Source organism: Pithys albifrons, chromosome 12 (assembly GCF_047495875.1).
Source record: "Pithys albifrons albifrons isolate INPA30051 chromosome 12, PitAlb_v1, whole genome shotgun sequence".
Classification (NCBI taxonomy): domain Eukaryota; kingdom Metazoa; phylum Chordata; class Aves; order Passeriformes; family Thamnophilidae; genus Pithys; species Pithys albifrons.
Genome location: NC_092469.1, coordinates 1,240,734 through 1,384,912, shown reverse-complemented (window position 1 = coordinate 1,384,912; position 144,179 = coordinate 1,240,734). Strand labels below are relative to the sequence as shown.

At 42.1% G+C, this 144,179-nt stretch overlaps 1 protein-coding gene across 5 annotated transcripts; it reads left to right on the top strand.

The window, feature by feature from the left end:
• Window positions 1-40,929: 40,929 nt before the first annotated feature.
• CDH11 (cadherin 11) lies at window positions 40,930-134,392 on the top strand. Of its 5 annotated transcripts, none has more exons than XM_071567119.1 (13): window positions 40,930-41,172; window positions 81,818-81,947; window positions 110,824-111,217; window positions 113,078-113,372; window positions 114,145-114,264; window positions 114,603-114,770; window positions 118,530-118,717; window positions 120,176-120,429; window positions 121,595-121,731; window positions 121,934-122,055; window positions 123,028-123,145; window positions 129,950-130,201; window positions 131,513-134,392. In XM_071567119.1, exons 3-13 carry the CDS (start codon window positions 110,990-110,992, stop codon window positions 132,007-132,009), a joined length of 2,379 nt encoding a protein of 792 aa, XP_071423220.1. In that variant the 5' UTR covers window positions 40,930-41,172; window positions 81,818-81,947; window positions 110,824-110,989; the 3' UTR covers window positions 132,010-134,392. The 5 variants fall into 5 exon arrangements, with proteins under 5 accessions (XP_071423220.1, XP_071423221.1, XP_071423222.1 ...); XM_071567120.1 differs by lacking the exon at window positions 40,930-41,172 and adding an exon at window positions 53,341-53,356; XM_071567121.1 differs by lacking the exons at window positions 40,930-41,172; window positions 81,818-81,947 and adding an exon at window positions 88,788-88,808.
• Window positions 134,393-144,179: the final 9,787 nt, after the last annotated feature.

Sequence of the window (144,179 nt, the reverse complement as noted above, 5' to 3'; positions counted from 1 at the left end):
GGAATGCAGCATCTGTTTCTGCCTCTGTACTCACCTCTGAACAGCACAGAGGAACATCCATGGCTGCTCTGGGATGTTTCTGTGTTCTGCGTTATCTATTCAACAGCAACAGTAATTAGACTAAATTTAGAATGTACAGAGTATCAAATTTAAGTTTTCAAAACAAACTTGTGCTGGAGTGATGCACACAAGAATGCCTTAAATGGAGTATTGAAGGGAAAAAGAAATGAACTAAATCACTTCTAATTTTCTGGGGAAAAACACTAAAATATGCTAAAGGATACAAATAGGCAGAAAAATCCCATTGTAAGCTGAGATTCAGACTTCATCTTATTTCTGGTACAGCTGTAAGGCAAGGAAGAATAGAATTTTGATCAGATCTGATACAGTCTTGACTGTGTCATTGTGATGTTATTGCTGTAATAATGAGAAAGTCTCCTTTAGTCACCCAGCAGATGCAGAAAGGATGTGGGTTCTTCTAAAAGGAGTCTAAAATAATTATTTTTAATCTAAAATAATTATCTATAACTTATGTTGGTCATACATTTGCCAGTTCAAGGGGTATGAATATTGCCAGTTCATGTGATACTAATATTTGAAAGTAAGAGAATCCCAGTCTCAGCTAAAGACATGTCCTAGAACTTTTTTTTAGTTGTTTGTAGGGGCTTTTATTTATTTGTTTTGTTAGAGGGGAGGCTGTTCTTTTTTTTAATTGATTTTCCATACGGGCTCACAATAGATAAAAGTGTAGATCTTGGTATACTTTTTGTTCTGTTTACAATGTGCCATCAGACATTTAAATGGAACAGAAAATCTGTTTTGCTTCAATGCTGTTTAACATCAGAAAAGTCAAGAAGTACAAGGAAAACTGGCACTTTTTATTTAAGATGATTCAACTTATAGCACAATCTGTATGAAGGGCCCACCTGCTTCCAGAGCCTGCACCTAAACAGCTCCCCAGGGCCAGTGTATCTATACAGAGAAGTCTGTATGCATTTTCCTTACATTTGAAAATAACCTTTATAAATCATGTCATTAAGAAACTGTCCAAAACTAATAAAAATACCTTACATTCTTAAATCACTCTTAGTTCTGAAATCAGGAGAAATAATGGTCTCATGTATCCTGCAGCAGGTGAAGCTGGAGATCAAATACTGAACAAATGGGTCGTGTGGCTTTGGCTGGCAAAGGTGGAAGGGTGGGAACCTCCTGCCAGGGAGTGGCAGATTCATCCTCCCTGATGGGCAATCACTGGATGTTCTCTATGGTGGCAGATATTAAATAACCTTTGTTTTGCTAATCATACCTTTTGGAAGCCATAAATTGATTTAGCCCAAGTAATTAGGATTGTTTTAAGTAATAGGGATCTAAATTATGTATCTTTTTATTCTGCTTTATTTTTGGAGACAGAGGGAAAGGATAATTTTGTCTTACCTTTTTAAAGAACTAAAACTTCCTTTGCTTGGGGAGCTGGGACCATAAGAAAGACATTCAGTGTGTCAAAATTTGCAATAACATAATGAGCTCTCATTAACACTGCATTCCAGCCAGAAGTTTCCTACTCTTCCTAAGAGCTCTTCATACCAGCACACATTTTCCCCCAGTGCAATTAGGGACCATGTACAGTATCGAACTTTAAAATAACAGAGCCACTCAAAGACACCTTCCTGAGATTTTTACTTACCCATTAGCTAAAATAAATGTACATTTCCTTCTCTTTTCCATGGCCAGAAAAATAAAGATGCACAATTGCATCTTGCTAAAATGGTGAGGTTTTCAGATTTTGGGGGGAATGTTTTCTAATATACAGATTCCTCAGAATTTGATGTTTAAAGATAAAATGTTAACTGAATTATTGCAATAACTTAAAGGAGTATTTCTATGAAAAAACCACACACACACCCAAAAGCAACACCACCACCCCCCAAAAGAGCAAAAATGAATTTAAATAAGAATGGAGTTTTATAATTTTTTTTAAGTAGAGTCATTCTCGTTATTTTCTTCCAATCCATCAGCCAACCCCCACCAAAACAGAGGACTTAAAATGGTATTAATTTACACCAAGTCACAGGGACTAGATGCACTTATAGGTGGCTGTGGTCTCTTTATTCAGCTCTTAGGAGCTAAACAAAATTGAGTTTGTAGTGGGACGGGCAGTGTGTGGGTGGAGAGTGGATGTGGAGTGAAAGGGAAAGTGGGTGATAACTGGTTGTATTATAAATGTTTCAGCAGGAGGTATTTGGAATGGTTCCCTCCCTTCCACATTGGGAAATCATAAGGGACTTATGCTGCATCCCAAATGAGTGCTAATGAAACCTTTATTGCAAGCACCATCATGTATTCTGCATATGCTACATATGATGTGGGAAAAGCTCAAATTAAAATTGAGGCAGAGGGGGAATATGCCATGGAGTGGCATAAAGGTTTTATCAGCATGAAGCTGGGAGGGGGTGCCTTACTCAAAAGCAAAGCTGAATTTATTAGCTCACAATATTTTCTCTTCCTCTGAGCCCTCAGTCTTGGCACTCACTGTAGAACAGGGGCTTATGGGCACAGGCTGCAAAAATAGTTCCAATAATCTATTTTAAAACTCCTTTTCATCTTTCAATAAATACTTTCTTGACAGAATATGTGAGATGGTTCAGGGTACAAAAGTCTTACCAGCAGTTGTTTGGAGTGTTCTGCATTTCTCACTCCTAATTTTGCAGTCTTTGGAGTGCTTTGAAACTCTCCTGCCTGAGTTCCAGCCTTTGATCTGGCCAATGGAAACAAAAACTTCCTTCTAAGAGGGAACATTTCTGCCTCTTCCTTCCCTTCTCTTCTCTGTCACAAAATACTTTTTCCCTTCTCCATACATGGATCATAAACTCATCCCTTCCAAACCCCGAGCATCTGGACTCTCCTTGAGGACTGAATCGGGTGTTGTGTCCCAAGAGTGACCACAGGCTGGGATATGAGTGGCTTTTCCAGGTGTCTCATGTCAGGGCTGTGATGTTCTTGCAGCTCCTGGAGCTCATTTAGTAAAAATGTTAAGAATTCTGCCTTCCCAGCCTTTGCAAGGTCAATACAATTTCCAGTCACGCTGCCTTTACAAATCAATAAACATTTGAAATACCTTAAAAAAAGACTGAGATCTGTAGTTATGGATCATTTGGTTGGTAGTAATGACAGAGTTGTATGTGCTGGGAAGGGCTTGTGCCATCATGAAGCACCTTCCTCTCTTCACCTTTGGGTTCTGAGATTATTTCTCCCCTCTGTCTCTGCCTGTGTCTGGTTTGACCTGGCCATGACTGGAGCCCCAGAACAATCAGGAGCAGTAGGATTTTTTTAATGTGGTGCCTGAACTCTGATTTTCAAACTAGAAATAGGCAGAAACACTGTTTAATAAAGGTGACCTTTAGTTCCACTGCAAGATAAGCACTGGGAGAGGGAGGGAAAGTATATCAAAGCATGAAGAGTTTGTGGTACATGTCAGTGACAGGGAAAATAGTGCAAGTATTTTATTTCTCATTAAGGTCATTTGGTCATTTTGTTCTTGTATCTATTGACTTTGAGTCATGGAAAGAGAAAACCTTTCAGATTTTACAAGGAGGTAAGGTAGCATGAAAGGGGATTTTTTCTTGTCTGTTTTCTGACCTCATGCTTTCTCTCAGCAGGAGAAATTCCTCGCCTCACTTTTTCCTGTCTGCCCAAAATGAGAGCTCTAATTACACCCACCTGCCCTCCCTCTCCTCCCCCCTCCCCCTTCCCCTCCCCCAGTCATATTTTATCTACAAAGAAAAGAAAAAAGCAGGTAGGAGGTCCAGGAATTTGTTCCTACATCCCACAAAGTTTCACCTCTTTTTTTTTTTTTTTTTATTATTGCTGCTCTATTTGAATATATTCTCCCTGATATGTGGATAGGAGGGTCAAAAAAATCAAGTCATGGAGTCATGGAGAAAGAAATGGAAACTATTCTTGCCATAAATCTTCCCTCTTTCTCTATTTACTGGAACTGAAAATTGGCTGGCGGTTGAAAAGCAATGTGTGTGTGAGTGCTCTGCACCTCCCTTACCAATGTAAGAAGTGACATTTCCCTAATTTCAGTTTATATAAAAAAGGCTTTGCATGACTTTGATTTTCATAACATGAAGGTCAAACAATTCAGAATAGAAACAATAATATTCCTCAGAAATTGACCCATGAAAATGCATTTAAGTTGTTTCTGGAAAACTGCCCTTCAAAGCTCCTTCCCAAGTAAACTTGCAATGACATTTCCAAATCAGAACATGGACTCCAGTAACTACAGGGAATTTTGGGATTGTTTCTGCTAATTTGGTAATCACACAAAAATACCTGTTACACAAATCAAACTCCAGTAATTTACTATCCAGGTGCCTGATCTTGTAACAACCAACATGCTGAGAAAACATTTGGGGATATTCAGCTCAGTTTTATAGACGTTCTGTATTGCTTTTTCTATTACTTTGATTACCCAACTCACTTCCCAAGGCCTTTAACACTGAGAGAGATAAAGCTGCTGCCCTGTTAAGGCACAAGGATTTGAAATATCAGAGTAATTTGATGTCAAAGGGGTCATTCAGTTAAGAGTTAAGGTTTCATCATGGGCTTATATCACCTTTTTCCTGTTCTTTTTCATAAAGAAACAAAATGTGGTGTTGCCTAGCTGGGCTCAAGTGTTTGGGTAAGATAAATGTCCTGACTGTGGAGACAGAACACCCCCATGCCTTTAGTAATAACACGGCCAGGAAGGGCTGTGCCACTGGAAAATCATGGCCTGGAGAGTCCAAGGATCTGCTTTGTCTTTCCATCTCTCCCGGACCTCATAAGTGAAGCTTTGCAACAACTCTGAGGCAGGCCCAGCTCCTGCCCCTCCTCCAGGAGGGTCGGCTGAGAAGCACAGGGATGCTCAGGACCTCAAGGCACCCTCTGAATAGCCTGGCTGAGTGGGAGCTCAGAGACCCTCCTGAGGGCTGGCACAGAGCATTGGCGGGCCAAGTTCACCCCCAGCCTCCTCTGAATGTAGGAATTACATTCCTTCAGATTAGGAAGGTTTGATTTTTTTCAGAGACATTGCAAATAGGTGAGGGGGGAAGAGGGTTTGATAGAAAATGGACAAGGAATAAGTATTTTTTAATCTTCTGTGGATGTTCCTTGACCTCTGTCTTGAGCCCTCTGTACTCTACAGAGGCTTAAGTTACTCTACCTGATGCTTAAGTACTATATAAATATAACAAATATTTTATGAATATGTTAAATAATGTGTTGGAAAACATGTAAGTCACCACAGTGGTGAAGATCTGGTGAGGGACAAATCCCCCCATCCCTGATGAACTGTTCCCAGGGGTGGAGGAGAACCCCTGGGAGCTCAGGCTGGGCCCCTGCCCTGTGCTGAGAGCACAGGGTTAACTCCTTGGGGACATGTGCTCCATGCCGAGGTGGTTCTGCCCTGGGGGAGGACAGCACTGGCCCAATGACTGTCTGCATAACACCTGACTGCTGGAAAGGAATTACTGTCATTAGTATTAATCTTCCTACTATATGGTAGATAAAACTTGAAGAAGCACTATGTGGTATATTGCTATTTAAAAATATGTATCTTTTTGAAAACTAAGTGTGGCTGTAGTTGAATATATAAGTGCAGTGGCCCTACAAAGACATACCCATGTTCACACCCTACCACAGTTGTCCATGTTTTGTTTTTATCCTTTTGGGAGTCATTTCAAAGTGAAGCACTTCTATCACTTGCTGTCTGGTTTGGGTCCTTTCAATGTAGACCTGGCAAGTTTTCTTTACTTTTCTTTTTTTCCTTTGCATTCTTAAAGCAGGAAAAATTATTTTCAGAGTGAAAACCTTATGACATGATTTCTAAAGGAAATACCTTGTATTGATCCTTAGTCATGTGGCCTCTTGTGGTTGACATTGTTTTATTGCCTGGGTTTAATGGTTTTTATTGGTTAAAGCTTTTAGTCTGCAGTCCCAGCAGCTACAGGAGAGCAGTGTGAGTGTCTTGTGGTTGCAAGTGGGGTATTAACCTGTCTGCTTTGGCTGCCAGCTCATTCCTCTGGAGGCATCATGTTTGGCAGATCACTTTTCAACTGTGCCACACAGGCCTGTGCCTGATATTTATTCCCTCTGTAACAAGTTCGTTAATTAATTTATAGATGGGACACTTAGGAGTTGCATGCTGTTACTTACTATTATTATTATCACTACTTCTAAAATAAATTGCGTTTGTTTTGTCAGGGTTTGGTTTTTTAATGAAAGCATTTGTTCTGCACTGGGTAATCTTGTGATCATGCATGGAGAGTTCTGTGGTTCTGCTGTGGGGGAGACATCACCAGATGGATGGGAGTAGCCAGTAGAATTCCTTTTGTTGCTACTCACTCTTGTCTTGGCTTCCTGGAGACCTCCTGGTACTTTCCAAAGCTTCTGGCAGTGGCTGGAATCTCGGAGCCATCCCATGGCTTGTGTGAGGCTGGACCGTGAGGACACTGCTCAAACCTTCCAAGTTTCCCAAGAATGCTGGGGCTGTTCAGCCTGGAGAAGTTGTGTGGAGACCTCACACCAGCCTTCCAGAAGGGATTTCCAGGGCAGCTGGAGGACTGTTCATCAGGAACCAAAATGACAGGACAGGGGGGTTGGCTTCAAACTGACAGAAGGTGGGTTCAGATCAGATGCTGGGAAGAAATTCTTCCCTGTGAGGGTGGGCAGGCCCTGGCACAGGTGCCCAGAGAAGCTGTGGCTGCCCCATCCCTGCAAGTGTCCAAGGTCAGGTTGGACAGGGCTTGGAGCCACCTGGGCTGGTAGAAGGTGTCCCTGTCCATGGCAGGGGGTGGGATGGGATGATCTTTAGGGTCCTTTCCAACCCAAACCACTCTCTGATTCAGTTCATTTTCCATCTCCTCCAGAGGCCAAGCCCCTGGCCCTGCCCTTGGAGCCTTGTCCCACTGCACAGAGCTGGAGTGCAAACCCACCTGGGGCAGAGGATCTGCTGGACAGGCAGAGCCAGGGCAGTCCCTGCTCTGGAAATCATGTCCCTGAGGTGGGGACAGAGAAGGGCTTTTTCATCCTGAAGTACTTTCTGCTTCCTTTTGGCTCCTGTCAGTCACCTTTACTAATCCCAGGCATTTCTGAGGCACAGACCCCTCCAGCATCTACGTGACAAGAGTCTCCTCTGGAAGACAGTTTAGATCAAACAACTTTGTGGAACAACTAAGTGACAGACTGCAGAGTGTCTTCAGATGAAAACTCACTTGGGGGAATGAATCCACTCCACAACATTTAACTGCTAACACATAAACTCAATTCTAAATATTTATATTTTACAGTACAGCACAGAGTTTTGGCACATTGTCCATAAAATCTTGATATTTTGAGACTAGTAGAATTTAATTTTCATATATTTCATGCAACTATATTTTTAATCAGTTTTCCACAGAACTGTGAGCTGAAGTGCAGCAGGAGTAAAGTAAATATTAATGGAAATACATTTGAAATAGTATTTTAATAATTAAAATATGCTGGGTAACACCAGAATATTATATATACAGAAATATTTGTGGCCAAATTTTGAGGTAAAACTGCAAGATGAGTTTCCAGAGCCTCAATTAGCAGATGGTCAGTGGAGAAATGAAAGGTTTAGGGCAGTATATGTTTTCCTGCAGGTATGAAAGACAACGGGTAGAAACATTTTACCAAATGTTGCTTGGGCATCACTGAAATGTTCCTTTCTGCAGCAGTGAAATTCAGCATCAGAATTCTATTGCTCTTTTGCACTTAGCTTGAATTATAGGGAGAAGTATTTCAGTTTATCTCTGATTAAATACCTGATAATCATTTTAGTGGAAACCAGAACTATTTCAAAGAAGGAGGTTGCTTTATGAGGAATATGGATTGGGCAGGGGTAAATTAAATAATTCTTAACACAGTCCAGTAAAAATACTTAAAAACCATCTAAAAATGTGTGTGTTTTAAGTAGAGGATCTGGCTCCCAGCTCTCAATTGTACTCAAAGCTATTGTTCCCAGAAGTGTTGAACTCTGAATTGATGTATCTGTAGTGAATATAAATTATATGAAATAGATGTAATTTACTTAGTTAAAATCTAGAAATTAAGGGAAGGGAAAACAAATTAGAAATTACAAGTTAGAAAGGCAAAAGCTGTGGGGCCTGAGGGAGGTTTTTGTTGTTTGCACTGAGTCCATTTCATATGTTCAGGTGTTCTGCAGTTCAAAATACCACCAGTCTCTGAGAGGGCTTCCATTTATCCCATTTCATGAGCTCTAAATCTGAAAAGGTGACCAAAATGGCTATTTCAATGAGCTCTTTCACAGTGTCATGCCAGACCCAAACCCTGGAGCAACTATAAAAAATGCACCATGCTTCCAGCAAGTAGGAAATGTGTTTTGTTCCTAAAAAAAGTTCAATATTTTTAATCTAGAGTTGATTTTCTACTGTCAGAAAAAAAATACATAAAAACCCTACAAACAGCAAACAAATAAAAAAACAACCGAAAAAAACACCAACAAACCCAACCAAAACCATGGATGCAGTTGCGTATTTATGAGCAAGTTTTATCTCTAAACAGATTTGTAACTAAAAACAGAAATATCTTTTTATGGGAGACAGCTGGTTGGGAGATTAAAGCAACACAGCAAGGGAGGGGAGTTCAAATTAACAAACATTCCTAGACAAGGAATGCCTTGGAGCATTAGCAAGCTTTTAGCTTGCGACCTAAAAACAAATCTAATCTCATCCACGGGGCTGCACTGAGGGGTCTCACTTGCTGATTTGCTGATAACAAAATCTTGGAGAAGCTCAGTGTGGAGCCAGAACTCCTAGACATCTCTAAGCATCAGAAAGACCTTGGAAATCTGTCTTGGTCTAAAAATGGCCAGTTATGCCATGGGGGCCAAGCACTTCAATCTGAGAGGTTTTGGGACACAGCACTCTGAGTCTTCAGCAGCTTCCCAGGAAACCTCAAGATCCTGAAGGAGTATCATGGAGAGTTTTGTTCTAGAGAAAGCAGAATTTGCTCCTCGAAGAGCAAAATATCTGAAGATATCTGGACAAGCAGGCAGGAACCAGCTTGTCCACAGGCTGTGTAAAGTCCATCTAAACCCGTTTTTGTCACAAGAAACTGGGCAGGAAAAGGTGTGTGATGCTCCTGCTGGTATGGAGATGGGAGTCCTTAGACTGGAGCCCCTCAGCACATTTTTAATGAAACACAGAAAAGGAGCTCTCAGAAACCAAGGCAATTGTTCTGTGCAGGGAGGATTTGAATAGCCAGACCTTGAGTTATTTGACAAATCTCGTTGAACTTTTCTCATAAAGTATACAGTAATATGTCAGTTAAAAATAGTTGGACTATGCCTGTGCATATTGTATTCTCTTTGCTTGTTTAAATATTATTATTGGGAATGCTGCCAATTCCTAACAGAACTATTGTTTGTTTTTGAATCAGTATAGTTACATTTGGAATTGTGTTCATCCTTCAGACTGTGTTCATTTTTATGATTTTTCAAGTTTGTCTTATAAGGGCACATCTTCTGCTGAAGGAAGCCAGATCGGATTTACTGTCTTCCAATTGCCCCAGAACAGAATCTTATCTATGCTCAGAAAATTCCCAGAAATATTTAGGCCAAGGAGAGAAACAAAATATCAGCACTCATAATATCAACTGCTTTGAAGCCACTTTTTGATTCTTTTTAATCTTTGCCCAATGCATGATTGTGCTTTTGTGCTGTGTCTCATACATATCCCCTAAAAAACTGAAGGGTGGAAAATCCTTTCCTCACTGTAGTTAGTTAAATCCAAATTTCCCAGAATCCATATTTTCATTACTTCTGCTTTACTTACTTTAAAATCCCAGGTTTGCTCTGAAAGAAGGAAGAGAATAAGGAAAATAAAATTATTTATTCTGATAATTAAGACACTCATGAAAGAAAGAGAAGAATGGTCACAACGTGACTTTCTTTATGTCACGGGACAGAACTTAGAGACAAATTTGGAGGAAGTTTGTTTGGGAGGAAGGAAGTGCTTGCATATCTTTGTGCTTGACCCCAACTCCCCCAGTGAGCTCTCAAATGCCGATATTTGGCCATAAAATACGGCTTAAGGAAGGGGATGTGAGTGGATATGAACTTGAGATACTTTAGTTCCCTGATTTCTTGTCTCTGTTTCTCTTAGGTGACATGATTTGTCCTGCCCCAGCCAGACTGAGGTACTACATGGAAGGTAATTTATCCCACCTATGTCTGACACAGAGATTGCTTGGAAAACTTGCAAAATCAAACTTTCCTCAAAAACACCAGAGGTAATTTGGATATTTTACCCAACATAAACAAGCTCTGGGATATTTCTGGTTTCTGAATTTTAGATAGAACAACAAAGTACCTTCTTGGTGAAAAAACATGCAAATTAAACTTTAAAGGGGAAGAATTATGAAATCTTTAAACTATGTTTCGTAGCGTCACAGATCCAATGGAGATGCTTAGATTTATTTTAAGGCTTTTTCTTCCCTGCAGGGAACTTAAACATTCTAGGGGTTAAATATGGAATTTTAGATCTGTTCTATTTGCTTTTTAAAGTGGATTCGGTGCAGGTGCCTGTAGCAATTTATGCTTTCACCTTCAGAGTTGCAATTATGTACATACATTACAAAATCAGAATCCTGCCTCTGAAAAATCTGTTTCTTTCATTGCTTTGGAAGAGCATCATCAGTTCAGATCTTCCTCACACATGTTTGTGATTATACCCTAACGAGGAAACATTTTTCAAATTCATAAGTTAAAAATAAGGGGAAACTATATCTGATTCTTCAACCCAGGAAAGTAATGTGAGGGTCACTTTATTTTGACTGGAATTCTTTCTCCATTATGTGCAATTCTAATCTAGAACACATTTTTATTGCCCTCAAATTGACATTCTTTCAGCTTGTGTTTGGATGGAGAGCTACAAAAAGAATGAAATACATATGAATAGAATTTTTAAAGTAAAAAATAGTATTGGCGATTATCTATTCAAGGCATTTATGCTGGGAATATTGTCCTTTTCCTCCTCATTTCTATCAGTTTGCTAGTCATATAAATTGGGTGGAAGGGATCCCTATGTTGGTGTATTTGTCTGCTATACAAAGATATTCACCAGATAGTTCAGAATTGGATTTGTTGTTTTGTGGAAAGCCTGATGGTTTGGGGGTTTGGTGGGTTTCTTTCAAAATTTACATTTTACACTGGAAATTTCCATTTCCGTTTATACCATATTAACTAATCTTGGCAAGTCACATCTCAGAGGTTTCTGTAGACAGCCCTTAAATCCTAGTTTTATTAATTCTAAGAACTCATCTTGAATGCATTCTGGTACATTCCCTTGTTCAGAAATAAATAGACTTTGGATTTTAAAAAGTCGAAATGGGATATTTTTCATAAAAAAACCCCCATGTAATTTAAACTTCTCATTCGAGCACTTTTTGGTGTGAATAACCTTTGACTCCTGCAGAACATTCACACCTTTTGTTGGTGGGGAATGCTAAAATGAAACATTTCAGCCATAAAACCAGAAGGGAACTTGTTCTATAACCTGTATTTAAATAATAGTTAGACCTGTTGCTATCCTGTTTCTTCTTGTTGTAGTTTGGAATTATTATGTAAATTCTCTCCCCTGCCACTAACTGCCCATGCCATTAGTTAACAAAAAGAAGTAGTTAACTGCTACCATCTACTTCTTGATTGGTTGGGTGGGAGCAGGCTGTCTCTTGGGTTTGGGGACTTTTCCATATTTTTTTTTTAGCTGGGCTGAACGCAGGAGCGGGGAGTGTGTGTGCGCTGGGGTAGAGGAGAGGCCGTTTTCTGGCTGTTCCTGGCTGCTCCTTGTTGCTGCTGCTGCTGCTGCTGCTTCTTGCTGAGCCGCTTCTTTTCTCCTCACCACGGTTGCTCTCCTGGTTCCTGCATCAGGGTTCTCAGCCTCTGCTCCAGTCTCACCGCCACTTGCAGCATCACGGCCTGCTCGCCCCGGCTGGGGCAGTGACCTGGGAGAGAGAAGTTGCAGCTGCTTTCCCAGGACACGCGGCGGTTCCCCACTTCCAGTTTTCCTTCTTCATTTGGGACAAGAGACACAGAGGGAGAGACAGAATTCATTTGGGAGCTCACCCTGCAGCCAGCCGGGCTGTGACACTGATACTGCCATAAGTATAACTTTTCTCCAGGAGGAAACCTGCTGGTCTTGGGGGTTTTTGTTGCTTTTTTCCTTGTGGTGTTGGGGAAGCAGTTTGCTCTGGTCTGTTTACAGTTATATCTATACCTACAGATATATATATATATATATATACACATATACATTTATGTATATATATATATAAATCAGTTAAGAACAGTTATCCTTCTTGTACCCATTGTCTGATTAAAGTTCCTTTTCCTAAATTTGATAAAGAGTGGTGTGATTATTGTGGAGGAGGCTCCCCCTCCTCCGCTTGTGGGTAAACATTTTGGTTTTTTTCCCCTCAAACCAAGACACTTCTCCATTAAAAAAAAAACAAACTACCCTCCACCACCACCCCCAAAAAAAAAAACAACAACCAAAACCCCACAAACAATATGAAGGAAAAAGGCAACAGCAAGTAAAGGAGCACATGAAGGAAATTCCTGTTGTAGCACAGGCATTTGTGCCTGTGTATAGAGCTTAGAGAGCAAGTAAACAAAAAGTGATTTTAATTTCAGGATTGAATGGAACCATTAGATTATCTGCTTTGACCTTTTCTGTGCAATAAATCTTGCCCTTTTCCTTCACTGTTCTGGGCCCCACGATCTGAATGAGGCAACAGCATTTGAACAAAAGCAGCACCTGGATGGGAGAATGAAGCCACCAATTCCTTAATTATTGCTGTTCAATTATCCATCACAAAGCTATGCCCAGTTTGGATTTGTCTGATTTCAACATGGTTTATTCCAGGTGTGCTTATGATTTCCTCAGGTGAGTTTAATGTCTATTGAATTCACTATATTCATTAGAGAATTTGATACTATTCTGTAAAAAATAGCTTTTGGTCTGGCACATCCTCCATTTGTCACTGGAAGATCCCATTGTCCCTGTGACATTACTGAGATGAAGTAACAGTTTGTTGGGGCAGTTCAAGCTACAAATCAAGTCCTTGAATTGTGGTCTTGCTCTTGTGTTTCCCTGTCTTTGTGCAGGAGATCTGCTCACCTCTTTGTGCTGCCTCATCTTCTGGAGCACGCATCACTTTCAGCATGCACAGTCAGCTGAAATTCATTTCCTAATAGCATTTCTGTGAGTGAAATTCATGTATTTTCTTAAAATGAAGATCCAGCAGAAAGATTCTTATTTAATTTCACAGTTTCATTTATATGCAGCTTGTTTTAAATGTTAATGTTAATATCCTTAATGCTTTACAGCATTTTTGCCAGTACTTTCTAAGCAGCCATAATTCTCAGAGTTATTCTGTTAAGATGGTGTTTATACTCTGCAGAACTGAATAATAAAAGTCTCTGGTAATAGGCAATACAATAGGATATCTAGAGTTACAAGAAACCTGAAATTAGGTGTGTGATTTTAATTTAAGTTTGCACTTGTTCCCCTTGTTGTCAGGAAGTAGCAGCAGCAGCACCTTCCTGTCACCTCATCAGTGAGAAGTCCAAGGGTTTTTAAGCAATTCTTATTTGTATGGTGAAGGATACAATGCACAGAAGAGCTGCTTCGTGCAACCAGGTCTGGAGTTCTGCACAAATCCAAAGTAAGGCACTGGCAGGAAGATGGGATTAAGCTGAGGGTTTTAGAGCCTGGCAATGAAGTTTGGAAATAAGTACAGTTGCAGTAATAATGGAAAGCACTGCAAAAAGCAGAAAATATATTCTTATCATACTGGAAACATTAAGAAAGTGATGTTGAAAAGAAGAAAAGCTCCTGACATCAATGCAAAAAACAAGCAGATTATAGACCACACTATACAATTATCACTGTTGCTCAGTGGTTACTTTAATGGTTAGCTGAGGGTTAAATAAGAGTACTAGTGCAGTAGAAAGAAAGAAGAAAAAGTAATAGAGGCAAAGATGAAAAGGCAGAGTGGAATTATTGATAGCCTGGATCAATTATTTTTTTTCCCAGGAGACTTTATGTGATGTCCTGTCATTGTCCATAATTGTCTCCTGCTACTGCAATAGCTTTTCCTCTCTTCTCACAGCCAGACAGTTCTGCATCTACAACGTAGAATCCAATTTATTTCTATGTAGTATTCTTCACTCAAGGCATAACAAATTGCTTTTCAAATAGAGGAAGTTGATATTTTTTGATAGCATTTCCATTACTGTTTCCTCCAGTGAATTTTCCCAGGTGGAAACAGTGTTAGTCCAAGATGTGAAACCTATAGATGGTTTGGGGTTGGGTTAGTCAATACTTATATATTGCAGAGAGCAAACAGGTCATCGATGGAGTTAAGACTAACAGACTTTTGTCCAAGCCAAACATTTCTTCACTGGATATTTTAGTATGTTCTGGTGGATATTTTAGTCCATATAAATCCCTTAGTGCTGTCAAAGTTTGAGGATATCTTTGGCTTCCTCTAGGGAATCTGTAAGTGCTAAGGCTTTTATGACTACAAATCCTCAGGATGATATAGAAGATTTTAACCATGACTTGTGGGGCACGTGGGGGTGTTTATTCTCATACTAATTGATGCCAAAGGGGTTTTTTGATTTTTCAATTTTCATATTTTGTAGATTTTAGCAACACAGTAAATGTAATGCTGTAGATTTTAGTGAATTAATATTTAGCAGCTTATAATATAAAGTCCTTCTATCTCTACCCCTGCTCCAGAACAGGCAGCTGAGATCTGTCAGCTATTTAGTCTCTTTCTCAAGGTACCAGATTAAAGAATATCAGAGAGAACATAAACATGGAACAGTGTGACCCGAAGCCCTGGAGAGCGTCCAAAGAACCTTTGTGTGCTGAAGAAGAGGAGGTGGATGAAGACAGAGGTTCCCAACGACCTCAGCCCCAATTCAACAGGGGTGGGAACTGGGAGGGGACAGAGGTGGAACTGGACATGAGGACAGCAGTGATTGGATAGGTTATATTATAAAAGCTATAGAACTTAGAGCTTGCTCATGCGCACGCGTCGATGTATTCCTGGATGAGCGGGGCTGCTCATTAAAGTGCCTGCCCATTATCTTATCTCCTACAAAACTTGGCTCAGAGTCTTTTTTCTAGACTTTTCCGACAACATAATAAACGAGGGATTTTCTACAGAGGAAGAAACTGGTCCTGGCACAGCTTTTCTAGTTTCATAGGCTGTATGTAACTCAGGTCCTGGCGTGGACTGTACCAAAAGGATTGAGGAAAAATGGAGTTCAGGAACCATGGATAAGTGACCAAAGCTGAAATAAGTATTTCATCTGAACTGGATTGAGGTTTCAAGGTGAAGACAAGTTCCTTCACTATCCCTGAAACAGGAAGGTTTCATGTAGGTCATGAAGTCATGTAGGTCATGAAAGCAAGACAGAGCCAGGTTTCCTCTCCAGTTTTTACAATGAAGAGCATAGTCAAGGCTGGACTCAAGAGGACAACAGCTTTGTGAGAATTTATCCCCAAATCCTGTGAAACACTGACTGAGATAAAATGATAGAAAGAGACGGTGTTTATTTTTGCATTCCATACCACACTATTTTTATTCTCTTTATAGAGGGAGAAAAGCCCAGACATAGCTCTAGGTTTTACTAACGTAGATCATTAATTCTACTGGCCTCCATCTATTGGAATGTTTTACCTGAAACATTGTCTTAATGGACATCTTGCCACATTCAAAGTGGTGGAAAGCAGAGGCCGTTCTGCTGCCAGAAGACAGTGGAGTGTCCAAACCCCTGAGGAGTGTGGTGGGCTGTGGGCACCCAGTGCAGGTCAGTGCCTCTCAAAGCTTCCCCAAAGAGCTCTGGCCAGTGTTTCCTGAGACTGAGAAGCAATTTCAATCTCTCAGTTAGGGCTCTAGGAGTGTAGAAAGAGCTCCAAGGCTTCCATATGCTCCCTAGTTTTATGACTGGAACCTGTACAGCTGAGAGTATATTTTCCTGCAAATTTTTGATAAGTGAGATTGATATCTAAAAATCAAGAAGAAAGTGCATTCTTATGTGTTTACTTAACAGCAAATACAAGAAATAGTTTAAAAATGAACTTTGCAGTTTTAAAGGGATAGTTTAATCTGAACCATGACAGGTATTATAATGGAACAGGCCCAGGGACTCCTAAAATAATATTTTATGTACCTCCAGGTGTTGTGCTAATGATGCAGTAATGTTAACCTACTCACTGAGTCATTCCTGACAGAGGATGGTGCAATGAATAAAGACTGAACCAAGTTCTCATGGTTTGTTTTTACAAACCAGATGAATTTTAGTGCAATTTACTTAAAATATTCTGGGGTGGGATTTTGGTACTTGAGGTTTGTGGTTTTTTTTTTCCCTTAGTATTTGAAGTATTCTCCACCTAAATTATTGTTCTCCCATACGATCAGGATGGCACTGGTTGCAGTGCCTTGGAAAATTGCCTACTTTTAAGATGAATGGCAATTAGCACCTTTTTATTTCAGGATTTCTGTAATATCTCTCTTCTTTCACCTTTGTACATTGCCTTGTAGCTATTATCCTCTACTGTTTTCTACTGCATTTGATGTCTTACCTCGTTTTTTTTCTGTCTCGTGATTCAAAACATCAAGTGTTTATGATTTTTGTAGGTCACCTCAATGTTATATTCATACTGGATTCTTTCAGGCAGTCTGTGCTTTGAACAGAAGCTGCAGTTTCCCTCTGTACCTCTCCCTTCACTTTATATTGTTTCCTTGGGCTTCCTGGACAGAGTTTCAGATGTTTCTAAGTTTTATTGGAGGATCAACACTTAATTTTTTTATAATCACGTTGTGTACTGGAGACAGACAAGGATCAACATGTAAAGAAACAGAATATTTCTCTTTGCCAGTGGCAAAAAATGTAAATGAGTTGAGCGGTGACTTGAAGAATAGCAGAATGAGAAGAGAAATTGTGTTCTGAGTCAGAGGAATGATCCAAATAAGCAGTCAGGGATAGCAAATGGTACTTTTAGCGACATTATTTTCCCAGTGTCCTATGTGGCCTTTCCATAAAGAGCAGTTGGTCTGTAAGCCCTGGCCCATTGGACTTGCTGGGTCTCGTCTGCTAAGGAAATGAGAACTACAAGCAGTTGTTGAGTTGGCACCTCAGGCAGAGCTTCCCCAATAGGTTATTTCGGTCTCCTCTGCCTCCTGAGCTACTGAGTCTGTCCCATGGGTTGTGCCCTGGTCCTGTGGATGGGCAGTAGGTTGTGGTGACTGCAGGGTGGGGACATTTGTCTGTTCCCTTATTTGTCCTGATCTGAGGAAGGCAGCATGTAAATTGATTTTGCAAGTTTTTAAATGTTTGTATTGTCTCTGGAAATCATGTTTTAGAAAGCATTAGTCTGATGCTTTTCTGCAGCAGGATGGCTCAGTAAGCAAACAGGTGGAGGCCAGCCTGTGGCCAGCCTGTGGCAGACAGACAGAGAGACAGACAGATGCCTGTCTGCAGTGTGGAGATGTGATACTGGACGATGCCTGGACCAAATCCTTGATTTCCTCAATCTGCAGGATTCAGCACTATGATCACCACTTAGCAGACAGGATTAGCACTATGCTAATCATTCCTTTGAACGATGAGCATCTCTGTCCTATTCGCTCTGAGGGCTGGACACAGTCAGGATGAATGGTGGTGACATCTGCTCCTCACACTTTGTGAAGGGCTTTTGTGTCCTGTCATTACCCCAAACCAGTCTGTGCTAAGAGATGAGGATGCTCATAATTATTTTCCAAGCCATCAAAAAAAAAAGGCAAAAGAAACTGCTCCTAAACTAATCCATTATGCTATTAAAAGTAACAAACATGTTCATTTCCAGAGTACTTTAATCGAAACCTTCTCTGTATATCTGATATGTTGTTTCCACAAGGAATTACTGCCACCTTGAACATTATCAAGGCAAAATGAACCCATCATTCCTTAGAGCAATTTGCATAAAAATGAAGTTATTCCACCCCCATATTGCAAGTAATACAGTAATCTACTCTTTATACTCCCTTGGCTTTTTAAGTCTTTTCTAAAATGTTGTACAATACGATTCACTTGATTTAAATAAACTGTTTCTTGATAAACATAAGGAGTCTGGAAGAGCTGTTCTGTAATTGTATGATGTCAGAAATAATGGGCAGAACATTCTGTATGTGAAAATTGGCACAGCTCCATTGACTTCAGGAGAGTTTTGTGAGTGAACATCAGAATTTAAGATACATAGGATGGGTTGGGACAGGCCCAGTATGTGACTGGCCCACACTGCTGAAATTCAGAGTGGTTTAGGTTTAGCTGGAGAAAGACAATGAGAACTTGATCCTCCCCAAGCAGGAGCAAAGAACTTTAGGTGCAATCAATAAAAGTTCCTTTTTTTCCCCTGAGAAAGATGTCCAAAGTCTTCAATAGATATTCTTCTCTCTGTTCCAGAACTGTAACAAACACATGCAAAACAATTCAAGAGAGAAACAATACAGAAAGGGGTAGTTCATGATGATTTATAAATGTATTCACTTGCTAAATATTCTAATGAACCAAATCAGGAATTTAATTTCAGTGTATTCAGCTGAGTTGTGTTGCCAAAAACAGCACCTATGGAGAGAAACACCTGTCAGACCATGTCTTAAATCAATAAAAATTATAACCTTTGAAACATTGATGCCATTTGTTTACTTATGGATAAATGAGTAACAGTCCCATTTTACCGGCATGGTACAGTGGAACCTTGTACAGAAGCATCCAAACTTCATCAGTAGGAAACAAAAAGCACAAGTTTGGGGGCACAAATCTGTTGGGCCAGTGGTTTGTCAGAGCCCTGGGGCTTGTGCAAGGCCTCCACAAACTCCTCAACAGGTGCAGATGCTGACTGCAGCAGTTCTGCTGCTCTGCCATGGTGGATGAGCTGGTGTTGACATTCAGAATCAGAAACTCTCCTTCAGTAATGACACACCCCTGTTATTTTAATGACACAGATCTCAAAGTTGTCTTGGGTGGAGTTGGCAAAATGCCAACTGCCCAAGTACATAGAAAAAGGTAGAACCTCCAAAATTCGTGTCTTGGTTTGGACTAGTTCTTTTACCAACTCCAGACTGCCTTTCTCCCTCCTTCCCAGCAAGGAAAAAAAAACTGAAGAGCAAAAAACTCAAAAGAAACCAAACTGAATTAAAACAGAAATTATATTTTCTAACATCTACAACCACGTATGCAATTTGTACACACTATTTGGGGGCTCCCCATCAGGGGGAAAAAAAAGGAAAAGAGTAACAAGGAATAAGGAGAGAAAAAAACAAAACAAAACAAAATAGATGAAACAGACAAATACCATCAAGAACAAAACAAGACGGGTAAACTGGCAAAAAATACAATCTTATCATGTCCCAAGCTAGGAAACCAGCTGAAGAGAAGGACCGTCTCCATTCCCTCTGCCCCCTCAGGCCTCGCTGGAAGAAGGAAGACTAAACTACTTCCTATCTCTTTCTTTGTTACGTGAAAAACACATGTGGAATACTTATGTAATGTCCACTTCCTTAGTTACACCTGGTTATTGAGGAAGCCATGGATCAAACCCATCACACTCTCCACCCCTTATTCCACACTAGTCTTTCCACGCAATCCTTGTATTCTCGTGTTCGCGTATATCCCGCACATATATATATAGTCCTTATGTAGTCCTCGAGGCAAATGTCTTGTCATCAGGGATCAGCACCAGCATCAATTCAGCTTGGATCCTTTGTCTTTTGGTTAAAGTCACAGTTCCAAGTTCAGGAGTGGTACACGGGTTAGGGCTGTCTTATCGTTGGACATCATGAGATACCAGGATCAGCTTTGTTTGGGTCTTTCTCATCCAGTGTCTGGTTTCCTGCAAAACACAACTCAAAGCACATAATTAGTTTTTCCCCAAGGCTAAGTTGCCTTGGGGCACACACTGGATCTCACCATCTTTTCTCATTACCCATCAGGTATTTCCGGACCCTTGAGCAAAAACAATCCCATGAATGGGTTTGTCTTGGCCCGAGGGATGAGTAATCCAAACAGATTTCCCTAGCCTGCCTCTCAGGTTAATCGCTGGAACTTTGTCTCCATCTACCATGTGGAGGGATTCTGCTTGGGCAGGACCAGCTCAATCGACAGAGCCTCTGGTGTTAACCAACCAGGTGGCCTTGGCTAAGTGCTTATCCCAGTTCTTGAAAGTTCCTTCGTCTAGTGCCTTCAGAGTTGTTTTTAACAGTCCATTGCACCTTTCAACTTTACCAGTAGCAGGTGCATGATATGGAATGTGATATACCCATTCAATACCATGCTCCCGTGCCCAAGTGGCCACCAGATTATTCTTGAAATGAGTCCCATTGTCCAACTCAATGTGATCTGGAGTACCATGCCTCCACAGGACCTGCTTCTCAAGGCCCAAAATAGTGTTCCGGGCCATTGCATGTGGTACTGAATATGTCTTTAACTACCTGGTGGTCGCTTCTACCATGGTAAGCACGTAGCGTTTACCTTGGCTAGTCTGTGGCAATGTGATGTAGTCAACCTGCCAGGCTTCTCTGTATTTATATTTATCCCAGCATCCACCATACCAGAGGGGCTTCAACCTTTTTGCCTGCTTAATAGCAGCACAGGTTTCACAATTGTGGGTCACCTTAGAAATAGTGTTCATGGTTAAATCCAACCCTTGGCCTCGTCCACTTACAGGTGGCTCGAGGCATCATGGGCCCATCGAGCCAGGAACAACTCTCCCTTATGCTAGTCCAGGTGTGATTTTCCTCATTAGCTCAGCCTTTGGGCACATGAGCATCTACATGACAAACGTCCAGAGATTCTACTCAAGTGGCAGTGTCCTGCCACACATCAACAGCCCACATGGGCCTCTTCACAGTTTCAATTAGTCTTTTCTATTGGTCCAGCTACCCTCAGAGGGGCACTGGTTGTCATCTACAAGCCAGTGTAGAGGTGTAGTCTTGGCTACTCCTCTGGTTTGGCAATGACTAGTAGACTTGGTTGTTCTCCTCCTCCTTCTGGCTGGAGGCAGGGCAGCCTCATTGTTGTTTTTGGCTCTGCACTGGGACCTCTGCTTCAACATGTGAACAGCTTTTTTATCAGCTTTCTTACATTTTGATTTCCATACATGGACTTCAAGCACAGAAGTCGATGCACTGTCCCACCTCCTCATGTCTTTCCCCTGGGCACACAGGAAGGACCACAGTTCACCACATGACCCACACTTGGGGTTTGCTCTCTGTCGATGTGAGGCAGGAGCGAAAGACAGCTTGCTTTGGCTGTAACGCTTCTCCTTGCAGTGACTACATTCACAGCAAGTACAATCGGAACTGTTTAAACTCACAGAGACAGTCAGTAAAAGGGATGAAATGAGCATCCAGTAGCAGGAGAACATTGTTTATATTATTTCTTGTGGATGTACCAAAACAATGCAGATATCAAAGTATGTTTCTTTAACAATGCTCTCAGGAACCCTGCCAACTTTCTGGGACACCTGCCAATGTCCTTGGTTGTGTCCGCATTCTCCACCATTGGAGAATGTCTTGGGTTGAACTGTCAAATTGCCAACTGCCCAAGTATAGAGAAAAAATGTTCCTCTCTGCCCCCCCCCCTCCCCCCCCCCAGTTAGCCAAGAGAAAAAGAAGAAGGAGAGGGGAAAAACCCCTCCAAACTAGGTTTATGATTAAACTAACTATATGTATTTATACAGAAAAGAGAAAATTAAGAGAAAACTACAATATAACACACACTTTTACAAGTTATATAAAGCAAGAAATAACTTTCCACTCCCCAGTTAATACATAGTCTATTACTCTAGATCTATAAGCACTCTAAAAGACACCTAGCAAGAAACAGAAAGTATAACAACAAAATGTTTCTACTTCTCTGAACTCAAACAAAATGCAAGTAGCGGCAGCAGGAGCAAGGCCTAGCACAGTAGAAGAGCTGTAGCATGTCCTTCTTCTACTTCAGCTATGATGGAACTAATCTAACACCTCCCACTGCTGCACCCATATCTGAGGTTTGCGTCATCTGGTATGAAATATTTCCTTGGTTACCCAGTCAGGTGAGAGCTGTCTCCCAATTCACACAGATTCTCTGAGCCTGCTAATCTGGGGCCTAGCTAAAACCACTAGAAAAGTGAATCTATGTTGCTTCCTAGCATGGCAAAAAACCCCTTGATACTGAAGAAATTTTGGAGTTATTCAGTGTATCTGTGAAGTTAAACTACTTGCTGCATTTTGGGAGACATTAAAATACAGAGGAAAAGGCTCATTTTTTAAAAAAAACTGTAATTTTTCCTTTTGTGCATCTGCATATACTTTTACTTTGGCACTCCCTGTGCAATATTCTTTAGAACAACAGTTGCATGAACTCAAGAGACAATGAATCTGCCCAGAGTCCTGGAGGAAAGGAGCTCTGGAGCTGTAGCTGCTGCCCGTGGAGGTGGATGCTGCATGGCCAGACATGGGCTGCGTGTGCCTGCACCATCCTCAGCTGTAATTCAGGTGCAATTCTCTGTATAGCAATGACATCTTGGGGCTGGGAGCGCAAGAATATAATTCTATGTCCTGATAGTTTTACTATCCGGGTTTGGATCTGATAGTATCAGAAGCTTCCTGTTGGAATAAGTGAGCTATTAAAATCCCAAATGAATTCATGTGGAAAAATGCCCTTTCCTGAGGCACTGTGTTTGATGACAATAACACCACTTTGTGTTATGACGGTAATACTTTGCATGTCTTTGGCATCTTTCATCTCAGGATTTCAAAGCTCTTTACAAACTAATGAATCATTCCTCAGATGCCCTTGCGAAGGGGATGAATGGCAGGTCTCATTATCATTGCTTTGTTATGGGGGCAGATTTTTAGCATTTATGTTTATTGAAGTTACGGTATTTTGTTTGTTGAGGAGTCAGTGCATAGGTTTTAATATATTGGAAAGTCTTAGATTGATTAGACAAAATTTAATTCAAATTAGTTATTCTTCCCATTCCTTGATGGGGTTCATCTTTCTGTAGATTGATGTGGTTGGGGATCTAATTAGATTTGCAAGTTTTCTTTGCATTTGCCATTGCTAGTATTGCAAAATATTTCAAAAAAAAGCATGGGAAACTCATCTTTCTTCAGATTAAGGGTCTTCAACTTTAGAAAGAAGGCATGTGGAACTCTAACAGTCATGGAATGGTTTGGGTTAGAAGGGACCTTAAAGCTTATCCCATTCCACCCCGTGCCTTGGGCAGGGACACCTTCCACCAGCCCAGGTGGCTCCAAGTCCCGTCCAACCTGGCCTTGGACACTCCCGGGGATGGGGCAGCCACAGCTTCTCTGGGCACCTGTGCCAGGGCCTGCCCACCCTCACAGGGAAGGATTTTTTTCTTTATATCTCTCCTACATTTTCCCTGTTTCAGTTTCTCTTCTCTGCACTGAGATGATGTTTCTTCCCAGGTCTCAGCCACCATCAGCTATTGCAGGGCATTAGTGTATTTATTGCCTTTCCCAGGGTTTTTCCCAGGGAAATGTCATCAAGGCAAAGGTCTATTTTTGACAAATGGATCAAATATTTACTTTTTTCTGAGTATGCCTCATGAATATTCCAAACCAATACAATGCTTTTTGTTTTCCTTGGAAGAACTGTATTATGTAGTTGTGAACAACTTCAAATACGCGAATTTTCCTCTTATTTTTATGCATTTCCATAATTTGCTAGTTATATAGCAGTTTAGAACAATGGATTAGCTAATCCCCTCTCTTTGCCATTTGGATACACAGGTTCTCAAATATGTCTTTTTAAGAACTTTGACTGCAATACAGTATTTTGACCACCAGCAAGGCTTTCCTATGAATTCCACCCAGAAAGCACAGAAAGGTGCAATGCTTTGAGCATGGCACTGCTTTTGGTAGGACTCCATTGTCCCATCTTCATCAGTCACCAGGTGTCAGTAACTGCACCATGAGGAGGTTGACATTTGTGCTTGGGCTACATTATATCACTGTAAATGTCTGTTTCTACTGATTTTAACTGCTGCCTTTTCACATTTCATTGCCTTTTACTTATCTAATACGTATGCAGATTGGTAAAAATAAGCTATTTTTTTTTTGTTTTCTTTGGTTTTTTTTTCCCCTGGGAATGTGTAAATTATAAAAATATATTTATAGTGGATACATCAGGGTGACAAACTATCCATAAAATCCCAGAGAACAAGGTCACTGAAGTACTTTATTATCAAACCAGTGGACTTCATCATTTGAAAGTTCAGCAGAATGTTTCGGTGCATGTCCTTATCACATTACTTGATGCAAAGTCTTATGGATGTTCTCATAAACCTCATTTAAACTGAGAATTGATTGTTTCCATTTTAATCGCCAAATGAAACAATTTAAGCACCTTTTCTGTTTGAAATGAAACTCCTCAAATGTATTTGCAATTGAACAAATGCTGTATTCTGCTCAAGAATTTTGATTTGAAAAGTTGAATTTTAGCTACATTTCATTTTGGTTTACATTACAATTAACATTATCATGTATTTTGTTTTAAATATAGGAAAATGATGTTTTGTCTTTCCTAAATTGTTTCCCTTCTTCATTCCTCTCAGTCAAATCTGCACACTAAATTTAATGCAAATTTACCAATAGTTTGCTGTTAAAACTTCAGTTTAATATTTTGACTAGTAACAAGCAAAACTTCAAGAGAATCTATTATGGAAGTGACCATCCTACACTGTAGCTGATCAAAAGACACGCACATTCAGGCCCAAATTTCACAAGGCAGTGAATATTTTGCGCTGAAAAGGAATACTCTTGTTAATTGAGGATGTAATTGGCAAAGTTGAAGTGCCAAACACTTTGAAAGGTGAGGAATTGAGTGCCAGGAGGGCTCTTTGCTTTAGGACAGAGAGGTGAAATGCATGAAGGCCATGGATGGAACTGCAAGTAATGCAGAAATCATTTTATTTCATGAACTACTCAGGAATGCCATGTGGGACATGCTGCACTATCTGCTATAGACTGGGTGGGATTTTTATTAATAAGAAATACCAGGTTTTATTTCCTGTGGCAGATTTGTTTCTAGAGAATGAAATTATATTGACATTTGAATATTTTCTTTGGTCTTTTACACCAGACTCTGCAGCCTTTATGTCTGGTTTCAGACTATAATTGCTCTGGGCAATAAAATTAAACCATTTTACTTGTATGTGCATTTCAGTTCCATTTGATTTGAAAGAAAGTGCTAGATAATTGTATAAAACGTGAACTAGATCATAGTTCCATCATATCACCCAAACAATAAAAAATTACTTTGAACTAGAGGGGATGCTTTCCTTAAGGATTTTCCTCAGCCACATTTAAGGGCAGTAAAATTTGAAGACTTCTTCAAATTAGCCCATTATATAATGTTTCATGTTTAATGTATAATGTCTGTATGTAGTTTAGATTATTTAAAATTATTCTCTTGGTATCTTTAAAATCTGCATACTTTAGTTACTACAGCACATCCCTGAAGAGGGTGATTTACAGTGCTTGATTTGTGGGGTTAAAGGTGCAAAAGAATTTGTCTGTCTGCTTTGTGTGTGTTTTATTCAATTCTTCGGTGTACAGAACCATTTCAATTGTGCTCAAAAAGCATCTGTAGCTCTGCTCAGCTTCATGACTATTCAATCAGGACATGTGTGCGTAAGCAAAGAGTCACAGTTGCACACGTGGTTTGTGGCACAACAAACCACAATAGTCAGAATTGCATATGTGGTTTGTAGCATTAATATCTTCTTAGTATCTCTTACCTATAGGTCAGCACCAAACCAGAATTTGTGTTTGTTCATCAGTTCTTTTGACTTCTTATTTATTCAGGAAAATTTATCAACTGAGCCTATGACTTTCAGAGTATTGGAAGGTGGATATTGTGTCCTCTTATGGCAGATGAGCAATTAATTTGAATGAAATGAAAGTCATCCTCTGTTTCAGGACTCACAGGCCAGGCTCCTGCACTCACCTCGCTGATCACCTGACAGTGTCCTGCAGAGAGCAGCGCAGAGATTCAAGAGCACGGCCCTCCAGACAAACGCACGTTTGGCCATTGAACTCTGTGGAATCCAGTTTAAGGAATGAAGGAAAGCAGAATGAGGCATCAGCGCTGGAATCAATATTCAGATGTGGAAATGTTGAATATTAGTCTTGTGTATGGGAAAAACAAAATAAATCTGACAAATATATTGAAAAGTCTTCTGAGTTGATCTGAGTATGAGCCTGCCATGAACAGGAGTTAGGCAGCCAAACGTGGACCTTGATATCAAAATATACATATCTCTGCTTTAAGCCTAGACTCAAAGTTATACTGAATGAGTGACCAGGGAATATCATAAACCTATGCAATATCTGAAGTCAAATGAATCCAGTAATGCCCCTGTTCTCCCAGAAATGCTCTCAGAGCTCCCTTCCACTTGCTCACTGCCTTGCTTGTTCTGTTAAACTTTCCCATGATGTTCAGTTTCTCTGCCAACTTCCAGGTCTTTAAAACAGGTTCTCTTGGCAGCTGCAAATGCTCTTATCAGACCCTGTATTTGAAATTTATCCAAATCTCAGACAGTTGTAAAATCTAGCAAATTGAAAAGCCTTGGATCTCATGGGAAATCGCTGTTCAAGATCATGTTTAATCTCCTTTTAATATCCTCTCTGCAGTTTGATTCTGATCCTACAGTGATGTAAATTCAGAGTAACTCTCCGGAATTCAATGTAAAATCTAAGTAAGCCAATGGTGTTATTTTGGATTTATGGCATGAGAACAGAATCTGGCATGGCATCCTCATGTTTCAGCCCATTGAAATAGGGAGTGTGGAAGTTTCTGAGTCAGGGACTCTTGCTTCTTCCTCTTTACTAGCAAAAAGATTTGTTTGCTTTATTTGAGCTTGATATGATTACTCATGACTTTAATAATTAATTCATTATGTTCTGTAACTTCTTCACCTCATTTATTTCCCTCTTCAGTTTGCAATTCTCCTATAGAGCCTTTGTCAGTTAATTTTTAACAGAATAGATACTGAATTGGTACTAGAACTGTATTAATTTAATTTACTGAATCACTACAGTGACTGAAAAGAAATCTCTTTTTTGTGTGATCAGGAGCTTCAAACATTTGAACAAAATTTTTTAATCTTGGTTTTGTCGGGCACTTGTGACCATCACTACTAGTAATTTTAATAGGACAGTTAAAAGTTTAAAAGGTCTATGTATTCAGTCTTTAACTGTGTAAGCCTGTGTAACTCTTGGGGACCTAAGGGGTTATTTGTCAATGTTGTCCTTAAATTCTCTGTTTCTGATATTGTTGAAACAGAATTTTCAATACTATGATCTACCACAATCAGTGCAGTCTAATTAAAATTTCAAAACAATGCTGAACAGAATTATAGAATCACAGAATCGATTGGGTTGGAAAAGACCTCCGAGATCATCGAGTCCAACCCTTGGTCCAACTCCAGGCCATTTACCAGATCATGGCACTCAGTGCCACGTCCAATCTGCATTTAAAAATCTCTAGGGATGGGGAATCCACCCCCTCTCTGGGCAGCCCATTCCAATGCCTGATTACTCTCTCTGGAAAGAATTTTTTTCTGATATCCAACTTAAATTTCCCCTGGCAGAGCTTGAGCCCATCGTGCCCCCTTGCTGAGTGCCTGGGAGAAGAGACCAACCCCCACCTGGCCAGAACTTCCCTTCAGGGAGTTATAGACAGTGATGAGGTCACCTCTGAGCCTCCTCTTCTCCAGGCTGAACAACCCCAGCTCCCTCAGCCTCTCCCCATAGGGCTTGTGCTCCAGTCCCTTCACCAGCCTTGTTGCTCTTCTCTGGACCTGCTCCAGCACCTCAATATCCTTTCTGAACTGAGGGGCCCAGAATTGAACACAACACTCAAGGTGTGGCCTCCCCAAGGCAGAGTCCAGGGGAAGGGTCACTGCCCTGGGCCTGCTGGCCACGCTAGTTTGGATCCAGGCCAGGATCCCCTTGGCCTTCTTGGCCACCTGGGCACACTGGTGGCTCCTGTTGAGCTTCCTGTCAATTAGTACCCCCAGGTCCCTCTGCCTGGCTGCTCTCCAGCCACTCTGTGCCCAGCCTGTAGCACTGCAGGGGGTTGGTGTGGCCAAAGGGCAGGACCTGCACTTGACCTTGTTGAACTTCATCCCACTGGAATCAGCCCATCCCTCCAGTCTCTCCAGATCCCTCTGCAGAGCCCTCCTGCCTTCCAGCAGGTCGACACTCCCTCCCAACTTGGTGTCATCAGCAAATTTGCTGATGATGGACTCAATCCCCTCATCTAAATCATCAATAAAGATGTTAAACAGGACTGGACCCAACACAGACCCCTGGGGAACACCACTGGTGACCAGCTGGATGCAGTTCCGTTCACCAGCACTCTCTGGGCCCGACCCTCCAGCCAACTCCTAACCCAGGAGAGGGTACACTTGTCCAGGCCATGGGCTACCAGCTTTTCCAGGAGTATATTATGGGAGACAGTGTCAAAGGCCTTGCTGAAGTCCAGATAGACACATCCACAGCCTTCCCCTCATCCACCAGGTGGGTCACCTGATCGTAAAAAGAGATCAGGTTGGTGAGACAGGACCTGCCCCTCCTAAACCCCTGCTGGCTGGATCTAATCCCTTGTCCACCCTGAAGGTGCTGTGTGATTGCACTCAGGATGAGCTGCTCCATAATCCTGCCAGGCACCGAGGTCAGGCTGACAGGCCTGTAGTTGCCAGGGTCAGCCTTGCAGCCCTTTTTGTGGATTGGGGTGACATTCGCCAACCTCCAATCATCTGGGACCTCCCCAGAGAGCCAGGACTGTTGGAAGATGATGGAGAGTGGTTTGGCAAGCTCTTCTGCCAGCTCCCTCATCACCCTGGGATGGATCCCATCTGGTCCCATAGACTTGTGAGGATCCAGCTGGCTCAGTAAGTCAGTAACTATATCCTCCTGGAATACAGGAGGGGTATTCAGCTCCCTCTCCCTGTCTACCAGCTCCAGAGGCCAGTTGTCCTGAGGGCCACCTGTCTTACTGGTGAAAACTGAGGCAAAGTAGGTGTTAAGTACCTCAGCCTTCTCCTCATCTTCCTTAACTCTATTTCCCTCCAAGTCCAACAGAGAATGGAGGTTTTCCTTGCCCCTCCTTTTGTTATTAATGTATTTATAAAAGGACTTTTTGTTATCCCTAACTGAATTAAGCAAACTTACTTCAAATTCCACTTTTCTTTCCCTAATTTTTTTCCTGCATGACCCAGCTCTATCAACTCAAAAAGAGCATTATCAATCCAAAAATCTAGACCCTTAATAGACAACCGTGCACTTTATAGAAGGCAACATAACAATCACAGAATGGCTTGGGTTGGAAAGGAACTTAAAGATCATCCTGTTCAAACACCCTACCATGGGCAGGGACACCTTCCACCAGCCCAGGTGGCTCCAAGCCCTGTCCAACCTGTCCTTGGGCACTTCCAGGGCTGGGGCAGCCACAGCTTCTCTGGGCACCCTGTGCCAGGGCCTGGTCACCCTCACAGCCAAGAATTTGTTCCCAATATCCAATCCAACCCTGCCCTGTGTCACTGTTCCCTTTGTTCTGTCCCTCCAGGCCCCAGTCAATGGTCTCTCTCCATGTTTCTTGCAGGTTCCCTTCAGGCACTGCAAGGCCGCAGTTGGGTCACCCCAAAGCTTCTCTTCTCCAGGATGAACAATCCCAACTCTCCCAGCCTTTCCCAGAGCTGCTCCATCCTCTGACCATCCTGGTGCCTCCTCTGCGCTCTCCAGCAGCTCCAAGTCCTTGCTGTGCTGGCCCCAGGGCTGGAGCAGCTCTGCAGGTGGGGTCTCACCTGGGGGACAGAGGGGCAGAATCCCCCCTGCCCTGCTGCCCACGCTGTGGGACCAGCCCAGGGCGTGTGGCCAGATCCATGAGTTTATTTGCAGAGTTCTAGATGAGACTCTATTGAAATAACTGACTTTTAAAATCTGAGGAACCGAGGAACTGGTGCATCCCTTCATCCATCCAGGGCAGCTCTCAGTGGCTGCTGTAAAAACAGAGCCAGTAGCCATGGAAGGGAGTATCCACTTTATTCTGTAATCCCACAGGTGACAATCCCTTTCCAAGAAGATGCTTAGAAAAGCTATGGAGAGTCAGAGTAATAAATACATCCCTGAAAGCAGAAAGCAACTCCAAAGAACCTCTGAGAAGTTACTGCACAGGAGAGCATTGCAGGTGCTGCTTTCCATGGAAATGAGTTCATCTAGATGCTAAACAGTTTAGTGAGGGCTCCTTGCACATTCCTCCACTGCAGCAGTGGAAAATGGAGAAAGATGAGGCTTTCTCTGAGTAGCTCTTATGGAAATGAAAGCATTTTCCATGGATTAAGGGATCTGCAGATCCCGAACACATGTAATTTTCTCCCAAACTCCTAGAAAAGAGCCATTCAGCTGTGCTAAATTGTATGCAATGTCTCTGTGAAGCATTGCTTTGTGTTGTATAACCTGAGCAGAGGCTGAGCAGGCCTAGTCCATGTGGAAATTCACATCATATTCTTTTTTAAATACGTAGTTTTTCTTCCTTTGTTGGTTAAATTAATGGGAATGGTGCATTGGATTTGCAGATGGAATGTTTTCCTCACAGTTGTATTTGACTGTGTGGCAGCATAGTTGGAGCAGGTTGCTTATGATGTTTAAGCACCCACAATATTTCACTCAGAAAAGACCTGATATTGTTTGATGCATTAAGCATTTCTGGTAATCTACCCCTTGATTTTGAAAAATGGGAGGCAAACAGCAACACATCTCCTCTATGGAATGGACACAAGATTTGTTGGGCTTTTTTTCTTAAAAACTGAAAAATGTCACCAAACATACAGAACAAATAACCAAAAGCATCAAATGACCAAGGAACAGAAATGCATTTTAAAAAGCTGTATTTTTCACTGGTATCATAAAATACAATGGGGACAGAAACTGTGGTTTGGAAATATAAAAAATTAAACAGGCGTCCAAAATATAGGTCAAAATAAGAATTGTTTTCATTAGTTTCCATGATTGTTGCTGTGACATTATGCCTGTAACAGTGGTGGTGTTTTTAGCTTGTTGCATTACAGGCAAATTAAAGATAAATTTGCACCTGATCTTCCTGAGGTAAAGCATATCAGTTTCAGGCATCACTTCTCTGAGTAGGTTTGTAACCCTTGACCTGCCTCTACGTGGAACTAAAAATGCTGTGCAATATTTCATTTATATTATTGAAAATACAGGAAAAAATATCACCAGACTCTTTAAATAACTACCTGGATTCAACCAAAATGATACCATATTATAGATAGGATTTAAAAAAAAATTACTTAGTGATCACTAATATTTTAAACTCCATGGCAGGTTTATGGTAAAGAGGTGCCATCTCATTTTTTTTCAACAAGTTTAATAACTGGGATTGTTTTCATGCTTTGTGATTGAGTATTGTGTGAATCATTTAATGTTTTCTGTTGTGACTCATCTGACAAACTCTAAAATCTGTTATATTTTTATCTCCTGATAAAAGCAATATTAAAGAATTATAATCTCATGGACTTTCAGTAGTGAAGTGAACATACTTCTTTTTATAACTTTTTTACTCCTGCTCATTAAAGTCACTTAGTGTTTTTTCAGTAGCAGATAGATGTGAATACAGCAATAGAATATAATTTGATTTGGTGTTATGTAATTTAGGGCTAAAGATTCATGATTTTACCATTATTTTGCTAGTTATATACAACAGCTCAGTTTATAACTGTCTACCACACTTGTGGAATCATGATAGTGGGTGATCTCTTGGGTGTGTGTGACATGGCTATTCATATCCTGATGTAAAAATGCCATTGATTATGGTCTTGTATGTATAGGTAAGTAGCCACCACCTCATAGACCTGGAATAACATGGGCACATGGGCTGAAATCACAAATAACACTCTGAAATGCTTGAGGCTCATGCTGGGCAAGATTGACTATCTCAAGCTGTGGGCATTAAATGAAGAAAGATCTTTGTGCTAGATAAGCATGACTGCCTGGTGTTCATCAGCACAGAAGGGTTAGCAGCTGAGATTACAGGCACATCATTCTCCTGTAAATCTTCTTGGGCACAGGCAGGGCACACTGATGCTGGATGTGCCCAATAGACATGCCAAGAATAGTCCTGGCAGAAGTACAGTCTAAGAAATCAAATGGGATTTCTTTAAACAAAATGCAGGGAAATGGAATAAAAAAAAAAAAAAACAAAACAAAACAAAAAATTGTGAAGACAATGTAGTCTTCTTAGATTTTAGAAGAAGTATAGCCATTAATGGCACAGCACATCCTGTATAAAATAACTGACATTCAGAAAAGTGATTAAAAGACATAATTATTACCAGCTATTTAGTTCTGCTGTATCTTACTGTCAAATGATGTGTGTACAAGACATGCATGTTCTCTAATAAGATGTAGTGATTCTTTTCAAACTTGTTTTCTAATATAATAAATTAATAAGCTATCAGTTGAATACATTGGAAGAATATATTTGGAGGTGTCATCCTCCTTGGCAGCATAGGCAGACAATGTCTGACAAACAGTTAGAATCACAGAATATCCTGAGTTGGAAGACACCCACAGTTCAACCCCTGGCCCTGCACAGACACCCCAGCAATTCCACCCTGTGCCCCAGAGCATCATCCAAACACTCCTGGAGCTCTGGCAGCCTTGGGGCTGTGCCCACTGCCCTGGGGAGCCTGGTCAGTGCCCACCACCCTCTGGGGGAAGAGCCTTTTGCTGAGATCCAACCTGACCCTGCCCTGGCACAACTCCAGCCATTCCCTGGATGCTGTCCCTGCCCTGGCACAGCTCCAGCCATTCCCTGGGTGCTGTCCCTGCCCTGGCACAGCTCCAGCCATTCCCTGGGTGCTGTCTCTGCCCTGCCACAGCTCCAGCCATTCCCTGGGTGCTGTCCCTGCCCTGGCACAGCTCCAGCCATTCCCTGGGTGCTGTCCCTGCCCTGGCACAGCTCCAGCCATTCCCTGGGTGCTGTCCCTGGTCCCCACAGAGCAGAGATCAGTGCCTGCTCCTCCTCTGCCCCTGCCCAGGAAGTTGTCCCTGCACTGAGGTCTCCCCTCAGTCTCCTCTTCTGCAGCTGAACGCACCAAGTGCCCTCAGTGCCCTCACACGCCGCCCCTACAGGCCCTTCCCATCTCACTGTCCCTCCTTTGGACACTCTCCAATGGCTCAATCTCTCCCTTCCATTGTGTCCCCCCAGACTGCCCCCCCATTGCAGGTGAGGCTGCCCTAGAGCAGAGCAGGACAATCCCCTCCCTGGCCCGGCCATGCTGGGCCTGATGCCCCCCAGTGCAGGGATGCCCCTCCTGGTTCCAGGGCACTGCTGGCTCATGGCCAACTGGCCCCTTACCAGGACCCCCAGGGCTCTTTCCGTGGTGCTGTTCTGCAGCCTCTCATTCCCCACTCCGCCCATTGTTGCGTGTCCATACATATAGACAGAAAAATGCATTTCTTTCTTTTAATGCACAGTGTCAGAAATAAATAAGCCTCAAGTTCCTAACTAAATAATACCTTGTCTAAACAAGAAATTTAATTTTCTCATCTGCATTTCTAAAAAAACATTAGTAAAAAACAGTGATACATTATAAAGCTTATGTGGTCTGTCTGCTTCACCCATTTAGGCCTTTTTTCCCCCTGAATCCTTCATGCTGTAATTTTTGGATACCAGAATGAGACTATAAATAGACAAGTTGTGAGTTGTGAGTCTACATTGGTCTGCAGACCTTTTGTATACAGTATTTTTCAGTTAATGTCCTTATGAATAATATTCTCTGTGATAATCTACTTCAGTGTTCTAAAAACCACCCAGCTGGGGCTTGATCCTAATTTGGCCAAGTGGGCAACCAAAAGTCTGCCTTAGTGCTTCTGGAGACTTCCCAGGCTTGAGAGAACCCTTCAGGACATAAAATCTGCCCAGTCCAGTCCTGCCTGGCCTTCAGTGCATCACAGCAGAATTCAGGAAATGGGATGATGGCCAGAATGCTGCTGCATCCTTACTTACTACAACAGTTTTTAAAACTGAATAAAATAGGCCCAAAATATTCTGATGGCTGTAGGAGGGAAAAATGGCCTCAAAGCTCAGTGACAGAAATGTCTGAATGTCCATACTCATTACATGCCAAAAGTCCTACATGTTATAAAACAAAGTGCTGAGTCAAAGTCTTAGTGAAAACAGACCTAACTTTAAAAAGTCTCTTAAAACTGGAGAAAAATGGGCTGCTGTTCTTCTGCACCCTGAGTGAAACTGGACTGCATTCTGTTGTGCTTTATAGTAGGAAGGTGTTTGTTCTGTGGTTTAAGTCTGAATGCTTGGGTTGGATTGAGGATGAGGATGAGGATTCTCATCTTCACCATGAGAAGGAGTTGAAGCATGAGATATTGCCACAGCCGGAGCCCATCAGCAGGTGAATGAGAAGAGCTTTCCTTCACTCTGGGATAGGAATGAGACCTTTTTTTGTAGTGAATAGGGAAAGGACATAACCAAGCCCAAAATATGTGTTCCTCCTTGATATCAGGTGTATCAGCCCTGTTCCTGAAAGTACCACCCTGGCACCACTTGGATCAGGTTCCAAAACAGTGATTTGTCAGTGTAGCTACTGCCCTTAAAGAAGCTCTGTGTGCACATCTGAAATGTGAAACCCAACACCCCAAGCCCCTGCATAGCCACCCCAAAGCCCTGTTTATGATTATAGTACTTCCACAGTTTGGGTTTGTAAATCTTTTTACTGCTCCAAAGCGTCCTGTTCTCTCCAGATCTCCATGTATGACCCCAGGAAAATTTTTGCATTGTCACTTTTGTGGAGGTAGTTTCTGTATCAGTTGTTTTGTGTTTTGTTGTTTTTTACCTTGGTGTTTTTGCCTTTGTTTTAACCTTCCTCAAGTAAACACATGTTGTTATATTCTTGTATTTCTACAAGGAAGACATCTATTATTGGAAAAAATGGCTTTAGATACCAGCTGCTTTGAGCTGTTCATTCTCTATTGTGTAAAAGCCTCACTTCCCTGCAACAAGATAAACACTGTTGTTAGTTATAATCTTCTGACACACTTGTCTCCTCACTGTGATGGCATCGTGGCTTTAATTAGTTTTCCTTTTTTTTTTGAAGTCATTAAGAACAGGGGTTTTGCTCTTCTTCAATCCTGCTCACATTTCATGTTTTTATGTAGGAATCAAATTTTGCTTTGATTCATCAGCAAAATGACACTGAAATTGGAGGGTGTTTTGGACAAAAAAACTTTGTTCTGACTGTGGAATATCCTTTATTATAAACCTTCACTTCTCTTTCACTCTTTGCTTCTTCCTGAACTCCTGCAGACAGCAATATGCTATTCATGTGCCTTTTAAATCTCTAAAATTTTCCAGGGGAGAAGAAAAGTGAAGGAAATTGCAGGTCTGTTAAAGGTATGAGAGGGAAGAGTGTCTGCTGAAAGCCACATGTGAGAAGGGCTGGTGGGGCCTGCAGAAAACACAGCCAGAAGGTGGAAGGGAGTTCTTTCATCCTTGTTGTGTAAATGTGCCCAAGCTGTTGAGTAAAAGGGATATTGATACATTCCTTTGAATTTGTAAAGACTTTTTGGAGTTCAGTTTCTGCAATTCTCAGTTCAAGCTTTTTAAATGCACCTTGCAACAAAGGTCCAAGTTATAATGTATTTTCTTACTCTTATTTTGCCCTTAACTCAGCTGCAATATTTCCTGGAACAATGATTCAGTTAAGTGAAGGTACCCCTTCAGTTGCTTAGAAAACAAATCAGTCAGCTTATATTTTCAAATCACAAATGAGTTAAACCAGCAATGAGCTGAACTTTTAAAAACTTCAGATTCTGGTAAGCTCACAGTAGAAAAGAAACCTTTTTTTAGCTTTCAAAAATTTGTTATCACAGATGTTCTTAACCTAAATATATGGATATGCAAAAACAAATACTGTTTCAAATATGTATAAACTTCCTTTATTTATGTCTAATGCTGATTCCATTCAGAGTCCAGGGTTCAGGCAGCTGTAAATGCTCACTCCAGAACTCACTGAGCTACCCTGCAGCTCTCCAGGCCTCCTGTGGCAGCAGGATAGCAAAGGCCTGGGTTTTTGGTGTGCATCTAATACTTTGTGGAGAGAGCTGGCAACTGCATTTAGAAAGATTTCCCACTAGTGAACCTGATACTGTCCACTCTGAATTTACATTGGCTTCAGCCATTGATAGAGTTACCACCAGCCCAAGGCTTCAGAGGGGAAAAGTCACCAAGGGAGACAAAGGAAGAAATTTGCAGTAGCATTTCCCCTTTTCCTTGTCTTCACGTGGGGTGGGAATACCCAGGTCTGACCTGGGCAAGCTGTGCAAATACCCATGTAATGCGCTGGAAACACTTGAGCACTGGTTGAGTGGGTGGAGTAGCTCTGCACCATTGCAGGGTGCTCTTCCTCCCTGCCCACATCTCTTCTATATGAGCCCCTGTCATTTCTTGTGCAAGGACTGTGCAATAGCTCTCCTGAAATGATGGCAGGGTGGTTTGGAACTGCTGGAATGTGAGCTGCAATGGCTAAAGGGAAAGGACCAAATGTCGTCATTTATCAGCATCATATACTGGTTTTGGTTTGACCACTTATTTTTTCTTGTATCTAACATAAAAATAGGTCTTGTTGTCTCATCTGACTTGCAGATGGTTATAGTAGGTTTCTGCTGTGAGAAAGTTGTCTTCAGGATATATAGAAGCATCTCCAGCAAGTGGCCTGTCCCAGTAAGAGGGACTTTTTATTGACATTGCGTAAAGTTTTACCATAGACAGCCAGTTAGATACTCAGTTTTAAAATGGCTTAAGGTAGGTGAAATTATTCTACAGTGACTACTAAGGTAATCAGACTTGGGACGTAGCCAGAGGTTCAACCATATAGATTCCAGCAGGAGTTTTTGCTTCAATTTTGTTTGCAGATAAGGACCACCTATCTGTAGATCCTATGGGAAGATGAGCAAATGAAAGAAAAATAATAGCAGAATCTGATTAGTTTACACTGAGATTTCAATGCAGAAGGAAGGGAGGGAACAAGGCACTCACCAGATCAGATGTTGCAGCGCTCATTTGTTAACGTGCGTCCTTGAATGGAATTAATGAAACCTTTCATTACTGATCAATATGCTCTTTGACTAGAGAATATTATGGGTACCTATTGTATATGCTTAATTAGATTGAAATTGCTTTCACATTTCATTTATATTCAAAGAACTCTGACCTCAGCAGTTTAAAAAAGAGAATTACAAAAGTCATCCCCTCTACTGTGCTGCTAAAGTCAGCAAGAGAAGGGAGAAAAAGCACAAATCCTGAGCCAGATGCCCAGCTCTGGGCCTCAGCTTGGTGGCAGCTCTGGCAGAGCTGCATTAGTAGTCACTGCAGTGTATCCATAATGAAAACAAATGGTAATTCTTTTACTATCATCATAGGAGATCTTCCCTGGGGACACTCCTGTGTCGTGGGGGAGAAGCTTGCGTGCCCTCATGAGGTTGAGAGCTATGTTGGCAGTGGTTTGTGTCTCCGGTAGGGTCTCCCATGCCAGACAGGTCTCAGCTGAAGGGTCAGACAAAGTGTGTCCACGGGCAGGATGGGCTTGCCAGCCCTCTGGCAACCATCCTAGGAGAAGAACAACTCTAACTCCAAATCTGGGCAGATGGAGCTCGCTTAGCCCTGTAAGGCCATCCATCTACGAGAAGGATACTCTAACCAAAAACTCCATAAAAGAATCTTGTCCAATAAACACCTGAAGAAAAGTACAAAGATCAGTGTCTACAGAGCCATTGCACTGTCTACTCTTTTATATGGGTCTGAATCCTGGGTCATCTACCGCCACCACCTGCGGCTCCTCGAACGCTTCCATCAGTGCTGCCTCCGTTCAATCCTAAACATCCACTGGTCTGATTACGTGACCAATGTGTCTGTTCTTGAACAGGCAGGGGTCACCAGTATCAAGGCCATGCTGATGAGAACGCAGCTGCGCTGGGCAGGGCACGTCTCCAGGATGGAGGATCACCCACTGCCTCCCAAAGATTGTGCTCTATGGGGAACTCACCACTGGCTGCCACAAGAGAGGAATTCCAAAGAAGAGATAGAAGGACTCCCTGAAACAACAGCTCAGCCTTGGCCATATTGACTGCCCCAATGGTCCAATCTGGCCTCCAATTGGGATTCATGGAGATACACCATTCACGACGCTGCTGCTTCTTTTGAGAATGCACGGAGAGTCAGTCTTGAGGAAAAAAGACACCGCAGAAAGAACCGTTCCTTGCCAATGTCACCAAAGGAGACGTTCCCCTGTGCCTTTTGTGACTGGATCTGCCTATCCCATATCAGCTTTTTTAGCCACCAGCAGCTTGCAGCAAGTGTGGGTAGTGCCCTTCCCAAATCTTTGTTTGCGAAGCTGAGCCTTGATGATGATCACAGGAGACTGACACGTGTCCATTAAAGGTAATAGGTTTGGACTGGGCCTAAATGCACTATTTTCAGCCCAAACCCAATTTCATGGCAAAATTGTTCCTAATATATGTGTATCACCCTCCTTCCTCATCCATGTCTCCCCAAAAAACATTCTCAGGTGATCCTTTGCATGTTTTATTTCTTAATAGTTTTTAGTGCTCCTTGACTTATCAAAAAAACACTTCTAAAAGTAGTCTTCTTAGCCTATTCCCCATTGAAATAAAATCCTTAGAACTTCAATACCAATTAGTTGGCTGTCTTGTTACCTCAAGCTTTCAGCTCATCCCCCGGGTGTTCCTGGATTTGTTCCCATCTGTCCCATGACTGCTCCCCTTGTTTCTCACCTGCACCAAGCTCAGCCCTTGGGTCCCCACAGGTGTCCTTGGGTGCTGTGTCTGTGCTCCAGGCAGCCTCAAATCCTCCCACCTCATGGCACACATGGGGCTGTCCCTGTTGTGGTTCTGAACTGAAAGGTGAACTTTCCATCTCTCTCTGAAGCAATTTTTATCCTGAATTCTCCAAGCCTCAGCTCTGCAGCCAGGAGGCTCCAGCTCTTTCCCTGGGGCTGACCTTGGGTAGGATTGGCATTGTTCAGCCTGAAGAAAAGGAGGCTCAGAGGGACCAAATCGGTCTCTACAATTACCTGAAAGAAGGTTGCAATCAGGTGAGGGGCAGTTTCTTCTCCCAAGTAACAAGTGACAGGACAAAGGGAAATGGCCTCTGGTTACACCAGGGGAGGTTTAGATCGGATATCGGGGAAAATTTCTTCACTGAAAGTCTTGTCAAAGTCTTGGCCAGGGAATTGATGACTCAATCACTTAAAGATGTGGATGTGGCACTTGGGGACATGGGTTAGTGGTGGACATGGCAGTGCTGGAGAAATGGTTGGACTCAATCTCAGAGGGCTTTTCCAACCTAAACCATTCTATGACTTGTTGCTCCACTGTGCTGCGTTCAGTGTCCCTCAGCCTCCTTAGGATGCATTGTTTATCAGCTTTCCTCCTTCCAAATTCTTTGTTTGTACAGTGGCAGCTTTTGTGCCAATTTTTTTTTCTTTGCCTGGAGTTATTGGCAGAGCTAATTAACCACAGAATATAAAAGCCTTGTTCTCTGGGACCGGGTGGTGTGGTCACAGAGCAGTGTGTGTGCAGCCTTGGGGGCTGGGGATTGAGCAGTTGGATGACTTGCCTGGGGATGGGTAGATTATCTTCATAAAGAGGTACCAGGATACTTTCAACAGCAAATGCAATCCTTATTCTGGAGGGACCATGTGTTGCATTCTTCCGTGCCCTGCTCTGTGCTGCTCCATGGCCACACAGATGGCCCTGGGTGTGCTCACAACTCCCTCAGCACTCAGGGTTGGGCTTTATGGAGGAAGCTGAGGGGTGAGAGGGCATTTGCAGGCTCACCTGTGCCTGTGCAGGCATGACAGGAGGGGACTGTGTCCTGGGTTTGAATGGGTGCATCGGCTCAGGGTGCTTCTGCCTGGGCTGACAGAGCTCAGCTCCACTTGGGAATGGTGTCGGGCGTTTTCATTACAGTTAAGAAAAACACAGAGGGTGAGGGAGCAGCCCTTGGGTTTTCAGAAGGAAAGTGCCCCCCCTACACCTCCAGCAGGAGGGCAGAGGCCTGGCCTCAGCCTCTGGCTGTGAGTTGTAACACACCAAGATTTTTCCACACCCAGAAATGCTTGGGGAACTTTGTCTTTTTTTTTTTATATCTTTTTTCCCCTTTTTTTAATTCCTGGACAAATGTCTGATTCTGACAGGAAACATGACTGGACGCTGTATAAAATCCTCCTGCTGTCTGTCCAGCCCAGACGACTCCTCCGTCGGTGCCCTGGACCAGGGGCAGCCCCCACGCAGGGACCTCCAGGGGCCGCAGGGCTCTGCCGGGGATCTGAGCCCACCCGCGGCGCCGCCGCTGCCCTGGGATGGTGCTGGGCATCTGCAGAGAGACGGCAGGGCAGGGCCAGCGCATCCCTCCCGCAGCACAGCAGCATGGGGGGCCCGCGCCCCTCGCAGACGTGCCCGTGGATGTCTGGGTGACTGAGAGGGTGCAGAACCGACCCGTGGGGAGGGGACACCCTGCCCCTGACTGGGCACAGGGAGAGGGTGCCCTGGGCTTCTTCCGCCTCTCGTTTTGCGTCTCCAACCCCAACTTCTCCCCGCGGATATCAGAGGACCCCCAGGAGCGGGGCCCGGCGGGAGGCAGGGCCGGGGGCTGTGCCCTCCCTGGGCTGGGGGGAAGGGAGAGGAAAATCGAGACGAAGCAACAGCCTCCAGCTTTTCCCTTCCTCTAATCTCGCTTCACTCCCCTTGTTCCCTCTCCCTCCCTCTTCCCTTTCCCCTCCCTCCCTCTTTCTAATTCCTGCCACTAGCTCGGAGCCTCATTCAGCAGCCGCAGCCGCTGGAGTGTAATAGGCTGAAGATGCTGCCGTGCCCGCTCCGCGGCGAGTTGTGAATGGGACTTGCCTCCTCTCCGTCGTCGGAGGGGGCCAAGGAACGCGACCAGCCCCGCCGGAGCCGCAGGTAAGCGGGGCGAGCCCTGGGGAGCCGCGGCCGGACCCGTCTGGGCGAGCGGTGCGGGAGCGCTGCGGGCGGCACGGGCAGAGCGGCGGCGAAGGGAAGGGCAGGAGCGGCGCGGGATGAACGTCTCTGGCCGCTCGGGAGGAGGATGCGAGCGGGGGCATACGAGCGGGGGAATGCCAGCGGGGGCACCCACAACTTGCCAGCGGCGAGGCCAGGCAGGTGTGCGGGAGCGCGGAGCGGGGCCGGGCGCGGTGTGGGCGCTGCGGCGGCGGCCGCGGGTCCCCGAGGGCGCGATCGTCTCCGAAGGGAGAGAGGAGACGCTCTGGCAGACGGTGGTTTTCATTATTTCCCCCCTTCAGTTCTTGTTCGGGGGCGGGGAGGAGGAGGGCGAGTGTTTGGCCGTTTTGAAATGTTCCTCCGGATAAGCAGATGCCGAAAGCCCCGAACTGAAAATCTTTTACTTGCGCTGTAGCTTCCAGGCACGAAATGGATATGCAGAAATTAGGAGGGCATGAAATGAAGGATACTCTATCCAGAATGAAAAAGGAAAGACTTTGATTTACATCCTTCTTTTCCTTTTTTTTTTTTTTAATAATTTATTTTTGCTGGCTTTCAAACGCGTTACTATTCACAAGGTTCCAAAATGGTATCTGTCTAACACGGGCTAGTCCAAAAAGCATTAGACTCTTGGGTGATACATGCATAAACACATCCCGAAGAAGCGTAAAACAGATCAGGCTGCGAGTCCCCATAAATACCGTTAACTTTTAGAATAAAAGTGCTTCCTGTCCAGCCCTTCGGGAGCACATACAGCAGTCTGACATCATGATACAAATGCCTTTACCTTCTATAGAAGTCCCCCTTTATTGTCTACTCTTTTAAATATTCATTTGCTGAGGGAAGAACCAGTATATGCTGGGAGAGCGTCTTTGTACCATTGCTACAAAGGACAGAGTGGCTGTGTAACACAGTATTTACCTACCAAGATATCTGTGACAAAGGAACCTCTTTAGCAAATGAGGTCACTAATTCAGAAATTGGCCCTTTATAAGGGGAATGCTCATTTCTTTTTCACGTTCCAATTACTAGGAACTTCCTGGGAAAGACTTTTTTCCTTTTGATTTGTGATGGTGATAGGATAAGATTTTCACAGACTCAGTACCTGTCTATTAAGAAATTAAATGCTTCTAATTATTTAATAATGGAACTGTTGAATAAGAGACGCTCTAACAGACTTCCAAGCAGAGAAGCACGAACGCAGGCACTGCTCAATGTCCATCCCTTTTCCCCCTCCCTTGCTCTTCCATCTGCTTCAATGTTTCCCAAGTCTGTATGATTCTCTAGGTAAATACTTTCTTCTTTTTCTACACTGGCTAACGGATACCCATAAATAAATAGGCGTTCAGTGCAGAAGTTCTGCAATAATTAATCTGACATCTGCCTTAGCCAGGTCTGTCCGCTGAGATTTGGAACATAAATTGATGCTTGTGCTCAGTCCTTTGAATGATTTTATAAGGAGAGATATTATAAGTATATGGAAGTGGAATTGCAGATGTTTGCTCATGAGCAGCAGTTTCATGGCAGTGGCACAGTTTGTGTCTTGGGGAGATGGGCAGTGAGACCTGGGTGGAAACTGGGAGCAGAAGGTCTGGTTTGAGCTTCATCCCCTAACACACAAGGCATCCTTTTAAGCACATTTCTTAGTCCACTATGCTCTAGAAAACAGAAGTTTCTGGCCATACCTCAAAAGGAATTCTCCTTCCTCTTGAAGGAGAACAAAATAAAGTTACAGAACTAAGAATAAGAGATTAAATAAAAGAATGGGAAATTCTTTAGGAATATTTTACCCAAAGGACGTATTTCTTTTGCTGTTCTTAGGCCCTGGAATAGATTTTTTCCCCTTTTTTAACTCTATACTAGAGCATCAGAAAATGAGCATGGACAGAAAATGCTATTTTTAGGTTTCTCTACATCAGCTTTAACTTTGCTACAATTGTGATTGTTCCCTGTCCAAAAAAATCAGTAGGAACTGAATTTCTTTATTATTAGAAATGCTTTTACAATAGGACATGTCAAAAGATAAGTCATTATGATTTATCAGCAACAGTTTCAGATGAAAATATGTATGGAAATTGTTGATTCAGAGATAGGACAGCTAAATTAATTTTCCTTTTGCATACCAATATGGGAAAGCTACAAGATTGGTATGATTTCATTGATTTATCAGATAGAATGCTTTAAACTCTATAATGTGATTTCAGCTTCAATTAATATGCTATTCTGGCAACATCTGACATATTTAATTTAGTGTAAGAAACATATGTGAAGTTCAGAGTTACAGTAGACTAACATTTTTATTTTCTGCAAATGCTGTAACCCAACAAAGCATAACTTAACAAACAAATGTTTTGTTGCTGAGAATTCCACAAGAGAAGCTCTTTCTAGCTCAGACATCATAGAAATTTAAAGTAATTTCAAACTTAAAGCCAGACTCTCTTTTTTTTTTTATGAACCCCCTAAACCAATTTTGAATCCATTTTGTGAGTTGAATGCTTAGTGAAATACCTTCAGTGTGTGAGAAACAGAGGTTTCATCTGGAATCAATTAATGTGAAACAGTTTAGCAACATGTTTCCTAGACTTTTTTTTTCTGTCTGAGTTTTCCTAGCAACGTTTTAAGCTAAAAATCTGTGTATAATTTTCTATGCCCTACCCATTTAAAAGGCACTTCAGTTTTCATTGTTTCTTTGTTGGGGCCAACCCAAAGCTTAGGGAAAGAAATTACAAGATGGCCATTGATTTAAACGGCGATTGGATTGGGCGCTTTGTCTGTATGAATTAGAAGGACTTTACCCTTAAGTGTGGTCATTTTACGTCACATATATAATTTTTTGCCGTATGTATCGGTTAAGGAGCATTGTAGTCATATACTGTGATATATACTAGATATATATGAAGACTCTTTTAGTATTTTAGGAGAAAATGCAGCAGAACTGTGTTTGGGTTTGATGCTGAGGACTCTTAGATTGAAATTATCGACCCATTTAAGTGCACGCGCGGAATAATCAAACCCATTCATCTGCGAGAGGAGGGACTTTAAGCCATTTCGTTGTTACGGGAGGGGAGCAGATCGGCCCACGGTGCGATGTGGGGCCGAAGCGCTGCGGGGCTGGGACAGTGCGGGGCGAAGCGATGCGGGGCCGGGACGGTGCCGTGCAGGGGCAGGGGCGGTGCGGGGCCTTGCAGGGCGGTGCGGGGCAGGGGCGGTGCGGAGCAGGGGCGGTGCGGGGCCATGCAGGGCGGTGCGGAGCAGGGGCGGTGCGGGGCCATGCAGGGCGGTGCGGGGCCATGCAGGGCGGTGCGGAGCAGGGGCGGTGCGGGGCCATGCAGGGCGGTGCGGGGCAGGGGCGGTGCGGAGGAGGGGCGGTGCGGGGCCATGCAGGGCGGTGCGGAGCAGGGGCGGTGCGGGGCCTTGCAGGGCGGTGCGGGGCAGGGGCGATGCGGGACCATGCAGGGCGGTGCGGGGCAGGAGCGGTGCGGGGCCTTGCAGGGCGGTGCGGGGCAGGGGCGGTGAGGGGCGATGCAGGGAGGTGCGGGGCAGGGGCGGTGCGGGGCAGGGGCGATGCGGGGCAGAGACGGTGCTGGGCCGGTGGCAATGCGGGGCAGGGGCGGTGAGGGGCCATGCAGGGCGGTGCGGGGCAGGGGCGGTGAGGGGCCATGCAGGACGGTGCGGGGCAGGGGCGATGCGGGGCAGGGACGGTGCTGGGCCGGTGGCAATGCGGGGCAGGGGTGGTGCGGGGCAGGGGCGATGCGGGGCCCCGGGCGGGCACTAGAGGGCAGTGCTGCTCCGCGCCGCCGGCTCCTTGAAAGCCGTTTTGTTGCCGGCGGAGCATCCCGCGGGATGCGGGACCGGCCCCGCCGCACTCTGGGCTAATGCCCAGGCACTTGGGCGGGATTAACAGCTCTCGAGTCGGTGGATCGCGTTACCGCCATGTGATGTTTGGGGGTCCTGGAAGTTCGGCTTGTCTGGAGACGAGCTGACTCCACAGCTGGAGTGTGGGTGTAAAATACCAGCTCTTTGAGGGTTTGGAACTCTCTTCCTTTTTCAAAGGCAATGTTGCGTTTCCTACCATGTCAAGAGTTTAAAGCCAAAAAAACTCAATGATACAGTGAAACAAAATACATCTCTTTCAAAAATGTTACCATGTTTGTGAGATCTTACAAAGACATCCTTGATAGGAAAAAAAATAGACATATTAAGCCAAATTGTTCTGGTTTTATCTGTACACATCCAGGTCAGTGGAGCTTGTAGCTGAAGAACTGAGAAAAGTATATTTTGCCAAATCCGTATATCCTGCAGCACCTTGGAATACAAAAGGTGTTGTTACAACCCATGACTGCAAATCACAGAATCACAGAACGGTTTGGATTGGAAGCAAATTTAAAGCTCATCTCATTCCCATCCCCTACCATGGGCATGGACCCCTTCCACTAGACCAGGATGCTCCAAAACCCATCCAACCTTCCCTGGATTCTGAGCAGCAAGGACACACATGACGATAGAGATTTTAAATGGTTCCAGGCATGGAAAGAGGCTCATTCCACCTCCCTCTTCCCCAGACATCCACTTTGGAGTGTTGCAAAGACAGGATTCCAGGCTGCATAGATCTTCAGTTTGACTCACAGACCAACCACATTCCTGTGTACAAGAACTATTCACCATGTGTGACGGAGTGCAGAGCTCCACAACATTGCATCAGTACGGGCAGATATGCAGGCACAGAAGTTAATGCATCCAATAAAAATCCTTGCCTACAGCTTTGGTGCCCACACCAGGCAAGACAGTGCCATAATTGCTGTACAGCCTTCTGTCAATGGCCTGATAAAGGATATTAATTAAGAATTATCTTGGAATAACAAGTCCTAGTGAGAGAATTAGTAACTACTACACAGGGAAATGAGCACAGCTTTGTGTTGCAGAGGCCTGATAGCTGCCTGTCCTCTGCGCTGCCAGGCAGGGAACGTGTCCTCAGCCATTCAGTGTGCTCAAGGTGGGTGGAAAAGTTCGAGTTGCCAGTCCTGTTCAAGCCCTCCAGATAACATTCCTCGTGGCTGGGACATCAGCTGTGCCTTGCAAGGCAGCAGAAATTCAGAGCCAAGTCTGTGGAGCAGCAGTGCTGCTGCTGAGCATTGCCCTGGGGAAGGTGACATTAGGGCTGATTTTGCCTGACAGAGCCATGAGGGCTCCTTCCATAACTGCCTGGGTGGTGTGGCTGCTGTCAGGCAGCCCAGCCCCACGGAGCTCTGCTGGCACCAGGAGCCATAATTTAGCTCCTCAATTTTAAAGTGCTGGCTTAAGCAAATTCTAAGGGGGTTTTGTGTTTGGTTTTTTTCCTGCAAATTTTGGCAGTGAGTAAGAGTCCTTCTGAATCAGCAAGAGTTCATCAGAATTCTTAATTGTAATGCAATGGCAGGCAGAGTTGGAATAGTAGAAATCAATGTAAATAGATTAAAAGAAAAGGACCAAGTAACTGAATGTAAAAGAGGAGCCAGGATTTTCCAGAGTGATTGGTGAACGAAGCAGCAATAGGTGTGCAAACACAATTTATTATTATAATGATGATTTAATACTTCATCAACAGGTAGGCTGTAGCTTCACCATAGATACACCCATATAAAATGCAATTGTGAATCCTGGAGCATCATAAAGCAACAAAACTGAACAGAACTTTGACGAGAGACTATCAGCTGTAGGAAGTGCCTATCTAGACAGTAATTACAATTAAGGTGTCATTGTGTTGATACACTCTGGCAGTGTTGCAATGAACCCCCAATGATGCTGTGAGAACACAGGGCTACACAGTTGAATATTGGAGTGATGAGCAGAAGGAATTATATTCAATAACCCTTTAAGATATAATTATTCAATAACCCTTTAAAATATAATTCACAGAATTTCTGTGTTTATGAACTACACTTTTATCTTCTTCCCTTTGTACAGTGCACTAAACTTTACATTTTTGGTGTACCATCTTAAAGCCACCATCTCTTTTCACGTGAGCTCCTAATCACACACAGACTGTGCCAACTTGGGATGTTAAAAAGTTCCTTAACTTGGTGCCAATCCCATTAAATTGCTGCTTTTTCTGCCCCACATTTTTGTGCTCTTCATTTTACACAGTGCAATTATTAGATATTCCAAGTGAAAGAGTTACATTTAAGGTTAAACTGCTGCCATACAAACTCTGGTTCAACATAATTTTTATCCCAGAGAGGCTGCTGATATATATTTTTAAATAAAATAAAATTTCAGAAACATATTAATTGGTCTCAGTGGTTAAGTTAAATAGTTAAACACATGCATACATATCATTCTGCCAAGGATAAGTCATTAGTTCAGTATAAAGCAGAAATGATGGCTCTATTTGAGTCAGGAGACTAAGTCCTATTTCCATTAATGCTAACTGTTTCATTAATACATGCATGTGTCAGCATTAAGTCATAAATTTAAATGGTATGTCCTTCTTGATTTAAAGTAATTATCTCAAAGATCTTGGCTGCTGAATGAATAACTGTTACTCCTTTCATCTTTTATCAACTAAATTTTTATTATTTTTTTTTTATGTAGACCTTGTAAGGCAAACAAAAGAAATAGAGTTTGTGCAAAGTTGAGTGGCATTTGAACCAAAAATTAATGTATTTTCAAAAACACCTGTAACTATACCAGCCCCTAGATGAGGATTCACAGACCTTTTTAGACATACTACGTGCCTGCCTACATCTTAGGTGTACTTTGTGCCTGTTTATGTTTATTTTAATTTATAAACCTTATGGGAAAATTTTAATTGAACAAGTAAAAATTGCAACCTCTAAACTATTGAAAAAACAAAGACACTAAAAATGTTTATCCCTAATTTTTGTGAAAAATTAAATTTTACCTAAGAGAAATCCAGAGGTAAACACAGGACTTCAAATAGTATTTACAAAATAAAAGACTGGTCTCATTAGAACTAGAAAACACACCTGAAATTTCAGAATTCAGTTGTAGGATTCAATATTGTCCTTTTCAGAGCAAGGCTGTAGTGCATTTGTTCCCTTCAGGGTACTTTGTGTCCAGGACAGAAATGATTGTGAGCTTTTCCAGGAATGGGCAATATTCAAGCAGTCGGATGCTGCCAGGTTGACTCAGCGTGTCCAGGGCAGTGATCCACCCTCCTGTTCCACGCCACAGAGATCACCAGACTGGGGGGTCTGAGATCACTCAAACATTTATCCAGTGCACACAGTGAACAGGTAGTTTTTATGATATCATCCTCTTCCCATTCTTTTTCAGCATATTTTTCTTGCAGTTGAAATTCCAGTGAAGACCTTCAATATTTCACATTAGAGAAAGCCACTGTTCATTCACAGTTTCAAACCCAATTTCTCCAGACATAAGAGGTTCCAAAATTTTGAAAAGCAGTTGAGTAATAATTTTACTTGGGGCTCTGCTTCAAATAGAAAATTTTGTCCAGTGCTGATTGTTGCCTTTTTATTTGTTACTGTTCCAATTATAGCTGGTATAGCTGGGAGAATGTGGCTGATTAGTATGCATTTCAATTCTTTTTAGCACAGTAGCAATTTCCATAGCATTTCCTTTTCTAAAGCAAGAAAACGTAGCAGGCAGTGGCATTTGCATGCAAACAATTTATCATTTACACACAAAAGGGCTGATTAGGTAGCAGTACATGTGACTGTGGGTCAGACAGGAGGGTCATAATAGTTCCTTCTGTCCTTAAAATTGTGAATTTTGTAATCTATATGTGGAAAAAGATCCTAAATCTATTATGTTGATGTTTCATGTACTAGGATTACAAGTCCTCTTAGAGATCTCTGGTAGGGTTTTCTGTGGTGCTTTGGCCATACCCATGTAAGTGAAAGCAGTTCAAGATGATCTCTTCCTTAAGCCAGTGCAGGTCGCAGCCCATTGCTCTGTCCAAAAAAAGTTGATTTGGAGACTTCAGAGCTAACTGGGCCATGACCTGGGTTAGAAGAAACCCTGTACAATAGCTAAGGTCTCTGTCCCTGTGCCCCTGGAGCCTTTCCCATGCTCTGGGCATCGCCCTTGGTCTCTCAGGTTCCTGCATCATCATCTGGAGTTCATTGTACTTGCCTGTTTGTGCATGATCTTTCCTGCCCCTCAGTTTATTAGATCCTGCTCCCCCTCTACAGCACAAAATCTAATATTCAGTGAACGTTTCAACTTCCAAGTCTCCCATTTTGCAATGTAAACTTTGCTCTGAACTTCCTTTTGATTTTCATGCTTCTGCTCTGTTCAATCATCAGCACATACTCTCAGATGGGGAGACATTCTTCTTGGATTCACTGGATCAGACTTGTCCAACACTTACCTTCTCCTTTGACCTGAATTAAACAAGGGTTTCCCATTCCCAGCCTGCAGTGCAATCATACCCCTCACTACAAGCCTGCAGATGATGTCCAGTGACCTTCTACACATGTTAGTGTTTTGGATTAGCAAAATTCTTACTCTCTGGGTATTTGTCTCGGTATATGTCAAACTGCTGGGAGCAGTTAAACAGGATAAAATTATTCTCAGTATGTTCAATGACTTCAATAATTATTTACTTTGCAACAAAGAAGACTCCACAATTAAATATGGCAGCAGTGGTGTGATCTGAGAAATAGTTGAGCCCTCTTCAGGCAGGGGAAATGGAAACCAGCCTTTATGTCTCACTAGACAATTTATACACAATATGCAGATGTCATGTGGAACTAGGACATGATGAACATCATGAAAAAGGTAGCACAAAGATTTACTCTGTGCTGCAGTGATGTGCTGTCATTCTAGAACATCACAGATGAGTAAGTGGCTGCTGGCTTGGGCTTTAAAGGAACAGCCAGAACACATGAGGAAAATCAGGAGTCAAAAGTCAAATTGCTAATTTTTTGCATGACATGGACGTGATGTTGAATTCCACCTTATTGTGCCCTTCAGTGCGTATTTGTACTTTTAAAAGGCCAGGAGAACGTCCATCTTATTTCATATAAGTCCAGAATTTTGTTATTGTTGTTAGCAGCCTTTTTAATTACTTCCACGAGCAGGCAAGTTGAAATTGTTTCTCTGCTGTTTGCATGTTACTGCTTAAAATTCGGACTGGTGAACCTGATATAAAACAGAAATTATATTGGACTCGATGGGATTATTCATTGACATTGGAATTATTGATCAGTATCCCTGATTGAGTTTCAAGTGGTTTTGGTGGTTATGTTAATGCATGTTTGCAACTGGAGTTTAGGGGGAAGTGTGTGTGAATTCCAGGGCTAAGCCAGGTTTTGGTCATGGCACTGTCAGGAGTACACTAACATATGCACAAAATTGCACTAATATTTGTTTAATTATTCAGTCAAATTGAACAAGAAATGAGCTGAGCTGAAATAATGAAGTCTATAGAGAAAGTGCCAGCTCTAATTTTACCAGGATTTGACAGCTGCTCATTGTCATGACCTTGGCTTTTTCATGAGGAGCTGGAGGTCAGGAAGTGTGCCCCTGTACATGCTGCCTTCATGAAGTTCTGAGGGCCATCATCTGAGCAGACTCGGACCAGATTGTCCACATGTATCAGATTATTGAGGGACTGGGTGCAGTTCTGTATTCTGGTCACATAGCTGTAAAATCCTGCTTCTTCCTTTGTGATACTTCTTTTCAAAAATGAAGGACCGGCAAGTTATTTCTTGAAAGTAGTTCATAACTTGAGACCTACCCAATATGGGGATTTTAACTACTTCTGACTCTTTTTCTTTGCAAAAAATTACAGGAGGTCATTGATATTTATTAAGGAAAGAATGTAAGTTAATTTAATAATGTTTCCACATGACTTTTTCCACTGGTGTATTCTGCTCTTGGAGGAAAGAATGTTTTTGCCTAGAGATGTACCCCATCTGGAAATTACATCCATTTTTACTAGAAATGAAATCATTCAAAGTAACTGCAGAAAAGCTTGTGTTTTAACTGTTTCCATGTGCTTTAGTGTCGACTACATTTAACCCATAAATGCCTTAGGCAGTTTGTTACTTCGAGTTAATGAATGGTAATTTCTTCTTGAATCTGAGATCAGCAGCTCCTCCTTGATCACTTTTCAGGAATGTTACAAGAAGTGTTTACTCAAATATGAAGGTTTCTTGTTTCCCATGTTGGTGCAGCTCCTGTAAAAAGCATAAAATTGTATATCCATTAAATTCATTTCTCATTCTTACCAATTCATTACACTTGTTTCCCCTTTGGGCTTTATGAAAGGCTTCAAGTTTTATTTTCCAACAAATTAGGAACATAGCATCTTTTTAATAACATATCGAGCATTTTAAATGTAAATATGTGAATTTCTCTCTTCATCCTCATGCCCCCAAATAATCTGTCTGTTATCTAGGGGAAGGCAGGCAATCAGTATACCTTGTCAAGGCTGTATCTTTCTGAACTCAGATGTCACTGCATGGCAGGAATGCTCTCCACAGCTGCACCTTAAAGGACAGGTGTCTTTCTGCCATGAATGATACCAGAAAAAGTCCTGTTGCAAAACTGGTTTTTCCACTTCTCAGAGTCTAGTGATGTCATTTCCATAATCTATGGAACTGCTGCTAAAATTAGGGGGATATATATGGCTGTGTTCTTGGAGTCATGTAGGGAACTGAGATCACTATATATTAATTATGCCTTCTAATTATGTCCTTTTAGTAACCTCCTCATGTCCCAAAAGAATCCCAGAATGAATGAAGAGGAGCATAATTCCTCATTTCTGGAGAGGAATTCTTTCAACAATCATATTCAGAATGGCAAAGCAGCTGAGAGTAGAGTGTCTGTATTGACTGCTAGTTTGTGTTCTGCAGCGTTGCTTGGAGTGGTCCTGGCAAGGATGACTTCACCCCAGGGGTGCATTTGAGGAGAGGGAAGGCTTAAATCTATTGTGCTTATTTTAAGAGTGTTCTTTCACCTGACTAGAGGAGTCTGTGCCTACTCACATTTCTTTGGGGGGAAGTAATTGGAAGCATAAGAGTGGTGAAAACTCTTGTATTGTGAGGGCAAACCCCTTTGCTTCTCAGAAGTATTTTTATGTGTCTCAATGTCACACCCTCTAAAGAGCAGCTTCCAAAGCATGACAGTAAGACAAGTGAACTTGACTGGAAAATAATTTCAGTTTTCTTGGGAGGGGGAGTTTCAGCCTTACAATAGACATCCCTTACAACAGACATCCCTGTCTATGCTATAGGGAGCCTATTGGATCTGCTATGCCCACTGTGCTCCTATTGGAGCAGCATCCCCAAAGGAGGCTGTGGAGCTCCCTTGGAAATGACAGAACGTGGCATGAAGTCTGCTACTAGTGACAAAAGGGTTAAAAACCATATGGGCTGGTTATCTGTCTGGAGCTTCAAACAATCACATTCTACATCAAAAAGGGACTGCAGCAACTCCCTGATCAAAGCTCAGGTAATGTAATTATTTGCCTTCATGAATCAAGGGGTCCTTGAACAAGCTTACTTTGCCTGGATATTAGAATATGGGAAATTTATTGTTTCACTCCTTCTAATATTCCAACATCAAAGACAGCCTTTTCCTATAAACAAAGCAATCTGAAGTCAAAGAATTGAAGCAAAAGTTAATGTGGAGAGATGCAGCTTTCCAGGGGCTTTGTGAGCTGGAATTTAAACTGACTCCTGTGGGGTGAGATATTTACCACCATGATTCTTTGCCTCTATTTTATGTGAGAAATCATCTATACCGAATCCTGTGAACTCAAATGCTTAACTCCTCTTTTGCGTTCACTTAGTTAACATTGATTTTCCTGTCCCTCAGTTTTAAGTGATGTTTCGTATTTTGGTTTGCAAATCTCTGTTTGCCAAGCCCCGAGTGGCTCTTTGCCCACGTCACGCTCTGAGATTTAATGAGCAGGTGCAATTAGGCTGCGTGCCCCGCGCGGGGCAGGGCTCGCTGCTCTGCCCCAGCCCCGCAGGATCCGCAGGAAATCGCGGGCAGCGAGGGCAGCGCTGGGTCCGGAGCGGCCGCGGCGGTGCCACCCTGTGCCATCGGCAGCCCCGCCGCGGCTCAGCAGTAATGAAGCGAAAATGGACTGGCATTTTTAAACCCCTCAGCGTGTCAGAGGAGTGTGCGCTGATAGCAGAACGGATCTGCAAAAGTAAATATTGCTTTATTTCTAGGAAAGATTAATTCCTTTGCATCTTACTCTTTTATTTTTGCATTTTCTTTTCTCGGGCTGCCAAATTTTCTTTCACAGCTGGGGCTTGATGCTTCTTTTTTCCTTGTTCATGGACCAAACATAATATACTAAAATTTCTTGGGGTAAGTGCCAGCCTTAGTGTGTGTGTTTTGTGTTTACCTGAGACATCATTTCTGCATCAAAGCTCTTATTGCCTGTGCTGTCCTGGGTTTGTGTGTGTTGGATTCAAACCTGCAACAGTCCTGGCTGTGAAGCTGCAGCTGAAGGCAGGCAGATGTCCCTGTGCTTCCCTGTTTCTTAGCGGGAACCAAAGTAAATTAGTGGGAGACAAGTCAGGACAGACAAGAAACAAATGCAGTCACTACACCTGGCCACAAATATTTCCCAGAGTGATGTAAAGTTATGTAAATAGAAAATAAAACAGGTTGGCTCATCCCACCTGCTCATATTTGCCTGGGAAATAAGTACCACAAATTTCTACTGCTGCAGATCCTTTTGCAAATGAAAATTTTTTCTTTAAAAATGCAATGGAAATTCTTAAAGAGTAGAAGGGCTGCAAAATGCAACATTACGATAAATAATCTAATTATTTTATATAACACAGTAAATAATAAAGATAGCAGTGGAGTATTCTGCCACTCTCTGGTGAGCAGCTCTACAAAGTATTTTGTTTAAAATGGTGGTGGGATGCTTGGAGAGACATGGTCCTCTGCTTTGTGTGAAGAAGGTATAATCTTCATATACTGACTAACTGCAGAACTCTTATCAGCTCTGTGCACTGCAGCTCCTTTCAGTAAAGTCACAGAAATAAGTCAACTAGACTAAGTTTTAAAGATATTCCAAATTCTTATCATATACCCATAACTGTTACCAGAAGAATACACTGTTCATGTGAGTCTTTTTAAACCGCTGGGTCTGATTTTTCAGTTTCTTTAATTTGGACATGAAGCTTTTAAGTTTGAAAGACATTGCTTTTAATGTCAATGAACAAACACAATCAGTTTATTACTAGTCATTCTGGATTCTTCAAGAAGTCATCCAGCAGAAAGGGAATTATTTCATTAGAGGGAAGTCACTTGGTTGGTATTCAAGACAGAGAGACAATATTGCCAACAAGTTTTCTATGTGTGTGTGTGTGTATACATATATATATATATGGATATATGCATGTAGACACAAATGTTGTCTGTGTGTGTGTGTATATGGAGAGATGGGATATTGGGAAGAAATTCTTGGCTGTGAGGGTGGTCATGCCCTGGCACAGGGTGCCCAGAGAAGCTGTGGCTGCCCCATCCCTGCAAGTGTCAAAGGTCAGGTTGGACAGGGTTTGGAGCAACCTGGTCTGGTGGGAGGTGTTCCTGCCCATGGCAGGGAGTGAATGGGATGAGCCTTAAGGTGCCTTCCAACCCAAACCATTCTGTCATTCTGTGATTCTATATGAGATATGATTCTATATGAACCCTTCCTTCCTGAATGTCTGTCCTAGTTCTCCTGTGAAGTCTCTGATGTGAACATGAGTTTCTGGAAGCCTTGGTTTGTGCCATACCTGCTCAGTATGTGTGGTGGTTCCATGGGCAGTGGGTGGTGCTGGGACAGATCACATTCCTGTGCCATTACCAGAGGGGGAGGAATTGATTAGCAATAACACACTTCATTAACACTGCACTTTCTCAATCATTGTAATTGTGGCTTTTCCCTAAAACATCAAGTGGAACAGGTTTTGTTTCAACCAAATCAATCTAATGTGTTAAAATTTACATAATTTCCTCTCATTTCGTTTATAGAGCAGCAGGAATTTTAATTTGCATTGTCTGTATAGTCTATAATCAAAGTGTTAAGAGCACAAGGTTTATTCATTATGTATGGCATGTAGTGACAAATTTACATAATGGGTTGCATCTTGCAGAAATATTCCTTCTTTCCCTACTCCCACCTTCACAATTTTGGCTATAACTGATTTTCTATAAACCTGTTAATTCAATTACACAAGCCTTTGAGTTCCATAAAACATTTATTATGGAGAAGTATCCTTACAAAAATTAAAAAGTGGATAAAATATCATAGTGAAAGAGGAGAAGGGCTAAGGGAAAGCATTGATTGATAACTGGACTCTTTCCTGATTTCAGGAGAAAGTTGATGCAAACCCACTGAGGTTTGTGCTGTTGTTCTGTAGTGAAGGTGAACATTCAGAATTGAATGAAAAGGTGCCTTTATGTTTGTTTAGTGGCAATTAATATATAGAGTCTGTTCTATGAAGAATTTCAGAACTAAGTTAGAGACTAAAAGGACATTAAGCAATGGAGATGCTGTAGATGCAAACCTTCATCACAGACTTGTCTGCCAAGGCCAACCCTTGCTTTATGAAAATAGAGTGCTTAGTGTGATTGTTCTTTAATAGGCAATTACTATATTTTAGTAAATAGAGAAGAAAACCTGAGGATTTTGATAATGTTTGTTGGAGATAAAATCTTATCTAAATGAGGGATATAAAGCTACACAACTCATATGAAGCATTCCAGAGCATCAGATTTATCATCTACATTGTTGATTGCTGTGTTTCAGCACATGACAGGCAGTTCCCTTCTCCCTTTTGCTGCCAAGAGAGGATATTGAGTCTAAAATGTAGGAAGGCACTTTTATTTTTATTACATCGAGCTATCTTGTAATCCAACAGCGTAAACAAATATATTCCATGTACTGGCATGTACAGAAACTCAGGTAGTACAAGATTTGTCTACCTTTGATCAAAGTAAAACTTGTGACAGAGATGCAGAATATATTTAAGTGTTGACAGCCACACTGTTTGTAAGGGATTAGGTGGACAGGTGTTTCAGTCCTCTACAGAAACATTCATACAAATATCATTATTTGTATACTTAGATCCCTAATCTGATGCTAAGAGTTTAAAACTGTCAAAGCATATTGTATTTAAATTGTATTTTATTCCATGCTATGGCAAGGGGGTGTGGGTGTATTACGTGCATGGTGACTTGTGTTTTCAAGTTATACAAGTACAGGAGCAGACACCCAATCTGACAATTGTGAATATTTCAGTCTCTGCATGGAACTGGAATGAAACCCTGGTTTATATAGCAACTGTTGACACCAGTGTGCCAAAAGGCTTTTTAAACAGTGTGATGTCCATGTAGATGCAGCAACTGCACCTCAAAATGAGAGTGTACATGACAGCCAAAATTTTGGGATTAATACCTAGAGAGAAGGTGCTCAGTTTGTTTGGAGACGTGCAAAGGACAAATGTAAAGCCACTTAGCCTTTGGGAGAGAGGAAATCCCAGGAAAGGGGAGCCTTGCTTTGCACAGACCTCATCACCAGAATGGCCTATTAAGGTGACCATGAAACTGTAACACTGGCCTCATTTTCCTCAGCTTTTCCCCAAAATTACTGTATGTGCTGCACTGTCCTTGGAAATGCCATCTGATTCTGCTCTCCAGCTCCTCTGGCAAGAACTGGCTTGCCTTCCTTCCATGTTTTTTATTTCTTACCCATTTTCCTACTGTTTTTCCACATCCATTAAATCTTGTTTAAAAATTTGCAAGAGATTTTTCCAAGGTTTACAGAGAGAGGCACATAGCAAGGGCTGGTCATGTAACCATGGTTGTCTGTTTGCCCAGCCATACTCTCAGAGATAAACCATGTATTTGCTCAGTATTCATGGTTTTATAGTGGTCCCATTACACTTGCAGGAGCTGTGGAGTAGGAGGTGCAGGAATGTGCTGAAGATTTTAACTTGCTTCCCTTCTATATACAGTTGTATGAACTTCACATTGATCTTGTAAGCTTTGCAGAACATTCTTGTTAAGTTGAAGTCTTGCTTGAACTACACCTGGGTTTGGATTCTGGTCAAGCATCAGCACATCTTGTTGTTTATTAAGCATCAGCTGAAAAAATGCGAGTTGGAAACGTCCCCACAGCTCTTTGCAGAGCTCCTGCTGCCCATCTGCAGGGAGCCAGCCTGGCTGTGGGGTGACAGTGGCTGCTTCCAAACACCCAGCAAGAGACAGGGAGAGGGGGAAAGTACATGAAGATATATGAAGTGCAATCCAGTTTATACCATCTGAGGATGTGCTCTCTGAGTAATTGCAACTGGAGATTGGGTGAACCTTAAAAAACCTCTGTATTTACTTCTAAGACAGGTGAATGAAACTTGGGAGTTGAGTTTGGGAAATCTCACTCTAGAGCTGGCTTTGTCCTGCTGCCCTGAGCTTTCTAGGGGAATAAGACCTGCTGGAGTCTAAAGAGCCCATTGAATCTGCTACTGTCATGAGAATAAACTATGGTAGTCAGGGCAGTATGTGATGTTGAACAGTGACGTCCAGCAGTGCACTGGCTGCTGCAGGTGCCATCGCTCATATCCTGCTTCGTGCAATTTGAGATACAGCTTTTCTTGTCCCTGCCTTCAGCAGCTGTCATGTACATCAAGCTTCAGCCTAAATCTGTGTTTGTGGCACTCTTGGTGAATAAGAAAAATGTGCTTTACAACTCAATGTGAGAGATGAAAGAGAAATCAGATAAATTTAAAATGTTTTACAAGTCTAGCAGGCTGTCTCTTGCAATGGCTGCAGAACTTGGGCAGTCAGGGAAAATAAAATTTACATTTATCAGTTGAAATAGTAGATATTTATTGTAAATGTTATTATGGACAATTAAACAGTAACTCTTTTATTCCTGTGAATGGCTAGAGCTAATTAAAAGACCAATTGCACCTCCTTTCTAACCTCTGGAGGGATAGTTTGACATCCAGGCAGGAAAACAAGGGAATGGCTCTTCTTCTCTCAGATGTTGTGGTTTGGGCAGGACTTAGGCCAGCTTGCGTCACCCCCGGGATTGTTTTTCAATTTGTTCTCTTCTTTTTCTGTAACATGGAATGTGGTATTTTCCAGGTGTGTTCCTCCTCCAGGACCTGTGTGTGATTTCTCGAGCTCTCTGCATAGAGCACATTGTAATTTCGGTATTTTGTCCTGTATGGCATCCCTGGGGTTTCCTGAGGCACTCAAACCTGTGTGCTGCACACATGAGGTGGGGCTCCAGTGGCTGCACCTTGCTAAGCTGCTCCTGCTCTGTCTGCCTGAGCTGCTGGAGCTGGAGCCTGAAAACTGCTGTTCCTCACTTAGAGCAGAAACCCCTTGTTTTAAGCACTAATATTTACAGGGTGCTTCTAAAATGTTAAAGGTATTACTGTTGACAGCTCTCAAAGGAAATAGATCAGCTGCAAAATATTCCACTATTTTAGTGGTTCTTTCCCTCCTTGATCCTGTTTCAGAGACTATACAAAAATTCAGTAGGTTTAGACCTATTAAAACCTATGCAATAGGTTTTTTGGAAACTTACTTTTAAATCAGGGAAAGATCAGCAATATGACACCGCTGGCTCGAGAGGCAAAATGAAATGCCACATAACTGAAATAAGTGCTGCACCTCTTTGTGAGGCAATGGCTGCATTTTTGGTCCCTGCATGATTAGATTTTCTTAATACCTGCCATGCCCATGTGTCTTCTTCCGTGACCATCCTGGGGGAGGCTGCTGGGCTCCTCCTCGGGGTGACAAGCAGAAGTTAATGACAGCACTGGGATTTTTGGCACCTTTTCCACTCTGCACTGACTCCATGCTCACAGCGTGATTATCCCTCAGCTCTGCTCTGTGGCACTGAGTGCAGGGTGTGCATCATCACTGCTCCTTCGAGAAATTTCCCAGGAATTCATCAGTGCAGCGATTATTTTGGGGGAAAAGGCCCTTTTGACTCCAGGATGATTCCTGCAGGGTGTCACCAGCACCAGTTTATTGTTTCTCTTTTCTGATGTGCTTTCAGTGAATTTTGGGCAAGTTATTATTTGGGTTACCCTTTATTGGGGTAATGTAGATTAGCTTAGTGGTGGTCTGAGGAGGCAGAGACAACTCAGGCTACAGTGGGATCAGAAGGCTCACCAGAGACAAAGGACTTTATTTTTAGTAACAGCTTCACTTTTATCTACTCCTGTATATAACATGCCAGTACACTATTGGTCAGCAGTTCACCTCATACATGGAAAGATTCTACTGGTTACAAGGCATCCACATTCTACAGGTGGCTCTCTGGTCCTTAAGGATGCTTTCATCAATCACCTCAGACCTTACGAAATACACACACACACCGTCACCCCCTTGTGATGGGGGATGATAAGCAACTTCATATATTCCTGGATAGCAAAGCAGTCCTGGCACATATTTGTGTGTTTGAGGATGAGTTAATATGGTTAATGCAGGCAGAGGGAAGGGTCCTGGAGGTGTTGAATTTATAATCCATGTTCCATGTTATCCTGCAGGAAGCTGGTTACTGGCTTGATTGTGAGAGCTGAAATAAAAGGGACAATAAGCAATGCCAGAGATGGAAGGAACACAGATCTTCTTAGCTCCATATGCACTCTTTGGAATGAAATTTCTTTTTACTGCTTTTGTGTTAAGGAAGAAAAATATGAAATTATTTCTTACTCATGAATTTTCACCTTAGTATTGCTCTGTCTTTCATCTTTTTAGTGCCCAGATCCTTCTTTTAACTCATGCCTCTATTGACTATTTTTAAATATACCAATACCACAGATTATCTTTCCACATTCCTGATCTCCTTCAACTCCATGAGATCTTTATTGCTGAGCTTTAATGGGTCAGGTCTAAGGGCTCAGAGTGCCACATACAGTGGATTTCCAAACTCAGTTCAGGTTTTTCAGCACACTTACTACAGAGATTCTCCTTTTTCTCTCCTTTTGTTGTTCGGTTTGGGTTTATTTATTTTTATTTTCTCTTTTGAAAAAAAATTGTAATTCTAATTATTTCAAGCATAATTACATACTTCAAAATTTTGAGAGTACTAAATGTTTTGGAAAACACTAAACCAGGCAGTTAATATGCATCTTCTCCTCCTCAGAAGCAAATAGTGTTGGAACGCTTTTGAAGAGGCCATAGATTGCTGCAAGGCAGCTGAGGGGAGAGGATTGGATTACTTATGCCACAATATTCACGTGGCACTGAGCCTAAATGGCTGTCAGAAGAGTTTCTCCTGTTGAATGATCAAGATAAAGCTGCTGCAATCCTTCCAGCTGTGCAAGCTTTAATTACCCAAACCTGGGCTAACCCCTCTAAACAACTCTGGCTCTCCTGAACGGCAACCCTGAAACACCTCACCCCAAAGAACATCCTGGATGAATTGCAGCTGTTGGAAGGAACATTGTTGGAATGGGGATCTTTGAGCAAGGGATTGCCAACACTTTTCTTAAAAGATTTTGATAATAAGAAAGCAAAGAGTGGAATTCATTTGTTAACAATTCCCATTTTCAGATTTACTTGCCATCTCTCAGCTCAGAGGAAATGAACTCTATTTGCAGTGGTTTTTCTGTATAAAATGTCTCTAATGTTCTTTTAAATTATGTGTTTGTTGTATTCTCACAGAGCCTGAGGAAAGCAAGAGGTGTATATTGTGTTAATGGATCTCTATTGAATTCCATAGTCTTGTCCTTACCATTGAAAAATAAATTTTGTGAAAATTTCAGCAAGTGTATCAGATCACAAGATACTCCCTGCTTTTCATTTACTCTTTTCCAACTAGTTCAATGCAACTATTTCAGTTCCAATTATTTGTTCCTTTGGATTTAAAATTGAGGAAATGTAAATATTTTATTTCTTCAGCAAATTGTTCCTCAAGAATGTGTGAGAGTACCACAGAATGAGACCAAATTCAGATAAAACTGGCTGTAATAACATCCCAAGGAACTGTTAAGGTTCTCAAAAGAAAGAACATTAAATTAATACAGGGTAGTAATTTCTTTCAAGTATTTTCTCCAGATACTATTGTTAAGAATTTAAATAGATTTTTTTTCTTATTTGAACTGTTATTATTTTCTCCAGCTTCTTTTAGAATAATGTTGCCAGTATCTATTTCACTCACAAATCAAATTGTTGCAGAAAAGAAAGGGCATTTGCTACCTTGAAGTTCTGGTTTCTCAGCTGCTGAAATAGGCAAAAAAAAACATACAGTGAGAGACTTGCTGTAATTTTAGATACTTATTTCCTGGAAGAAAAAAATCTTGAATTTTTAATTCAGAAGAAAATTAATTCCATCCCTTAGTATTCTTAGGAAATGACTCATGAACAGTTTTCACTCACTAGCAAATCTTTTTTTGGGTGAGATGTGAGACTGAACTTCTGAGGAACTGCTCACGCCCACATCGTGTCAGTTGGACTCGCCTGACTCGGGGTTCCAAATTTGCTTCTTTGTCTGCCTCTTGTTAGGACAGAATTTAGGAATATATTGGAAGTCATGTGGGTACATGAAAATTACATACAGTTGGTGGGAGACTTTCATTCTGTGTCACATCAGTAGTAGCTGTTCCTGTTTGGGATGATGGGAACAGGGAAAATCCTCTGGATTCGACTCCTGGAGCTATGGAATATAGAGGGGCCTGAGAGCAGAGAGCTCTGAAATGACTCTTCTTTTCATATTCCTATTTGCAATTAGTTTTTAGTCAGGACAGTAGAGGAAACAAAATTTGCCTCACAAAAGTAGATGTTGCTTCTTAAAGAAATGTTCTCTCTCCAAACCTTCTGGTCCAAGTTTGAAGGGGGGTTTTTGTGATTCGAAATTTAAAAAGAAAAAAATCTCCTGAAGATATTTTTCATCTTGTTCTGCAGTAGAAAGTGTTTGCTAATACAGTTGTGCCAGGATATCTGTATCAACAAGGATCTGCATTTTAAGCACAGTGTGTGTTGGCAAAAGAATGCTTTTATCAGTTTGTGGATAACACTCGCAGAGCAGAAAAGGCTTGTCCTTGCAGCTGGAAAACTTCTCTGCTTTTTGTCTTACTCTGTTTCCAGTGAGGAGGGGATGGAACATCACTGTTGTGGGCTGGACCCGTATTTTCAGGGAGCCGGAGAAAGTGAAACATTGCTAATTCAGACATGTCTAAAGTTTCTGCTATTCTGTTAAAAATAACTTCTAAAGTCACAATTTTAAAGAAACACTGACACCAGCAACAGAAAATGTGTCAGTCAAAAGCGATTTAAGGTCTTGCAAAAACTGACAGCAGTGACTGATTGAGTCTTCAGGTTAATGTTGCATTTTCTAATCCAGAGAGATCTTAACAAAAATGTGAGTTCTCCTGCCATTGTGGGTTTTTTTAATAGCTTGTTTTATGGCCTTTTCCAGGTCATTCATCTCTTTACACCTTCCCAGATGACTGTGTCCATCTCTTATAGTATGTTTACACATGGTTTTAGAAGTCAGGAGCCTGTAGGAAAATTGGTCCTACTGTCAAACCAGGAATAGTTTCCAATGTAAGTGATGAGAACTTTTCTTACTTAAAAACCTTGTTCAGAAAACTAAAAACTCATGGATGTAACAGTCAAGAGCCGTGACCTTTAGTTCAGAACCTGCAGGAGTTACAGTTCACTATGTGCATCAGCATTAAATTAATAAAATTAAGCACTTCTTAGCTTGGAAATGTCACTGGTGGAACAATGTGTCATTCGTACACTGCATGATAAAGTCCTTAGTGTCAAAGCACAATTTCCATTTGTCTCTGCATAAACTTGAAAGTGCAAAAGATATTTAATCCAGCCTGGAGTGTTTTCTGTGTCTGAAGGTAGGATTTTTTTAGGAAGAGGTAGGACAAAAAATAAGTAAAAAAAGCTCTCAGCAACCTGTCACAGATCAGTCCTTGGATGTGCCAAGAGGATAAAACTGCTGCAGCTCTTTTGTTTCTTGCCCACCAAGAAATATTCCTGCAGCACATGGGGTACCTTTGCTCAGCTGTGTAAGAAGAACTTAATTATTGCTGATAATTGAGAAACTACCAATGCGAAGTTCTTATTCCTTCAGAATCATCAGCCTGCCGGGTGCTCAGGTCAGAGCTGTGATGGGGGACTCAGACTGAGCTGGGCTTGATCTGCGGAGCAGAGATGAGACACTGAGGGAGATGTTCACATAAGAAAATATGCAGGTGATGGGAGATACAAATGGGAGGAGCATTCCTTTCCATGAAAGCCTTCGAGGGGTTATTTCCTCCTCAGCATTATTGATTTGTATGCTATGCAGCTGGGAGTTTATTCTGTGCAGATTTAGAGTAAATACAGACTCAGAATCAGCTGACACTGGATCTGTTCTTTGTTGGTACATTGAAAATAGTGCTTAATAAACATGTGATTTTCTGTTTGGTTTGTTTGTTTTTCCTTCTTTCTCCAAAATTTAGATCTGTGTTGGTTTCTTCCTTGTGAGAAAGAAGAGAGAGAGAACTCTCATATAAGAGTTCTGACAATGTTTTATGTTCCATAATTTTTTCCTGATCTGTATTTCATAGTCTGCTTTGTATTTGATTAGTCTTTTCTACATAGAAAAATTATATGAATCAAGAAAAATTAGTTCTTTGCTTTTGGATTTAGGAATAAGAAGAGAAGTTAGGCCAAGAAAGGAGAAGAGTTACCAATGCAGTCACTAGAAGAGTACTTGAGGTTGTGAAAACGGCAAATTAAAGGAACCTCTACACTTGCTCTGGTTTGGGCCAAAGGCAGGAACATGGTCTTAGCAGCTGGACTGTAGAGGTCCTAGCAATGACATAAAAACTGTGCTGTTCCTGAAGACACTGTCTAGTTCATCTGCCTTCCTTCTAGGTGGAGCTGGTTAAACTTTAGTTGTTGTTAAACAGGCAGAAGTTACAAGATGTTTTATCTCCAGCTAAAAACTACATGAGAAAATTCTGACCTGAAACTGATACTCAAAATGTGAGTTTAAGGCAAGATAGTAAACAGGCTAAAATGAATTTATTGAATTGGGGCTCTTCCTTCCCAAGGAATGGAAGAATTTGCTCTTGAACTGTAGCAGTTTCTTTGGGGTGGTACTAAATGATAATGGAGGACGATGAAGTGCTTGCTAAGAACTGCAGAAATGCTCCAAATGTCAAACTGAGCTTCTGCTCATGTCTTACAAGGGCTGTGGAGTAACTTATCTCTTAAAAACTCTACTAATGACCTAAACTTGGACTTTGCTTATCTACTCTTTTCCTTATTTAATAGGACTACATTCTGAGTATAAATCAGATTTCATCTGAATCACTCGTTTGTTGTTTCAATGCAACAAAGCCATTTCTACCTGTGGTTAATAAAAATATTAGTTGCTTGAGCCGATATATTTTATTAGACTTCATGTCAATGGAAATTATCCTGAACAAATCTGTATTTCAGCCTGAGTGGTGGGAATTACAAAACCTCACTGTGATGTTTTTGATTGAGGGAGCCATCAAGTTTGGTAACTGTAGCTAAATATTGCTGAAAACTGGGTTGCAGTTCATTTGGATTTGAGATCGGAAGCGTTGAGCATTCAACTGGATGTAGCTAATGAGAAATTCCAACAGTGATTATCAGGGTTTATCCCAACAGGTGCTCCTGACATGCCATAAAATCCTGGTCTGGTGTTCTCCTTTCCTCAGCATTTATAAGTTAAAATCAAACAAATGGATTTAACATTTGATCTCACATGCAGCTTTATATTTTGGGGTATTTTGATTATGGCATTTCCCTACACTGCACAGTGTCTGGCTCTCAGCACACATCAGCCAGGGTGGGAAAAGTCGACGCAGGGGAGCACATGTTGTGCCACCAAGAGCCTGCCTTAAAAACATCTTGGGATGTTTGTTTCCAAATGGTTGAGAAAAACCCAGTCAGCTAAGGGAGATTTACAGAGTCTCCTATTAGCCAGGTCTCATTTAATGTCAAGAGGTTTAACAAGGCCAAGTGCTGGTGCTGCCCCTGGGTCGGTCGGGGCAGCCCCTGGGATCAGTCCAGCCTGGGATGAGCAGATGGAACAGTCCTGGGAGAAGGACCTGGGGACTGTTGGGGGAGAGGCTGGACATGGCCTAGCCCAGAAACCATCCCCGTGCTGGGCTGGCCCACAGCGTGGGCAGCAGGGGAGGGGGGATTCTGCCCCTCTGCCCCACTCAGGTGAGATCCCACCTGCAGAGCTGCTCCAGCCCTGGGGCCAGCACAGCAAGGACTTGGAGCTGCTGGAGAGTCCAGAGGAGGCACCAGGGTGGTCAGAGGATGGAGCAGCTCTGCTGGGAGGAAAGGCTGGGAAAGCTGGGATTGTTCAGCCTGGAGAGGAGAAGCTTTGGTGTGACCCAACTGTGGCCTTGGAGAACCTGAAGGGAACCTGCAAGAAAGATGCAGAGAGGCAGTTGACCAGAGCCTGGAGAGACAGGACAAGGAGGAATGGCTTCCCACTGCCAGAGGGCAGGGTTAGATGGAATATTGGGAAGGAATTCTTGGCTGTGAGGGTTTGGAGGCCCTGGTACAAGCTGTGGCTGCCCCATCCCTGGAAGTGTCCAAGGCCAGGTTGGACGGGGCTTAGAGCAACCTGGGCTGGTGGGAGGTGTCCCTGTCCATGGCAGGGGGTAGGACTGGATGGGCTTTAAGGTCTCTTTCAACCTAAACCATTCTGTGATTCTATGAAAATGTGTTGATTTGTTGCAATTAAGAACTTGCAGTCAATAATTTTTGCCTCCATCTTTGTGCAGAAAATATACATTTTGTGACTTTCAGAAACAGTTGTTGTGTCTTAAAAGTGAAAAAAAAATCATTGCTAAGTATTGATTTCGTCAAAAGAATGGCTAATATGTTGGGGCACAAAAGAAGTAGCTGCCAGGAGAATTTATTTAACAGTCTTGCATTGATTTCAGATGGAGGTACATCAGGTCTATATTAAACCAAATCAGCTTGATTTCCAGTAGTTTATTCTAGAATTGTTTCTTTTAATAAGGCATTATGGATATGTTTAAGATGGAAATATTTTTTGTATGTGTAGTTGATTTTTTTTAATGGGATTAGTTATTTTCTTTTACTACAATTCAAGCGGGGTCATCCTTCTTTTCCATTTGCAGTAGCTTCATGCAGTGGTTATATACTCACATATTATTTGACAACTCATTACTTTCAGTCATATACTCAGCAGAAATGTGTGTGTGCCGTGGGCTTTCCCCACCTCTGCAGGCTGCTTGCACAGGGTCACTCTCATGTATTCATTCTGGGCTTTTGGGGGAGCTGCTCAATGCATTTTGAGCTGTTCTGATGTGATGTACAGTTTCCTAAATGGATGTGCAGTTCTTGGAGTTCACTTTCTGACAGGAATGTTGACAATGACAAGTTGAAAGTCTGCTGTGAATAGTTCCACAGAATTAGCTGTTTCAGCAAATGCACTTGATAATGTGAATTCAGGGCAATATTTGCAGATATAGGATCTGAAAGTGCAAGAGTTTGATTAAAGTGTTTTCATATGAAATGGATATATTGCCATACGTGGGCAGTATTTGCACAGCTTTTATAATTGCTCATGGGTGTATCAGGCTATCTCCAGATTAAAGGAAAAGGGGACTGAATTAGTTAGAGGTAAGTAGATAAATGCAGAAACAGACTCCTGTTCTGTCAGAAGGTTGGAATTAAGTTTTCCTTAATAAAACCAATCACTAGAGTTGAACCCATCTTTTTTTCTTTTTGTTCTAGTTGATAAATATCATTGATTTGTGGACTCAAGAATCTTAACATGCCTTTTTCTCTCACACTGGGGTACTTGAAATATTTTCACTGTTTTCATTACTGAAAGATAAAAATGGACTTGTGTGTCTCACCCTCTATCAAGAATATGAATTGCATTATAAAAATTCCTTTACATTTCCCAGCTTTAATCTTTGTCTACTCTTGCCATTGAAGGCACCAGAAAGTTTGCAGCTGAGTCTTCCTGATGCTCTTTGAATACACAAAACTTATTTTTAACCTTTCAGTTATTGTTACAAGCTGATGGCTTCAACTCTTTAATTGCATGTTCTTACTGACATGTGGATGAGTCACACAGTCCCTTTTATTCATTCTTTTGTTATTTTTCCTGTGCTGCTGATATATCTTTTGATTCACCTGGCTCACATATTCTTAAGCTTCAAAGTTGGGCACTACCGCATTAGACTGTTTGTTTTCAGCTTCTAATTTTTATTTACTGCATCGTAGGATCTTCTGCTAATATCTTTGCAGCGATTTCCATCAAGGGCACAAGATCCTTTATACTGTGCAATGTGTCCTCCATGGTCCAGACCTTTCATCATTGTTCAATTCAGCTTTTGAACACAAATCTTCCCATCCCTAAGTGCTAAGATTTGTTATATGATGACTAAAAGTCAGTGTGTTTTTTTGATTAAATTTTCCCTGAAGTTACTGGCACTTTCTCACAGTTATTTGTGTTTGCCTGGTTATGATCATTGCTAATAACTGGATTCTGAAACTCACATTTCACCTTCCCTTAATGTCTTATGCATTTTATTGAAGAGTTTAGAATAAAAGGTAATTTTGGATAAAGGTTAAACATAAGTGGGTAACTTTCAGGAAATCTCAATTTTAGCAAGATTATAAAATCTTTTTGTGCAAAGCTTTATGAGATGGAACGTGTTCTGGTTCTCAAGAGCTGCACAGTCTGCAACATTTTGGCCAGTGAACTCTCAAAACAAATTTGGGTGTCATTTTGGTTGAGATTAGGAAAGCTGAAGAAAGGCAACTTAATCTCGAAGTTTTATTCAAGTCATTTATATGTCCACAAAATTTATAATGACAAAAGTTTGTCCTCTGATTCTTTTAAAATTTCAGAATGTTTGATGCTTTCCCAGCCTGTAACTGTTAAAATAAGCAACTTTTACATATCTAGTTGAGAGCACCTAACCCTGCCTGCTGCCAACTGCTGGATCCCTAAGGAAGTGCCCATCAAAGGGTGCTGCCTCTGTCTTTTAAACTTCTACATTGAGAGCTGTTGTTTATTTGTGCAATATACTTTTTTATTTTGATGTCCTTGCCTTTCCTTCATAATTTCTATAAAATTTCTCTGTCCATCTCAGTCATATATACATGAATTTCTTATAAATGTTTTCATCAAAATAATCTTGGGTTCCTTCTGAGGCTTCACAGTGTTATTTAAAAGCAGAGGTGTAGCTTGTTTGATCACTCCCGGTGTGTATTTGTTCATGTGTTAGATTAGGTATTAGTTAACAGAACATTTTTTCCTTTAAAAAATCTCATCTGCTCTGTAGTTTTGGAAAAAAAAATCTTGAAAGAGAATGGCTCTTGCATCCTTGTTTTCTGTGCAAGATCTTCCATTTCAGCTGCTTAATTTCCTCATTTTAAATACTATGCTATACAGTTAATAGACGAAATTGTGGCCTATTTAATAGCATAGAAGGGGAAAGAGTGGCAGGAGCTCCTTGTTTGTGGGCTTGTAAGCACAGAATCAGAGAATGGTTTGTGTTGGGACCTTAAAACTCATCCCATCCCACTCCCTGCCATGGGCAGGGCCTGCCCACCAGGCCAGGTTGCTCCAAACCATGTTCAACATGGCCTGGGACACTCCCAGGGATGGGGCAGCCACAGCTTCTCTGGGCACCCTGTGCCAGGGATTGCCCACCCTCACAGGGAAGGATTCCTTCCATGTATCTAATCCTCCCCTGCCCTTCCTCAGTTAATGCTGCAGGACATGAGCAGTGGAGCCCAAGAGTTGCCCAGGGCTCCCCCCCAGTTGGTGTGATCCTGGGGAACTGAACATGGTGCTGCCCTTTGCTCAGGGCTTGAAACAAACCTCAGCTCAGCTCTCAGTGCACAGTGCATTTTTCTTAACAGCAAGACACAGAGAGTGCCAGCAAGGGGCCACTGTGCCTTTGCTAGCAGCTGACTGGAACAGTGTGAGCTGAAAACCAAGGCAAAGCTTCGGAAATCCCATTTTTCTGCTTTGCAAATGCACATGTGCTGCTACTGAAACACGTTGAGAAGGCAATTAATTCAATCTCATGGTTCAAAATGCCAAAGGTTCTGTTCCTTTAGCAAGTTGTGGAAATAACCTTCATTTCACTACTCAGCTGATTTGTTCTTTTTTGTCCCCTTTTCAAATCTAAACACGTATCAAATCTGTTTGATTTGTAACCCCAGATCAAGATATTATTTGTGTGGAGGGCAGTAGAAAATTTTCTGAAGTATTTCCCTCAACCAGCTCAGCAAAGAAGCTGCTGTTGCTTTAAAAATATAATGTGAAAACTATAATGAGAAAAGTCTGGACTTGGGCCAAAAAATTTAAAACCTTTATGGTGGATTAAACTGTTTTGCAACTAAATACCATTTTTTTCTGAAACAACCCATTCCCTCATGCAACTAAATACTGCCATATGTTTAAATTCTTGCAGGCCTCCTAAGGCTGACCCAGAAGAAATGTCAACAAATGTTTGTGAGTCCTTGTGGCCTTGTAACATTTTCTTTAAGAAGTGAAGAATGGAACAGCAGGAGCTGTAACACTCCCACAGAACAGACATATGAAGGCATATGGCTAACATGGGAGCCTGCTGGCTCCTCAAACTTCCTGCCTTCATTCTTAAGGCTCCCTTTTTTTTTTTCTTTCTTCAAGACAGCTAAACTTATCTTTCTCTTTCACAAGTTGCTCTGTTCTGCTCCGAGCTGAGTTTAGGAAGCCTGAGGTCCCACATGACCCCATCATGCCATGGCAGAGGTGGCACATTGTTCCCAAAGGTGGCAGGTGGGAAAATGCAGGCACAGTGGGATGTGGTGCCCCTGGGACTGTTCTTGTGGTGGGCATGGCCCTGGAGGGTCTTCAGCCAGTCATTCACCCCATGCACTCAGGGTTTGCCAGCAGCCTCCTCCCCACCTGCACAGCTTCTGGGAAAAAGAATTTTCTTTATAGCATAAATCTATTGCTGCCTCTAATTCTGGACATTAAAAAAAAATTACATTTGCTGAAAGCAACCAAGCAGTTGCACTGAAGTTTCATTGCAGATATGGGTTTATTGCACTGATCTGTGAGGTTTGAGTTTGGTGGTGTGGGGGAAGGTCCTCAAATGCACAGGATCAAAAGTTTTTTCAAAGTCAATGTGATTTAATCACAAAACTTAAAGACTTCTGGCAGAATTCATGCTCCAAAATACCTTTGCTTTGGATTATTTTAGTCCTTCCCTTTAAATGTCCTTTCCTTCAATTGTTATTTTTCATTGACTTAGTTACTCAGTGCTCACAGATGAGTGTGAGACATCCTACAGTGCCTGACTTGCCCTGGTGCTTCCCTGCTCCCATCTGCATTTATTGCTCTGATGCAGCTCCAGATCTTGCTCTCAACCTTGTGACTTTTGCTCATTTTTGTTTCAGTCTATTGTACAGTTCTTTAAACCATGAAATCTTGACCTCTTTAGTTACAGCAGTAGGTATTTCTCAATACCACAAGGTATTTCTCCACAAAGTATTTTGGAAGATAATTCATGTAACTGCTCATTAAATTATACTGTCTTGATGTGGGGGATTTTTGAGGTTTATTTTCTCAGATGTGGCTGGGGAAGTTCCTGTGCCCTGAAAAATAAAAGCATAAACCAAGCACTTGATTAAAATACAAAATATAAAAGAAAAAATCCAACATTTAGTGTGGTTCCTGTGGTTTACTTCTCATGCTCTTTCTCTGGGCACTGTAGTTACAGTAAAAAGAAACCAATAATGTAAAAACAATGAGCATTTTGCATGAGGTTGACAGAATGAATAATTAGATTTCTTTTTTTAAAAGGGAATGGGGAAGCTTATTATTGTCATTTGAAATGTCTCAAATGAATTTTCTGAAGTGTTCAGCCATAATTTAGCATGGAGAACACTGTCTGTTAGCAAGGGCTAGATTATAATTACCATTCCTCTGAATAGTGACAGGAGAATCAGCAAGGTGTTGAAGCCAAATTGTCCACACTCTCAGGTAAACTCATAGATGGCACCTTTCCATATAACTCAGGTTGACACTTTCTGAAAGCAAAATAACAGGTTTATTTAGGTGTATCAAGTTGCCAAGTACTCACAAGTCAAATGAACTTGAAGATGAAGCCAAAGACAAGAGTATCTATTTATGCTGTACAAATGCAGAGCTCACCAATTGAACATTAAATGTGTACACAACCTTATTCTGGCTCAGTCCCAGAGCACACATATGGAGAAATGTTGTTTCCCTGAAACAATAATGATATGGCTACATCAGTCCAGTTTTAGTGTCCAAAGAAGGGACACAGAGATGGGGAAGGGTCTGGAGGGGCAGTGTGTGAGGGCACTGAGGGCACTTGGTGTGTTCAGCTGCAGAACAAGAGACTGAGGGGAGACCTCATTGCAGGTCCACCTTCCTGGGCAGGGGCAGAGGAGGGGCAGGCACTGATCTCTGCTCTGTGGGACCAGGGACAGCACCCAGGGAATGGCTGGAGCTGTGTCAGGGCAGGGTCAGATTGGATTTCAGCAAAAGGCTCCTCCCCCAGAGGGTGGTGGGCACTGACCAGGCTCCCCAGGGCAGTGGGCACAGCCCCAAGGCTGCCAGAGCTCCAGGAGTGTTTGGATGATGCTCTGGGGCACAGGAGGTGACTCTTGGGGGTGGGCCTGGGCAGGTCTGAGGGTTGAACTGGATGATCTTTGTGGGTCCCTTCCAGTTCAGCACATTCTGGAATTCTGTGATTGTGAGAGTAAATTAAGTTACCTTGCAGTGCCATTTCCAGATGCAGGTGTTAATTATGATCTCCAGCTCAGTACTGGAGCTGGGGAGCAGAGGCCATGTCGACAGAGCCTATTGTTGGCAGATGGAATCTCAGCCCACCAGAGCTACACAATCATGTTTATCTCGGTGCCAAACCTGAATTAGCAGCTCTGATCACAGCTCCTATGCCTCTGCTCACAGTAGGACGTGGTGGGTTGGGCACTGTGTGCTGTGCTAACCACATTTATTCAGCTTCAACTCAGCTTGGAACTCAGGCAGAAAGAGCTCATATCTGCCAGCAATACACTGTGTAGATACTCCCAGCAAATCTGCCCAAGGCCACCCAGGAGGCTTCAGTTATGGCCTGGAATATTCTTCCATTCCTGTCCAATTCAGTTGGAAAGAAAAAGTTACTGCTGTATGAAAATCATTGCACTTAACATTTTTTTAAATAAGTTTTTGGCAAACAGAGTTTTCTGTGCTTCTGTGGAGAGTCACAACTCTGCACAATCAGCACAGTGACTCCTTTCATGATTATAAAGTTATCTTTGATTTTTATTAAGCATTAAAATCATGGAATCATAGAATCATTAATCTTGGAAGAGCCCTCCCAGCCTGTGGAGCCCACCCTGTGCCCAATGCCCACCTTGTCCCCCAGCCCAGAGCACTGAGTGCCATGGCCAGTCCTGCCTTGGGCACCTCCAGAGCTGGGCACTCCAAACATCCCTGGGCAGCCCCTTCCAGTGCCTGACCACCCTTTCCATGGAGAAATTCCTGCTGCTGTGCCACCTGTCCCTGCCCTGGCCCAGCCTGAGGCCGTTCCCTCTGCTCCTGTCCCTGTGCCCTGGAGCAGAGCCTGACCCACCCCGGCTCCCCCCTCCTGGCAGGGATTGCAGAGAGCAATTGAGAAGTACTCTGCTTTCAACCAATGAGGACTTGTTTGTTGGTTGATTGGTTGTGTTTTGGTTTTGGTTTTTTTTTGTTTTTGTTTTTAACTTTCATATCATCCCTATATTTTCATAAATGCATCATTTCTGTTGGTTGAATGCGTTTACTAAATGATTGCCAGTGGTACTCTGGAGGTCATTTGTTGTTATTTAAAGTCACTGCCTTTATAGCACCTCAGACTATCTCTCCCGGAGCCAAAACTCATCTCTATCAGTAGGAATTCTTTCCTAATTATCCAATTTCTCCAGAAGATGCAGAGCACTTGCTTTTTTATTATTTGGTTATGTGTATTTCTACTTCACAATCATTATTTTGAAGAAACCTCATAATGCACTTGCTCGTAGCTTACAATAATTACACTACAGAAAATTAAAGCCTTTGTGGTATTTGGGAGACATAATGAAGAGCAGACAAATGTTAAATACTAATATTGTCAACTATTCTGGGTAATTTTGTCTGTGAACTTAAGTGTTACAAGCACTTCATTACCTGATGCACCTGAAATAGGGATCTGGTTTATGTTTCAACTCTCCAGAGCAGATAGGAGGAGTTAAATAAATAAAATTTTTATTTAACTACATAAAAATGTAAGTATATTATAATTTCTGGAGTGGAATATCCTGAAATCATAAGTAGTGGAAAGTCCTGTCATCCTGGCTATAAACATTGCTGCAGTTCTGGAAAGCTGTATTAGCTGTGAGTAGAAAATGCGCAGCAGGCATCGTGAGATGCCCCTTATCCTTCCTCATCTTCCAAGTCCTTTCCTTACCCATTGATATTTAGCTGTATCTCTAATCACCATTTCTTAAAAATTACATACTGTTGAGGATTGTGTCAAAACACCAGTTGGTCAGTGTTGTTCAGTCCTGAAAACTGAAATGCACCAGTTAAAGACGGGGTTTGGGGGATCATTAATGTTTAGCTTGTCTCTGCATTTTTTAAGCTTTCTTTTATCAACATCTAAAAACTGTTTCATGGACAAATTAATGTGTTTGGCATTGCCTTGTCCTTGATTGAGAAAGCCAACTGTGTAAAGTCCTTTGAGGAAACACAAAAGGAAGTGAGGAAAAGACAACTAGGTAAGACAGAGACAGAATGCCTTTTGGCTTACCTAAAATTGGTTTACTACCCATTTCCCCTTCCTTTCACCCTCCCTAGATCTAGACAAGCCATGACCTCTGGGAGTCTGGGAGAAGAATGGAATAGGAATAGGAAAAGAGTTGTATTTGGTCCAGAAATAAAACTGAATTAAACTTTTTTTAAAAGCTTTCCAAATGTTTGAAGAGTCATTGCTGGGTTTGCAATAGGCTCCCCAGGATGAATCCTGTATCTTCCTGGGATGACAGGGATATTCAGTGAGCTGAATGAAGCACACAGAAATTCAGAAACATCAGATCTCTGTGCTGACTTTGAACAACTTCTCTTTTCTTTATTTATTAATAAAAGGAAGAAGGTAGGAAAAAAGTGTCCCTGAGACCAAAGAGTTCTCTCTCTCTTGAGTCTCTTGGACAGACTCTGAGCTATTCTCCTTTATGACATCTCTGATGCCTCAGAATTGTTCTTTTTTGGGTGTCTCCAGTGGACTTGGAACCAGCAGGATGATTTTGTAGAACATTTATATAAAGATTTTTCCAAAGGTTAGTTGAATTTATTTTCTGTGCTGAGTCTCCCCCACAGCTTGACTAATGGGGACATTCAGCTTCTACTTCAGTGACTCTCAGTTTTTAGGTTTTCTTTTCAGGTCACTAGAAGAGATTGATAGACACAAATAGAAGAAAGCCAGAGGAAAGAAATTGGTATTGGCAGCAAAGAAAGATAAAATTAATAGAGCACCAAATGTTAGTGAAGACAGTGAGTTCTAGCTTTGCTCCAGAGCAAGAAGCTGGCCATTCCTGCTTACAGAATCAGAGAGGATGCAGAGTTGGAAGGGACCCACGTGGATCATTGAGTTTAGTGGGAGAAAAACACCAAGAGGAAAATGGCAAGAGGAGGAAACAAACTGGGCAATAAAACCCCCAAACTGTAAGGAAAATTTGCCATTAAAATCTTTCAATGATAACAAGCTCCCAATCCATAGTGTCTGACATCTGCTGCTGGTGGAAGCTGAGCTCCAGCATGACTTAGAAGGCTTTGGAGCCATTCTCTGTGCCTCTTGCAGTGGCAGTAACTAACTTGGGATGCTTTGCATGTATGTTTTTCAAAGGGAGAACATAGATGAGCCTTTTACTGGTAGTGGTTCAAGAACATATGTTTGAGATTATCTGCTAGACAACAAATATCGAAAGTCAAGTTTTGGAGCACAAATGAAGTACTTTTTTCCCCCCTGTAGGAAATTCGAATTATACACACAGAAATATTTGTTTATGCATGAAAAATGTATAATTTTTAATTAAGCTTAAAATATGTCCATATCTGAGAGGGCATGTGTATACAAAAAGTATAGAACTACTTGCTGGGGATCCTCTTCTTCCAAATTTAGATTGTAGAAGAAACTCAGAGAAGTTGGAAACATTGAAACAGAGGGCTTGATTTATGATATTTAAAATGACAGAACATATGTGCCTGCAGGCCTCCCAATCCACTTGTATTCTTGGTACCTGGATAGGATTGGACTGCTGCAGCATGAAGCTAATTAATGCAGACTCTGCCCTCAAGGACCTGGCATTTGCCTGCAGGCCCTTGTGACCCAAAAGCAAGAAAAAGTTGATAAAGTCATGTTGTACTAGAGGAGCACAGGACCTGGGCACTCAGGTGATTTGCAGGGGTTAACTTGTTCTTTGTGAGCCCACATGAACCTTTTCTGTGCTGATATTTGATTTGGGCTCTGATGGACAGGATTGGGGCTCTAGTCTGCAGTCTGTTAACATTCTTCAAGGCTTTAAGATGTATTTTTGTCTCTCATGAGAGTATACAGCTATTCTGCTTTTTAGTTTCATTTCTGCCCTGATTTGTGGCTCTCAGAGCTCACAGCTCAGGGTTAGGATGGTTGGCTGCGTTTCCCTGTGCCGTGGTTGGAACCAGCTGGTCTCTCCCGTCCCTGCTGAATGCTGGTCAAGCACTCAACAGTGTGGAGAAGGGATTGGAATACCAAGAGGGAATATTTTGGGAGAGTGTAGTGTAAAATCAGAATAGTTCATAAGGGAGAGAAAGAGGCTGTTTGAAATCTGTTTGAAGAGAACCTTGTTTGTGTGGAACCTTCTCTGCAGCTCTTGACATTATGTCCTTGTGTGTCCTGCCTTCCTCCTCTGAGTGACAAGGTCCTTTCCTTCTGGAGGAGGGTACAAGAGAGTATAACCGTTTGATTCAAAATATGTTTTCAAGCCTCTTTTTATGTCAGGTTTCTTATGTGAATCATGAGTTGAAAAATCTCTTTCTCTGGGACTGAACTCAGTGTTGTCCGATACAGATACTAACACTTTCCTGCCTCATAATCAGGAGGGGATAAGAATATTCTCAAGTGTCCAAGTATTGTGATGGTGAAAGCCAGTAGGAGAGCCAGTGGGTGCTCCTCCCTCCCTGCTGCCCTGCTCAAGGACACCTTTGGTCTGCTCCAGGTGCTCCAGAGCGAACACAGCACAGTGAAAACATCACCAAGGCTCTGAAACGTGATTAGTCAGAGTTACTTACTCTGACCTGCTAAAAGAGCCTGTAATTGCCTGTGTATTTAGAAGGCAGATTGTGCAGATTGCCTTTTTATTCTTTCTGATGCAATTCTTTGCCTTTGTTGTGTTCTATTCTTTGTTGTGTTGCACCATCTTTCAGCAATACATGGTCATCCTCAAAGTGTCCGTGTCCACTCAGAGACCTTGGCCATGCTGCTGATTTCAGCTATGGACATTAATGAAGTGATAGCCTTAGTAACCTAAATTAACTTTGAGTTTGATGCTGCTTTCAGTGGTGGAGCTGGACCAGGTGACCTCCTGAAGTCCATTCCCACCTAAATTATTCTAGGCTACTGCATTGGTTGCTGCTATAAGTGGAAAAGGATTCTCCTGGAAGGTGGTTCCCAGCATAAGTTTATTTAGATGCCCAGATAATAGCTTGCAGGAGCAATTTATATGCAGCCAAGGACACTGTTCTCCTGGCCAAGGCACCCAGGCTCATGTTCTCTAGCAGGGCTCGATGTCTGTTGTGCACTAAGGGACTTAAACTTCAGAGCAGATCCATCTTTTCATACCTAAACAGACTCTAGCCACTATATAAAAATATGGTGTGGTTGTGTGCCATGTAGTAGGAACTAGAATAAAACTCTGAGAGCTGGCAGGAAACAGAATTTGTGGAATCCGTGTTCCTGAATTGCAAATTGCCAAAATGATCAGAATAACTTCATGCAAATTATATTTCTACAGATGATACAGCTCTTCAGGAGAGAGGGGTGTTTGGGCAGTGCACAGCACAGAATAGCAAACCTCAAAAAATGGCATATGGCAAGTCAATTTAAACTTCATGTTAAATCAGAACTTGTACCTGCATCTTTAGAACAGTGAATTACTCACTGAGGAGAGAAGGTGAGAGAAAAAATGGTGAAGCTGTGCACCCAAACAGCAGAGCTCCTCAGCTGGCATGTGGCAGCTCGAGGCTGGGCCTCTTCCCTCTGGTTTTTATACTCTCAGGACATTTTTCATTGGTGGAATGTTTTATAGTGTGTCTTTGCCACACACTTAGCAATGCCTCCAAGGTTAAGTGGTGCATGACAGGTACAGACTGCAAAGTCATGGTAGAACCATGGAAAGCTCACATATTCCTAAATATTGGGTTCTACCTTGTGATTGTGAACTTAAACCTGCATTGTTTGTATTATAAATGATGTTAGGTGCTTTTACCTTTTTTTTATTTTTGCATTTTACCAGTCTTGCTGTCATTTATTGTGTACATTCTGAATATTTGAGTATCTGTTTAACATGCACATTATAAACACCTGTATTTTTTGTAAGCTGGGAGAAAAAGTCATTCAGCCACTCAGTCTGTTTGCCTGGGCTGTGTAAAAACATCCTGCTCATACTGGATTTGAATGAGTTTAAACTTCTCAGGTTATAATTCAGCTGTACAGATGACTGGCACTTTGAATATGGTCAGTATCGTTTGCTTGAGCAATAATTTCCATTGGTGAAGTTTTTCCTTAATAATTGGCTATGGTGTCAGCTGCCTTTCCATCAGCACTTCTCTAGTAAATTGTAATAAATAACTGTTTGTGTGGAAACTTGAGACAATGGAATTCTGACTGTATTAGAAATGCCTTTTGAAGTGTCATATATATGGGATATTTTCGTCTCTCTCAGTCATTTATGTGATAGCTGCCACAATTTTCATTGGGCTTGAAGGAAATTGCAATAGTCTGGCACTGTTTCAGTTCAGCCTCTGATGCTTTTGTGTCTCTCAGTAACTGGGACCTAAACATATGTAGTTATAAATCAACAGTTTAAATCCTTTTAGGACTGTGAGTAATTTGTCTCTATTTCATTAAACTCTCAGATATATTCTCAAGTTTATTTCTGTAATTGCTCTTCTGGAAATATTTAATTTTAGGAGTACATTGGATACAATTTTTCTCCAATCAGAGATCGTTGCAGATTTCTGATATTTTTCATCTCTTTCAGTGAGAATAATGTACCCACGACATTTTTTATAGAGACAAATGTGTAAAGCAGCATAATGCCCTGGAATCAGGAAAAGGGGAATGAAAACAAATAGAGGTTCAGGATTGTTTGGGGTTTCCTTGATATAAATCTCATATTTTGTATGCTCTGTCATTGTATTAGGTGATTCACTTTGCCAAACAGGCCACAAAGCTGTGAATATTTATTTAGTGCTGTTCCTAATAGTTTTTCTAATAGGGAATTATTTTGCTACAATGAAAGACATTTGTAAATGAAGCAGATAAGCCCTTTGGCAGACAAGGAGTGTTTTGTTCAACACAAGAATTCTATTGTCCACTGCTTTAGTTGTCAAGTGCCTGGGGAGCACAGGATTTATGATGATGTTACAATGGCCCTTTCAGAGGGGACTCTAAGAAGCTGTGAGATTCCGTTCCTCTGCTTTTCAGACTTTCAAATCTTTTTCTAATGGCAGGACAATGCAGGATTCAGCTGCTGCTCAGGCCCCAGCACTGCCCATTGCACATCAAGCATTGTGAAATAATTACCATAGTGACAATGGGCTGGGGGCTCTTTCCCCCCAACGAGGGACATTTCCAAGTTGTTCGAGTTGTCGCTTTGCATAAAGCAGCTCTGCAGTCATGGCTTCTTTTACCTCCTAAATAATCTTGTTGGGAGGTTTGATTTAAAGTGCCACTGTGGCAAATCTATTTGAGGTCTTGGAACTGGTTAATGGACTTTTTTTGAGTTTTCTTGTAATTATAATTGGGCTGTGAAACAGCCTTCTGTAAATACAGAACATGGGGAGGTTTTGCTTTTCCTTCTTTTGTAAAGGTTATAGAGGTATTAGAAATATGTTATTGAAGGCATATTCAGCTGCAGCAGAAATAAAAAAATAAACCCAGATTACACAGTACATAACAGGGATCTGATAAATAAAATAGTAATAGTAAATTGATAGATATCTGATATCCGTATATCAATTAACCAGCTAAACTGTTTTGTCTGCTATAGTAAGGATGGAAATCATTCAGCAGTTTTAAACCATGTTTTTCATGGAAATTCATCTGGAGGAGTTTCTCCTTGCTTGATGTTAATATGAAGATTTATCTACTTCAGATAATGGTTCGTCATACAAAAATACTGATTTGTAACCCCTGATACCTGTTGAAATGAGTGTAACTGAAGAACAGAGCCAGTACTTGAGAGTAAAATTCTTATTCTTTATTTGGAGTTTGGAAGGAGATGAACCTTAAGGTCCCTCCCAACCCAACCCATTCTGTGATTCCATGATTGCATGGTCACTTCACTGGTGCTCAGGTGTTTGCACAGGGAAAAGCTTAATAGTGTGTGGCAGGTTGAGGACAGGCAGTATCTTTTACCAACTATTTCTTGCTTTTAAAAACAAAAGTAGAGCTCATAAAATGAGCCCATAGGGATATGTAAGAGGACATTTTAGAAGTACTTATCCAAGCACCTTCTAATGTCTTGGGCATAAAGGAGTCTTGAGCTGCAAAGTCATCCCCAAAGAAGTTGTTGTCTGTAAAGATATTGAACAAATTACCAAAATGAGAGAGTTTATTCAGTTTTAATCTTTACTTTCTTTCATTCATCTGAATTGTGAATTAGTTCAAAAAGGTCCTTTATGAAAAAGGCAAAAACTTGCTGGCAAAATGAGTGTAATCTAAAGTGCCATCAGCACTTCATAGCAAATTGTATAAAGTGTTGCATTTGTGGAGTATTTTTATAAACCAAGGACTCTTATATTAGTGACTCAGTCACTACACAAATGATCCCTTCCCAGAGCTTATCTTAGCAAAATCGACTTTCTAGGAACGTGGTGTTTTATGGAACACAATCCCAAACTTTTAAAGTAGTAAGTCAATGTATCTACAGCCACGTGATTGTCTTTCTTTGGTTGAATAAGTGTGAAACATGCTTTTGAAGTATTGAATATGTAGTATTCAGTCAATACCTATTTCATTTCTCAACAGTTTTACTGGGAACTTTGAAAGGTGGCCTGTGCTGCTGCACTGGTTTTTTTGCAATTAAAACTTGATGGTTTTAACAGGGGTAAAAGTGGGTATAAAGTGGAGGATTGGTGTAGACCAAACAGTTAAATGCTGAACAAAATTACTGACTTGGATGTATAACCCAAGTTACAGAGGCTATTTTTCAATAATTTGTCCCAGAAATTTTCAGTTAATAAATCTGAGAGTACTGGGAAATGCATCCTGATTTCCTTGGTGAGAATGAAACTCAGTCCTAGAATTCATTTAATGCCATTTAAGCATCTGTCAGGGTCTCAAATGAGCATCCTAAATACAGTGTTTACACCAGAACCCAACAACAGATCACACTGAGTGTTTCCTTTGCATTCAGCCACATTAACTATATTTCACTTCTGTTTTACTTGTGTGGGAACATGTTGTCAGAAACACACAGGGTGACGAGAGACTCCTCTGTGAAACTGTGAGCCTTCTTAACTTACTAATTAAAATTCAAGAAAAGACTTACCTCACCTCATCAGAAATGATTCACCAGGTTTCTTTTTGTTTCTGCACCCTTTATACAGCCTGGCTCAAATTCCTCCCCCAATTATGAAAGAATTTCAACCACCAAAACAACTCCAACAGATGAGCTTCTTACAGGCAGAGGCACCTCTTACTTGTTTTCTTCCTTCAAAGACTTTATCATAGATATTTTTTCCCTCCTGTAGTAGCAGTTCTCTGTCCTAAAATACTCAAGTCCCTTCTCCATCATAATGGTAAAAACACTAATATTCTACTATGCCTTTAGAGCACTTAGAAATGTTCAGAGCACATTTTGTTGGTTAATGGCATCTGCAGCTGTTACTTTTTTCACTACAGTATGTCTTGTATTGGATAATATTCCCAGAACAGACTTTTGCCGTAGAACTCTGGCTTTTTTTTCAGGGGATAACAAAAAAATGTGAAAGAATTTTGATATGGCCTCAAGCATTTTAGTTATGGCAACATTCTAGCAATAGTAAAACTTTTAAGTGTCCAAGGCCAGGTTGAACAGGGCTTTGAGCAACCTGGGATGGTGGAAGGTGTTCCTGCCCATGGCAGGGGGTGGAACAAGATGGACTTTCAGGTCCCTCCAGCTCAAACCATTCTGTGATTCTATGATTCTGAGGTAAAGGCTATTTATTAATTTTCTCCTTGAAATTATAAATAGTCTTTAATTGCTTATCTTTAGACTCTCTTTAGGCTACTGTGATCCTTTATGGGGTAGACTTTAGTTTCCTTTTACTATGGTACCATCATTGCATTGGATTTCAAATGGACTTTTTCCTTCCCTGCAGGCAGAGCTGAAGTAGTGGATCTGTGGCAGCAGAGATTTGACATCTGTGTCATCTCACAGTCTCATTAAGTGGCATTTCAGATGTGTGGAATATGCCACATCAATTGGCAACAAGTTTGCAGTGGGTGAAGGTGAGTGCTGAATCCAAAGGATCTTTTGGGGGAGGGCAGGTCTCATGGCTGGTGCCCGCAATGTCTGTGTATTTTAGTTTGGAATTATTATGTAAATTCTCTCCCCTGCCACTAACTGCCCATGCCAGTAGTTAACAAAAAAAGTAGTTAACTGCTGATCACTTGGGTGGGGGCAGGTTGGTCTCTTTTGTTCTTGGGGACTACACATGGCTTGGAGTTGGGGGTGTGTGTGGGGTTGATGGGAAGCCGGCTCGCTGCTGCTGCCTGCCCCAGGACTGCTTCTGGCTGGCTCGCTGCTGCTGCCTGCCCCAGGACTGCTTCTGGCCGCTCGTGTTTCTGCTTCTTGGACAAGGAACACAGGGGGAAGAGACAGAGTTCATCTGAGAGCTCACCACTCGTCTGTCTCGCTGGAGAGGGACTGGAAACTCACTCCGCAGCCAGCCGGGCTGTGACACTGACGCTGCCTAAGTATAACTTTCCTCCCGAAGGAAAACCTGCTGGGTTTTGTAGTTGTTTTTTTTTCCTCTCTCTTGTGGTGTTGGGGAAGCGGTTTGCACTGGTCTGTTTACATATATATATATATATCAGTTAAGAACAGTTATCCTTTTTGTATTAAAATTCCTTTACTTAAATTTGATAAAGAGTGGCGTGATTATTGTGGAGAATGCCCCCTCCCCTGCTTGTGGGTAAACATTTTGGTTTTTCCCCTCAAACCAAAGCATATTTTTGGCGCCCAATGTGGGGCTTGTAAACAAAGAAGGATAACTGTTCTTGTGCCACCATGTGTGTATTGAGTTTAGGGTTCATCAGGAGCATCCTGTATAATATATTGGCTTTTTGTTGGTACAAATTCATGCCAAAAGGAGCGGCAGGTTTAAGTCTTATCAACAAATCAATGAGTAAAACTCAAATAGCCTCAATTATTATTGAGTTCTTACTCTGGATTTATGGTGCTATGAATTCAATGCCTGTGGGTGTCATTTGGGCACTGTTCTCAAGGCTGTTCTCCTGTCGTAACCTAAGCTGCTACCTCTGGGGATTTAGTGATAATAGCACTGATCCTTGGGAAGGAACAAAGGGGAGTTTTTTCTCCCAACCCTTCATCCATTCCCCCTTCAAGTCTGCTACAACGGCTTTTGGGATGTTTAAATTCTCCCTGGATGCCAGAGATATCTTGCTCTTTATGGTTTTTCGGCAAGGTTATATCCTTGTGGCCTAGAGTATGTTTGAAGGTAGGGCCAGGGTTTTTCGAGAACGCATTCAGAAGCCCAGCCCAGTGAAGGGGGAAAAGAAAGGGGTTAAAAACCCTGATGTCAGAGTGAAGGGGGAAAAGCAAGAGAGTAAAACCTCTGATGTCACAGCGAAGGGAGAAAAGGAAGAGAATAAAACCCCTGACGTCACAGTGAAGAGGGAGAAGGAAGGGGGTAAAACCCCTGATGTCACAGTGACGAAGGACAGAGCTAAAAAAAGGGAAGAGGGTAAAACCCCTGACGTCACAGTGACGCAGGACGAGGCTAAAAAAGGGGAAGAAGGTAAAACCTCTGATGTCTCAGCGACGCAGAACGAGGCTAAACTAGGAGGACAATCCAAGCCTATGGAAGTTGCCCCTATCCAGAAAAGGAAATATAAGACCAACCCAGACTGTCCAGCGGATGATGAGGGGGTCACTGCACCTTTACAGCAAGCAGACCCAGAACCTGAGATCATCACTGAGTCACTGTCGTTTGATAACCTCCGTGGTTTGCGGAAAGACATTGCTCGACACCCGGGCGAGCCCATCCTGACTTGGTTGATCCGAGTTTGGGACCTTATGGGTGAAACCTTACAACTGGATGGTGCTGAAGCCAGGTTTTTGGGGGCTCTGGCCCAGGATGTGGGAATTGAACAGGTGTTTGTGAGGGAATCAAAGCCCCTTTCACTCTGGGCATGACTTCTAATGAGTGTAAGAGAGAAATTTGTTTATAGAGAAATCCTGCAGGAACATCATATTAGGAAGACTTGGAAGACGATGGAAGAAGGAATTTTACGTCTGAGGGAGATGGCAGTGATGGAAGTGCTTTATGGAAGGGGTGGGCAAACCAATAATGACCCTGACAAGCTCAGATGCGCACCACATATGTGGTGGAACCTTTCACACTCGGGGCCAGCTGAATACACCGATTTCTTGGCATCCATGTATAAGGAAGAGAACCAAGAAACAGTGGGCGCTGTAGCAAATAAGCTCAGGATATATGAAGGCATGACCCACAGCCCAGTGCAGGCCCGTATTTCTGCTGTAGAGACATTGGTTGCAGAGGTAAAGAATGAGCAGAGGAAACTTAGAGAGGAGATTAGAGCGGAGATTAGGGACAGTCTCCAAGTGGCACCAGTGCGAATGAGAACCTCTGAAGTCAGAGCCAGATGCCCCCCAACCAGAGGAAGTGGACAGACCTCACGAACTGAGATGTGGTACTTCCTGGCCAAACATGGAGAAGACATGGGACGGTGGGATGGGAAACCCACCCGTGCCCTTGCAGCCCGAGTACAAGAACTGAAGGAGAAGGGAAGAAGGTCAGTGAGAGTAAGTGCAGTCCCAGTTTCCCATGGGCAAGAATCTGACCCACAGGAGGGCACCTCCCAGGTGTACTCATCGAGAAAATGTTCCAACTGCTATGACCAAGACCAGTGTTAGGGAGGCTCTGCCTCTAGCCAGGTAGAGGCACGGGACAACCATGTCTATTGGACTGTGTGGATTCGATGGCCTGGCACATCAGACCCACAAAGGTATAAGGCTTTGGTTGATACCGGCACTCAATGCACAATTATGCCATCAGGACATGTGGGCTCAGAAACTATTTCTATTTCTGGGGTGACAGGGGGATCTCAAGAGTTGACTGTGCTAGAAGCTGAAGTGAGCTTGACAGGGAGAGATTGGCAGAAACACCCCATTGTGACTGGTCCAGCCGCCCCATGTATCCTGGGCATTGACTACCTCAGGAATGGATATTTTAAGGACCCAAAGGGGCATAGATGGACTTTTGGAATAGCCACTGTACAGACAGAAGGGATTGAACAATTGAACTCATTGCCAGGTCTCTCAGAAAGTCCTTCTGCTGTTGGACTTTTGAAAGTTGAGGAACAGCAGGTGGCAATTGCCACCACGACAGTGCACCGTTGGCAATACCGAACGAACCGTGATGCTGTGATCCCCATCCATAAGATGATCCGTGAACTGGAGAGCCAAGGGGTGGTCAGCAAAACCCACTCACCTTTCAACAGCCCCATCTGGCCTGTAAGTAAGTCTGATGGAGAATGGAGATTGACTGTGGACTTTCGTGGCTTGAATGAAGTTACCCCACCGCTGAGTGCCGCTGTGCCGGACATGCTGGAGCTCCAGTATGAACTGGAGTCCAGGGCAGCAAAGTGGTATGCCACTATTGACATTGCTAATGCGTTCTTCTCCATTCCTCTGGCACCAGAGTGCAGGCCACAGTTCGCCTTCACCTGGAGGGGCATGTAGTACACCTGGAACCGACTACCCCAGGGGTGGAAACACAGTCCCACCATCTGTCATGGACTGATCCAGACTGCACTGGAGAAGGGTGAGGCTCCAGAACACCTGCAATACATTGATGACATCATTGTGTGTGGGGACACAGCAGAAGAGGTTTTTCAGAAAGGAGAGAAAATCATCCAGATCCTTTTGGGAGCTGGCTTTGCCATCAAACTGAGTATGGTTAAAGGACCAGCCCAAGAGATCCAGTTCCTGGGAGTGAAGTGGCAGGATGGACGCCGTCAGATTCCAACAGAAGTCATCAATAAGATCACAGCAATGTCTCCACCTACCAGCAAAAAGGAAACACAAGCCTTCCTGGGTGCCATAGGGTTCTGGAGGATGCATATCCCAGCATACAGTCAGATCGTAAGCCCTCTCTACTTGGTAACCCGTAAGAAGAATGATTTCCACTGGGGCCCTGAGCAGCAACAAGCCTTTGACCAGATCAAGCATGAGATTGCTCAGGCTGTAGCCCTTGGACCAGTCAGGACAGGACCAGACATACAGAACATGCTCTACTCCGCCGCCGGGAATAATGGCCTGTCTTGGAGCCTTTGGCAGAAGGTGCCTGGTGAGACTCGAGGCCGACCACTTGGATTCTGGAGCCGAGGCTACAGAGGATCCGAAGGCAACTATACCCCCACAGAGAAAGAGATCCTAGCCGCCTATGAAGGAGTTCAAGCTGCCTCAGAGGTGATTGGCACAGAAGCACAGTCTTTCTGGCACCTTGACTACCAGTGCTGAAGTGGATGTTGGCAGGACAGGCTGTCTCTACACATCACACCACTGATGCTACCTGGAGCAAGTGGATTGCCCTGATTATGCAGTGTGCCCGTATAGGAAAACCAAATCGCCCTGGGATCCTGGAAATCATCACAAACTGGCCTGAAGGTGAAAATTTTCGTCTAGCAGAGGAAGAGCAGGTGACACGTGCGGAAGAAGCTCCACCATACAATCAATTGCCAAAAGAGGAAATACGCTACGCCCTCTTCACCGATGGCTCCTGTCGCATTGTAGGAACGAACCGCAAATGGAAAGCAGTTGTATGGAGTCCCACCCGACAAGTTGCAGAAGCTACTGAAGGAGAAGGTGGGTCGAGTCAGTTTGCAGAGCTTAAAGCCGTGCAGTTGGCCCTGGACATTGCTGAACGAGAGAAATGGCCAAAGCTTTCCCTCTACACCGACTCATGGATGGTGGCCAGTGCTCTCTGGGGATGGTTAGACCGATGGAAGAAAACCAGTTGGAAACGCAGAGGGAAACCCATCTGGGCTGCCGATACATGGCAAGATATTGCCACCCGAGTAGAGAAGCTGATTGTGAGAGTCCGCCATGCAGACGTACACGTGCCAAAAAATCGAGCCAATGAGGAACATCTCAACAACCAACAGGCAGACCGAGCTGCGCAAGTGAAAGTATCACAGACAGATCTGGACTGGCAGCACAAGGGAGTGCCGTTCTTGGCTCGATGGGCCCATGACGCCTTGGGCCATCAGGGCAGGAATGCCACTTATAAATGGGCACGAGACCGAGGGGTGGATTTAACCATGGACATTATCTCTCAGGTTATCCATGACTGTGAGACATCTGCTGCCATTAAGGAGGCTAAGAGAGTGAAGCCCCTGTGGTATGGTGGGCGCTGGGATAAGTATAAGTACGGGGAGGCCTGGCAGGTTGACTACATCACACTGCCACAGACCCGCCAAGGCAAGCGCTATGTGCTCACCATGGTGGAAGCAACCACAGGGTGGCTGGAGACACACCCAGTGCCTCACACCACTGCCTGGAACACCATCCTAGGCCTGGAAAAACAAGTCCTGTGGTGACATGGCACCCCAGAGTGAATTGAGTCAGATAATGGAACTCATTTCAAGAACAGCTTAGTTGCTACCTGGGCGAGAGAGCACGACATTGAGTGGGTGTATCATATCCCCTACCATGCACCAGCTGCCGGGAAAGTTGAGCGGTGTAATGGACTGTTGAAAACCACTTTGAAGGCATTGGGTGGAGGGACTTTCAAACACTGGGATCAACATTTAGCAAAGGCTACATGGCTAGTCAACACTAGAGGCTCTGTCAATCGAGCCGGCCCTGCCCAATCAGAACCCCTTCACACTGTAGATGGAGATAAAGTCCACGTAATACACCTGAGAGGTATGCTAGGGAAAACAGTCTGGATCAACCCTGCCTCAGGCAAAGGCAAACCCATTTGTGGGGTTGTCTTTGCTCAAGGATCTGGTTCCACCTGGTAGGTGATGTAGGAAGATGGAGAGACACGATGTATACCTCAAGGGGAACTTATCTCTGGGTAAACCACTCATATTACTGTATTTGTAAACATTTAAATATTTTAAAGAATATTTAAGTTTGATGTAGAGTATTGGCATGGAAGAGAATTTAGGGGTGGATAATGTTGTAGTTTGGAATTATTATGTAAGTTCTCTCCCCTGCCACTAACTGCCCAGGCCAGTAGTTAACAAAAGAAGTAGTTAACTGCTGATCACTTGGGTGGGGGCAGGTTTGTCTCTTTTGTTCTTGGGGACTACACATGGCTGGGAGTTGAGGGTGTATGTGGGGTTGATGGGAAGCTGGCTCGCTGCTGCTGCCTGCCCGGTACTGCTTCTGGCTGCTCGTGTTTCTGCTTCTTGGACAAGGAACACAGGGGGAAGAGACAGAGTCCATCTGAGAGCTCACCACTCGTCTGTCTCGCTGGAGAGGGACTGGAAACTCACTCCGCAGCCAGCCGGGCTGTGACACTGACACTGCCTAAGTATAACTTTCCTCCCGGAGGAAAACCTGCTGGGTTTTGTAGTTGTTTTTTTTTCCTCTCTCTTGTGGTGTTGGGGAAGCGGTTTGCACTAGTCTGTTTACATATATATATATATCAGTTAAGAACAGTTATCCTTTTTGTATTAAAATTCTTTTTCTTAAATTTGATAGAGTGGCGTGATTATTGTGGAGAATGCCCCCTCCCCTGCTTGTGGGTAAACATTTTGGTTTTTCCCCTCAAACCAAGACTCTGTGCAAGAGGGAACTTCTCCAGGGGCTGATCCCTTGCTCAGGGGGTGCTCTCAGAGAGGGGTTTGGCAGTGGTCTTGGTGACCTCCAGGAGAAATGATGCTGTAGGGCACTGACTATCCTTCTGAGTCTGTAAACCAGTTGGAGAAGGTGTGAGTTTTTTGGATCATATTTCTTAAATTTCTCGTTTAAAGCATCAGAGAACCTTCTGAAAACTCAGCACTGGAGAACAGAAATGTAAGAATTTTTCTATCATTTACGTTTCCAGATTGAATTTATCAGTCAGCAAGATTCACACTTTTCTTATTCTGGTGAGACATTAATTTCATGTTTAGTTTATTACTCTGATATTTCGTGCAATACCACTGAGCTTAATATATCTGCCCAGACTTGGTTTAGGAAATAGCAGTGACCCTTACACTTCAGAGAAGGTGGAAAGTGTGGAAATAGAGCAGTACAGGAAACTCTAGACCTAAAAATAGTTGCATGTGCTGCTCTGATACCTTTAATTCCTCAAATCCTCTGCGACTTTGTGCTATTACAGTGATTCCACAGAGGGGAGAATTGCTCACTTACAGGAGTGCCCATGTTGTGTTTTTTTTTTAATTTAACACAGAAACAGATTAGGTGAAATATATAAAAATTATGTAAACACTACTATTTTTACAGAATCAAAGGCATGGTCCCATCTGAATTGTTTGGGATAAAAAGTGTAAGCCAGGATATTACAGGTCTCTGTGCAGCTGATTCGGTCACAGGTTTTAAGTTCTATGCACTCAAGTCCTGCTTGGCAGATGCTTCATTTCTGTGGAAATGTCCTTCAACGACAATAATCTTATTTCTGGCAGCCAATTGGGCCATATACTCAGACACCCTTGTGAGCAGCCCTATAGGATGTGTGTTTATGATATTCTCTGCCTTGTTAAGGGAGGCTGCAGCAGCCAGGCTGAATGTGCCAGTGACACAGCAGCAGCCAGGGTAATTTAGCTTCTTTGCTGCTGAGGAAGAGCTCAGCCTGTGAGATTCTTATCCTGTCTAGACACAAAGGCCGTGTTTGGCAAACAATGCTCAGGTCTTGCTCAGATACATCTGTTCAACAGGAAGATTCTAATATGAAGCCTTCCTGATTGGGTTTCAAGTTCATTTATGGGTATCAGGAAGACGTAGGAAAAATATCTGAAATTAATTCTGCATTCAGTTTCTCTGGGTCTCTGCTCCATGCACAGTGACATGAATTTTCTCATCCCTGTCTCAGTTTGCCTCCTTTGACATTTTCTTATATCTCAGTTCACGGTCTAGTTCAGGCCTCTTTCTGCTTTACTTCAGAGCTATACTTTCAAATAGACTTAATTTTTACAAATTAAAGGTCTGTGAGGGATAAGCTTAAAGGAAAACATGAAGGCCCATCACTCTCATTAGTGTATGAGATAAGTGAATTTAATAATCTGGATCCCTACTCCAGTGGTTTTCATGCCTTTTCTGTGGAACTGTTGTCTTTTTTCATAGACTTTTTTACATATCAGAGTTAAAGCAAATAATTTCTGAGAGAAAGCTTCCTGCAGAGTAACTGGGGGATGTTCCCTTTGCTTGGAGTGTGAAGTGTCTCCCTGCAAAAGAGGAGGAACAAGAGCTGCTTTTGTTAATTATCCTGTAAACTTCTGCATCCATATGCTTCCTAAATTCTCTTCCCTTCCTTTGAAGGATCTTTCTTAAATTACTTCCAGCTGTGCCTGTTCAGGAATGCAAATTTCCTGTTACATTATCTAGATAATCAAACAGTCGAGAAGGTAAAATATTCATGTTTAACTGTTGTTATTGGGACAAAGAGCAGCAGAGCAGACAGCAGAGCCCTGCTGAGCTCTCTGGGGGCTGCAGCACAGGCTGGAGGTGGCCAACAGCTTCGGGAAGTGGCAATAGCCTGACTAGGTAGTTCCTTCCTGTACTCCTTGGGTTTTATAAACAGAAGTTCAAGAGGCACTGGGAGTAGCCAAGACCAGATATATTTCCCTTCAGCTATAATCTTCTGAAAAACATTCTGTATGAATGAAGGGTCTGCAGGACCCCCAAAAAAAAACCAGTCTCAGAATGGTTTGGATTGGAAGGGACCTTAAAGCCCATCCAGTGCACTCCCTGCCATGGGCAGGGACACCTCCCACCAGCCCAGGTTGCTCCAAGCCCTGTCCTACCTGGCCTTGGGCACTTCCAGGGATGGAGCAGCAAGGGCCTCCCAACCCTCACAGCCAAGAATTTCTTCCATGTATCTCACCTACATTTCCCTCTGTCAGTGTGAACTCCTTCCTCCTTGTCCTGTCACTGCAGTTCCTCATGGAGGGTCCCTTTCCAGCTCCCCTGAGTCCCTTTAGATACTGGAAGGCTGTGATGAGGTCAGCATATAGGAAGAGAAATGGAGGTTCATTTATTGACTATAAAAATAAGTGTTGTATAATGTATACTTTGCATTTTTCATATCTAGCATCCTTTTCACTATTTGTTTTTAATTCTTACACAGAGCGATCCTAGTGGGAAAACCATGGTGTTCCTGACATGCAGTGCAGATCTTGGAAGGAAATTGCTGTGTAGTTTTGCTTCTGCACAAATTCCACATGGAAATGAGGGGAATTTCCACTGTCAGACCCGCAGCACACAGCAAACACCTGTAGGATTAGCTTATTACTTGTGGTTTAGGATGGATATGAGTAATCTCAATGAAATAGGCTCATATATGAGAACAAAAGCTCTGAGTTTAGTAAGGTGACACTCCAAAGGGAATCCAATCCTTAAGTGGTTCTTACAGAAGGACATGGGAGTGAACTTCTAAGAAGAGTAAGACAGTGACATTGTGTAATGAGATGCAGTCTGAATGTATTACTTTTGCTTTTTTGGTGCTCTTCAAGACTTGCTTAAGATAAAACACCCTTGGAAATATTGTTGCAATAATTATAAGATAGATATCCTGGTCAAACAGCAGAGTGATTATTTTGGTAGAAATTACAATGCCTTACAAGACATCAAGTGGAGAAATGCGTTCACAGTCACATGTCTTGTAGTCTCAATCCTCCTAATACAGACATTTTAGATTTTCTTATCTGCTATTTAATACAAAATTATTTCTATGAAATACAATTGCCATGAAAGAATCTTGACTTTGCTGAAATGCGTAATTTGTTGTTGGAAGCAATTAAGCTATACCTGAACTGAAATTCAGGTCTTAGTGGAAAAAAGTTTGTTACAGCTCAAATGCTGAAACAACTGAGTCATGCAACACTCATCTCTGCATTTTCCCAGCTTTCCAGGAAATCCTAGCCCTGTTTGGGCTGTGTGTGCTCTGCTCTACAGCATTGAAAGGCTGACAGAAAAACTCATCAAGGCTCCAATCACTCTGAGTCAAAACAACCTCAAAAACTTGTGAAATACATGTTATGATAAAACTGATTTCTAACAAAATTTCCATGATTACTTTATTACTTTCATAGTCTTCCAGAAAAAAATTTGATGGGAAATTAATGAGAGAACTTGCCAACTTCAACTATAAATCCTCTCTGTAGTTGCTCACTTTGGGCTTCAATAATGATGATGGTGATGATGATGATGATGATAATAGTAATAGCATACTTAAAACATTCACCATAGAGTCTCCAAGAAAAAACACACACATCCGGGGCTAGAAAAATACGCACACAAGAAATAACTAAATAGTGAGTCTTGCACATTTATATCACATCTAAAAAGATTGCTCAGCCACTCAAGTTTCATGTGCAACAAAATCTTTCTTGAATTCTATTCAGATGTTAGTTTGCTGTCTCAAAAATATACCTATTGTGTATGCTATTAAATAAATCAAAGATTAATGTATTTAATTCTTTTGAGGTATTTAACTAAGCCAGTTAGTGCATTCTTAGTCACACTCGAAGAAAAACTTCTAGAAAATATCTTCAGTATCTTTCAGGAATATCTGGTGATATAACCATGCAACATATTCCATTTGTGTGACCTTACTCATCTGTATAAACACTAATAAAGTCACATAAGTTGAAACTGGTAAAATCTAATGTAATGCAAAGGTTTTCCCTCTCTATTCTTGACAACCTACATTTGCAACCACTCAGTTACTTTATTTTAAAATGGCTTTTCAATTACATTCTACTGCCCTAGGGGAAAGCCTTTTGACAAAGGCATGACATAAACCATTTCTATTGCAGCTCCATCATAGTTCCCATAGCTAAACTAGACTGGACAGTTCATTAAAAAGAAAAATTAATAGTCCAAGGTTGTAGGGAAACAATAACAGATTATGACTGGCCTGTGGCAGCCCATTGAATTCATGTAGTAGAATAAAAATTATTCCCTTGTCTCACAAATGAAGGTTTGTTCCAAGGTTTTAGGTACAGTCTCTACTTCTGCTCCTGTACATTTTCTTGTCTGTAAAAGCAATATTAGTAATTCCTGCAGCAGATTAATATGTACACTTTGCCCTAGAAAACACATATTTGATAATTATTGAATGCATAATAGTAACATAGAATAGAATAGAATGCACTAAACAACTACATCAAAGGAAAAAACTAACCTTGTCAGGGTTGGGCAGAGGTGTGGAGGGACAAAGTGAAGATGGAGTCAGGACTAAATCCCATCTTTTCTTTTCTAAGGCAGTAACTGCTGGAAACCATTTGCTACACTTCAGTGTGCCAAGGCCAAAGTATTTGTGATTCAATGGCCGTTCTTTTAGGTCTGTTTCTGCTACCTGTGTAACACCATATGTGATTTATCTCTTACTTAAGGTTGTCACTAATGGTGTAACCAAGTCCTAATGGCCTCTTTCTAGATGTTACTGCCTACTTTTCCAAATTTCCTCAGGGTTTCATGGTTCAAATTTTCTGTATAATTCTGGTATGCGTGGCAATCACACAGACTTATATTTAATGTTGAAATCTGAGTTTCATTATCTGAATGCTATAAATTCCTGCCTCAGAAGATATTTCAAAGAATATGGGCTCTGGGATGCATTAACTGTTTCTTTTGGCCAGTAGCCACAACCTTCTAATGAATTCAACAGGGTAACAGGAGAGGCCAGAAAAGGGGAAGTCTGAACAAATATAACATTTGGAAGCAAGTGCAGGGCTGGCCCTGCAGAGTATTTTCTGGTTCTGTTTATGAACATAATCTTCTTTGAGAAGGAGTAGCCTAAAATACTGAAAATTCCTGGTTCTGGGGTCTGATCCCCTTGCACTTTTACAGGCTTATACCTCCTTTTACAAGAGAACTTGGGCATTTGGCTTCCAACTTTCCCTTCTCTCCCTCCAAAATAGAAAAACAGACTATGTAATCTCTGAAGTCTGGCCACTCAGAGAGGCCTCCTGGCTATCTTGGCCTGGGTTCATGCTCTAAGCTACACTTCGTGAACTGAGGCTGCACTGACCAAAAATAACCAACCAACCAAAAGCCTTGACCTCTGGAGCTGTTTCCATATCTCACTGCAGGCAACATATGTGAGCTGCAGCATGCTGGACAGGAGATATTCCTCCTCATTTTCACAGGAAATGTGCTTCCACAAACGTTCAGCACTCACTAGTGAGCTGTTCACTCCAAGTACTGCAGAATTCAATGCTGTGTTCTTCTGATTCATAGAATCATAGAATCAATTGGGTTGGAAAAGACCTCCGAGATCATCAAGTCCAACCCGTGGTCCAACTCCAGTCCCTTTATCAGATCATGGAACTCAGTGTCACGTCCAATCTCAGCTTAAAAACCTCCAGGGATGGAGAATCCACCACCTCTCTGGGCAGGCCAATCCAATGCCTCATTACTCTCTCTGGAAAGTATTTTTTTCTGATCTCCAACTTAAATTTCCGCTGGCAGAGCTTGAGCCCATCGTGCCCCCTTGTCCTATTGCTGAGTGCCTGGGAGAAGAGACCAACCCCCACCTGGCCAGAACTTCCCTTCAGGGAGTTCTAGACAGTGATGAGGTCACCTCTAAGCTTTCTCTTCTCCAGGCTAAACACCCCCAGCTCCCTCAGCCTCTCCCCACAGGGCTTGTGCTCCAGTCCCTTCTCCAGCCTCGTTGCTCTTCTCTGGCCCCGCTCCAGCACCTCAATCTCTTTCCTGAACTGAGGGGCCCAGAACTGAACACAACACTCAAGGTGTGGCCTCCCCAAGGCAGAGTCCAGGGGAAGGGTCACTGCCCTGGGCCTGCTGGCCACGCTATTTTTCATCCAGGCCAGGATCCCATTGGCCTTCTTGGCCACCTGGGCACACTGTTGGCTCATGTTGAGCTTCCTGTCAATTAGTACCCCAAGGTCCCTCTCTGTCTGGCTGCTCTCCAGCCACTCTGTGCCCAGCCTGGAGTGCTGCAGGGGTTGGGGTGGCCAAAGGGCAGGACCCGGCACTTGGCCTTGTTGAACTTCATCCCATTGGAATCAGCACATCTCTCAAGTCTATCCAGATCCCTCTGCAGAGCCCTCCTGCCTTCCAGCAGGTCAACACTCCCTCCCAACTTGGTGTCATCAGCAAATTTGCTGATGATGGACTCAATCCCCTCATCTAAATCATCAATAAAGATGTTAAACAGGACTGGACCCAACACAGACCCCTGGGGAACACCACTGGTGACCGGCCGCCAGCTGGATGCAGATCCGTTCACCAGCACTCTCTGGGCCCGACCCTCCAGCCAGCTCCTAACCCAGGAGAGGGTACACTTGTCCAGGCCATGGGCTACCAGCTTTTCCAGGAGTATATTATGGGAGACAGTGTCAAAGGCCTTGCTGAAGTCCAGATAGACACATCCACAGCCTTCCCCTCATCCACCAGGTGGGTCACCTGATCGTAAAAAGAGATCAGGTTGGTGAGACAGGACCTGCCCCTCCTAAACCCATGCTGGCTGGATCTAATCCCTTGTCCATCCTGAAGGTACTGTGTGATTGCACTCAGGATGATCTGCTCCATAACTCTGCCAGGCACGGAGGTCAGGCTGACAGGCCTGTAGTTGCCAGGGCCACAGCCCTTTTTGTGGATTGGGGTGACATTTGCCAGCTTCCAAAGGTACCACTTCTGTCCTCTCTCCATCTCTGCCCTGTAGGAGCCAGGACAGAACAGCCCCTCACGGGGTGATGTCTTTTAGTCTTTCAGTGACTCACTCACAATGACTCACTCCAAGAAAAGCTCAACAAAGACCTTGTTGTGCTCTCTCACAGTAAATCCAGTGCCCCATTGGTTGCTGCTGCTCTGCTGCTTGCAGGATCAACAGAGTAACAGAATAGTTGAGTGTTCAAGAAATGTAATGGCTGCTTTTCTCCTTGGGGTCTGCAGGGATTTGATTTGCCTTATATTTAACAAATGTAAAGATCCATGAATTTTTTGAGTGGAAAAACTTCCCAGATAAGAATAGAATGGTAATGGCTTTTTTGATAATTGTCAAAACCACTCTCCTAAGCAAAGGCTGGTGCTCTGTTGGTCCAGTCATTCTCCAGGTTCCTTGTGCTCCCCACATGCTGTTCCTTCCTCTCAGCACGCTCTGTTTCCTTTAACCAGAGCTCACACATGGTTCACGCCTGGTCTGTTGTCCAGCTGAACTGCTCTGCCTGTGTTATATCCAGCTTTCAGGCCAGGTTGCTTGAAGCCTCCATCAGTTTATTGTGCTTCAGCGTGTCATTCTCATTAAGGCCAAAGGACCAGAAGTTAAAAGCTAAGAACGTATTTTTAACTTAAAGTCTTAACAGTCTAACCAAGGAATTATGAGTTCAACCATGTTCAGCTCTTACCCAAGTTATGTATGTACAAGTTGTAACAGTGATGCACACAAGCCTCCTACTGCCTGCCCTTTCTCTGGTGTCTCACTCACCATCAGCTGCCTCTCAGATAGATGTCTGGAGGTGGGGATGGGGATGGAGGGCCCTTGTGTCCCAGAGCAATACAGGAATGGATCCTCCTTCCTCCACCCAGAGTCATCTTTATGTTTGCTAACATGCTCCACACGCTGCTCTTTCTTCCTTGGTCTGTAGCTCCTCATTGCATCCTGTTTTGCTGTGAAAGGTGTATTTTCTGTACATTGGATGTTGCCCTTTTTAATCTGTGTTATCTAAAACTGGCTCTGTGCAGCTCCCAAGGTTGCATCTGTCCCAGCAGCTGACCCCTGGTGAGCAGCTCAGGGCCTCCACTCGTCCTGCACCCAGATTTTCAGGTCTCCTCATGTCATCCCCCTGCCTGTCTCTTTGTTATTTGGGGGTCACGGGTAGTTCGTTCTATAGGGAATAGTTCATTGTTATTTCTATCTGTTAATTTCAAACCTACACATAAACCAACGAGGCTACAGCACACAGTCATCCTAAGCTAAGCCAAAAGCAGCCTGGTCCTTGGATAACCTGTTACAGCCAAATAAGTTAACCAAAACCAAGGCCCAGGCAGGCCAAGACAAATCCTGGTGATGCCTGAAAGTCCAAATGGGTCCTGCTGCTTTTGCTGACAGCCTCACACACAGACTGTGGCATGTCCCAGCCAATGGAACACCGTCTTAGGGGCTTACGAGGCTCTGAAATTCTTACAAGTTCATGTTAACACATGGAAAAGTATGTTTTACACTATTTATTTAAACCCCATTATTAAATAGGCATTTAGTAAATATTCAAATCTTATCCTTCCATAATCATTTCTATGATGTATTTCAGTTGGGTTTAGCTAAAAGCTGTATTTACAAACCTAATAGAAGTGGCTGTGGGATCTCATAATAATGATTCTTCCTGCTCATAATGCATATTTATCATTCCTCAGGTCTGATGCTAAGCTCACTTACTGAAGCTTAAGCCAGAAGGGATTCACAAAATTTGCACAGAGAGGTTGGGGTATTTTGAAAAAAGATCATGTTAAGTTTTTTATAGCAATGTTTACCCTGTCAGCCATTACATTGGAACAAGAAATATGTCTGTCTGTTCAGAAAGATGTTCCTTGGTTTTGGATGAATCCCCAGATCCGGTTTCTCCAGCTGGTGCCTGTCTGCTACTTTATTCTCTCTGACCACTGGATTTCCAGGAAGCTTTTTATTATTGTCCTTTTGCTCACTCTTACAAGTTTGGAAGTTGAAAACCCTGTCTTTGGGTCTTCAAAGTGGTGAGACAATAGAAGGTCAGCTTTGTAGAGAAGCACAGTATCACTGTCCTTGGATGTGCCATTGTACAGGCTCCATAAAGACATTCAGGGACTAGTCCATATGGGTTAGTCTTAGGCAGCATTTTCATGTTTACCAGAGATTTAAAGGAACAGGAGGATGGGAGTGTTCACCATCATACACAAAGAAAAACACAGCAGCTGAGTGAGAATGGTTTTGAATGAAAAACTCCACATTCTTTGCAAGGTGAACAAAACCAGCAAGTGTCAGTACTTAAAGTGAAGTCTGAGACACCAGACTGCACTAGAGAACAAGGCAGAGGGTTGGCTCAGCTTGTTTAAAGGTTAAATCAGTGGGTGCTGCAGGTTGCTTATCAGGTGTATGGCAAGTGTCCACAAATAAGAGGGGAATCCTTAGCAACGTTGAAAAAACCTTACCCCGGGAAAGAAACTAAGCAAAACTCATGGGACATTCAACAAACTGCTACTAACAACTTTAACCTGACTTGAAAACAAGAGGAAAAGTACAGATGAAACATAAAATTATGTATTTGGAAATTACTTGGAGCTGTGAAAGCCTCATTTCCATCTGTCAGGGGTAATAAAATTCACAGAACAGAGGTGGGAGGCATTTGATCTGATGCATTGCCACACACAGAACCTTCTGAGCTACAGTAACCCAGTCTCCAAAGCCTCATGCTCTTGAAAACACCATGTATTTATGGAGAGCTCTATTTTATACAATACACTTTATCAGTAGTCTTGGGCTTTCAGTCACCTTCATCTTGTCCACCCTCTACTTGCTTCTAACATGGTAATTTGGGCTTCCAGTTCCCACTGGCTCTCTTGGGCTTAATACATAGTCTTTAAAAGCTTTTTATTGACACAACTTTCATTTTCTTTCTCTGTGCACTCCCAGCACTGTCAGCAGTCATTTTAATTTGCTTTTCATTTCAGCTGTGAAGTCAACATTTCCATTTTAAAAAAGTAAAAAGGTTCAAAGTTTGAAAGTATTCCATCCTTCTTCCTATAAACATAACAAGTACCAATGTATTTAGGAAGGTTATGTTTGGTGACAGACTCTCTCATCTCTCTGTAACCTAATAGTTCGTTTTCCAGAAAAAAAAAACGTAATTAGTCTAAGACCAATTTATTTAATTAATGTAATGGGAGACTTCAAAGGAAATTGGTTGGATTGAAATAGTGATATCACCCTGGCAACATTTTGAAAAGAACATTTTGATAGGAAATATGCTGAATGCAAGGGCATACTTAATGGGGGGAAAAATGCCTAATCCTACTCTTTTGAATGGAGTTTTCAGTCTATAGATAGATAGATAGATAGATAGATAGATAGATATACAGATATGTAGAGATGATAGAGGTATAGATGATAGAGAGATATAGATGATAGAGATATAGATAGAGATAGATTAGAGATAGATGTATATGTATTTATATTTGTACATGTATGGTTGGGCAGCTATTATTGGGGGGCTATTATTGGGGTTTGGATCTATTTTTCTGCTATGAATATAAATGCTTTCCCCTCTACTTGCCTCATTTTAAGGTCATTCAATCCAAAAATTTAACTCTTCTCAATCCAGATTTCATACTGAATGTTAGGTTGTTTTTCTTTTTCACAAACTCGTTTTTAAGTAACACTTCACTGGTCTTCATTAGAGAGAAAAGTGTTATTGGTTTGGAAGTTAAAGCTTTAGCTGACTGGACACACAATCATTCACACTTAAGTACTTTTATAACTGTCTTGTTGGTTAAAAAAGACTTTGGGGATCTAAAATGAAGAAATCTGATTAGTGATCTGGGGTGTGGATGTATCTCACAAGACCTGATTATTGCACTCTTAAGATCAAGACTTGCCCTTGGCATCAAAGGAATGGTGGCAAAAGGTATTTGTATATAATGCACTTCCAAAGTACATCAAATTATAATTGATTCATAGCTTCAGCTATGAATAACACAACTCTAATTTTTAAATGCCCATTTTTGCCCATTTTCCCATGTTTCCCTGTGAAACAACAGTTTCTGAAACTTTTGTGCAAGAACAGCTATAGGTTCAAGGTATTCCAATTTGCCTCCTGTGGATGATAGCCAGACAACAAACATCATTCCAACTGTAGCCAGGCACTGCCTTAAAACTATTGTTGTTAATGGCCCTGTCAGAAGAATAAAAGTGCAATGTTTTGCCTCAGTCAGCTGTAATTACAGGCCACAAAGAGTGCCAAGCCATAGTCTCTGGCATGTGTTAGTGTTTACATTATCAGTTACAAACATGTAATGACCAGGTTTAACTCAAAGTGAGTTCTGCTCATGAAAGATATCCTGAATAATTTGCTCTTTTATAAAATGTATCATTTGAATGAAAAGCAAATTTTAATTGCAATCTGACACAAGCCTGTTGGTTTGTGCTATTTACCTGCTTAGCATCCAATTGTATCACTTCAACACCTCTTGCTGCATTTTTAGTTTTATAACGTAATATTATAAAACTATATTTATGTCTTAGTCCTTATAGGTTTGGAACACTGAAAATGCAGATAATTTCTCTGATTTGTGCTCAGAGCAGGTCAGGAAGCCAAGAGGAAGGTTGTGGGAATGAAAGTGTTGTTTTCTTTGTGTTTGTGTATTTGTTTTTTAAGTTAAAAGGAAATATTCTATGGTGACTAATTACAACATCTCAGAAGATACTTATGCAATTATTGTTTGAGTGATAACCTTGTGATTCAACGGTTTCCAAATAATATAAATTTGCAGGTTTGTTTTTTTCAGGTGGAGCCTCCCCTTAGGTATTTAAACAGTGATGATCTCCTTTAGTAGTGCTATTGAGGCTGTATTAGGAATCTGTTTCAAAATTCTGAGGTTGTTATCTCATACTATCGAGCCAAAATAAGTCTCTTCACAATCTCTGCCTAGGCAAAAATTAATTATTGATTCAATTTTTCATTCAGAAATCTCAAAGTGGCTTTTATGCTCTTTATGAAAGAAATTTGCACTAAACTAGAACAGTTAAGCAAACTATCAAAAAGAGAACCTTCATGGGCATGCCTAAAGGATCTGAGCTCTTCCTTCCACAGCTCCAAGAAGGCTGAGAAAAGGAGAAGGCTCTTTGATCAGTAAGTTAGTTCTTACCTTCCTCTCTTTAGCAAACGTATTTGTAAGAGGCACTCATAGTACTTCACTAACTTGTCAAGCTTTATAAAGTTAAATGTTCCAGGGAATGCAATTTGAGTGTCTAAATGAGGCTCACAGTGGTTGCCAGACTTAAACAAGCTGCTGCCAGGATGGTTTCATGTCCTTCCACAGTGGAAGGCTTTTATCAACAACTTTCCTGCTTGAAGGAGATCAAATTGAAGGGGACCAGGGGACTGAAGAGTCTGGGAGAATTATATCCAAAGTGGAAAAATGTTTTGTAGGGGAACACACTGGTCATATAAAGACCTCACAGGATGCTTTAATGGTTTGACATTTCAGCAGCAGCGTTCACGCTGTCTCTGGAAATGAAACCGTAAGAGCAATGGCACAGACTGAATTTAGATTTCTGGTCGTGTGGAGTCTGTCAGCCCTTCAGCAAGAGATTAGAGATCCCAAAGAAAGGGATTGCTTGCTGCAATTCTTTCTGCCTTGGTTTGGTAGCTGAATGGACCTGCCCTCAGTCAGTAGTTTCTGATAGGTTTTCACTCTTTAATCTTGACTTTCTGTCTCATTTCTGGCATAAACCAAAAAGACTGTCAGTCACAGCACAAGTGTTACTTAGACATTCATATTTATAACCTCTTAGGAAAAAAGCATTCAGGGTTGGCTTAGCATGTAAGTACAGCATTAGGAGCTGCAAGTAAGTTGACTCTATTTCTTTCCTCCTCGGGATGTCATTTATAGCCACTTACATCAAACTGAATTGAACTGGGATGGACTAGGCTGGAGCTGTATTGGCCTTTGAGCATAAAGGAAATTATGGGAGTTCCAGTTTGTCTTAGATGCACAAGAACACAATTACTGTTTAAAATAAACTCTACCAAGAGCTTAGTCATTACTTGAAATGACTCTATCAATCACAATGTTCTTTAATAAGACTACGTTTCTTATGCTGGTTGTTTTCCTGTTAAAACCAGTCAGCCTCTGTCACATTTATCTTAAGTGGATCTCCCCAGGGCAGCAAATAAATGTAAAACACTGTTTACAGCCATTTTTCATTTCCCAAGCCTTTTAATATCACTCTCTCAGGCTTATTTCTGTGTCATTCACTTCATAATGTACTAAGTTGTCTTCCTGCTCCCTCCTGCTTTGTATGAGGTATACCAGTGGCAATCTCACTCTTCTCCAACAAGGACAAATTAAATCAAAGCTTGGTGGAAATGCTTTTCTTCCATGATGAATTCAGAGGTGGATACTGACAGATATATCACATCAGACTGTTCAGGAAGTTATTTGTCTCCCTCTTCCCTGCACAATGACTTCTGTGTTCAAAGAGCCATCATTGCCTGGGTTTGTGGTTTCATAATACTGAGTCCCAAAGCTGCTACAGGAAAACATGACTACATTTCAAAACCTGTGCTTTGGAGCAGCTGGGGATTAGGGGCTTTAAACATCTCAGTAATCCAATACAGTGCTGTAAAACATAATTTAAAATTGCAAAGGATTAAGATTTCCTTTCATAGGATTCTACAGAACTCAGAATAGGATTCTACAGAGCTTACTTAGCATTTTTAAAGCAAGTTCCATTGTAAAGATGGAAATCTCCAGTTCTGTAAAAATTTTATTTCTGTTTTTAGTGCATACAAATCTTGCCATGACCTAGAATCCCTCTGCAGCAGGAGACCTCTGGAGTGTTGGCTGTTTGCACACCATATCTGAAGTTATACACATACTCAGCTCTGCGGAAGTGCAACCTCAGATTCTAATCCTTTCCATGGCATCGTGTTCTGTGCAGAGCAGTAGAGCATGAACTGGGGAAGTGTGAGGTTCTCCTTACTCAGTGGAGTAACTAAGAGAGTTTTTTCCCCAAGTATCTTTAAATATGAAAAATATCTTTTCCTGGACTAAATACTTTTGTCTCATATGACTAATTATGTTTAGTGAATGACACAGAAGACTTCATATCAGTTTGCATTCAGATGAGGGTTATTTGCTGTTGGCTCCAGTGAGACCCGGAATCTGCTTCAGCAAGAAGAGGGTGCAGAAGTGGTGCAGAAGGGCTCACAGGGAGTTAGCTGCTGGTGGTCTGGTTTAGAATCACACCCTGGGAAAAATGAGATTTACCAGTTACATATACAGCAGGAAAATCATTTCCTGTGTCAGAGAGCAGAGCTCTTCTCATTTAAACAAAGCATTTTACATGGGACTAACACACATTGGCCTTTAATCATAGAACTACAGGATGGTTTGGGTTGGAAGGGGCCCTAAAGCCCATCCAGTGCCACCCCCTGCCATGGGCAGGGACATCTCCTACCAGCCCATGTTGCTCCAAGCCCTGTCCAACCTGGCCTTGGACACTTCCAGGGATGGAGCAGCCAAAGCTTCTCTGGGCAACCTGTGCCAGGGCCTGCTCACCCTCACTGGAAAGGTTTCCTTCCCAATATCCAATCTAAACCCACTCTCTGTCAGTTGTCCTGTCACTCCATGCTCTTGGTGCTTGATTCCCAGGGGATTCATATACATAAGCAGGCTCCTGAGCTTAGCCTTAGTCATAAAGTCAATTTTCTGGGTGTGGATGCCTTCAGCTTTCAATTTTACTGTTTTGAGTAAGGACCATGGTCCTGGCCCTTAGGGAGCTGCTGGGGCATGAATAGAGCTCCATGTCTCAGTGTGGCCCTGGGAGAAGGGGTTCATGTAAGGGAGCAAAAATCCATCTCCTAACAGGATGATTCCCTGATTGGAAAGATGTGTAAAGCCCTTAACTGCTGGAGTGCAGCTGAAAGTTAAAGAAGCTGATACTGTCTCATCCTCCAGTTCAGCTCGTTGCATTTAAAGTAGACCTTGCAAATGTCATACCAGTGTTGCAGCTCTGCTGATTCTGCATGTCATGGGAGTAGCTCTACCCAGGACAATCCAGTTTTACTCAAGCTCCAGTGGAAAAAGGAGCTAATCCTAATTTGAGTCTTTAGAGTACCTGAAATCCCACAGTCTGGCATTTGTCAGGACTAAGAGCTGACTTTGCTGTATGTGTCATGCAAACCAGATATGCTGCAGAGTAGAACTTGGTGTGTTGCATAACATTATTCCATGTAAATAAAAATGGAGGCCTTATTTCTACAAGTGTGTTGTGAAGTCTAAGCTAAAACCTATTTAGAGATTGGTCTGACAATGCAGAACAGTTTAAAATTAAAAAGTAACTGAGAGAATTAAGTTAAATGTGCAAGGTACTGATTCCTGGTGCTTTATCTTGTTTCATAAATAAAAGGGAACAGAATACTTATTTACCATGTCTCATTTTCTTGAAGTGAGTCAAGAAAGAGAACAAAATTCTGTTAAAGAAAAAAATCAAATTATAATCAAATGTTAAGTTATGAAAATGTGTGAAACCGACTGGGTAGGGCTGAATAGCTATCTGCAACAAGAATTAATAACCTTCAGAAATATTTTCTTATTAATGTACACAAAATTTCTTGAAAATAGGTAGGCATCAGGTGTTTGAATACAGCAATCTACGAGAGGATAAAGATACATGCCAGGCTGAACTCCTCCATTCATCAATGCACATGAGTAATGAAATAGTTGTGCACAGAATTGTTCCATATCCCTCATTTCATGTATTTCATTAAAAACTCTCAAAGCAGTTGTGATGTGCCCTAAAGATTAACCAATATGGGCTTAGTGGGACTCCACTGATTATTTGATCTGGAAGTCTTTCTCCTACCTTCTTTCCATGGAAACTGGTCATTTTTCATGACCCTGATTGTAGTACCCAAGGAAGAAAGATGCTCCATGCTCACCACAGGAGTTAAAGCACAAAGGAGGCCTGGGCTGTTCCCTGCCTTGGGGACAGGGCTGTCCTGAGCAACCTCAGGCTCTGGTGGGCTCTGCAGTGCCTGGTGACATGGAGGAAAGGTCCCAGCCCAGCCAGGACATCACTTGCCCACAGCAGGTCCCTCCCTGCCAGCTGTGCCCCAAGCCCCATCCCTATGGCCAAAACTCAGGCACTCTCAACTCCAGAACTAGTATGATCCAATATTTATTGTGTCATTAAAGAACTATTCATTTCCTTGTCTGATGATAAAATTACTATAAAATAAATCATTCATCTTCTCAACTAATTTTAATTGCAGCTAAAATCTCATTTGGACTGGGAGTTTGCTATATTTACTTGATACTTTTGCAAAACATTTCAGGACTTAATCATCTATTATTATGTTGCTGCACTGTGGTCTTGGCTGCTTTCTGCCAAGTGTGTTCCTGAGAACAATTGCTATTTTAATGTATCCTCCAGAAGCTACGGCCTAGACAAAGCAGAAAACTTGTTTAGTCTATTATAATTTGGCATATGGTCATTTACTAGCATGCAGGAAATCATCAGGAATGTTTGGGATTATTTTTGCTATAAATATAATGAAAGGAATTTAAAATTGGCCAGACTTCACTTTCGCCACTGGTCTTGTCATTAAAATAATCTTTGCTGGCTCTTTATTTTTTGCTATTAGTCATCTCTGAGCAGTCACTGAGATCAGTGTTTGAAGTTATGTAGAGCAAACTGACTTTGGAGAGTTGCTGGTTACAGCATATGGACTTGGGTATATTATTTTTCAGCTTTATGACAGATTTGTTCTTAACCGAATTCTTAAACAAATAGTATGTTTCCAGTAGGAATATGGATGGATATTATTTTCTAACAGTAGAAGAACAGACTTTCCTTATGTCAAAATTAAAACTCATGAGTTTTGCATTTCCAGAACCAAGTAACAAGTACACAGCACAAACATACTGTCTGTGTGGCTACAAATGCCCAGACAGCACATCCTCACAAGTCCATCTTAGTCTGCATCTACTTCTGAGGTGCAGCTCCAATCTCTGCTGCCTGGGACAGCACCCAGGGAGTGGTCTGGAGCTGTGCCAGGGCAGGGACAGCACCCAGGGAATGGTCTGGAGCTGTGCCAGGGCAGGGACAGCACCCAGGGAATGGCTGGAGCTGTGCCAGGGCAGGGACAGCACCCAGGGAATGGTCTGGAGCTGTGCCAGGGCAGGGACAGCACCCAGGGAATGGCTGGAGCTGTGCCAGGGCAGGGTCAGGTTGGATCTCACCAAAAGGCTCTTCTCCCAGGGGTGGTGGGCACTGACCAGGCACCCCAGGGCAGTGGGCACAGCCCCAAGGCTGCCAGAGCTCCAGGAGTGGTTCTTCATTGTGCTCAGGGACAGGATGGGATTGTTGGGGTATCTGTGCAGGGCCAGGAGCTGGACTGATGATCCTGATGAGTCCCTTCCAACTCAGCAGATTCTATGATTCTGTGAAACTTGGCATCCACTATGATTAAGGAAGCAGGTTTTTTACAGATCTCTTAGGAAAACTTGGAATTTCAAAATTACATGTTGTGCAATTCTAAACAATAATGGATGTTTGTTGTGGATTAACTCCAGGCAGCAACTAAGCCCCACACAGGCACTTGCTCACTCCCTGCTCCTCCCATGGGATGGGGAGAGTGAAGAAACTCAGGGGCTGAGATAAAGACACTTTATAGGGACAGAAAAGGAAGAAAAGACTGATAACAAGAATGTGAAAAGAATTAGAATATGTCAAACAATTGGTGCACAATGCAGTTGCTCACCCCTTGCAGACTTATGCCCAGCCAGGCCCTGAGCAGTGGGCCCTGCCCACTGTCCCAGTTTGTGTGCTGAGCCTGGGGTTGGGATGCTCTGGAAGACCCTTTGGGGCTGTTGTCTCAGCTGTGTCCACTCCCAGCTCCTTGTGCCTTCCCTCCAGCCTCCTGGAGTGAGAACATAGAAGCTGACAAGTGTCTGACTCATATAAACATTCCTCAGCAACAACTAAAATGCCAAACACAGCACTGGACCAGCTACCAGAGGGAGAATTAACTCAATCCCAGCTAAAACCAGGACAATGTTGCAGTTAAGTCAACTGCCCACTGAGATTTGCTTTGCTGTAGTTGAGGAATGTAATCTATGGGCAGAAATAACAATTTTGAGGCTATATCAAATATTGTGATTTTTAAAGATAAAACATTAGAAACATTAACAGCAGGTGAGTTTGACAGGTAACTGTCTGTGCAGGGCCTGATTCCAAGTGCTGCATACAGAATTTTGGGATGCTCCCTCGAGTAGCAGCCCAGGCAGCTGCAGCCATCTCCACCCTCACATCTCTGTTCCATACCTGCAGGATTATGAGGTATTTTTCCAGAAAAGAAAATTAATCCCTTTATAAATTTTTGGTCTAACTTAGGGGCATCTTGTGCACCTTGCCTTTTGGAATAAAAGTGATTTATAAAAAGTCAAACTGTAGCTGTTTTGAATTAAGTAACCTCAGAGACTTCGGTGGAACCCTTTGATATATTTTCTTACCTTTTCTGCTGTGGGTGGCAGTGAGAGGGCTCCCTGCTGGGGACATCATGACCTGAGTGAGCAGAGCAGAACCTTCAGCAGCAGAGAAGGTGAGAGGGACATGAGGAGGCCAAGGAGACCTCATTGCCTGCAGCTCCAGCTTGAATTGCAGCCTGGCTACCTGTAGGTCACTTACTAAAGGACCAGCCTGGTATTGCTACTAGAATGGAGTCCTTCGCCGTTATAACTCAAACCAGAGGCAATTGCTATAAACAGCTTTAGAGAAGCTTTTTAGCCCAAGTAGGACATGCCATGGCTGTGTGTGCTGGGAACCAAAACCCCCTGTGCCCTGGGCTGGTCCCACAGCGTGGGCAGCAGGGCAGGGGGGATTCTGCCCCTCTGCCCCCCCAGGTGAGACCCCACCTGCAGAGCTGCTCCAGCCCTGGGGCCAGCACAGCAAGGACATGGAGCTGCTGGAGAGTCCAGAGGAAGCACCAGGATGGTCAGAGGGTGGAGCAGCTCTGCTGGGAGGAAAGACTGGGAGAGCTGGGATTGTTCATCCTGGAAGAGAAGCTTTGGGGTGACCCAACTGCGGCCTTGCAGAGCCTGAAGGGAACCTGCAAGAAAGATGGAGAGAGACTGTTGACAAGGGCCTGGAGGGACAGGATAAGGGGAATGGCTTCACACTGACAAAGAGTAGATTTAGATTGGATATAACAAAGAAATTCTTCCCTGTGAGGGTGGGCAGGCCCTTGCACAGGGTGCCCAGAGAAGCTGTGGCTGCTCCATCCCTGGAAGTGCCCAAGGCCAGATTGGACAGGGCTTGGAGCCACCTGGGTTGGTGGGAGGTGTCCCTGCACATGGCAGGGGGTGGCACTGGATGGGCTTTAAGGTCCCTTCCAACCCAAAGCAGTCTGGGGATTCTGTAAAGTGTTGGATGAGAATAGTTTTCTTTAGCTTGAAGACACATTTCGTTCATCTCTGTACACATACCCGCTGAGGTCTAAACAAAAGATAGCAAATAGTTTTCCCTTTAAATCCTGAATAGTAAATTAGGCATGGATCTGTGATTACAATTTTGTTTCCAGCACTTCACACTTGAATAGCTGATAATAAGCAGCATATGTATCAGTTTCGCTCTTCTATTATTGTTAAGCAGCTTTATAAAGTGTTTACTTGCTTACATAACAGTATTGAGAAGTTTGGGAGTAGTGTGGGTATTTGTTTACTTATTTTCATAGTTGAGATCATTATGTGATGCTAATGATGAAAGGTTATCAGTGAGTTTAATTTTCAAATCCATCCAAAGTCTGTTAACATAAGCAGTTTATTTACAGGGTTGTTTTTTTTTCACATCAGGCTTTTAAATGTACATCTGTCCAGGAATATCTTTCTATTGCATTTCTGTTTGGAGCATGTAAGCTCCATGTAGCAATCCAGGAGCCCAAGTCCCTCTAAGTGCTGCTCATGTGTGATCCCTGCAGTATAGATCCCTGTAGCAGTGTCCCTCTCCAGGGCAATCACCTGTACATGGCACTGGTGATTGTGACAGAAGGACACTCCAGAGCAGACTGTGTCTGCAACAGCAGCACCATTATTAGCTGGGTGCAATTATGAAGTGAACTGACCTGGCCTTAAGGTGTAGGATGTGGTTACATCAATACATTTTTGGGTACAGAGCAGCCAAAAGAGGTCACCTCAGAGCTGCTTGCTGGGGGTTACATTTCCACCTGCCACAAGAATGTAAATTGAGAGTATTTGCTGCATAGGACAGAACAATTCATTTTACATCTGTGGGATGTATTTAGAAAGAGATACTATGTTTAATAAAGTTAATGCTAAGGAAGGTTGGTGAGTAAGTGCTACATACTTGAGGCTTTGATTTGATTTTTTTCTGTGCAAATCTGAGTGGAAAAAGAAGTGTCCTTTCCTTTCCAAATTAACCATTATCATTGAAAGCCATTACAATAACTAATGTTGAAAGACTTTTTGTCTTCAAGCCACCTCTGAAATAGGTGAAATCTCAGTTTTTCGGGCCCTAGAAGTCTAAAATTGTTTTTACCCCTCAACAGAATGGAAATACAAAATAAAAGCCACAGACCTAATGCTCCACACTTCACACATATATATTATGTGAAAATAAAACCATTTTCCTGGACAAAATTATAATAGAGATTGTTTTCTTTTTCATATCTTCCATGCTGATATGAGTAATCTGTAATGTGTCATCATATAACAATAGTAAAAAATTAAATGGATACAAAAATGTGCTTAATAAATACGCTTAGGAAAGTCAGAGCATGTCCACATCTATGTGGGTAAGTTTCATTTGATTAATTGTACCGGAGCCATTGTGGTCTTGTAATTGAAGTGATTTCAGTTGGCAATGAAATGAAATTAAAAACTTCTCTTTTTTGAGGAAATTAATCCAAATATTTAATCCCTTATATTTGAACCCCTGTCTGCCAATGTATTTTTCTGCACCTGTGCAAAGGGCAGAAGGACACAGCTGCTCAGGATATGAGAAAGGCGTCCCCACATGAGTGGGTTTGGTACCACTGAGATGTTTATCTGTTGCTGGAGTTATGCTTTGGGGTGTAGGTTCAAGCTTTTTCCTATATTAACATTTTCTCTGCTGCAAATTCCACATGTAAGATCTTCTTTCTCATAAAATAATAATTCTCTTTTAGAGCTGATGGTAGCACATATTTATACATTTGCCTGTATAAGTAGAACATCAAATGTTTTATTAGTATTTTGCAGAAGAGCAAAGTGAATTATACTGAAAACTGAAACAAACATCATAGGGAGCTTGTAAAACTGCTGGTTCTTTAAAGAATCAAGGAGAAGATATTGGAAACCCCAGGAATAAGTCAAAGTGGCCTTTGTTGGATTGTGAGCTGCTGGAGGTTCAGATCTTAGTTAGGATTTTGCTGTATTATGCAATTTCTCCTTCGAATATTAATTCTGATCTAGTGTTTTAAGAAGCATTTAGAAAGGAAGAAATTAATATATTTCTGGTAATTTAATGCACAAGGAAAGTAGAAATAAATAGCTAAATCGATTGTAACTTTATCAAACATATCTGATTTTGAGTTTTTATTGGTTTGTGGCACTTACTGTCACCAGCCCAAACCAGCACACTTGGCAATCGATGCTGCTTGTCATTGGCTTGAACCTCAGATGTGCTTCAAGGGTCTAAATGCAAACTGTGGATCCCTGATGCTCTGTCAGCCCCTGCTGCTGCCTAGGAAGACATGGATGGTTATGTTCAGCATGGAAATCTGCTGCTCATGGAAAGGCCCATGCAGAAAAATTGCATCCTCCATGAGTCTTAGTATCTCTCTTAATGCAGACCTATGGCTTAACAGCTTATATCTAAGCTCCAAAGAGGGATTAGACATAAATTAGGTATTTCTACAGTTACCTTGCATCTTGGGCTGAACCCATTTGAAAGGATCATGAGAGAATATGATTCCCTATCTTTCAGCTTCCAGCCAGTGAGTGTCCAAAACAGCCAGTCATGAGATTATAAAGGTGGCAGTTCCATGTAACAAACCACCAAATATGCTCATTACTCAGTATTTAATAATTATTGATATATTTTATTTTTCTTATCTTGACATTTACCAAGGAAGTCCTAGTTTTATTTCTCTCCCAAAAAATTGCTATATCCTCAAAGACTTCTATAAAAGAACTGACAATCTCCTCCCTTTTGCTTTCTTTCAGGAATTAAGTTGGGAAGCTGCAGAGCATTAAAGTGATGTGTTTAATGTGTGGTGGCATCCTATGTGCACAACACTCTGTGTGAAACTTCACTAGCCCCAAACGTTTTGACTTCCAAGGTGGAAGGGGTAGATTCTTGGATACTCCTGTGCCTACAAACTAACCAAAAATGAAGGAGGAGAATTGTTTACACGCTGCTCTCCTCTGTTTGGGCATGTTGTGCTACAGCCATGCCCTGGGCACGGAGAGGCTGAGCCACTCCCGCCCATCGCTGCACGGGCACCACGAGAGAGGCAAAGAGGGACAAGTTCTGCATCGCTCCAAGAGAGGCTGGGTGTGGAACCAATTCTTTGTGATAGAGGAGTACACAGGACCAGACCCTGTGCTAGTAGGAAGGGTAAGAAAGAATTTCTTTCTCTGTCATCAATTATTAATTTATATTGCTATTTTGTGTGTTGCTGGTTTGTTTCTTGTCATTGTTTTTCCTTTGTGTTGTCTTAGTTGCTTCTTCAGCAGCTACTTATTTACCTACAATTAATCACTTTCTTGTAGCTCAGTTTAGGTGTTAAGCAAACTACCTAAGTCAATACAAATATTTCCATTGACCTCAGCAATCCCTGAATGAAAGTGTGCAAGGTGTTACTTGGCAAAACAGCAAGAACCACAGCAGCACTTGAGCAGCAATATGTTCCAAGAATATCTGTTATCGTTCTTGGGACTTTAAAAGTAATAATTAAAAATGTGATGTCTAACCCAGCAGCTCAGTAAAGGTGTCCTGCTCAATAGGTATCTTTTCATGCTGTTGTTTTCAAGTTACCAGTGAAATCAAACCTATGGAAGGGTATGTATAGATGGAGACATAACTGTGTGCACATGTGTAAGTACACACATTCTAGACTAATTTTTCATTCTGCTACTGTCTAACCCTAGTAGAATATAAGTAGTAAATAAACCAGTATATTTGCCACTTTTTAAATGGTCAGCAGAACTGTGTTGACTTAACCAAATCACAAAAACAGTGGAGAAACAGGATCAATGTCAGCAAATACCACTCTGGGTATTCTGGTACAGAAGACAGTTAGTGTTATGCAGTGGGTGGATGTCAGTATAAAATCAATAAATCTGTAATTTGTCTAAATATTTCCCTCATTCATCAAACTGAAGTGTGCATTTTTTGTGGAAGTAAGAGTGTTTAGTAAGCATTTGTCACTTCTTTTATATTAAAGAGGGTGTAATAAAAATCTAGTTGGCAATCACAGAATCACAGTCATTAATGTTGGAAAATCCCTCCCAAGCCCATGGAGCCCAGCCTGTGCCTGATGCCCACCTTGTCCCCCAGCCCAGAGCACTCAGTGCCACGGCCAGTCCTGCCTTGGGCACCTCCAGGGCTGGGCACTCCAAACCTCCCTGGGCAGCCCCTTTCAGTGCCTGACCACCCTTTCCATGGAGAAACTCCTGCTGCTGTGCCACCTTGTCCCTGCCCTGCCCCAGTCTGAGGCTTTTCCCTCTGCTCCTGTCCCTGTGCCCTGGAGCAGAGCCAGAAGGCTCCACCCTCCTGGCAGGGATTGTAGAGCCAGAAGGTCCCCTCTGAGCCTCCTTTTCTCCAGGCTGAGCCCCCCCAGCTCCCTCGGCTGCTGCTCCATCCCCTTCCCAGCTCTGTTCCCCACCCTGCACAGCTCCAGCCCCTCAGTGTCCCTCCTCTCAAGAGGGGCCAGAGCTGGGCACAGCACTGGAGGTGCCCCAGCAGGGGGGAATGGGCACTGCCCTGGTCCTGCTGCCACACTATTCGTGACCCAAGCCAGGTTGTCATTTGCCTTCTTGCCCACTGGGCACACTGCCCAGCTTTCTAGTTGCATCCGTTTTAGCACTTAACACCTTTCTACATGCAACCCAGTAGAATATGCTTTGTATGAAGTGTACAAAATGTTTGTAAAAATGACTCTTCCTTCCAACTTCATTTGAATAAAGAACCTGCCATAATTATTTTCTTGTATATTCTGTTGTTTTAACCTCAGATCTGAAGGTCTGAGTCTCAGCAGCAGCCTGTGTGTGGCAGGATGCAGGTCTGGGCTGGTAGCTCCCTGAATGCAGGGTAGAGGAGGTCACAGCATGTGGTTAAGTGGGAATTATTGCCTGGTGTTGGACAAGGTGTTTGAAAACTCTGAAATGATAGTAATTTCCTGAACTTTTTGTTTCATAAGCAAATCCATGAAATGTGGGCCACCTTGTCAAGGTATGTCTGTTTCTCGTTTTGTAGCTTCATTCAGATATTGATTCTGGAGATGGAAACATTAAATACATTCTCTCAGGTGAAGGAGCAGGAATCATTTTTGTTATTGATGACAAATCAGGGAACATTCATGCAACAAAGACACTGGACCGGGAGGAGAGAGCTCAGTACACCCTCACGGCACAGGCTGTGGACAGAAACACCAACAGACCTTTGGAACCACCTTCTGAATTCATTGTCAAAGTGCAAGATATAAATGACAACCCACCTGAGTTTCTCCATGAAAACTACCATGCCAATGTGCCAGAGAGATCAAATGTAGGTGAGTACTCACAAATGCACTGCAGTTCCTGGCCTGATGGAAGGTGTTGCATTGACAGTATGTTTTAGCTTTATTTCATTCTTATTGTCAGGAGTTTTGGGAGGTAAAATTTTTTCATGCTCTGCCGGTGTCTCTGATTTGCTGACCAAAAAATTCAAACCCTGCACAAATCCTGACTGTCATACTTGAAGTGTCTCTGCATAGTTCCTAGAACAGGACTGTTTCCTCCTAGGAAGGAGAATGAGAGTCCCCTGGAATTTATGAAGTGTGAATCCTCTGGGGTAAACATCAAGATCATTCCTCTGGCAGAGCTGTGTAATAAAGCTAAGTTTTATCTGGCACACTATAGAGTTCATTTTCCTCGCTCTTTGAGCTTGTGTTTGTCTCAGAGATTCCTACAAGAATGATTTCTCTGAAACTTACTGAGAGAAATGTAAAATGAAAACTTTATTGTTTGGGTGTCTAACAACAAAAGTAATATAAGGCTGAAACTACTGAGGAAAAAAGCCATAATGGTACAGAGTGACTGCTGACTTTTATATCTTCACTGTTTAGAACATTAATCCACATCACAGCTGGTGACAAATCTTTTTGGATTGTATGAGTCTATTTTGTCATATAGAAACTGTCAAGTTGTTTTTTTTTCATTTCCCAATGTGGAAATAAAGAAGTTCAGAAGTAGTTATGCTGAATGACTGAAAGCATCTCTGCATGGTTCTTACAGACGTGTTTGCATCTGACTGTGTTCCTCCTGTTTGCTTTCCATTTCTAGGTACATCAGTTATTCAGGTAACAGCTTCAGATGCTGATGATCCTACCTATGGGAACAGTGCCAAACTGGTTTACAGTATCCTTGAAGGTCAGCCCTACTTCTCAGTGGAAGCCCAAACAGGTATTACTGGGCAGTTTATTTGAGCAGGACCTCATAACCATGATGCATTAAAATGACCTGAGTGTATTGACTGAGGCAGTTCAGCTGGGTACATCTGCTATTTCTTTGTGCTGTGATCTGGTGTGATAGAAATGGATGTTTCTGTGCTGAACTTTAATTCTCCAGGGCTGTCCTGTGTCCAGTATTGGGCTGCTTTTCTTACACAGAACAATGCACAATGTAGGGAAAACAGAGTCTGCACCATCACTGCAAATACTTCTGTGTTTAGGCAGCATCCAGTTTTTCATGGTATGAACCTGTGAAAATTTGCATGTGCCATATTTTTTTTGTATTTCCAGGAATTATCCGAACTGCCCTTCCCAATATGGACAGAGAAGCTAAGGAAGAGTATCATGTTGTGATACAGGCAAAGGACATGGGAGGACACATGGGAGGCCTCTCAGGGACAACCAAAGTGACAATTACACTTACAGATGTCAATGACAACCCACCAAAGTTCCCACAGAGTAAGTAACAACAAAATCCTTGCTCACATTTACTATAGTACTACACTTACAGATGTCAATGACAACCCACCAAAGTTCCCACAGAGTAAGTAACAACAAAATCCTTGCTCACATTTACTATAGTACTACACTTACAGATGTCAATGTGTCTTGGTTTGAGATAAGCAACTGCCAACCCCCCCCAAACACAGAGAGAAAAGCCTCCCTCCTAACACCAGGGAAAGGGAGGAAAAGAGAGGGGAAAGAAAAAAAAAACACTTCAAACTGCATTTATACTAAATCTACATATATTTTTCACAGAAAGAAAGAGACAATTAGAAGAGAGTACAAATATTCACTCACACAAATCTGCAACAACAAGTTCCCCACCTCAACTTCTTAACGAACACACAAATTCTACTGTCCTAACTACACATTACTTAAGAAGAAGCTTATTCCCCAGGGAGACAAACCCAAGCAGAAAGGAGAGACCCAGAACAACACAGTTTACTTTCCTGAGGTACCCTGTGAGCCAGTGGTGGGCCTGGTCCTCTCCATCCCCCCTGGGACAGCATCGTGCGTCCTCCCAAGAGGAGGCTGAGAAGCGACTGCCTTAACCACTCCCACACTGGTTCCTACTGCCCTGGAGATGATGTCATTATGTGGGATGGAATACAAAATTACTGGCTAGAAGAGGTCAGCTGTTAGCTCAGCCCAGCTCAAGTCAGCTGACAGCCTCGGCCTAGTCCAGACTTCAGAGCCCAAATCTGGGGCCACCTGGGTGAACACATAACACAATGACAACCCACCAAAGTTCCCACAGAGTAACAACAAAATCCTTGCTCACATTTGCTATCGTACCTGTGTTTGTGTAGTATCAGACATACGCAAAGCTTGAAAAAGTGGTAACTGGTGGATTATTGCAACACAGGTGAATAAAGCAGCATTAGTTACACAGGTTTTGCTGGTAATTTACAGAGCTTTAGTGTCTGAATTATTTGTTTTGTGTTGTGAAGTGAGACATTTTTAAAGTCAGGAGTAGATGACAAAGATTCCTAGGCCTACACTTCATTTTTGGAATTACTGGACCATGTTATATGAGCAGGGAGACATAGTGTGGACTTCTCTGTTGATGAAGGAAGAAGCCTCATTTCTTGAGGTCTTTCTTCTGTATTAAACCAACTTAATGCAAATACTGGAAGGTGTACCTGCTCTGCAGCAGTGCTGGGATAAACTGTATTGCTTCCTTTCCCATTTTCTTAATTACAGCATGGATGTAAAAGACACTTTAAAAAATCAAGTGGTGTTTACTCCTCTGCTCAGACCGCAGGAACTTCATGAAATCATTGCAGGGAAATAAGAGTAAGCTAAAACAAAAACCCCTACAGGTGTTAAGCAGGAACAGATTGTCTTGTGCTGGGGGATACAGGATGCAGCAGTCACCGTGTGTCTGCAGAGGGATCTCCTCGTAGACTTGCAGTGTCTCAAAGGAGTCTGCAAGTGGCCTTTCACTGCTCAAGGTCACAGCTATTTGCAAAAGAGTTTTGATAGTCGTTTTCAATGGACAAATCCACTCTGGGGTTCGATGAAGATGGCCAAAGGAAAGGAGATCTACTTTTGCTTATTACAGCTGTATTTTGGCCACTTAGAGGCTCTTGCCTTTCTTGTCCCTTGATGACAATGCTGCACAATCTATTAAGAGCTCCTGGTTGTGCCCTTTCAGGTTTTTGACAAGCCTGCAAGTGAGTGCATGGCACTTTTATTTCACATCGCTTTGCATTTGAACTGTTGATGTGTTATCATTTACTTCTGTAAACACTCATAGTAAATAGTGGTAAAGGATACAAGACTGGATATTCCTCAAGATTTCTATCTATCAGTACAAAGCAAACTAAATCTAGCACAATTACATTTTTAAATTTTTGAAGTGCATTTCTGGTGGTCAAATAAAGTAATTTTTTATACCTGTGCTATTTATTTTTCACATACAAGATTAATCAGGGCTGACATTAACAAATTCAGTCTTCACAGCTGGGAGGAGGCACATTAATGGACTCACACATCTGTTCTCCATCTCATCTCTGCGTGGGTTTGGGTTTCTTTGGAGTGCAGTGTAGGCACCAGCCCAGCCCACCCTGTTTGTCCTCTGAGCAACAGTTATGACCCTGACACACCTTGAACATGAACATCTCTCAAACAGCTCTTCTCCCCACGTTGCAGCTTCCTGGAGATTCATGCAAGAGCTGAAGGGACATAGTTGGTTCCTAAATGTAAAAATCTGTGTCAGCATTATCTACCATTCTCTTAGAAAAGTATTAAATACTAAATATGTCAGGTTGTATATAGCATACAAGCATGACTTTTCATCCTAGATTATAACCTGGGACCCCAGTGTAAGGTATTTTGTTAACTCCATCAAATCATGGATTTTTCTCTACAAATTCAAGCTAATTTACTGAGTGTTTTGGCAGACTATTTAAAATTATCAGAAATGCCCAGTAACAGTTACTCTACTTAATCATTCACCCCAAAATGAAAGCCTGAATTGGGAGTGCTTTTTAACTTAAAACCAGGATTTTTGCTCTCTATACAAACAACCATGCGATTGATTTTTTACTCTTATTTCCTTTTTTTTTATTTTTAATGTTCATTGCTCAAACCATTTATGAGTTACATGCTTAATTTTGGGTTCTTTGTGACTGGAGTTAATGGCCTGTTTCAATGACATGTGCCAATTGTTTTTATGGGTAATGAGCCGAGCTCCTGACTGGTATAAGCCTCCTAATGCTTCAAGGGTACTCATGTAGCAAAAAAAGAGCAATTATGGATGGAGATAAATTAGATTATTTCATTTTCTCATGCTATTTTTTTCCCTCCCCAGTTTATTAATGCTGATGAGGAGACGGAAAATGCTGACATCAATTTGTACATTAAGGATCAGATTGTGTTATTTGAACTCTGCAGGGGGTTGGGAAGGTCCTGGAATCAATCAATACTGCCTGAAAACCACTGTTCCTGGAGAGAGGTTTATCCAGGAACTGTGTTGTTCTCCTCTCGTGTCCCCAAACACACAGGGAAACATCTGTAAGGCAACATATCTGTGGGGTGTTTGGGGATGGTTTTCCTGTTGGAGTTTGATGTGGGAAAGCCATTTTCTTTTGGTTTAGTCCCGACACACATTGGTACATATTCTCCGTGGTGTCAAGTTTTAATAATCATTGTTACTACACATTCACCCTCCAAAGTAAAGCCATAGAAAGCAGCAGATTTATTCCTCAGCCAGCGCAGCAGAGAGGTCTCATCCAATTCATTGTATAATTTATGGCTCCTGAATGAATGGGCAGAAATGCTTCTGGAATCAACAGAATTGAAGGTCATACCATGAGCATATAAAAGAGAGTTTTTCTTCTGTTTCTGTAATAACGTTGCTGATATAAATGATAACCTTGATGTCACAATTTCTGCATTCTGAATGGTTGGCTTTCCTTTTAAGGCCCCCTGGACAGGAAGGGACAGAGATGGGGTGTAAAACATCAGGGAGGAAGTCGTGTTGTACAGATTAGCCATGTGCTTTAAGATTTCACAGATAACTTGCTCATGAGAGCTCTTTATAACATAATGTTCCTTCAGTGGGACTGAAAATTTAAAAACATTACTGTGTTTATGTGGAACTTATGTAAAAAAATTACTGTGTTTATTTGGAACTCACAAGTTCGGTGAGTTCAGCACAGCTGGAGAGCAGATGCACACTTAAGGGCCATACCTGTTCTTTGTCCCCAGGTGTGTACCAGATGTCCGTGTCGGAAGCAGCTGTCCCAGGAGAGGAAGTAGGAAGAGTGAAGGCCAAAGATCCTGACATTGGGGAAAATGGCTTGGTAGCTTACAGTATCATTGATGGAGATGGCATGAACCTGTTTGAAATTACAACAGACTATGAGACTCAGGAAGGGGTTGTAAAGCTTAAGAAGGTGGGTAATACCTACTAATGTGGAGTGTTCTTTGTTGCTGACAGAATATTTAGTAATGATGGATAACCACCTAAGCTAAAATATTAGTAAATGCAAATTCACTTAATTTCTGAAGGTATGATTAACTCTTAATATTCCATTTCCCCATTAGCTGAATTGGAATGGAAGAAAATAACCAAGAAGAGTTACATAAATACTGTAGAGTGGATTAATTGCACAAACTAAATGAATTCAAAATAAAAAGTCACGGTAAAATACAATGCCATCGGCTTCATTGTTAATGAAGTTTTGCCTAGTGCTGATAAGTAGCAGACATTCACTGTTGCTTTATGTTCAGTCTGAACAGCCTCATGCCCTGCAGTTTGAATTCTTCAGCTGTGCATTGTCCACAATAGTGTTCAGAAGGAGTCACAGGCTATGCAAAAGCAGCAGAGGGGATTTCATGTACAAACTATCAGTGTGAGCTTTGAAAGGGTTATTAAATTAGTTTTGAATTATAAACTATAAATCATAAATCTTAGTCCTTATTTAAGCATTATTATTTTGCCCTTTGTATCTTTAAAGCTATTTATCTCTCTTGGAGATAATTAGAATTCAGAGGAGAAGGCCTGGGCAACTTAACTTCACAGTTAGCCCTGCCCAGTGGGACAGGCCCTCAGAAAGAGCCCCAGGGGTCTCCTCTGCTCAAAACTGTGCTCTGGTTCGATTTCTGTATCTGCTCTAGAGGTGGGAGTGGATGTTTTGTGTGTTTTAAACCTTGAATGAGCCATCCCACCACTGAGCCTACAGTGTGAGCAGGCTCCGTGAATTGGGGCTGGCACCTACACGATGAACTTGAGGCCACCACTGCAGCTCTGCAGCCACTTGTGCCAGGGAAAATGCAGATGTGCTGTAACTCTGATCAGGTTTCCAGAAAGACTTAACTCCAGGGGCATTATTGCACCTCCCTTTTGGAAATCGTTATGAGATCCATGGACAGAAAGCCCTACAGAAATGAAAGCACTGTGAACTATCTCCATATTTGCCCCACTACTTAATTTAACTTCCCTGTGTCCTATCTCCTGGGGCACCCAGAAGCAATTCAAAGCACATCCATGTGGAATGCCTGCCAGCCTGTGGGAGCCCCTTCCAGTCCCTTGACCTTTTGTGCTACCTGAAAGGCTACCTGAAGAAAAGGATAATTTTCCCAGTACAGATAATTTCCTCAGTGATACAGCAAGCAAAGACCAAGGCAAGGACTCTGCTGTCATGTTTTCAGTGCCTTCCTATGCTGCTCCACACATAGAATGTAGCTCCTTCCATTTGAGTCTTCATGTGTTTAAATACAGACATTTCAGTCCAAGCTTGTTGACAGATGCTCACATTTGTTTTATGTCATTGAATACAAGGGCGCAGCTTGCTGCTTTTGCACTCTGGTTTCCCTAACTGTGGAATGCACTGTTTTCTTGTTCCTCACAGACCTTAGATTATGAAACCAAAAAGTCCTACAGCCTGAAGGTGGAGGCAGCCAATGTCCACATTGACCCCAAGTTCATCAGCAATGGGCCATTCAAGGACACAGTGACAGTGAAAATAGCAGTGGAAGATGCTGATGAGCCACCCGTGTTTTTGAAGCCCAGTTACATTTTTGAAGTACAGGAAAATGCAGCATCTGGTACTGTGGTGGGAAAAGTACATGCCAAAGACCCTGATGCTGCCAACAGTGCTATAAGGTACACTGCATTCTTTATGTTTGCTGCCAAGCACTGGCTTTTAACATTGCTATGCAAGTTATTAAGATAGTGTGATAGAGCAACATACACCCAGAATATTAATAGCTTGACCTATCCAGCATTGTTTTTATGCCTAGTTAAAGTTTCTCAAATCCTGTATCATACCACAACTATGTCTAATTGAAATATACTTTAAGGCATCTTTGTTAATCTCTGTTCTAAATTATAATTTCCACAAATATCTTGTACTGTTATCACAGCATGTTTTTTTCTCAAAATATCAAAGTCTAGGCAGTAGATCAGAGATGGTAATTATTAAATGGTAATTGCTAAAGACAAGAACCTACAGACACCTACTTTTTGCAGTTATCTTGGATTGTCTTGGAATGATAGAATAGTTTGGATAGGAAGGGACCTTAAAGCCCATCCAGTTCCACCCCCTGCCACGGGCAGGGACACCTTCCACCAATCCAGGTGGCTCCAAGCCCTGTCCAACCTGGCCTTGGACACTTCCAGGGAAGGGGCAGCCACAGCTTCTCTGGATGTCCTGTGCCAGGGATTGCCCACCCTCACAGGGAAGAATTCTTATAAGAGTCTTTTATTAGTTTAGTTTTATTTGTAATGGTTTTGGTGTAAATTAAATTATAAAGCTCTTTTTTGTGGGTATACTTAACATTTCAAAGAATTGCCACGTAAATATATGAAAGTCAGAGCTGTATGAAGTTGTATAGATGTGCAGACAGGGGATAATATTTAATAAACTGTCATGATCAATTAATATTGAGTAAACTAAAGATCAGAACACTTAAAAGGTCAGCATGATTAATGTGAAACAGAAGAAAACACAAATATCTCAGTAGATATTTTTATCATGTTTTATAAGAGAAAAAAGTAAAGAATATTTTAGGGCTGTAATACAGAAACTTCAAAGACCAGCAATTTTCACTTATTACAAACATTCTGATGTACTATTTTTCTAAACGTAGAAACCAACCAGGTGATTCTCCTTTTAAAAGAAGATACATCATCCCTTTGACAATGATATTGAGGGCAACAATAAGTGTACTACTTACAGTTATTCAGAAATAATTATATAGAACAAATATGGATGCACAAAACTTCTCAGTCCTTCTTTCTCTAATTACTGATTTTCAATCTTCTTTAGATATTCAATTGATCGTCACACTGACCTTGAAAGATATTTTGTTATCAATGCAGAAGATGGCAACATCAAGACAATAAAAGCTTTGGATAGGGAAGAAATTGCTTGGCATAATATCTCTGTCTTTGCAGTTGAAGTCCGTAAGTATTTCACTGAGGTATTTTATAATCAACGGTATAAATTCTGTATCCCTCCAATTGTCTCAGTTTGATATGCTGCAATAAATCCCAGCAGAAATACCTCCACCGGCCACCGGTTTGATATTTCCCTGGATGTAGCTGGGCTTTGCTTTATTTTGAGGGGTTTTCCTGCTTCTCAGTTTGGTTTTGCTTTCTCCCATAGACAAACAACACCAGGAAGCCAAAGTCCCAGTTGCAATTAAGGTCGTTGATGTCAATGACAATGCTCCCAAGTTTGCAGCAGCCTATGAGGCCTTTGTGTGTGAGAATGCCCGAAGCAACCAGGTAAGGTTTGGCCACCTCCCTTCCTCTGCCCACCTCCCTCCCTCTGCCCACCTCCTCCCCCTGCCCACCTCCCTTCCTCTGCCCACCTCCCTTCTTCTGCCCACCTCCCTTCCTCTGCCCACCTCCCTTCCTCTGCCCACCTCCTACCTCTGCCCACCTCCTACCTCTGCCCATCACTTCTCTCTGCTCACCACCTTCCTCCGACCACCTTCTCCCCCTGCCCACCTCCTCCCTCTGCCCACCTCCTCCCTCTGCCCACACAGCTCTTTCTGCAGGGCATCAGCCCAGTTTTCTTCTGTCAGCTCCAATGAGTGGCAGGAAATGAAATTTTGTTTTGAAATTTTGGCCAAAATGTCTAGAGCACTTAGAAAGGCACTTCTCTGTGGTTTTATTTTTGAACTGCTATCAATAGTGTTATACAGAGCTTTGTGCATTAAATATGATTGGTGGTGGCTGTGAGTATCTACCACCACACGGGCAGCAAAACTGGTTGGGAGCAGTTTTCCCAGTTGTAATTACAGCAACACTGAGGGAATCCCAGTGCAGTGCTTGTAGGGTTCAGCTGACAGATTTATTCCTGGCAATCTGTGAGCAGAGGGTTAGCATCACACAGAAATGCAGCTTTGCATTTGCAGTTGGTGTGGCAGTTCGAAAAGGTCTCTCTTAGCTGCTGAGTTTTCTGCAGGATTTTATTTAGTCTGTTGGGTTATCATTAGCCCATATTTGTTTGTAAGAATGTAAATGGTGTATATTTTTACAGCTATAATTCTGTTAGTTAAATTTATTAGCAAATAAAGATTTCCTGTTCTAGTATGGAGTCTCCTCTGTGTCTATAATTGCATATATTTGTGTTTGGAAGGGGGTTCTGCTATTTCACAATTCCATGTATTCAGGAGCTGTCTTGGGTTGCTGCTGGTATGTGATGCACCCAGAGAAGAAGCTGTCTGTTTACAGAGTGCTTTTCTTTTACAGCAATTTATTACAATTAGTGCTGATGACAAGGACGACTCGGCCAATGGACCAAGATTTATCTTCAGTTTACCACCAGAAATTATTCATAACCCAAATTTTACACTCAGAGACAACAGAGGTTTGTGTGAAGATTCCCTCTATACTAGAGTCCAAAGAAATGACAAAGTGAAACTGATGGCTAAACTAATGTCAAGCAACAACATTGTCATTAGCTTTGTCAGAGTGCCTGTTTCCCAGAGGTTTAGGGGTGGAAAGCAAAAATACACAGCTGAAATGCAAGGATGTTCTTTGAGCAGCATAATGCTTGTTAACTCATTTTCCCTTTCTTGAATGCATATTTTAAAATGCATAATAATACCCTACAAGAAAAATCTACTGCCATTTTATGTTCTAGGAAGAGGGTGACAAAACACTGCCAAACATTCACTTAATGTATTGGCAGATCTCCTTGATTTAGAGAATCCTGAGTTGCTGAGCTGAAATTAGCTGAGACAGCAGAAATTGGTAGGTTGCCTGTATTTGTTCACCTTGCTCTGCTGACCAGCTTTTGTAAATTATGGATCACAAGAGACATGGGCTAGATTCCCATTGGAATCAAACCACTGCCCTGTGCAGGAAATACAGCTGAGGATTTCTGTGGTGAAACATCCCTGGAGTGGGTGTATCTCAGGGTATGGCTATCCTGACCCCCTGGCCAATTTGCTGCTCATGAAATCGAGTAGATTCTTGTGTTCAGATTGATGGCAAGATGTAAGAAATCTGTAAAAAAACCTCAGACATAGGTGAGTGTCAAAACTTAACTGAGAATCTAACATGAAGCATCAGTGTCTGTGATTTGGCAAGGCTGAAGGAGCCAGAGGAGGGGGAGAAACAGAAAAAAAAAAGACAGGTCCAACCACTATATTTATTTATTCTATTTATTTAATAATCGTCCATATGATGTTCTCACTGGATGTTCAGTTTTCATTTACTTGCCCAGAGCAAAAACTGTTTCAACTTCTAAGGTGTTGGTTTTAATTAGCAAACTTTAATGTTAGAAGGAAACTTGAGTGTGTTCTGAAAAGTAAAACTTTATTGAGCTTGCTTAAATAATGAATCCAAGAGTGTCAGAAGTACAAAAAGCAACACAATCCACATACATGATGTCAGTGCAACCTTCTGCTGAGGCACACTCTATATCTCTATCCACATCCTCAATGTTCCCGAACAAAATTTCTGTTACTCTTGACTGATCAAAGCAATATTGTTGCCTCGTGCTTGACACTCGTACATACCTAAGCAATTCATAAAGGAGCCAGTGCAGGGGATATATTTATTCTCTTTAAAGCAGTAAAACACAAGTTCTGAAAAATTCATGGATGTATTTTTATAGAGAAGTAAATAAGAATGTGTTCTTTGTTTGAGACCCTGAGGCCAAGTTTTGCTTTAAAATATATTTTATGGTCACTCCATTAAACTGAAAATAGATTAGATTTTATAAGTGTAGGTCAGCATTGAGATGCTCTGACACAGCTGCAGGCAAGTGGTATTATGGTTCCTGACTCCAGCCAGTTTCACTAACCCTTCATTTTCATATGCAGCAGATTCATTACTGACAAAATAAACCCAGATATAAATGTTTTGTAGTTGAAATTATTATGTCAGTTTAATGCAGTGTCTGTACCTGACAGAACAAGACAGTATTTAAGGATTGAATCTTCCCATATAATGTTGGTCTTGAGAAATGAATAGTGTAATGAAATTCATCCATTCCCATCCTTTATTTCCTGCACTTTGTACAATCCTCAGTGCAATGATGTTGTAATTAAACTGCTTCTGAGGAGTTTTTTGTAAGTAAGTTATGGTAAAAAGCAAAGTACAAAAGTTAAAATTTTATGTATTTCCACATAAAAAAGTTTCTCAGAGTGTGTTGCCATTTGCAAGTCAAATAACTTACATTACCACTCAAAGTTCAGTTTTTTTCAGCTCTGAATCTGAGTATTCTGTATACCATGCCACTACTTTCAGAGAGAATTGCTAGTTTCAAAGAAAAATGGCTTTATTAACTGTGGAGAACAGTTAATGAAAACCCCAGTGTTTGGGCCTATTACAGAACTTTATAGTGAATGCAGTCCTATGATTATCATTTAATAGATTTTTCTTTTTACCAGGTCCTAAAAGTAATCACATACTGCAGTAATCCAAGAAACATCATCCCATTCTATATGCTGTTAACAGCCCTCCTGTGTTCCCCAGTGCTCAGCTGAGAGCACCTGGCACAGGGACCAGGAGAGAGTGGCTTGGTACACACTGGGACCAAGCCCTGGATCCCTTTGCACACACTGGGACCAAGCCCTGGATCCCTTTGCAAACGCTGGGGACAAGTGCTGGATTCCTTGGCACATGCTGGGGGCAAGCCCTGGATCCCCTTTGCACATGCTGGGAGCAAGCCCTGGATCCTTTTGCCCTGTTTCCCCCCATCACAGCACAGCTTGCCCAGGCTCCCCTCAGTCAGAGCTCCAAAGGAGCAGTGCAAGCTCATGGTGTTCACAGCACAGAGACAGGTTTTCAGTAAAAGCATTCCCCGTTCCTGATCCTCCCGGATCTCACCTGGGCTGCCCTTTGGTTGGGCTCCCTCCCCATGAGTGGCAGCCAGTACTGCTGGGAGGGTCATGCCCACCTCAGATGCACATATTGCCTGGGAGCCCCTTGGAACCAGTGACTTCAAATTTGCTTTTTAGATAGAAACCTGTCCTCTGGCTTGCAATTCCTTTTAATCAAGAAATTTTGAAACACAGGATTTTGCCATGGGTTATCCTCAGTGGTTGCTGATGCCTGGTAATGAGTTTGGACAGCTGGACCCCCAAAATTGTTATTTTATTGCTGAATCATCACTCCCACTCCCATACAGCTGATAATGTTCACACTGCAACCAGCTCCTTCCATCTAGAATTCTCCTTACACAATATGTCTGTCCTATTGTGATTTTTTCATTTAATAGAATAGTTCTTCATTCTCATATTGAGAAAATGAATTATTAAACACATTTTAGAGGACTCTGTGGAATAGTTTTATTCTGCACCAATATATATTAGTTCAAATTAGTTGATAGGTTAATAGATATTAGATGTTGTATTTCTATTTAGACTGAATTGTTACAACAATCCCCTCACAGCTAAGTGCCTTTGCCTGTTCATAGAGGAAAAATTGGAAAACCATCTTTAAGATCCTCAGAGAAAAAGGCAAAAATCAAAGGTCAGGGAGATCAGTATAAAGATCACCATGAAGTAATGCAATTTGAACTTCTAATTGTGAAGATTTCGTGGAGAGTACAGGCAATCTTCACTGATAACACTTCCGGATATTGGATATCCCAGGCAGTAACAGCTGGAAAACTGAGACCTTGTGTAATTTTGGGAATTCATGTTGAGATGGTTGTTTTCTTCCTTCTGTCCTGGGCTGCCCGCCAGTGTGTTCATTAAAACTGTCAATCAAGTCACTCCCATATGTGTTAAGTAATAGTTTTAAGCTGGTATTGACATTTAACTTCTGTGGGCTTAAAAAATGCCATTTTATCTGGATTATAGTTACACTCCTGGGACTTGAAAATAATAAAACACCGAGGAAGAGAATTTTAACTGGGATTATGTTATCTTTTTAATCTAGGTTAAAGAGGGTTTTACCCTCTTGCAGATATTATGTTTCTTCTAAATATGACAAGGGTCATAAACAGTAAAAAAAGTTTAAAAAAATTACTTTTCAGGCTTGATGTATGGTAGCCCTTTTTAAACTTTAGCCAGGCCTGTTGATTGCATTTGCCTTTTTAAAAATTTATGTTAAACTGGAAATCACTTCAAATTAAAATAGATAAATCACCTATTAGATAAAATTAATTCTTTGTTTAATGTAATTAGTCTAATCTTAGTGTAATGTAATGTAGCCAGTATGTATAATAACTGAATAATTTGCCATCTTTTTCTTATTTCTAATTAGGAATACTATTTAAACTGCCAAAATGCAAAAAAAATATAATGAAAAATGTATAGCCAACAGACTAAATATACTAATACATGGTACTGCCTGTTTCCTTCCATGGTGCTTTTGCTGCCTCAAGGCAGCTGGAGTTCAACCCACTACTAATGTTCACATTTTTTGCCACAGGAATAATCTGTCCTATTGTGATTTTTCATTTAATAGAATAGTTCTTCGTTCTCATATTGAGAAAATGAATTATTAAACACATTTTAGAGGACTCTGTGGAATAGTTTTATTCTGTACCAATATATTAGTTCAAATTAGTTGATAGGTTAAGAGATATTAGATGTTATATTTCTGTTTAGACTGAATTGTTACAAGCCGATCAATTTAAAATCCTAAAACAAGGCTCCTGATATCACTAAGGTCCTTTAAAATGTTATGCTACAAAGTTTAGATGTTGCTTGTAAATATTTAGGAGATCTAGAAAGACTTTGAAGGAAAAAAAGGGCACCTCCAAAAACCACAAGTGATAAACAATCAGAGCTTTATCAGCTTCCGCAGCAGATGTGACCATTGTATAAAAGAGAAGTTAACAAGCTGTTTTCTGTCCAAAGTTATTTTTGTGAGACTTCAACACCAAACCCACCATGGTTGTGTCATGCCCAGGTGCCCACTCAGGGCATGGGGCATGGTGGTCCTGGCAGGAGAGACGGAGATAGAAGGGATGAATTAATTTGGTATTTAGCAAGCAGATCTACCAAAAAATTTTCATCCTTTCTGGTGTGATCTGGGAGTCAGTGGGAGAGTCAGCTAAACAGAACAACCATCCTTCTCATCATATGGATTGACCTGTATCTACCCAATCTGGGGACACTTTCAGACCTTGTTCTACATCAGGGACACTGCCTGTAAGGTTGGCTAATGTAAGGAAAGAATACTTCTTTTTGGGTATAATTTATTCACAAGCTTCCATGGAAATAGCAGTGATTAGATCATTAGGAGAGGTTTTATGATTTGCATTATTAAATTCTGGAATTTATGCTGACTCCTCAGGAGGAAAACGATTAATCTGCAGTGCCCTGAGGCAGCAGTAAAGTGGGTACCATTGGAGGTGAAGAGCCCTCCCTTAGCAGATAAAAGGACTGTTCTTTTTTTCCATTCTGTAATATAGTAAAAAATAAAGAGCATGGCAAGCCAGAAAAGCTTGTGTGAAGTAAATCCTCAACATAAACTAGTTTTTGATGGTCTGAAAACCTCGGATATGATTATTTATTTTGGGGTGTTTACAATTGTCATAAACTGGTTCAGTCTGAGTTGAGAAACAAGGGGCACAATAAGGAAGCTCCCTTTGTGTTTCCCAGGCTCTGTCTGGTGTGGCTGAGAGTTGGAGGCTCTGGCTACCTCAGCCCAGGGTGTCATCTCACACACTTCCCTCTTAAAGGCTTTTAACCCAGGAAGTTTCAAGGAGTATCCAGAATAGCTTGTGCTGAGGTGGCAACTTGGTTTCTGTCCCCTGCACGAGGAAACTCATGACAGGACACGTCTCAGTGAGAACAGGAATAGCATTACAGAAATACTGCCGGGATTTGGACTTGGTGATCTTTGTGGGTCCCCTCCTACTCAGGATATTCTGTGATTGTGTGATTTAACTCTTCCTCATCTCCACATAACTCAAAGTGTGCCCAGACACACATGGATGATCAAACTTGGGCACTTTGCATGATAAACAGGTTCTTATAAAATACTGCTACTGAAACAGGTCACCACTGAGCTCAGCTCTTCTAGTACACAGCACATGCTGGCTTCTGTTTTGGCGGGAGTCTCACCAACACAGCCCATTTGGGGACAGATTTCTGTCTGCTGTGCCTGTAGCTGGGACTCCAGGAGATTTGGGGTTTCCCCTCCACTGAAGGCTTTAGTTCTGGAAAGAGACTAATCCCAGTTCAAACAGCAATAAGGTGTCCAGTCATTCTGGTAATTAAAGCAATACTGTGAGTTTCTCAGAAAGAGTGGAGTGCTAACAGGAGTTGCTATCAGAGGTTATCTGTGTTCCTGGTGTTGCCCTCATCACTGTACAAGACCTAAAACTGAGTGTGGCACTGTATGAATTCAATGTAATACTGTAATTGTTCTTGGATCATTAGGAAGGTGATACTTTGTACTGGTTTAGGCAGTTAAATGCCTCCCTGACACCCAATCCCATCAGCTTTCGGAAGCTAAACAGGGTCAGCCCTGGTTAGTGCTTGGATGGGAGACCTCCTGGGAATACCATACCAGGGGCTGTAGGTTTGAGTCCCGAGGACTTCACCATCCAAGCCCTCTTGGCTGTGGCAGATGAACCTTTAGGAGTTAAAGGGTGGGGCCAGTTCCGCACTTGCCTCACCTAAAACATCCACTGCACAGGCTCAAAGGACACACCCTCGTGGGTAGGGCCCTTCCCAAATCTTCGTTTGCAAAGCCAAGTCACACATACATACATACATACATACATAAATACTTTGTACTGGTGTACTGTAGAAATAGGCAGTTAAATGCCTCCCTGACATCCGATCCCGTCAGATCTCGGAAGCTCAGCAGGGTCAGCCTCGGATTAGTACTTGGATGGGAGACCTCCTGGGAAATGCCGGGTGCTGTAGGTTCTAGTCCTGAGGACTTCACTGGCACTGTCCAAGCTCGCTCGGCTGTGGCAGATGAACCTCAGGACTGAAACGGTGGGGCCAGTTCTGTGCACACTGAGCCTCACCTAAAATCCACTGCTCAGGCTGGAAGGGCACACCCACGTGGGGGGACAGCCCTTCCCAAATCTTTGTTCGCGAAGCCGAGACACACACACACACACTGTAGAAATACTGCTACAGCATCTGAAAATTGAGAGCTGTTGAAGCAAGATCTATTTTTTATCAATCTTGAATAAGAGGATAACTTTGTGGTAAAGTGACAATGAGCATCTCTCCTCTTTACACAGACAACACAGCGAGCGTGCTGGTGCGGCGTGAGGGCTTCAGCCGGCAGCAGCAGGACATGTACCTGCTGCCTATTGTGATCAGCGACGGCGGCGTGCCCGCGCTCAGCAGCACCAACACGCTGACCGTGCGCGTGTGCGCCTGCGATGGCGCCGGAGCGCTGCTCTCCTGCAGCGCCGAGGCCTACGCGCTCAACGCGGGGCTCAGCACCGGCGCCCTCATCGCCATCCTCGCCTGCATCGTCATCCTCCTGGGTAAAACAGGCCTTGCCTTGTTACACTTCCCTGCTGGTTTGTGTTAAAAAATTAACCTTGCCTTCAGCTCCAACATGAATAAATGAATCTTAATCTCTTAGCTGTTATTTTTACAGGGGGTACATGTCTGCCTGGCTCTGAGAAGGTTTGGGGTGATCTAATTGTGGCCTCCCAGTGCCTGAAGGGAGCCTGCAAGAAAGATGGAGAAAGACAATTGATAAGGGCCTGGAGGGACAGGACAAGGGGGAATGGCTGCATACTGACAGAGGAAGGGTTGGACTGGGTATTAGGAAGAAACTGTGCCCTGTGAGGGTGGGCAGGCCTTGGCACAGGGTGCCTAGACAAGCCGTGGCTGCCCCATCCCTGGAAGTGTCCAAGGCCAGGTTGGAGAGGGCTTGGAGCTGGTGGAAGGTGTCCCTGCCCAGGGCAAGGGGTGGGACTGGATGGGCTTTAAAGTTCCTTCCAACTCAACTCATTCCACAATTCTCTGATAACTGCAATAGCAAGCATCAGTGAATTTGTCTTGGTGTGCTTGGAGAATGTTCTTTTGTGGCTCAACATCAGTTAAGCAGAGACACTGTTTAAATGAGGTTCTAGGTTTTGTGATCTTTCCTGGATGACAAGTTCCTTATTGAGGTCAGCCAGGATTAATGGCTCCCACCAGCTCTTCCCCTTGAACCCTCATGTGTTGCAGACAGATGAGTGTCTCAGAAGACCGGTTTTTAATGAAGTGCATTAAAGTGTTTCCTGATGATTTGAAAATATTTATATAACATTTTTTAGTTTGCCTATAGTCATCTATAGTCTTTTCTTATATATTTTAAAGTTATTTTATAGAAATTTGAAGTGAGAAGGAACAAGACAACACAGACATGTCTGGAAGGGTTGACGAAGAAAAATTCCATTTTAATGGATGACTTGTGGAATTAGAGTTAAGATTTGGGCATATAGGAGAGAGCAAAGATTCATGTTTGTTTTGTTGCAGATATTGTGGTGATGGGGGTGCTCAAAGGAAGTGTCGTAGTGTTCTTGCAGCACTGGGGGCCCACAAATGCTTTCCTTGAATTAGTCTTGCAGTAATGAGCTATTAGGAAGAGCAGTGGTATGCGGCCGAACAGGGAGCCTCAGATCAGTGTGTTCAGGTCTGTGTACAAACATCACTGCTTTTACCTAGCATGGTGTGCTGAAAGTGCAGATGTTGTCAACCCTCCATGAGGAACAAAAGCTGAGAGTTCAGTGAATGCATTAATCTGTTTATCAAGGAGCTGCTGTTTGGGAGTACACACTAACTTGCTCTTTTATTTTCTCTAGTTATTGTAGTGCTGTTCGTAACACTGAAAAGGCAGAAAAAGGAACCTCTGATCGTTTTTGAAGAGGAGGACGTCCGAGAGAACATAATCACTTATGACGATGAGGGAGGAGGTGAGGAGGACACGGAAGCCTTTGACATTGCCACGTTGCAGAACCCTGACGGCATCAACGGGTTCATCCCTCGCAAGGACATCAAACCCGAGTACCAGTACCTGCCACGGCCGGGGCTGCGGCCCGCGCCCAACAGCGTGGACGTGGATGACTTCATCAACACCAGGATACAGGAGGCTGACAATGACCCAACTGCTCCTCCCTATGACTCTATCCAGATCTATGGCTATGAGGGCAGAGGCTCAGTGGCTGGTTCACTCAGCTCCTTGGAGTCAGCGACAACAGATTCTGATTTAGACTACGACTATCTACAAAACTGGGGACCTCGATTTAAGAAACTTGCAGACTTGTATGGCTCCAAAGACACTTTCGATGATGACTCTTAACAATAAAGTTTAAGATTTGGCCTTAAGAACTGTGTGCGATGTTCTGAAGAATCCAGAAGAAATGTTAGCAGGTATTTTTTTAAAAATCCAGAAAAATCTCATTTAAACATTTAAGTTTGAGAGGATTCCTTTGATAAAAAAGGACATAAAAGTGGTAAATACTGTGAAGTACCTTTTCCTATAAAAGGCAAATTAGAAGTTGACTGCCAGCTTCACTGAAGGAAAAAACCCACTAAAGAAATACAGAATATTTAAATGAAGGAAAATGCTAAAAATGAACCTACAAACAAGGGAAATCTTTTATGTGTTATGAACATCTAAATCTTTTATGTCGAAGAAGCTTCCACAAATTAGAAAAGATAACAGTTCTGAGCTGTAATTTCGCCTTAAACTATGGACACTCTATATGGTAGTGCATTTTTAAACTTGAAATATATAATATTCAGCCAGCTTAAACCCATATGATGTATGTACAGTACAATGTACAATTATTATGTCTCTTGAGCATCAAACTTGTTACTGCTGATTCTTGTAAATCTTTTTGCTTATACTTTCATCTTGAACTAATACGTGCCAGATATAAAAACTCTTGTCTTGTTGCAGTGGGAGAAGCCCTATTTCTATGTCATTTTTAATGTATCTATTTGTACAATTTTAAAATTCTTATTTTAGTATACATACAAATATCAGTATTCTGACATGTAAGAAATGTTACAGCATCACACTTATATTTTATGAACATTGTACTGTTGCTTTAATATGTGCTTCAATATAAGAAGCAGACTTTGAAATAAACTGATTCTTTTTTAATTCTTGTTCTGGTTATTAAGCATATAAGGAAAAACATAGTGTTTCTAATGTCCCATTTATAGTTCTGACTAATTTACTACAATTGTGACCTTTTAATAGACTTATTTATTATGTGTTTGTAGTTGGTTTGTTGCCTTGTTAAGTGATTATTTAAAAATCAAGTACTTTTTACAAATGATTTTGAGATTAAGACAAATGTAACTCCTGGTGAACATTTAGTACCCCTCTCTATCTACAGCTTGTGGCTGCTCCCAGAACACAGTAAGAATAGTCATGTAAGACTACTGTGTTTTCTGGATTAAATTAAGTGTAATACTTTTCAATATTCCCCATGTAATCTGCATTTATCTTATATCTTGGGAATTCCAGAGGTCTCAGAACTGACTGTGTAGGTGGACAGGAGTGCTGTGCACTTACCACGCACTCTGGGCTTGTGGGTTCCCCTCTCTGTGCCAGGCTTCTGCGGGTTCTAGAGACTCAAACCTGACCCCGTTTAGCTGTAAGTTCCCTAAAGACTGTTCTACCTGACAATTACCTTACCGGAGTAGTAATTAAGATTCCGGCACTTCTTTTTTTTCTTTTGATTTTTTTCCTTTTGGTTCTTTATCAGTAGAATAGCATTGTCTGTGGATAGGAAGACATTTTAACTTGAAAATACAGACTGCTTTTGGAGCTGGCCTTTGTAATGTTTGTTTTTAATCGAAAAAGTGATCTATAACTTTTTTATATTAGAAGGAGCAAGGGATTGGAATATGTTCTGTGCATCATCATTTTCTGCATCTGTGTACAGCTGTACTTCTGCTGAATTTAATATAGTTGCCTGTTTAGGGTCAGAGATCAGCAGCTGCAATATGGGAAGAGGAATAAGTAGAAATGATACACATTTTCCTGCCATTCACTTTCCAGACCCTGCCCTTCACTTGCAGTCAGGCAGCAAACTGCTTGATCTGAGAGGAAAGTTGATCTATTGGTGTATCGCTTTTCTGAAAACCTCCATTTATGTAGTTAGATTAAAATTTAACTGCTTAAAATTATGACTGATGTTTCAGCTCTATATCCATAACATATTCACCTGTCCCATTATATCCCTATGTTTTATAAGGCAGAGTTTGCTAAATCAGCAGATTTGCTCTACAATGTTTATTGTAATACTTTATTATAGCTGTATGCATTCTATACAATTCTATAGATTATTATTAACTTGGTTCAAATTTCTTTGATTGTTGATTTTTCTCTGTTTATAATCCAAAGAATATTTTGCTAATTTGCACATTTCTCCATTATAAATTTAAATAAATATTTTAAAAAACAATATCAATTTACAAATTAACAAATTGAAATAAATTAAAAAATAAGTAATTTGTAGGACTCCATCCTCATTGATGCTATCTGAGTTTATTTCATTTTTGAGCAAGTTTTAGACTTAATAACTACATTTTCTACATTTTATGTTTAATTTTTAAGAAGGACATTGTCAACTACATTTTTTAATAGTTTTAAATGCTTTGAGTTTTAGCCTCTGTTGTTTGTAGCACTCTCGTAGATGCTTGGAAATAAATTTTCTTTCCCTGCTGGTTTTGTCCTTTTTCATTTGATTATTTTTCCCCTTTCCAGTGAACATGCAATGATCATAGTGTTTTATTGTTAGACTTGCTACCCTCAGCCAACACCACCTCTGGGTGGTGGGAATTACCCTCGTTGCTCATCGGCTGCAGCACCTCAGAGGAGAAGCACATTTTGGCACAGCAACAGGACGTTTATTTGTGTTAGACTCCCCCACAGCGCCTGGGGAGTCACAGGTTCAGACTCTGAGAGGACAAGGAAGCCCAGCCCAGCCCAGCCCAGCAGCACCAGGGCAGTCCTGGCACACCTGAGAGGGCCGAGGGCAGTGCTCTGTGGTGGCCACAAGTTCCTGAGGATCCAAGCACCTGGGAAGGGATTTGCTCACACAAGTTGCATTAGAGTTGTCGCTCTGCCTCGCCAGCTGAGCTCGGGAAAAACTGAGCCTCACATCCATGGAAGGCAACTCAAAGATTAATTACAGCCTGAAGAAAACCCTAATTAAAAGGAGGATCACCACGGCTGAGCCAGGTAAAGCAAGGGACAGCAGGAAGGGCGGGTGATGGTTTGGCCATTTTTCCCTCTTGGAAGTGCTGCCTGAGACATCATTTGAGGGGATACAACAAAAACCATCCAAATACTGTCAGTGTGATATTACCAGGATTGATTTTTTTGTGAGCTGTGTCCATGTACGAGCAAAAATACACTGCTCTGTGTCTGACTGGATACCACCAGAACTGGCACCTGGGCAAGGTTGGTGTGCTGCTACCTTCTGAATACCAACAGAGCATTTGATCACCACTGCCCATGTGATCACCACTGCTCATGGGAACACCACTGCCCATCTGAACACCATTCCTCATCCCTGGCAAGTGGCAATTAGGTATGTTAAGGGAACTCGCAAAACTTACACTGGTAGGGAAGGCGAGGGTTTGCTTGGGAATTTTCAGATGCCCTCTGTGGTGTTCTTGCCATGATGTCAAGCCTTTGTCTTTGATATCATGTCAAGGAGTACAAGCCTGCAAGCTCACTGCCAACATGATGTGATCTTGTGTGAGTTTTTGCCTCAGAGACTGCTCCACCACAGCTGAGAAAATGTTCTAAAGAGCTTGCATGTTTTCTTGGCTCCTTATCTTTGACTGACTGACAAATGCTGAATTTCACCATGTTGCCGCTAATAAGCTCACATGAAAAGTGAGGAATAGGAATTTAAACCAGGCTCAGAAAGAGGTAACCTTAGCTTTCTGAGACCCAAAACCCTGCAATTTTTTTGTGTCTTTCCCATCAGCAGCATTTTCAGAATGACATGTTTTAATTGAAAGGGTCAGTAAACAAAAACCTGGGGAGGCCCTGTTCTGGTTTCCCCTTTGGCCACTTATCTGAGTGCTGGGCTACCATAGTGAAAGCTGAACAATTGGCACCAGAATCACATTCTATATTTAAAAATTAAAAAGAAAAGAAAAAAAAAAGAGAGAGAGATAAGAAAAAGGAATGGCTTGGGAAAGGGAATGAGTGGACTTGTCAGAGTGAATTAGCTGCAGGTCTCTGGAGCTCTGCTATGGTTTTCACTCATTTGGGCTGAGCCTGGGGCTGAACCAGTTTGACCCAGTTCCATGCCCAGCATGTTAGTGCACAAGTTTTCAATTATTTAATTTCACTGATTTCTGCATTTGATAATTTCAAATTTGCATCTCTGAAATCTGATCAAGCTGTGGTGGCTACAATTACCCAAGTCATATGAGCCATTATAGCCAACTCCAGTTTATGGATTCATAGTCCTTTGAAAAACTGTTTCTTGTGTTTCTGCAGAAACTCCTGGGCCTTGTCTGCTCACCAACTTGAACTCCCTGATTTTTCACTCCCTCCCCCAATTAACTGCATACGTCAATTCCAAGATTAGTTGTCCTGCCTCGCCCCACCAGATGAGGTGCAGAAGCTGTGCCTTCACTCCCAGGCAGAGCTTTGCCATGTATGACACGGTAACTTCATGTGTGTGTACCCACAGTGGACCTCCAATCTTCTGATGGAGGTGGTGGTTGGCACTTACCAGGGGCAGCTGTTTCCCCATGTAGGGGTTTCAGAGTGCATCAAGTATTTCATGGGAATCTGGGAAAGGAAAACACAGAACTCAAACAGGGAGAGACTTGCTTGGACTGTGTGTGACTCTCAGACTTCTTTCCAGGTCAGAGAAAGGTCCTTCTCAAGAGTCTTTTAGGTGAAGCAAATAAATGTTCTATAAATAATTAAATATTAACTGGGGCAGAGAATTGAACCTGAGATTTTCAAAGTCTTTGTGAGATCTCTAACTGCCAAGTCAAAACCAGATATATTTTTTTCTTTTCTTTTTCATGCTTGTGTAGTCCACTTGCAGTACCTGGTAACTGCATTGAGAACATCAATAGCTGAAACACCAACTAGGCTTCTGGAGAAAGCACCTCATGGCTGGGAGAGAATCTGCTTTGGAGTGGCAAATTTAAAGCTGGTGGTGATGGGGATAATTATCTTCTATCCCATACTGCCAGGAGGTGAGAAGGAATAGGCACATCTCTTGTTCTCTGCATTACCTTTTCCCTTTATGGTTGTAAATACAACTGTCTAAGCCTAGGAGAAGACTTTATCTTGTGTCCTCTTGTCTAGGACTGTCTGTCAGATTCTTGATTACATGGGTGCTCTTTCAAAGTAAAGCAAAATAAAAACTTAAAAGTTTGAACTTCATCATCCTTAAAAAATAGAAGGAGAAAAAACCTCTACTCTCTAGGTTTTTCAAAGCTATCCCCTGAATTGGAAGACATGCCTCACATTTTTGGTGGTTAGTGAAAGAGGATTAGACTTTGTGACTGCTTTGGACTGAGGTTACTGATTGCTTTCCCTTTTTTAACTTTCAAACAAGGGAAAAAAACGTTTATTTTAATTGACCAAATCCATATGCTGTTCTCCAGGCCTTTCTGCAAGTGGAGGCTTTGTTTTGCTGTTGTCTTCTTTTCCAACCTAAATCATTCCATGAGTCTGTGACTCATTGCATTGGCTGCCAAGGCAAATTTCCTCCAGCTCCACCACCAGCAGGACTTCCAGACACACCACTCCTCTCCCTTGTTAAATATGAAGCACTTCTGTATTGATCTTTCTGATATATGAAGGCTTGAGAGGGTTGGGAGTGGATTTTTTTGGTTGTTCCTTGATATTTAAGGGGTTTTAAGGGGACCCAGAGCAGATTTTCCTGTTGATGTTTGGGAGCTACAATGTTTTCACTTCCATAATTAGAAAAGTGGCTTTGCATGTCCACATGCTGTGCTCAGTGCCCTCTCTCTGGGTGGTGAGGAGCAATTTTTCATGGAGTAATAAACTCCCTTGTACTTGGCAGGGCATCTCTAGAAAGCCCCATTGTTCCCCTGCTGCCAACACTGCCCTTCCTCCCAGGAGCCTTTTCTCTTTGCTGCAGCCCCAGCTCATATTTTCCTTCTTCTTGTTAGAACGCTGAAGAAAGTCATCATTAATCAAATGCAAGCACATTTAGCAAAGTTCAATGTGTATGAAAAATTTATGTCAACCTTTAGGCTCTATGACAGTCCCAAGGCTTCACTTAATAAGTTCTATAATGACTTACTGTTAATGGCCGATTCACATTATCTCTTTGAGGTCTATTGGGCCTTTCAGTAGCATTTTCTATTATTGATTATGGAGCTGCTGCATATTATCCAGACAGAGCAGAAAAAACTGTTATTTACATTCTTTGCTTTCTAAAATGGAAAGTTGGATGTGGTAAACTGAAAACTCACAGAACATAGTTTTCTCTTACTTTATGTGGCTCCAGCATAGTACAATAGTGAATGAAAGAGCAGCTACTTGTGGGAGCTGGGAGAAGCTCTTGGAAATGAGTAGAAATTTGACATATCTTGTCCATTGATTTAGCAGAGATCTACACTTGAAAAGCTGTCATCATGCATCTATCCCCCCCATCACAGCCCCAGAGGAGGTCAGATAAGTGGCTGACTGCCTTGGGTTCTGCAGGTTTGTTCGCTAACAAATCATATTTAATCTCAGACATTTAATTTCTTCTGGAATGTTATTTGGGGAAAAAAAGATCCAGAAAGGTTTCTGACAACACCAAGAACTGCCCATTTCTGCAGCTTTACACAAAGCTCCAGCAAACCCTTTTCACTGAAAACAAGCTCTCAGGATTCTTCAGTTCTCATAATGACATGGTTTTCTAAAGCCCACGTCTTGTATACATTATTTAGCACAGTGTTTACTCCTGTGAATGTGAATAAATGGCAGCACTCATAATAGTGAGTGTAATGAGGTAACACTTCTGGAATCCAAGTGCTCCCACACTCCTGGAAGCTGGTCATGGCACTGTGTTTAAACATCATTAAATGAAAGAATATGAACACTTCGTGTGCCTCCACACACTGCCACTGCACTGCAGACTGCTCTGAAGTGTGTGGTGTCATGTATGATTCCTCTCATAGACAAAAACTCCCCTAAGAACACCTCAGTGCCTCACTAAGAACTGCTAAGATGTATTTCTTTGTCATGGCCACCCAAAGAGAACTGACTGTTCCATTCATGTAACAATATGCAAATGTAGTAAGGCTGAAAAAATGGAAAAATAAATAAAGACATACAAGTTGTTTTGCAATATTTTGAAAAAGAACCAAGAACACAGAAGAAATTCATTGTATTGAGGGACACACTAAATCAGCAGCAAGGTCAGCACCTACTGTCAAACTGCTCTATCATAGAGTCATAAAACAGTTTGGGTTGGAAGGGACATTTAAAGACCATGCAGCTCCAACTCCTCTGCTATGGGGAGGGACACCTTCCACTAGACCAGGTTGATTAGAGATCCATCCAACCTGACCTTGAACACTTCCAGCATGTAGATCAAAGCAGAAGTTGTTTTTCTTTTTTGCTGCTGCTTCCTCCACTTTCCCACCATGCCTCAAGGCTGAAGTTGCTCCAAGGGCAGAGCAGCAAGGTTAGCAGCCATCCTACAGACTACTCAGCCACAGCAGTCCTGAGCACATGGGCACAGGGCACGGGCAGTGCTGTGCCTAGGGGTGCTTTATAAAGCCCCCTAATACTGACTGGATCAGTGTTAAATCCGTAAACACATGATTGGCCTTTGCATCATTCACTGGCTGCACACTGATGCTGGCCCAGCATCTTGGTGGTGGGAGAAGTGCACAAGCACATTCAGAAATCTGTTGGCTGCTTTTCAAATGAGATCATAGTATACATCAGCTAAACTCTTTAAAGAATTAAAAGCTGTGCATAACCCTGAATATTCCAAGGAGACTATTGATGGCAAAGTGCTCTCAGCCATAGCAGAGAATCAGAAACTTTAGCAAAAAAAGCTTTGCTATTAACTCTGCTTCAAAATAAAAAGGGCATCTGTACTTGACTGTAATAAAAAACTAGTGCAAAGTGTCTGCATGATAACAGAGACTACAGTTTTAATGAGAGTTGGGGAAAAAGAAAGACTAGAATTTCTGACTGTTTATTTGCCCTTGGTGGATTATGAGATGAAATGAAAGTCTCTGCTGTTTTTAGCATGAAGGTCAGTATGGAGTCGTGCTAATAAAAGAGCATTAGACTCCCACTGCACCTATAAAATTGAGAACCCTGGCTAACCCTTCCAGGGCAGTGCATGCACCAGATGCCAGGATTCATTGCAGACACACGGACCAGAGGTGAGCCAAGTTTCAGAACACTCACTGCTCTGCTTGTTTGCTGCTGGGAGGTTACTGTAATAACTCGTCTCCACCAGCCCGGGCTGTGTCCTTTCCTGTGACCTCCCTTGCAAGCCACAAGCTTTATCTTTCTTTGCTCCCAGTTTGTGTTGGGTGCAGAGTCTAAGGGTAAAATTCATGAGATAATCATGGGAGTCACAAGCTGGAATAGTCATTGATGGACAAGAGAGTCAGGGCTCCCTGCCCAGTGGGTGGGGCACCTGGACTGCCCTGGGAGCACTGCAGGTGCCAATGGCAGAGCTGCCTCTGCCAAGGGAACAATGTGCTGTGACCACACCACCAAAACCCACCACCCCTCTGGCCACAAAAGTATTTTTTAGTTGGGAGAGTCAGTAAACTGAGGCACAGAATCGTTTTTAGAAAGGGTGCCCGTGTAAACAGGCCAGGCTGAGGAGAAGGAGGAGGACCTCACCTTAAACCATCATGGTCTCCCTGCATACACTTCACTGTTTGTCTTGAAAACTGTCTCAGGGAAGAGTGGGAGGAGAAAGGATTCAGGCAAACTGCTTTTTGTCTGATTGCTAAAATGTCCTTTAGGGAGAGAAATCGAACTTACAAGACAAGTAAGATAATCTGAGTGTGTGTGAGGATGCAAGAGGGACTCAGTCCCCAGTGCTCACCTCAGCCACCACTCTGGTGCACTGCCACGATGGAGACCCAACATCAAAGCACAGACAGGGGAGGCAGATCAATATGGGAGAAGGCTTTTTTTCTGTGGTAGAAGAAAGGGCTGCTCTGTGTTCTGGCAGATGGGAACAGCTCCATACATAGGCCCTGCAGGTCTGCTGAAGGTGTAACATTTGGAAGCATCTAGACCCCCACTGACTTCAAATGTAACTTTGCAGCTCTTCAAACCCCTTTCTCTCATAAGTCCATTGATATTTAAGAAGAGTGACAGACTCCTAGAAACCCTCTGCTGGGTTCCTTTTGGACCCTGTAGTGCTCCAGGGCTCCCCTGAGGTTCAGTACATGTGTGAGCAGTGAGTCAGTTAGGCCAGAGAATTGCTATAAAACATGAGATATTCTCCAAGTCCTTCACTCAGGAAAGCTTCCCTGCTCCCTGTGAAATGGCAGGGAAGTGGTGTGTCCAGCAGGTAAAAGACTCTTTCTCTTAATGGGCCAAATTCAGAGTTATTTATCTGGCAAAGACTTTCCATCTTTCTCCCTGTCTCAGAAACTTCAGAATTCATCTGTCAGGTTGAATCCCACCACTATTTAAATTCAGAATGCTGCAATGTTTGCAGTCTCAGCCCTGATTTCTGACATGTGAACTCCTACTCTGTTTGAGGGTCTCTGGGAAGAATTCAATGTGCTTTTTTCACTCTACCTGTGCTACCCACAGCAAAGGTTACAGGCTTGATTTATCTCTGGGGTATTTTTGTTGCTGTTTTTTCTGAATTTCTTTCTTTGTCTCTTTTAGATTCCATTCAAAACATGTTCTGCTTGCCACCCTGAGCACTCTGTTGGTATCCTTGCCACAAGCATCCATAACGCATTGTATTACTCTCCATTAGGAAAATTTATGGTTTGTGTTTAATTTGTTTCAGTTAAAGATCAGTGTTCTCATGAAGGAGCATAATATCAACCTCACTAGTTTAATGAAAATACAGGATAAATACCAAAACATTGCTCACTTCCGGAGGTCCTTGTGGTTTACTTGCAGAAGCTGCAAGGAGCATGGAGATGGCCTATGAAGGCAAAGTTCCTGAAGATTAGGGCCCATCTTCCCCAGGAATATGGTCAGATGAATCGCTGGAGTTCCTCTAGGGAGAAAGGTGGCCATATGCAAATTTAATGCAGAATGGTCTCACTCTGCCAAGGCAAAGGAAACCACAGAGGGTTTTAGAGGCTGCCAGTGTGTATTATTCAACTTTCATTAACTCTTCTAAGAACAAGCCAGAGAATTGAATTTGGATTCTTGCTGCAAAGCTAAACTGCAGCCCATCTGTTTTCCATCCCCAACAATGGCTAGGCCAACATTTATGCAAAAAATTTTTTGCTCTAGGATTTGAAGGTTTAAATAGCAGTTACCTCAAAATCTGGTGCCTCTTCATTCTTTCAGAGATACATTTTAGAGGAGCTTTCTGTGTTCAGGCTCCTCACGACTGTGTTTGAACACTGCTTGAAATGACTCGAGAGTTTTGCTTGACACTCGCTGTGATCCAAGACCCATATGGCTTCTTTTGGAGTGTGGAAAGGTCATTGCTTCTGTTAATACAACCAGCACAAATACTTCCCTGCCATCTGACAGTGTTCCTCCTCATGCAGATTGGCAGCCAGGCCCCCCCCACAATCTGGAATTTCCTTTCAACGTGGGCTGTTGAAGTGGAGATGGTAACAGTTTTAAAATCAAAGGTTGAACGCTTCTGTTGAGTTATACTTGGAACCAACCATGTTCTGTAGAGTGAGAACATCCCATATGGAAAGGACATATGTGTTGGATACAATAACACATAAATAGTGGATGCAATTTTATATAACCCTTATATTCTTATAGCTGTTAAATATAATCTTCTAATGAGACAGGTGAAATATATGACTTTAGATGACTGATATTTAAGTCCATATGTTGAAAGCTTATACAATAAAGAGGGAGTTTTAAAGACAGATTTAGTTGTACATAGTTTTTAAGACATTTGCATTGAAATAAGACACTCTTGAAACCCCTGTTGAACTGTCCTTACACAATAGAATTAGAGACAGCACTGGAACTCCACATTGAAGATCCACCCTGGATGGACACATGCACACAAACATTAATAATTGTCCAACATAAACTATTTAGACTAATTTTTTTCCTGGTTTAGTTCAAAAAAACACTTAAGTTTTTTGAGGAATGAAGTAAGTGAAAAGTTTCAAAACAAATATTAGAGCTAAGGTTAAAAGAATTCTGACAAGTGTTTTTGTCATGAAAGTTCAGCATTGCCAAGATGTGGAGCTGGGCTGTGGGAACTGGCAGGAGGATAAATAACCATGTCATCCCTGAGCTCTCCCTATGAAAACCCATCCAAATGGAGAAGATGTCTAAACTTCAAGGAGGAGGAGTGGACTAAATTTCAGTTTGCAGATGGCCAGTGAAGACCTGTTAGTACTTGGCAGCCAAATTCCCTAAAGAGTCTGGGCAGAAAATCTTCCCACCCCGTCCTTGTCCTCCCCAGGCTCAGCATCAGGCCCCCCAGAGGAGCCTGAGCACTGAGCTGCCTCAAAGGATGCTTCAAACAGGATGTGGGTGGGGTCAACATACAGACATTTTTGTTGATTTTAAAGGCAATGAAATAAATTTTCTGTTCTTAAGAAGATACAGTCATTTATGAACCTGCATTGCTCAGCTTCAGAAGTCAGGGAACACTGATGATGCATTTCATGCTCACATTAAGTTAGTTGAAATATTTTTTTCCTCTTAACCACTGCATTACTTTACAGAACTTTCCAGAAATTAGGAAAATACTTTTTTCCCTCTGCTGACTGAAACACTGGAACTAGTTTTGCCAGAAAATTTTTAAACATTATTCTTCTGATATTTCATCTCTGTTTTTTCATTTTTCTATCAGTAAATACAAAGCATTGGCACTGCTTTGTGAGAATCTTTTGGGGAGGAGGTCTGGGGAAATACTTTATTCTCTTAACATATGTTCCCTGGAAATTAATCACCTATCAGATGCAGAACCTAATGGTTTGTGGTCATGCAGTCATTAAGGCACATTAAGTACTGAAATGGAGCTGCCTTTTTTAGCAGTGCTCTGACAGCCAATACGCCTTAGAAAAGAAATCCACATGCTTCTTCTGTGCTTTTTGATATACCTGAATAAAAATTAGCTGCGTGCTTTAACTGAGCTGTGTGCCAATGGTATAGAAAAGCAACATTCAAAAGACTTCAAAGTTCTGTTGGTGCCTAGTGCAGGCTTCAAAAGAGCCCTAAATCTGGTGTCCTTTTTTACCAAAGCATTTCCTGAGATCCTCCTTATAACAGGATCTGTGCTCCATGAACCTTTGTGAGGGTTTCCATCTCCTTGTGAAACGAAGCCATTTTTTTGTTTGCTTGTTTGG

Excerpts from the sequence above, each read along its gene's own strand:
- CDH11 (XM_071567119.1), top strand. The coding sequence starts at position 110,990 with ATGAAGGAGGAGAATTGTTTACACGCTGCTCTCCTCTGTTTGGGCATG. Across the intron at positions 114,771-118,529 it reads CCCACCAAAGTTCCCACAGA|GTGTGTACCAGATGTCCGTG; the intron begins GTAAGTAACAAC and ends CTTTGTCCCCAG. Across the intron at positions 121,732-121,933 it reads TGTCTTTGCAGTTGAAGTCC|ACAAACAACACCAGGAAGCC; the intron begins GTAAGTATTTCA and ends TTTCTCCCATAG.